This window comes from Muscardinus avellanarius (genome assembly GCF_963383645.1).
Source record: "Muscardinus avellanarius genome assembly, chromosome: 13".
In the NCBI taxonomy this organism is placed as follows: domain Eukaryota; kingdom Metazoa; phylum Chordata; class Mammalia; order Rodentia; family Gliridae; genus Muscardinus; species Muscardinus avellanarius.
Genome location: NC_137799.1, coordinates 93,797,704 through 93,938,424, shown reverse-complemented (window position 1 = coordinate 93,938,424; position 140,721 = coordinate 93,797,704). Strand labels below are relative to the sequence as shown.

General features: G+C 53.3%; 2 protein-coding genes across 2 annotated transcripts; both read left to right on the top strand.

Annotated features, from left to right (window-relative positions):
• Positions 1–29,254: 29,254 nt before the first annotated feature.
• Positions 29,255–70,928, top strand: BICD2 (BICD cargo adaptor 2; the record flags this gene model as incomplete). Its single annotated transcript, XM_080708600.1, has 7 exons — positions 29,255–29,494; positions 58,663–58,875; positions 63,826–63,978; positions 66,240–66,689; positions 67,626–68,618; positions 68,821–68,972; positions 70,619–70,928. The coding sequence occupies 7 exons, from the start codon at positions 29,255–29,257 to the stop codon at positions 70,926–70,928; spliced, it is 2,511 nt and encodes an 836-aa protein (XP_080564726.1).
• Positions 70,929–91,408: 20,480 nt separating this feature from the next.
• On the top strand, positions 91,409–137,940 carry IPPK (inositol-pentakisphosphate 2-kinase; the record flags this gene model as incomplete). The annotated part of the gene is made up of 13 exons (XM_080709447.1): positions 91,409–91,503; positions 105,767–105,814; positions 107,832–107,927; positions 110,625–110,691; positions 111,710–111,831; positions 113,492–113,581; positions 119,321–119,379; positions 121,275–121,347; positions 123,437–123,710; positions 125,952–126,102; positions 126,757–126,859; positions 132,991–133,070; positions 137,715–137,940. The coding sequence occupies exons 1-13, from the start codon at positions 91,423–91,425 to the stop codon at positions 137,938–137,940; spliced, it is 1,470 nt and encodes a 489-aa protein (XP_080565573.1). The 5' UTR covers positions 91,409–91,422.
• Positions 137,941–140,721: the final 2,781 nt, after the last annotated feature.

Genomic DNA, 140,721 nt, shown 5'->3' with positions numbered 1-140,721 from the left:
GGGAAGTGTTGGCAGTGCACGGAGGCCCCTTGTCTCCTGTCTCCTTCCTGAGCTGGCCCGGGCCTCCTGTTATCAGTCATCCTGTCCAGGGAAGGCAGGGACTGGCATGGCTGCCCTGACCACTCTGCTTTCATCCGCCCTACTTCTCATGCTCAGCTCTGGCCTCCTGAGCCACTGGGCAGGACCGCTCACCAGGCGTGACATGTGCCCCATGCGGGCTCCCCCTTACCATGGAGCCTTGCTCTCCCCACCTGTAAACGGGTTTCATGACAGCCCAGCTGGCGCAGGTAGGGAGGGCACCGCAGGCTGCAGGCACGTGCCTGAATTCCCAGGGCCACCATTCTAGCCTTTGGAGGCACAGGGCACCAATGCTGGGCAGGACAGGGCCGCTTCAGCTCTGACCTCAAAGAACATGCCCCGGGCCTCCTTGTACAGAGCCCAGGGTCCAGTGTGGCTCTGAGGAGCCCTGCGCATCGGGAGGTACTCTCGGCGGTGTAGACACAGGCTCCAGCCCCTCCAGGAGTGGAACTTGGGCCTCCTGTAGACTGTAACAACCCAGCTGGGCCAAACCACTTCCTCCTCTGCACACCGCAGCTGGCCCCACCCAGACCCAGGCCGCTGTGCAAACAAACCATCCTGCTCAGAAAACTTGTGTGGAGGCCCAGCCGGTGGGCTCGAAGGTGTGGGTGCCGAGGGCCCCCGGCAGCGTGCTCTGTACTGAGGGATGGCTGGCCACAGCCGCACTGGGCTCCGGGAGAGCCGATCTCAACAGCAGCAGAGCCCTCCTTAGGGACAGGGGAGCTGGGCAGAGTCTGCATGGCGCCCACAGTCACAATGCCAAGGCTTCTCCATCCCCACCTGACCCTGTGGCTGGCTCCCTTCTCCAGGGGGGTCCCACAGAGCCCCACGCCCTCCTCTCTGTCCCTCTAGAGGAGCTCGTCCCCCACAGCATGGCCCAGCTCCAGGAAAAACGGAAATGGGCTGATCTGTCCACAATGAGAGACCCCACTGTGCAAATCCAGGTCCCAGAGCCCAGCGCTCCTCAAACAAGCCCCAGACCCTCGGGCGGCTCCCTCTGCCCATCTCGCACGATCACCGCCCACCGTGGCTTTGGGTCCTACTGCCACTGATACTGTGGCCCTGCCCACTTTGAGGCCTCTCAAGGTGGCCTCCCACTGCCCTGCGGGGCTCAGCTCTCCTTTCTAAAGAGCCTCGCAGAAGGTTGTCTGTTCCTATCCAGCCTACAGACCACAGAGGAAGCGAACACACAGAGACCCCCGAGAGAAGACGGAGGTCCTCAAGGGTGACCTCTGAGACACCCTCCCGGGCTCGAGCGAGGAAAAGCCTGCATTTCCCCTGGAGCGGGGGTCAAGACAGCGGCCTGGGCGGTGGTCCTGCAGCCCGCACACCCTGCGTGGGGTCAGCGGGAACCGTGCCCCTCCTAGGTTCTCTGGAGCACAGGAGTCACCTCCTGAGAGCAGAGCGGTGTCCCACTGTGTGGTTTACAAAGGCTTCTCCCAGCGGCCACCGGTGCCCACGATCATTGTGACTTTTTACCACGAATGCCAGAGGATCCCACGACAAGACAACAGGGCGGAAGAAGACACCAGCCAGCACCTCAGGCAGCTTCCTGCCACAAAAACACCCTCTCTCTCAAACGGCTCCCACTGGGCTCCGAGCGCCCCCCGTACCCCAGACCCCCACCCACCCACACCAGCGGGTCTCAGGGCTCCCGAAGATCCCAGGAACCGGCCGCCACTCACCGTCTCCCACACTGAAGCGAGCGTCTTCCCAGGACTCGGCCGCTGCAAAAGCAAAGAAGCAACTTCCTTTTTCTGATTTTTGAGTCTGGGTCACGAAATGACGGCATATTTGCATTTCCTCAACGTGACACAGGGTGAGAGGAGCCTGCTTGTTGGTCTAGAAGAGGCCTCCTTTGTGGGTTGGTGGGGGTGTCCTCAAAATGCTCTTCTCAACCACAGCGAACCCAGGCCTCGGGCTGGCACCGAGGCAGCGGCCGGGCTGGGTTAGATCTTAACAGGAGACCCCTGGGGCCCCTGAGTGCTCTGCACAGGGACACCCCACCTCCCCACTGCTGCATCTACTTCTGCTGAGGTGTTCAGGGAGGAGGTGTCCAGCAGGGGTCAGCCCAGCCCAGGCAGGCCCAGAAGTCCTGCCAGCCTTTCCTTTTCCTGGGTGAAAACAGGGAGATGGCCGCAGAAAGTTGGCAAAGGGCAAGGCCTACCACAAACAGGGCTTTGAGGTACCCCAGACCCCCTATACAGAGCCCCAGAACCCCGTCCCAAGACCGCTACTCCAGCGTGACCCAGCACCCCACCCCAACTAGTGCCTGCAGGACCCTAACCTTCACTGTTTAGGGAGTAGACTGAAGTCTGAATCTTTTTTCGGAGGGGTACTGGAGATTGAACCCAGAGGTAGAACTATGCCCCTAGTGTTATTTTTACTTATTTCTTTTATTTGTTTTTAATTTGGAAACAGGGGGTCTCACTAAGTTGCAGAGGGCCTTGCTAAATTGCTGAGGCTGAAGCTGGGGATGGTAGCACACGCTTGTAATCCTAGCATTTGGGAGGCTGAGACAGGAGGATTGTGGTTCAAGGACAGCCTCAGCTACTTAGTGAGGCCCTTTGCAACTCAGTGACACCCTGTTTCAAAATAAAGAATAAGCCGGGCGTGGTGGCGCACGCTTGTAATCCCCGCACTTGGGAGGCAGAGACAGGAGGATCGCGCAGGTTCGAAGCCAGCCACGCGCGCTGGCTTAGGAGACCCTGTTTCCAAATAAAAATATAAAAATAGGTCTGGGAGTGTAGCCCAGAGGTAGAAGGGCTTCCAGGAACCCCAGTACCACCAAAAAAAAAAAAAAAACAAACAAAGAAACAAAAAAAAAAAATAAAGAATAAAAAATAGGGCTGAGGATGTAGCTCAGAGGTAGAATGTCCCTGGGTTCTATCCCCAGTATCTCAAAAAAGTAAAATAAAAATAAATAAATAAATAAATAAATAAATAAATAAATAAATAACTGAGGCTGGTCATGGACCTGTGATCCTCCTGTCTCAGCTTCCCAAGTACTAGAATTACAGGTATACACCACCACGCCCAGACTGTAATTTTAGTAAGGTCTCCTTAATCTGTTGCTAAATTCCTTAAACAAACAAATAAAGCAAGCGGGGAGTGGTGGCACAAGCCTATAATCCTGGTACCTGGTGGGGGGGGGGGGCTGAGACCAGAGGACCCCAGTTCTTTGGCCAGCCTCAGTAATTTAGCAAGATCCTCCACAACTTTTGTTTTGTTTTGCTTTTTTCCTCCACAACTTAATGAGACCCTATTTCAAAATTGAGCAAAAATGTAAAGGGTTAGAAATGCAGCCGGAGATAGATAAGACCTGAGTAGACGCTTCACTGAAGAAGGTGTTCAGATGGCAAATAAGAACGTAGAGAGAGCCCGGCGTGGTGGCGCACGCCTGTGATCCCAGCATTCAGGAGGCTGAGACAGGAGGATCATGGTTCACAGACAGCCTCAGCTACTTAGCGAGGCCCTCTGCAACTCAGTGAGACCCTGTTTCAAAATAAAGAATAAAAAATCGGGCCGGGATGTAGCTCAGAGGTAGAATGCCCCTGGGTTCCATCTCCAGTACCGCCAAAAAAATTTTTTAAAAAATGTAGAAAGGAAAGGGTAGCTCAGTGATAGAGCCTGCCTGTTATGCTTGAGGACCTGGGTTCATTCCCCAGTCACACACACACACACACACACACACACAGCAGACCTGAGGCCAAGTGCCAAGTGTCCTCCGGTCCCTGGGTGAGGGGAAGCACTGCAGCTTCTGTGTGGGGCGCTACGGCATCACGAGGGTGCCCAAGCAGCCCCGAGGAGCTGCACATCTGCGGAAGAGCTGAGGCCCCGACCACAAATGTCCTCGTGTGGCGAGATACATGGGGAAGGCAAGAGGGCCGCAGCTTTAAATCTGAAAAGTCCACATCACCCCCTCCTCCCCTCACCAGACCTGTTTTCCTCCAGGTCTGAATTCTCAAAACGTTCAGTAAGTCTTAGAGTACTATAAAGCCAGCTAACTAGTATCTATATACTTGGCTAGCTTACAGAATGTATTTTTTAGGCTGGTCAAAAAAAAAAAAATCTAGAGAGCCGGGCGTGGTGGCAAGCTCTTGTAATCCCAGCACTGGGGAAGCTGAGACAGGAGGAACACACAGGTTCAAAGCCAGCCTCAGCTACTTAGTGAGGCTCTCAGCAACTTAGTGAGACTCTGTTTCCAAATAAAGTATAAAATAGGTCTGGGAGTGTAGCCCGGAGGTAGAAAAACCCCTGGGTTCCACCCTCAGTACAAGAAAGAAAGAAAGAAAGAAAGAAAGAAAGAAAGAAAGAAAGAAAGAAAGAGAGAAAGAGGGAGGGAGGGAGGGAGGGAGGAAGCAAAGAGGTACTGTTATTGATTCCATTTGACAGATGAAGAAATGGCTTGCGGGGAGGTCACAGGCCTGCTCAGGCTGCGTGTCTTTCAAGTGACGAAATGAGGATGTAACCTGAGGCCACTTGGCTCCAAAGCCCTAGGCAGAGCCGGGCGTGGTGGCACACACCTATGATCGCCATACTTGGGAGGCTGAGACAGGAGAATTGCAGGTTCAAGGCCAGCCTCAGCAACTTAGTGAGGCCCATTTCAAAATAAAAAATAAGCCGGGCATGGTGGCACACGCTTATAATCCCAGCATTCGGGAGGCTGAGACCAGAGGATTGCGGTTCGCGGCCAGCCTCAGCTACTTAGCAAGGCACTCCGTAACTTAGTGAGACCCTGTTTCAAAATAAAGAATAAAAGGTAGGGCAGGGGGTGTAGCTCGGAAGTTGAATGGCGCTGGGTTCAATCCCCAGACCCACAAAAAAAAAAAAAAAAAAAAAAACTAGAGAAATAATATTTTTCAAAACCCAGTGATTTAGGTAGAGTCCAAGCTGAGCGTGGTGACGCACGCTTGTAATCTTTGCATTGGGGAGGCTGATTCAGGAGGATCATGGTTTACAGCCTCTCAGCTACTTGGTGAGGCCCTTTGCAACTCAGTGAAAGCCTGTTTCAAAATAAAGAATAAAATATAGGGCTGTGGGTGTAGCTTAGAGGTAAAATGTCCCTGGCATCCATCCCCAGTATTGCAAAAAAAAAAAAAAAAAAAAAAAAGATAGAGTCTACGTGCTATTTATCAACTAGATATCAACCTGAAGATTTTAAGACGAACCAGACCATTGTCACCTGCTCTGTGCTCCACCGTCAAAGGACTTGAGCTCATTAGGCTGATACTACCCCTACTTACCTCGCATATTCTCCATTTTCAAAAATTTCCTCTAAAAGAAGGGCTATAGAGCTGGGAATGGTGACACAAGCCTATAATCTCAGTACTCAGGAGGCTGAGACGGGAGGAGGCCAGCCTCAGCAACGTAGCAAGACCCTTTTTCAAAATAAAAATAAGCCAGGTGTGGTGGTACATCCTTGTCATCCCAGCATTTGGGAGGCTGAGACAGGAGGATCACAGATTCATAGCCAGCCTCAGCAACTTAGTGAGGTCATCTACAATTTAGTGAGACCCTGTTTCCAAATAAAATAATAAAATAGGTCTGGGGGTATAGCTCAGAGGTAGAGTGCCCCTGGGTTCCATCTTCAGTACCACCACCAAAAAAAAAATTTTTTTTAATTAAATTAAAATAAAGCCAGGCGTGGTGGCGCACACTTGTAATCCCCGCGCTTGGGAGGCAGAGACAGGAGGATCGCGCAGGTTCTAAGCCAGCCTCGCTGTCTTAAGAGACCCTGTTTCCAAATAAAAATATAAAATAGGTCTGGGAGTGTAGCCCGCAGGTAGAAGGCTTTCCAGGAACCCCAGTACCACCAAAAAAAATTTTTTTTAAATTAAAATAAAAACAGATGGAGCGTACCTCAGGGATAGAATACCCTTGGGTTCAATCCCCAGTACCACAATAAAAATAAAATAAAACAAAACAAAAGAAGGGCTGGGCATAGTGGCACATAATTATAATCTCAGTACTTGGGAGGTTGAGACAGGGGGATTGCAGGTTTAAAGCCAGCCTTGGCAACTTACTGAGGCCCTCTGCAACTTAGTGAGACTGTTTCAAAATAAATAATAAAATAGGGCTGAAGGTATAACTCAGAGGTAGAATGCCCCTCCGTTTGCTCCCCAGTACCACAAGAAAAAAAAGAGAGAGAAGGGGTTAAATCAGCGATGAGTACATGTTTGTACACACAAGTTTTTTACCCCAATATGTTGTATGAATATAATGCACCAATAAAAAAATTAAAAAGAGAGAGAGAGAGAGGACTAAGAAACTCCAGGAGAGAGAGAGAGAGAGAGAGAGAGAGAGAGAGAGAGAGAGAGAGAGAAGAGAGAAGAGAGAAGAGAGAAGAGAGAAGAGAGAAGAGAGAAGAGAGAAGAGAGAAGAGAGAAGAGAGAAGAGAGAAGAGAGAAGAGAGAAGAGAGAGAGAACCAAGAGACTCCAGGCGTGCGTCTTCCGCTCTGGAGGTGCCCGCGCTCTCCCTTGAATATGTGTTTCTTTCCCAAATAAACCCCTGTCTATGTCTGTGACTGGCTCATGCTAAAATTCTTTTCCGTCACGTAAACCAAGGACCCCACTGGTCCTATGGTATGTCCTGCTTTGTCCCCAACTAAAAACTCACAAAACTTAATACAAACCCAGAATGGGAAACTTCCTGCTACTTTGCTTTTACTATTTAGTTTTGCTTACAAAAAATAGGTAGAGTCCAGGTGCTATCAAGTCGCATATTGGGCTGTTAAGAACACTGGTGCCTCAAAGGGCGGAGATGGAGAATTCAAGCCCAGAACCTCAAGCAAGCACAGCTCCAAACATCCTCTCTCACACTCCAATACAAACCTTGCTCCAGTAACTTACTTTCCACACCTGGTATTTTAGGGTTTCTTAAAATTGCACATAGACAGCTATTTAGCATACAGAGCCCCCAAAGTCAGAAATGAATGACCAAGCCACACACTTCAAAGAAGTCCAGCTCCCAAGGTCCCAGCACAAACTTGCCAAGAGCGAGTGAATAGGTCTCCGTGGAGCCTCAGCCCCGGTCGGGCCTTCGGGTGAGACGACCACACTGCAGCCTCACGCTAGACTCCAGCCAGAGCCAAGCTGCACCAAAGTCCTGGCTCCCCAAGCCAAGCAGAGCTAATAAGCACTACATTTTGGGTAATTTTTTTAGGCAGCACTAGATAAGTTATACAGTATTTTCACTGGGAAAAAGATATAGGGCTGGAGGTGTAGCTCAAAGGTAGAATGTCCCTGGGTTCCATCCCCAGTACTGAAAAAAAAAAAAGAAAAAAGAAAAGAAAAAAAAAAGAAGAAATCCTACAAAGAGAGCATTTATGATATTCATGATCAAGAGAAAACCTCATCTGTTAAAAAATTTTAAAAATGAAGCCAGGTGTAGTGGTGCACGCTTGTAATCCCAGCATTCGGGAGGGTGAGACAGGAGGATTGCAGTTTGCAGCCAGCCTCAGCTACTTAGTGAGGCCCTCCACAACTTAGTGAGACCCTGTTTCAAAATAAAGGATAAAAAATAGGGCTGGGGTGTAGCTTGGACGTAGAATGCCATGCCCCTGGATTCCATCCCCAGTACTGCAAAAAAGAAAGAGGAAGGAAGGAAGGAAGGAAGGAAGGAAGGAAGGAAGGAAGGAAGGAAGGAAGGAATAATAATAGGGCTGGGGGTGTAGCTTAGAGGTAGAATGCCCCTGGGTTCCATCCCCAGTACAGGAAAAACAAGAAACAAACAAAAAAAGAGAATGAAAGCTTCATTGCTCACCCAACATGCCAGCCCAGAGCTCTGACCCAGCAAAGCCATCTGTTCACATCTGTCCATGTATGGAAACTTTAATTTCTACTTAGCTGTTCTAGATCTCCCTAAGGGAAAATGTGGTCAAGAAACCAAAAAGGAAGGGCTGCTGAGTGTAATTTTGCTTTCGGAAAACGTGTTTGTTTTGCGAAAAGTTTTCTATGCTACATTAAATTGTTTAAAGATAGACGACTGTCCTAAACTTTGAACCATCTTTGTCTGTCCTCTGGCCAGGCAGCTAGAGGGTGGACAGCTCAGCTCTGGGGCCTGTGAGGCTTATGTGCAATCCAGCCAAGCTGACACTGAGCCAACCCGTGTATCCCAACACGGGGCAAATATCCTTTGACACCCAGATGTTTCCTGGGGAAATGCATATAAAATGCAGAGCGCAGAGCAGTTGACTAACCATCTTTCACTTTACTTCTTTATTTAAAGAAAAGAAGAAAAGCTGCTTTAAAAAAAAATGTTACAGCTGGGCGTGGCGGCACATGCTTGTAATCCCTGCACTTGGGAGGCTGAGACAGGAAGATCGCAGGGGTTTAAAGCCAGCCTCAGCTACTTAGTGAGGCTCTCGGCAACTTAGTGAGACCCTGTTTCCAAATAAAATATAAAATAGGTCTGGGAGTATAGCCCAGATGTAGAAAGTCCCTGGGTTCCACCCCCAGTATCAACAACAACAAAAAAAATGTTACAGTAGCCAGGAGCAGTGGTGCACACCTATAATCCCAGTACTTGTGTAAGGAAGCAAAACTGCCTTCCCTATAGAAGTTACAAGATTGCATAGAAACTGGCTGGCCTGGTGGCGCAGCACGCTTGTAATCCCAGCATTTGGGAGGCTGAGACCGGAGGATCGCGGTTCGCAGACACCCTCAGCTACCTAGTGAGGCCTCTGCAACTCAATGAGACCCAGTTTCAAAATAAAAAATGGGGCAGGGGTGTAACTCGGAGGTCGAATGCCCCTGGGTTCCACTCCCAGACCCGCAAAAGAAAGAAAGAAAGAAAGAAAGAAAGAAAGAAAGAAAGAAAGAAAGAGACTGGCTGGCCTCCCTTCTGTAGCTGAGTCTTAGGTGTCTGTCCTGCAACGTTTCACACTTGCAGATATGCTTCTCTCCCCGTGTCCTGGCTAATGGTTTCTCCCTCTTGAAAAATCTACCCAGTGGGAATTAGCTAACTGAATTAGATTGTGAAGCCATATCCCAGCCCATGGGGAGCAGCTGGTGGTCTGCACATTAGGGATAAAAGACCATGTGGACTGCCCGTGGTGTTTCGGTGAGACTGGTGTTTCAGTGAGACTCCTACGGTGTCCCTGTTGGGCTCTGAAACTGTAGCAGTGAGGTGTAGCCGCGGGTTCTTGTTCTTAGCTGTGTAGAAAACAAGAGCCAGAACTCTTTTTGCTGTAAGCTTAAGCGATTTTATTATTACAAAGATGGAAAGATAGAAACAGTATTAAATCCCTACACCCAAAAAGGGTGGGGTGTAGGGGAGTAACCTGAAAATAAGTCACTGAAGTGTTTGGATGCAGAACAGTTTTATACTAATAATCTTCTGATCCGATTAGATCCGCCCCTTCTCGGGGCAGGTCTTTTGATGTGGGGATTCCTTCTCCTAGGCCTGCCCTGTCTCTGGTACAGACCCCAAGCCTTTTGTTACACCCCAAAATGTGTTCATTGATTATTGGAATCTGGGATTTCTTGAAGGCTTATGGCATCCCCCCACATCCTTGGGGAATTTTGCTTGTCTTTAAAATGTACAAGACCCAGCCGGGCGTGGTGGCACACGCTTGTAATCCTCGCGCTTTGGAGGCTGAGATAGGAGGATCGCACAGGTTCAAAGCCAGCCTCAGTTACTTAGTGAGGCTCTCAGCAACTTAGTGAGACCCTGTTTCCAAATAAAAAATATTAAAAAATAGGTCTGGGAGTATAGCCTGGAGGAGAAACCCCTGGGTTCCACCCCCAGTACCACCAAAAAAAAAAAAAAAATGTACAAGGCCCTGGGCTCCCTCTACTCTCTTGCTAATCACCCTTGGCGCCTGAACTCTGCGGGTCCCTTCCCTGTCCAGTGCCTGCCCGCACCCCAGCATTTGCTTTTTAATACCAAAGCTATTTTCAGATACATTTTCCAGCCATTTCCCAGCACTGGCACATGCGGTGTGCGTGCTCTGGCTCCCGAGGCTTCACGCCCTTCTCACAGGAGTAAATCGCTTTGCCCAGTTACTATTTTTTTTTTTTCAGTACCAGGGATGGAAAACAGGGCCATTCTACCTCCGAGCCACACCCCCAGCCCAATTTTTATTCTTTATTTTTGAAACAGGGTCTCACTGAGTTGCAAAGGGCCTCGCTAAGTAGCTGAGGCTCCTCCTGTCTCAGCCTCCTAAGTACTGGGATTACAAGTGTGCGCCACCACGCCTGGCTGCCCAGTTAGTTACTTTTGATTTCACAAGGTTTCATTTGCAGTTTCCCTAAAGTCTAATACTTGGGAGGCTGAGACAGGAGGAAGATCAAAGGTTCAAGACCAGCCTCAGCAGTTTAGTGAGATCCTGTTTCAAAATCAAAATAAAAAAGGGTTGGGGATATCAGAAGTAGAACTCCCCCTGAACTCAATCCCCAGGACCAGTAAATAAATAAATACAAAAATAAAAAATAATGATTTAGCGCTGCTAGCCAAAGGAGCCTTTGGCACTGAACTCAGATCGTGGCACTGTGAGAGCTGCCCGGGAGGGGCGGGCGGGGCGTAATGATGGGTCTGCTCTGGCACTGGTGAGGGCCGGGTGTGAGCCTGCGGCAGGGGAACAATTCTTCCTTATCTCTAACAAAAAGCCCTGATAGGCCTACCCTCTGGCAAAGGCTGCCCCAGTACTCTTTTTTCCGTAGAGAAGAAAAATGATCAGATGTATAAATAGAGAGTGATCCATAAAAACTAAGGCATTAAAGGGGTGGCCACACCCCCACTCAATCAGGCCTTGAATAGAGAGCGATTCTGGCATTGTCTTCCAGCAGCTGCACTGCTCAGACGGGGCTCTTCCAATCCTTTCCCCATCCAAGGAGACCTCAGAGTCGGCCAAGCCCTTAGATCCGCCCTTTACTGTTCAGACCTTAGCCTCAGCTCCTGAACCAAAGGTTTTTCAAAATTCAACAGCACAAATGCACTTTTTTTTTTTCTGGAGATTGAACTGGGGGGCATTCTACCTCCAAATAATACTCCCCATTTTTTCTACTTTTTATTTATTTATTTTGGTACTGGGAATCAAACCAAGGGGGCATTCTACCTCCAAGATACACCTCCAGCCCTGTTCTATTTTTTTTTTTAATTGGGTGGTACTGGGGTTCCTGGAAACCCTTCTACCTCCGGGCTTCACTCCCAGACCTATTTTTTTAAATATTTTTATTTGGAAACAGGGTCTCTTAAGCCAGCAAGGCTGGCTTTGAACCTGCACGATCCTCCTGTCTCCGCCTCCCAAGCGAGGGGATTACAAGCATGCACCACCACGCCCGGCTTATTTTTTTATTTTGAACCAAGGACTCTCTAAGTTGCTGAGAGTCTTACTAAGATGCTGACGTTGTCTTTGAACCTGCGATCCTCCTGTCTCAGCCTCCCAAGTACTGGTATTGTGAGTGTGTGCTACCAGCCTGGTTACCACATGCGCGTTTAAAGGGTTTTGCTTAAGGGCACTGGGGACTTGGGGAGAGAAAATAAGTAGGAAGGACAGATCGGGGAACCTAAAGATGCCCACAGTAGCAGTGTCTTGAAAAAGAAAGAGCCAGGTGTGGTAGTGCAAACCTGTATTTCCCAGTACTTGGGAGACTGAGACAGGATGATCCCGAATTAGCCAGCAAATTAGCCAAATTAGTGACAGCAACCTAGTGAGACCATGTTTCAAAATAAAATAAAATAAAATAAAATAAGACCAGGGACATAGGTCAGAGGAAGCAAGCCTCTGAGTTTAATCCCTAGTACCACATACAAAGATTCCCAGGATTCCTGTGCAGCCCAGCCTGTGCGGGCCTCCGGCCCCAAAAGGTCCTGCTAATGGTTTCTCTCTTTGGTGTGCAGGACCAGTCCTCCTCCAAGCCTGTGGCTGGCCAAGGAGAGGAGGTGTGGGCTGGCGACTGGTGGCCGGAGGATGGGCCTGGACCTGACAGCCCTCCCCCCACAGTAAGCAGGTGCCTTTCAGGGAGGGGGCCCAGAGCAGGCCGGATGCCCCCTCTGCTCCTGAGAGTTGTTCTTTTAGCAGCTGCCCCGTCGCCCTGCTGCCCAGCTGAACTACCTGCCTGCTCTAGCTTGCCTTTGTGTGCCCGGGCTGGTGGAGGCTGGGCCACCCTGGCCCCTGGCCCTTGGGCCCCACCACTCACTGTCCAGGCTCCTTTGCAGGTATCCCGCTCCCCAGGCACCTGCAGGCTGGCTCATTGGGCCAGGCCAAGCCTCCAGGGCCTCAGGACCACCAGCTGGGGGAGCCTGGGGCTGGCCGAGGCCCCTGGACAGCAGGGCCCTTGCTGAGAACACGACGATCCAGAGGGTGCCCACCCACATCCCACAACAGAGATCCAGAAGGGGTACCGCGGGGAAGGGAGACTACACGCACACACATAGACACATGGACGCAGACTCACACCAGACCCTAGACACCTAGAGAGAAGCTAACAGGGCCATGGCCTCACAGAGGGAGAGACTCGGGGGACACGGAGACCAAGAGAAGAGGAACAGAGAAAAGGGAAGAAGCGGAGACAGAGTATAGCACCCAGAGACTGCTCGGGAAAGGGACGCAGTGGGCGCTGTGGCACAGGCCTAGATTCTGGTAGTTAGGGGATTCCAGGTTTAAGGCCAGCCTCTGCAAATTTGTGAGACTCAGCAACTTAGCGAGACCCTGTTTCCAGATAAAAAACAAAACAGGGCTGGAGGTGCAGGTCAGAGATAGAAAGCCTCAGAGGAGTTCAATCCCTGGTACCAAAAGAAAGAAAGAGAGAGAAAGAAGAGAGGAGACAGGAGAGAGGAGAGAGGAGAGATGGAGAGAGAGAGAGAGAGAGAGGAAGAAGGAGGAGGAGGAAGAGGAGGAGGAGGAGGAGGAGGAGGAGGAAAGGGAAGGGAAGGGAGGGAGAGAAGAAAAGAGGGGGGAGGGTCTTGTTCGTTCGTTCATTCGTTGTCTGCTCAGCAGTTAGCTAGCTAAGCCCCTGCGGTGGCACGGGCATCCTGGGCCCAGGGACAGTGAGGACCCTCACAGGCCTGGTGGGAGAGGCGACCACATCTTTGGAGCACACAGGATGGTGACCAGCACCTTGGGGGCTGGTGAGGATGTACTGTCAGGCTCTTCCATCTTCTAGGCTCATCTCTGCACACAAGCACCACGTCTCAGGGGCCACTCACTTCACAGACCAGCGCGTGGCCTCAGATGCGCCCTGGTGGCCCTGGGGACCTGGGAGTGCTGAGCCGAGCTCCTACGGCAAACCCCTCCCATCCACAATGTCCCTAGACAGCCGCGGGCCCTGCTTGACATGCCCGGGAGAATGGGGATGCCCTCAGCTGTGACCTGGAGCTGCGAGGCTGAGACTGCCATGGCCGCCAAACTTTCTATGAAGCTCTTGCCCCTGTTCATCATCCAAAGAGCCCTTCATTCCTTCCTTCCTTTCTTCCTTCCTTCCTTCCTTTTCTTCCTTCCTTTCTTTTCTTTTCTCTTCTCTTTTCTTTTCTTTCTTTCTCTTCATGTGTGGTACTAGAAACTGAACCCAGAGGCATCCTACCTTCGGGCTTTACCCCCAGTCTTATTTTTTACTTTATTTATTTATTTGTGTGTGTGTGTGTGTGTGTGTGTGTGTGTGTGTGTGTGTGTGTGTGTTTGCTGAGAGTCTCACTACAAGGCTGAAACTGGTCTTGAACCTGTGATCCTCCTGTCTCAGCATCTCAAGTACTGAGGGGATTATAGGTGTGTGTCACCCAGTTTCTTTAATGAACCTCAAACTTCCATGCACTGAGGCCAAAGACCCGTTTTTGCCTTGGTTTATTTTTTCCCTTACAAGAGGTGATTCTCGAGGAGGTAGGGAGCAGCGATAGTAAAACCAACAAGAATTCTGGCATCGGACACGGGGCACTACTGTCACGGGAACCTCACAGACAAGGATAGATAGATAGATAGATAGATAGATAGATAGATAGATAGATAGATAGATAGATGCCTAGTGGTACTGGGTACAGGGGCATTCTACCTCTGAGCTACACCCCAGCCCTCTTTGTGTTTTTTATTTTGAAGCAGGGTCTTGCTAAGTTGCTGAGGCTGGCCTCGAACCTGCAATCCTCCTCGAACTTTTGATCCTTCTCCCAAGTCCTGGGGTTGCAGGCACGGGCCAGCATGCCCAGCTACAGACATGGATGTACTTAAGCATATTCCCTTTCCATCCATGTGTATGTGGAGGGGGCATAGGAAGAGTAGGGCAAGGATGAGAAAATCCAGAAATAAGCCAGGTCTCATCACAGCATCTGACCTAGAAAGTATTGTTCCATAAATACCCAGATAATTCCAGAGCCGGCTTCTGACAGCCCGGCCTCACTTAGGAGACCTCTCCTCAAATTACACACCAGGCAGCTATCCCCCTCCCTGGGAAGGGTCCCCTGGTTCTACCCCTGGACCAGCACAGGAGAAAATGACCTCCACACGGTCCCAAAGCCACCCCAAACCCAACAGACTCACCGCCTTCCCTTGGGGATTTGAGTCATTTTAAAAGTAAGCAGGGTCCGCGGCTCCCCACAGCTAAGCAGGCAGACGTGAAGCAGGCTGGAGGTCCTTCCCAGGGACAGCTTTGGAGGAGCCCCAGGCTGGCCAAGGGTGCAGATGTGGGGGTCCCGGGCTGAGTGGAGCTTCCAGGCGCGGATCAGCGCAGCGCTGAAGCCTGCTAGACTCTCGCAGAGTGGTCCTGCCTCCCACAGCCCCCTCTGCGGCCACAGCTGCAGGGAGGCGCCTTGACAAAGCCCACACGTGGAGGGGAGCAGGGGAGGGGCAGGGCGGTGCTGGCCTGGGATGTGCAGACCGGTCCCCATGGCAACGCACCCGGGCTGGTAGTGAGCCAGGGCCAGCTGGGCTGGGGAAGCAGCCGGTCCAGCATCCCTGGGCTCAGAGGGCCCAGGAGGGAGGGCCACTTGCATTGCTTGCCTGCCTGCCTGCCTGCCTGCCTGCCTGCCTGCCTGCCTGCCTGCCTGCCTGCCTGCCTGCCTTCCTTCCTTCCTTTTTTTGGTACTGGGGATTCCACCTCCAAGCTACACCCCAACCCTATTGTTTATTATTTTATTTTATTTTATTTTGCAGTACTGGGGATGGAACCCAGGGCCATTCTACCTCCGAGCTACACCCCCAGCCCTATTTTTTATTCTTTATTTGAAACAGGGTCTCACTGGGTTGCAAAGGGCCTCACTAAGTAGCTGAGGCTGTCCGTGAACCGCGATCCTCCTGTCTCCTCCTTTCAAGGACTGGGATTAGAAGCGTGCCCACCACGCCCGGCTTTCACTCGCTTTTCTTGACACTTCCAGCGGCGAGGAGAGTTCTCTGAATTTTCCAGCATGACAGGGAGCCGCTTCTGTAGGTGTTCCTGTGGTGTGTCTCTATGCTGTGTGTGGTGTGTGTGGTGCGTGTAGCAGGGATGGTTGGGAAGGTATGGTGTGTGTAGGGTGCATGATACGGCGCGTGTTGTGTGGTTGTGTTTCTGTGTGTGTGGTATGTGTAGTATTCTGTGCTGTGCCTCTTGGTGGGAGAGGGTATACTGTGTGTAGTGTTTATTTTTATTTATTTTTTGTTTTTGTTTTTGTGGTACTGGAGATGGTACTCAGGGGCTTTCTTTTCTTTTCTTTTTTTTTTTTTTTAAAGAAAGGCAGACTGCCACGTGCAGCGCCTCACTGGGATATGTCTGGAGTCTTGGGAGCTTGACCACCCTACGTTCTCCTACAAATGGACCCTGAGAGCTTGTTTGGAGGTTCTAGCAGGGGAGCGCAGCTACTCGTATACCCTTGACCAGAGACCGGTCCTCCTCTATTCGGGGAAGGTCGTCCTCTTCGAGCGTGCAGCTTCGGGAGGGACACACATGGAGCGGTGAGGGAGGAAGGGGACACCGCCTAGCCAGCCAGAGCAGCCGAATCCACCCTGGCGATCAATGGGGTGACAGATGTCGCAGCCAGATTGCCCTCACATCCCCCAGGGGCTTTCTACCGCCAGGCTACACTCCTAGACCTATTTTTTTTTTAATATTTTATTTGGAAACAGGGTCCCACTAAGTTGCTGAGAGCCTCACTAAGTATGTGAGGCTGGCTTCAAAACTGCGCGATCCTCCTGTCTCAGCCTCCCAAGCACTGGGATTATAAGTGTGCGCCACCACGCCCAGCTGCGTGTAGTGTTTTATGTGGTATGTGTTGTGTGTTGTGTGTGTGTTGTGAGGTGGGGAAGGTTTATTTGTGGTCTGTGTGCCTTGTGTGGTGGGGATGGGAAGGTACCGTGGTGTGTGTGTGTGTGTGTGTGTGTGTGTGTGTGTGTGTGTGTGTTGTGGGGTGGGTGGGAGCGTACATGCGATTGTGTGTGTGCCTGTGTGGCGAGGGCGGTGTGTTGGGGAGAGGCTCTTGTACTGAGGAGCCAGGCCCCAGCTGATGCTGAGCGGGGAGCCGGGGAGCGGCGGCTCGGAGTTTCCCAGGGATCTTCACTCGTCCACACACCCACCTGCTCACTCAGCATCAGGAATTCAGGAAAACATCCAGAGATCCACAAATACCCACTGGGATGGCCTCCATGAGGTGGCTGAGGGGAGACAAGGAGGTGGAGACGCAGAAATCTCCGTCCTCGTGGGCCTGGTGGTGCTCCCTTGAAATCCCAATACTTGGGGGGCTGAGACAGGAGGAGCACAGGTTCGAGGACAGCCTCAGCAACTTAGTGGGGCCCTGCTTCAAAATAAACAGTAGAATGCCCTTCTATCCCCAACAAAACACACACGCGCGTGCACACACATACACAGTTACACATGTACTATAGAGTAAGAACTGAAGGTTTCTTTGTGTGTGTGTGTGTGTGTGTGTGTGTGTGTGTGTGTGTGTGTGTAATAGAGTGTACTAGAATGTTATGTCTCACTGAGTTGCAAGGGCCTCACTCAGTAGCTGAGGCTGGCCACAAACCGCGATCCTCCTGTCTCAGCCTCCCAAAAGCTGGGATTACAAGCATAAGCCACCACGCCTGGCTGAAGAGAAAACATTTTAAAAAAAAAATATGTCCCAGCTAGGTCTGGTGGTACATGCTTGTGATCCTAATACATGGGAGGCTGAGACAGGAAGATCACAGGTTCAAGGACAGCCTCAGTAACTTAGTGAGGCCCTGTTTCAAAATAAAAAGTAAAAAGCGCTGGGCGTGGTGGCGCACGCTTGTGATCCCAGTACTTGGGAGGCTGAGACAGGAGGATCACGCAGGTTCGAAGCCAACCTCAGCTATGAGTGAGGCCCTCCGCAATTTAGTGAGACCCTGTTTCAAAATTAAGAATAAAAAATGGGGCTGGGGGTGTAGCTCGGAGGTAGAATGGCCCTGGGTTAAATACCCAGTACCGAAAAAATAAAAAAATAAAGAGCTGGAAGTACAGGTCAGAGGTAAAATGCCCCTGGGTTCAATCCTCAGCCCCCCACCCATACACATGTGCAAAAAAAAAAAAAAATATATATATATATATATATATATATATATATGTGTGTGTGTGTGTGTGTGTGTGTGTGTGTGTGTGTGTATGCAAAGCCCTAGTGAGAGCCTGTTTAAAAATTAAAATATAAAGCCAGGCATGGTGGCACACGCTTGTAATCTTAGTACTTGGGAGAATGAGACAGGAGGATCACAGGTTCAAAGCCAACCTCAGCTACTTAGTGAGGACCTCCGAAACATAGGTCTGGGTGTGTAGCTTGGAAGTAGAATGCCCCGAGGTTCAATCCCCAGTACTGAAAAAAAAAAAAAAAAAGCCAAAAGTGAAAAATAAGCCAGGCATGGTGGCACATGCCTGTAATCCCAGTACTTGGGAGGCTGAAACAGGAGGATCGCAGGTTCACAGCCACCCTCAGCTACTTAGTGAGGTCTTGTTTCAACAGAGAAAATAAAATAGGACTGAGGGTATCACTCAGTGAACCCAGAACACTTCTGTGTTCAATCCCCACTACTGAAGCCGGGAGTTGTGGTTTCTTTCTTTCTTTCTTTCTTTCTTTCTTTCTTTCTTTCTCTCTTTCTTTCTTTCTTTCTTCTTTCTTTCTTTTTTTCTTTCTTTCTTTCTTTCTTTCTTTCTTTCTTTCTTTCTTTCTTTTTGGTGGTACTGGGGATGGAACCCTTCTATCTCTGGGCTACACTCTCAGACCTATTTTATATTTTATTTGGAAACAGGGTCTCTTAAGCCAGCACAGCTGGCTTCGAACCTACGCCATCCTCCTGTCTCTGCCTCCCAAGCGTGAGGATTACAATTCTTTTTTTTTTTTTTTTTTTTTTTTTTTTTTGTGGTACTGGGAATGGAACCCAGAGGCATTCAATCTCTGAGCTCCACCCTCAGCCCTATTTTTTATTCTTTTTTTTTTTGTGGGTCTGGGGATGGAACCCAGGGGCACTCAACCTCTGAGCTACACCCCCTCCCCTATTTTTTATTCTTTATTTTGAAACAGGGTCTCACTGAGTTGTGGAGGGCCTCTCTAAGTAGCCGAGGCTGGCTTTGAACCTGCGATCCTCCTGTCTCAGCTTGCGCCACCACACCTGGCTGATAGTTATCTTCTGATTGTTACTTTTATCATATTTGAACACTTGCATCTACTGTGTCGCGTGCAAAACCCAATCTCGAGCAAGTGCCTATCCCTGCCATAACTCATTTCTAGCCCCCAAGGGGCTACCAGCAAGGCTTCCGCAGCCTCCTAGCCGCCGTGCGTGGGGTCTCCCTCCCCCGGGACCCAGCCACAGCTCTGTCGCTCCTGTCTGCCTGCTGTGAGTCAGGACAGTTCTCGTTGGCATTCTGTACCTCAGAGCAGGCAACAGGCAGATGTTCACCAGCACCCACCTCTGTGAGGCTGCAGCTGCCCGTGTCCACTCCTCAGCTGGACCCACGTGGACCCCGTAAGTGAGTCTGCAGGGGTCTCCGCCTGCTAGATCTAATCGCTTACTGATCCTGAAAGGGGTTTGTCAGATGGGTCCTACTTTTTTTTTTTTTGGTAGTCAGGGGAAAACCCAGGGACATTCTACCTTTGAGCTACACCCTCGGTCCTTATTTTTTTTTTTTTATTTTGAAACATGGTCTTGCTCGGTTTCTGAGAGTTTCACACATTACTGAGGCACCCCAAACCTGGGATCCTCCTGCCTCTGCCTCCCAAGTATTGGGATTGCAGGTGTGGGCCAGCACGCCCACTGCAGATGGGTCGCCATGGACGCCGCACGTGGACGTCCCCTTAGTAACCCCGTTTGTCATTGTCCCTCCGCCTGACCACATGGCCCAGCTGTCGGTCACTGCCCATCAGTCAATGCATCCCAAACATGGGGGCTCGTCTCATTATCCAGTTCTCCATGATGGCGCGGAGCACAGGGGGCACCTTGCCACCTGGGCTGATCTGCTCTAAGCTTCCTGGCCTGGGGTCCATGCTGTCGGTGCACCGCGAGGTTGCTCTCCACTCGACGGCAACTCTTCGTCGGCTCTTTGGGGCCTGTTCACAGGGCCCCGCCCCATGGCCACCAAGCTGGCCTATCCTCGGGTGCTCCCCTAGTCAGCCTTCGCAGTGTTAGAAATAAGTTACCACAGCGTCGTGGGAAAAGACAGGTGCTCAAAAGAGCTCGGCAGGATGGCTTTACTACTTGCACCAAGGATGTGTCCCCAGCAAAACTCTAGCAAGCAAGCACAAATCCGGGAGGTCGGCCCAGCCTTTCTCTCTCTCGCAGATTTCTGCACCACGTTCTACTGGTGGGAACGTGGTTTCACAGTCTGATACAACGGGCTAATTCATCTAGAACAGAAAGGCCGGGAAGGGGTTGGCATTTGCGTTTTCAGGAGCTGGAAACTTACGGAGAAATGGGAACTTATACAAGGTTGCTCAAGGGCGGTCTTACAAAATGGAGTTACTTTAAGATAATCCTACGATAGGGATTGATTAATCAAATCTTTTGACTGAATTATATTCTCACAATTCCCCTTCTTTATTACACATTACTATTGTTTTCTTCAAATCCTGTTGCCATATGGCACTTTCCCTCTCAACGATGTCTAACAAGAAGAGATTATTTTGAGACTGTTCCTCTGAGCCCCTGAATTATAATCCCCTTAATACAGGAGATTACACAGCCTCCTACTGGGGTCATTGCTGCAAATATGATAATGAGGAGTATTAGGGCTGGTGTCATTATTTCTTTCTGTTTCCAAACCATCGTTTCATCAGATTGGAAAAAGCATCCTCAACTCAGCATCCTCAGCCGACTCACATGTAGAGGAGAGTAACTTTCCCAGGCCGTCCGCCGGCATCGAGTTGTTCAGTTATAATTTACAACTCTCTGTTGACTGTAACACATACTTAATCCACTCTACATTTTTATGAATTGTTGATCACTAAAGTAACACAGATTCAAATCCTGCAGCAAGCTGAGCGTGGTGGAGCACACTTGTAATCCCAGTAGTTGGGAGGTTGAGACAGGAGGATCGCAGGTTCGCGACCAGCCTCAGCTACTTAATGAGGCCTTCCGCAACTTAGTGAGACTCTGTTTAAAAAAAAAAAAAAGGGCTGGGGGTGTAGCTCAGAGGTAGACTGCCCCTGGGTTCAATTCTCAGTACAAAAAAAAAACAAAAAACAAAACAACAACAACAAAAAAAACCCTGCAGCAAGCCAGGCATGATGATACATGCTTGTAATCCCAGTACTTGGGAGTCTGAGACAGGAGGATCGCAGGTTCAATGACAGCAAAGAGTGAGACTTTCATCAACCTAGTGAGACTCTATTTCAAAATAAAAATAAAATAGGGCTAGATGTAGCTCAGAGCTAGAATGCCCCTGGGTTCAATCCCCAGTACAGAGAGAGAGAGAGAGAGAGAGAGAGAGAGAGAGAGAGATGGAGGAGGGAGAGAAAGAAGAAAGAGAGGAGAGAGAGGGAGAAGGAGAGGGAGAGGGAGAGGGAGGGAGGGGAGAGAGAGAGAGAGAGAGAGAGAGAGAGAGAGAGAGAGAGAGAGAGAGAGAGAGAGACACTATTTATTTTGTCATTTGGGCTTAGTGGCAGTTTCAATGTCCCGCAATCCCGGTACTCAACACTGGATGGCGCTCACGTGTTCTTGCCACAAAATCAATGTAAGTGGCCTGTGACCTTTTCCTTTGGGCCACACAGTGGTATGAGCAGAGAATTGCTAGGATTCCTGCTCCTTTTTTTTTTTTTTTTTTTTTTTTTTTGCACCAGGGACTGAACCCAGGGTGTTCTACCTCTAAGCTATACCACAAGCCCTTTTTAGTTTTTATTTTGAAACAAGGTCTTGCTAAGTTGCTAAGGGTCTCAATAAGTTGCTGAGGCTGGCCTCAAACTCCAATCCTCCTGTCTCAGCCTTCTAAGTCCTGGGATTACTGTGTTCACTACTGCTCCTGGCTCCGGCTTCTCACTTACCATAATTAAAGCATTTCTTTGCCCACCAGGTATTATAAAACTTTCCAAATGAACAATTTATATGGCTCATGTAATTTTAAGGGGTTCTCACTTAGTTTATCCAATTAATGTTGGATAAAGGTAAAACATGTGTGTGTGTGTGTGTGTGTGTAGAGCTTGGAATTAAACCCAGGAGTGTTCTACCTCTGAGCTACATCTCTAGCCCTATTTTGTATTTATTTATTTATTTATTTATTTATTTATTTATTTATTATGGGTCTGGGGATGGAACCCAGGAGCATTCTACCTCCGAGCTACACGCCCAGCCCAATCTTTTAGTCTTTATAGTTTTTGAAGCCGGGTCTCACTGAGTTGCAGAGGGCCTCACTAAGTAGCTGAGGCTGTCCGCGAACCGTGATCCTCCGGGTCTCAGCCTCCCGAATGCTGGGATTACAAGCGTGTGCCACCATGCCCGGCTTTGTTTTTTTGAAACAGGGTCTTAACGTTGCTGAGAGCCTTGCTAAATTGCTGAGGCTGGCCTAGAACCCATGATCCTTCTGTCTCAGCCTCCCAAGCACTAGGACCGCACTGTGATTACAGTGTGTGCCCCCATGCCTGCCTAAATTTGCATGCTTTTGCTTCACAATACACACAGAAAAGTACTCTCTGGTTGTACGTAATGCCCATCCCATCAGCACATCTAAGGAAAGGAGACAGAGGCAACCACTGCACATGAGGCCCGTAGACATCCTGATATTCCTCCACGGCTTCACCTTAACCCCATGCACCCTGCAGCCAAATCAACTGTAGCCCACCCAGGACCTCACCAGCAGGTGCTGGAATGACAGGGCAGCAGGATCCCCTGCCCAGATGTCCCAGAAAGTTTTCTTCTCCAGCTCCTGGCCACTTCACACATACACATGATGGTGTTGGAGCTGCGCCATTGAGGGGTGGTCAGGTATAGATGTAGCCGTGATGGAATTACTGTCTTACACAAAGAGACAGCGGAGAGAGCTGGCTTCCGCTCTCCCTCACCTGCACCGCCCCGTGTCTGTGCCCAGTAGAAACGCCACGTAGACTGGAAGGTGGACCCAAGTTAGGATGCTCTCCTGGGCCCTGACTCACGCCCATAGAGAGGGTGCACACTCACCTGATTCTGAGGACAGTCTGACTAACCATTGGCTCAATGTCGGACTACAGCATCACAGGGCGAACCTGCAGAGCAGGACTTAAACATAAAATAGAACAAATCAGACACACGGGGACAGAGTTTGCAAACACACAAACAAAATCCACAGCAACAAACAAGAGCGGGGAGCTGTATGGAGAGAAAGTACAGTACCTGGTCTCGAAAGTCAGTATTCAAACATTCTAGGACGTGCAAAGACCCGCACTCAAAAGAGGGGGACTCGGGAGGATTGTGCCCGATCGTCCCCAGACACTGGACTCAGCAGGCAAAGCCATCAACGTGGCTTATAAATACATTCAAAGGGCTAAGGAAAACCATATTTAAACAGCAAAGAGAACGGGTTAGAGCAACGACCCACCAGATAGAGGACTCCAACGATGACCGGAATTGCTCAAAAGAACCAAAAGGCAATTCCAGTTCTGGAATCAAAAGGCATAGTAACCGGAGGGCAGCGTTCACCGAAGGCTTCAGAGGCAGAATTAACATGGAGGACTAAATAAACAGCAACTCAGAGCAAGACAAATGGTTCAGTCTGAAAACCACGAGAAACAAGAGATGGGTGGCAGCCGGGCGTGGTGGCACACGCTTGTAATCCCATCCTGGGGAGGCTGAGGCTAGAGGATCGCAGGTTCACGGCTAGCCTCAACTACTTAGTGAGGCCCTCTGCAACTTAGCCAGACCCTGTGTCAAAATGAAAGGTAAAATTGGGCTGGCTGGAGGTGTAGAATGCCCCTAAGTTCAATCCCAGTTCAAAAAAAAAAAAAAAAAAAAGGGGATGTGGCTCATAGGACCCTGGGTTCAGTACTGCAAGGCGAAAAAAAGTATCCAGCCTTTAAAAATAGAGTGAAAGCCAGGCGTGGTGGCGCACGCTTGTAATCCCAGCATTCGGGAGGCTGAGACCGGAGGATGGCGGTTCGCAGACAGCCTCAGCTACTTAGTGAGGCCCTCTGCAACTCAGTGAGACTCTGTTTCAAAAAGAAAGAATTAAAAAAATAGGGCAGAGGTTGTAGCTCAAAGGTCAAATGCCCCTGGGTTCCATCCCCAAACCTGCAATAAATAAATAAATTAATTAATATAAAAATAGAGTGAAGTTCTGATACTTGCTACAACAAAGAGCCTTGAAAACTTTCACCCAGGGGGAGCCGCGCTGCCCCCTGCTGCCCTCCCTCGGTGTTCCCTGAAGTCCTGGGCGCAGGTGCAGGGCTGTGGCCAGGGCTGGTCCCCGCTCAGCCTCTCCCACTTCCCACCCGCGGCTTCCCGGGGAACCCTGCTTCCTCATAAACATCTTTTACCCGTGACTGTAGCAGCGACCAGTTCCCACTCGCCAAGCACTCAACCAGTCACAAATCCCAAGTGATTCTGCTCAACACCAGCTTGGTACTTAATCATGCAAATATTTTGGTGTGACAGACTTTTGCAATGGAATGCCCACAGATCTCCTGCGACCTCCAGAATTCCACTGTTTTGCACTTCTGGGGCCTTTTCTCTGGAGCTCATCTTTCGTGCCTGGCAAGCAAATACGTGCTCAGCCTCACAGACTCAGCCGGGCTCCCCGCTCCCCGCTGAGCCTCCGGTGTCAAGTCTGTCCCCCGGAGCATGAGCACCGAGAGCTGGCTGCAAGGCCTGGGAATGGCCGTGCCCTGCTCCCCTGGGGAGGGCTGGAGCGCGGCTGGGAGGTGGGGTGTGGAGTACAGACCTGGGTCCAGATCCTGCCTCCTGCGGTTATAAATAAACTCGGTACCCTCCGGCTGCTTACCACCTTGCGCTACCGTTTCCCGGCTCTAAAACCAGAACAGAGCTCCCTGCCCTGGAACTTACTTGTCTGTGAGGCTTGAAAGACAGCAGTTACCTACCAAGTGCTTGGCAAAGGGCCGGGAGGCTCCCATTGTCCCTGTGGCTGCACCCCCAAGGCCTGGCACAGAGGCAAAGCTTTCGAACGAATGACATTTGGGCTGAAGACCCTCAGACATCACACAGCGTGGATATTCAGGGAAGACACACCAACCGCCATTCAGGTGGCTGAGCCAAGTATGGGGCAGGAGAGCGGCTGATGGGGGGCTTTATTTTGGGGCCACAGGGTTCACACGAGCAGGCACTCCCCTCTAGGAACAGCAGTGTGCAGAGTCTGCCATGCGGCCTTGCGGCTCCGTTGCAGTTGGGGCCTGTGTGCATGAGGACCCCACTCTTGCCTGGGACGTCAGAGCCTTTTTTTTTTGTTGTGTGTTATGTGGTACTGGGGATGGAACACCCAGGGGCCTTTTACCTCTGGGCTATACCCCCAGACCTATTTTATATTTTATTTGGAAACAAGGTCTTACTAGGTTGCTGAGAACCTCACTAAGCTGCTGGGGCTGTCCTCAAACCTGCGATCCTCCTGTCTCAGCCTCTCAAGTACTGGAATTACAAACGCGCACCACCCAGCGTGCCCAGCTGACCCAAGTCCTGGAACTGGAACCATGCGCTGCCACTCCCGCCTTACACAAACGCAGCTCCCCTCTCTGTCCCCAGCATACAGTACCCAGGTCAGGAAGGGACCAACACTCATGTGCTCTGTGGTGTACACGGCCTTGGGGGGCTGTGACCCTGAGAGAATTTGTGTTGACTGTGAGAACCGACTGTGGGAAGGGGGACCAGGGGGCACGTGGCGGAAGAGCGCTCTGGCCCAGGCTGGGGCGATGGCGGGCAGACAGGAGGCTCCAGGGGGGGCTGCCTGCAGCCGGCCAGTCCAGTCTGCCTTTGCTGGCAGTGAGGGAAGTCAAGGGCGAGGCCAGGGTTTGGCTCCCAGCCCCAGTTACCTCACCCGTAAAGTACGCACGCGTGGGGTGGGGAGAGGGAGTTGCCGTCGGGCCAGTCTTGGTCAGGTGCACGCATTGCTTAGGCTGCACATTTGTTGGGAAAAGTTTGTTAGAAAAAGGTTCGTAAGGCAGGAGTGGCAGCGCATAGTTCCAGTTCCAGGACTTGGGAGGCTGAGACAGGAGGGTTGAAGGTTCGCAGCCAGCCGCAGCAACTTCGTAAGGGCCTCTGCAAATCAGTGAGGCCTTGCTTCTAAATAAAAAATAAAATAGGGCCAGGGGTGCAGCTCAGAGGTAGAATGCCCCTGGGTTCGACTTCTAGTACCTCAAAAAGAAAGAAAGAGAGAGAGGGAGAGGGAGAGGGAGAGAGGGAGGGGGATGGAACCCAGGAGCATTCTACCTCCGAGCTATACTCTCAGCCCTATTGTGTGTGTGTGTGTGTGTGTGTGTGTGTGTGTGTGTGTGTGTTACTGTGGGTGGAACCTAGGGGCTTTTCTACCTTCGGGCTATACTCCCAGACCTATTTTATACTTTATTTGGAAACAGTTGCTGATAGCCTCACTCAGTAGCTGAGGCTGGCTTCCAATCTGTGTGATCCTCCTATCTCAGCCTCCCAAGCACTGGGATTACAAGTGTGTGCCACCACGCTCAACCCAGCCCTGTTTTTTATTCTTTATTTGGAAACAGGGTCTCACTGAGTTGCAGAGGGCCTCACTAAGTAGCTGAGGCTGTCCGTGAACCGCGATCCTCTGGTCTCAGCCTCCCGTATGCTGGGATTACAAGCGTCCGCCACCACGCCAGGCTTTTTTATTCCTTATTTGGAAACAGGGTCTCACTGAGTTGCAAAGGGTCTCACTAAGTAGCTGAGGCTGGCTTCGAACCTGCGCGATCCTCCAGTCTCAGCCTCCCAAATGCTGGGATCACAAGCGTGCACCACCACGCCCGGCCTACTCCTCCTTTTCTGTAAGATTTCTCCCGCTTAGCATGAATAGCTTGTCAAGGGCTGAAACCTGCGCTTTCAGTGTAAAGCCACAGCAGTCCCAGGAGAGGTAATCACATCTTTCTACTACAGCTGAATTCCTTAAAAATCATTTACTCTCCCAAGTCAAAATACGACACATCCTTAGCCAGCATCCCTGTATGTAATTCCAGAACTCAGGAATCTGAGACGAGAGAATCACAAGATCTGAGGCCATTCTCAGCAACTTAATGAGACCCTCAATACCTTAGTGAGACCCTGTTTCAAAAAAAAAAAATAAGCTGGGCATGGTGGCTCATGCTTGTAATCCCAGTACTTGGGAGGCGGAGACAGGAAGATCGCAGGTTCTTGGCCAGCCTCAGCTACTTAATGAGGCCCACTGCCATTTAGTGAGACCCTGTTTCAAAATAAGGAAGAAAAAATAGGGCTGGGATTATATCTTGGGGTAGAATGTCCCTGGGTCCCATCCCCAGTACCATAAATAAATAAATAAATAAATAAATAAATAAATAAATATGTCCAGGTATAGCTCAGAGGTAGAATACCCCTGTGTCTAATATCAGTAACACACACTATATATACATATATTTTTCACAGTCTTCTTATACAAGTAAAACATTGGACTCCTAAAAAGAAGCAAGGCCCCAAGGGGAAATGACTGATTTCAGACATGGGACACCGTAAGTACAAGATGATCCTGAGGGAATTGTGCCAGAAATTGAGAAAATGCTCAAAACTGACCATGTTTTGGAAGGACATGGAGCTAGCTGGAGGAACTTTCCCCCTGGCCAATCTGCTAATATTTGAAGATCAAAATAAGGACGGGGAGCGATGACTGTAACCCGCTGCTAGAAGAAGGGTCCGCGGATCCACAGGCTAATAAATGAACGAGAAGGAACAGCTTTTAGTGCCGGGGCTACCAAAAGGGGAGAAGGATGGATGGAAATAGAAACGCACCCATTATGGCAAGAATGTATCCAGGCAAGACGCACCAGTTCATGCTGAAGTCTGAGGAGTAACAGGATATCTGCAAGGTCCTATGACACCAATCACAGAGAAAACAAAAAACCCTAGCAGCATCAGAGGATGCAGACGGCAGGTGCACAGAGAACTCAGAACCTCATCCTCCCAAGAAGGCTGTCGGTGCCTGTCGCTGGACGGCTCTCCTCACAAAGGGCGGACTGCAGGAGACTAGAGAGAAACCTGAGTGCAGAACGCAAAGGATTCCTGGGCCAGAAGGGCAGCGGCTCTGCAGGGCGGCGTGGAGGCCCTGGAGTGACTGAAATGTGGACTGTGCATTGGACAGCAGCGTCAGTGTCCTGCCCGTTGTGAATGCTATTGTCACAGTCTCTCTTTAGGGAGGCATAAGCCAAGGAAGCCATGGTCACTCTCCAGAAGGGTGGGGCCGGCAGTGGGGTTCAGGTGTCCTGTGTCAGTTGAGACAGAAATGTGCCACTCACAGATCCCAGGGAAGCTGGGGGCGAGGAGGTGAGGGGGAGGGAGGAAGGCACTATGACTCTGCCTTTATTCTCCGTGGGCGCTATCCCTGCGGGGTGGATGGCGGTGTGCAGTTGTAGGCTGGCTAGTTCAAAGAAAACGGGAGGGAAGAATGAGCTTAATTCTAGGACTTTGGTGTGGACCAGTAGGTTTAATGGCGGTCGGCAGCTGTGGGGTGCGTGGGGTTGGGAAACGATGACAAGCACCTCAAGAGGGTTATCGAGACCCAAGGGGAAAGGCACAACCGTGTTGCGAATCATGTGTGTCACGCCTGAAATGGGTGCCAGGCAGTGACTCTAATTAAGCACAATTTTTAAAAATCATATTTATTTACTTATTTTGGTACCGGGGGATGAGGCCAGGGGCATTCTGCCTCCGAGCTACACCCCTAGCCTGATTTTTTTTTTTTTTTAATACTGTGGGTGGAACCCAGGGGCTTTTTACCTTAGGGCTATACTCCCAGATCTATTTTATACTTTATTTGGAAACAGGGTCTCACTGAGTTGCTGAGAGCCTCACTCAGTAGCTGAGGCTGGTTTTGAACCTGCGCGATCCTCCTGTCTCAGCCTCCCAAGTGCTGGGATGACTAGCGTGCACCACCACGCCCGGATTGATTTTGTTTGTTTTTAAACAGGGTCTCACTGCGTAGCTGAGACCGTCCTCGAATCTGTGATCCTCCAGTCTCAGCCTGCCAAGTGCTGGAATTTCAGGCGTGGGCCACCACGCCCGGCTGTTGGCACACTGCTGACGCCGGGCTCCCAGGACACGCCCAGACCCTAGGAGGGGGCAGCGGTGGGCCCTCTGCTAACCCAGCGTGTCCCTCCGGGGCCGCCCGCCCAGGACGAGCGCCACGCGTCTGCAGGCTGTCACCGCCAGACACCGACACTGCAGGTCGCGCTTCTCCACCGGGCGTCGGGGTTTACAGATCGTGCGCCTGGGACGGCTGGAAACCCGAGACCGGCCCGGGCGCTGGAGCTCGGGTGTGACCTCGGCGCGCGAGCCAATCTCCGCCGGGGCTGGGCGGGCGCGGGGCATGCCGGGCGCACAGTGGGCGTGAGGGCGGGACTGCAGCCCCCACCATGCCCCGGGCGCACTGGCCGCGCGTCGGCGCGCAAGGCCCCGCCCCCTCACGGGTCTAGACCAATCAGAGCCGGTGGCTGGGCGGGCGCGGGGCACGACGGGCCGTGTAGTGCCGCGCCGCGGGACTGCAGCCCCCAGCGTGCCCTGCGCGGCTAGGAGGAGCAGTGCGGCGGCGCGGGCGGCCGTCGGGGTTGGGCGGCGGCGGCGGCGGCGGCGGCTCGGGAGCGCTCGGCCTGCGGGAGCCTGGTGGGAGCCGGCCTCGGCGCGCGGCCACCATGTCGGCGCCGTCGGAGGAGGAGGAGTACGCGCGGCTGGTGATGGAGGCGCAGCCGGAGTGGCTGCGCGCCGAGGTGAAGCGGCTGTCCCACGAGCTGGCCGAGACCACGCGCGAGAAGATCCAGGCGGCCGAGTACGGGCTGGCAGTGCTGGAGGAGAAGCACCAGCTCAAGCTGCAGTTCGAGGAGCTCGAGGTGGACTACGAGGCCATCCGCAGCGAGATGGAGCAGCTCAAAGAGGTGGGCCGCCGCTCCGCCCTGCACCGGCCGATGGGCTAAGGCCGCCCTGCCTGCGGGCGTCGCCGGGGTGGGCGCCGGGTGCGGGCCTCCGCGGCCTCCTCCGGAGGGCTGGTGCTGGCGGTGGTCGTCGCTCCCCGGGCGAGTCTGTGCGTGGGCGCGGGGGGCCCGGCAGACGCTGAGCCGAGCGCTCAGGCCCGACGCCAGTCGCCCACCGGGAAGGGCCGGGCCCGGGTCTGGGAGGCCGTTCCTCCTGTCACCTTCAAGCAGAGCACTCCCTTCGGCGCTTTTCATCTCATCCCGGGAGTGGCAGGAGGCCGGGAAGGGACCTGGATAGAGGCCTGCGGGAGTCGGCGCTGGTTGTCAGTGGTGCTTGCCGCAGGCTGGAGTCCCGCAGTGTTCTTTCTGTGGCCCAGAGCTCAGTCCTCGGCGCCTCTGAGATGGTGCTTCCACCCGCCGGGATGCTTGGCTTCCCTCTCCCACTTCCTGTCCAGCCCCCCCTCCCCGCGATTGTTTCTCGTAGACTGAGTCCCGGTGGCTCGTCTCATTCCCACTGTGGGGGAAGGAGGTTAGACCGCCAGGCTGGCTGAGGACTTGGAGGGGGAGATAGGAAGAGACCTGGGCAGCCCTCCCGCGATGATTTGAAGATCCGTTTCTCTGGGTGGTGCACTCCCATTTGCACCCCAGCCCTACCCCTTGCTAGTGATGTGGTTATGGGCAGGGGCTCTCCCTGAGCCTTCGCTTCCCCCTCTACAAAGTGGGGGTGCCGCAGTGCCTGGCCAAAAACGTCACTCTGAGGGTTGTATGTTTGGAAAGGCCTGGCATAGGGTCAGGCAGGTAGCTTGTCAATTTGACAGCATGTCCCCTTTCCCATCTGCCTCTGCCCTCCCTGGTCTTGGCTCTTGGTCATCGGTCTCATCTCCTGGTACCTCTGCTTCTAGCCAGCCTTGCTCAGGTGCCTGGACTCTTCACAGCCCGTTACCTACTTGGGGAAGCCAGGAAGACCCCACTCTGTGATAGGGGAGAGAAGAATTAATCCTTAAAGCCCAGGCAGCACAGTGATTTGAAGAATGGATTTTTACATCATCCCGGAAGGGCTGTCCAGGTTTCTTCCTATCTCTTCCTATCCTTAAGTGCCAGCTTACCAACCAGGAAAAGCCTGCCCTTCTGGCCAGGTGGGAGCTGGCTCCTCAGACGTCATCCTGAGGACCATGAGTCTGTTGTCCGTCAGCAGGTATTGGCACCATCTCCAACCTGGGCTCCACTGGCCCAAGATCTAAAAGACAGGTGGACTATGACCCTTCCTACAAGGGCCCCCATTTTGAGTTAGGGGGCTAGGGCTGGGTCTGTGAGAATGTGGGATGGGTGTGTCCTCGTCCCATTTCTGCTCTCCTGTGGTGGGCTCACCTTCGCCGTGTCTCCCTCTGAGCAGGCATCCGTGGAGGTGAAGAGTGCTCTGGTCCCTTCAGGCCCTGGGTATCTGCTGTGAGAAGAGACTTGCGTACTGAACTCATCCCTGTTTCTGGGCTGTTCAGTTGTTAGCTCTTGGCTACTACAGACACAATGGGTTCTGGCACTGTGAGGAATTATGGTATAACCTTGTGGCGTGTATCTGGAGGGCAAGTTCCAGCAGAACTGTGAAGAGAGTATAGCTGTTTCTATAGGTGCAGCTTAGCTAGCTGCTGGCTTAATATCGCCTCTTGGCTTCTCCAGATACCGGCCACATGGCCTCAGACAAATTGCTACTCTCCCCTTTGTGAAATGGGGTAGGGTGTCTGCTTCAGGTCCCTAGCAGAGTCTAGAGGATTGTGCGTCAGTGTCGGTAGATGTTGCCACAAAGCTCGTTTCCGTCTGCCTCCCATCGGTATCATGCCTTGGTCAGTATCATAGTTAAAACATTCGCTCCGATTAAAAAGTCAAGATGTAAATCGACAGTATTTGGAGAGGGTTGTCTTCCCTAGAGAGATGAACCACGTTAATTACTTTAAGTTCATTTTTTGAACAAAAGTACCAACAAATGATGCTACAGAGGAGTCGTTTGTGCTCTCTCCGGCATTTAGAGAGAAAGCAGTCTCTGAGGAAGGCAGCTGGCTGGTCGTCGGTGAGTGGGCTTAGGGCCAGCGCTGAGGAGCCATGGCGGGGAGTGCAGTCAGGGCTGGCCCTGCTTGCTGCCGTCCTCTTGTGGGAACGCCTGCGGCCCTGATGTTGGCGGAGGCTGGGGATGGAGAAGGTGCCCAGTAGCCCGTCCTGCTGGTGGTCTTTGAGTCTGACTCAGTGATGACCATATCTGTACCCTTTCCTCTTCCCCATCACGGTGTGTGTGTGGGGGGGAGAATTAGATGGACCCTTGTCATCCTCATGGAGGTTGTGGTCCTGCGTGGCCACGGGCCCCCTGCCACAGCCTCCAGGAGGCAGGTGTGCTGAGCGGCAGGGCACAACAGTTACTTAGTTAAGTGCACTGAGTCTGGCTGCTGTATGGTTCTCATTAGACAGGGCTTTTTTTTTTTTTTTTTTGGTGGTGGTACTGGGGTTCCTGGAAACCCTTCTGCTTCTGGGCTATACTCCCAGGCCCCTCTTTTTTTATATTTTTATTTGGAAACAGGGTCTCTTAAGCCAGAGCAGCTGGCTTCGAACCTGCGCAATCCTCCTGTCTCTCCCTCCCAAGCATGGGGATTACAAGCATGGGGATTAAAAGCGTGCGCCACCACGCACGGCCCTATTTTTTTTTTTTTTTTTTGAAATAGGGTCTCACTAAATTACTGAAGTAGCCTCACACCTGCAATCCTCTATCTCAGCCTCCCAAGCACTAGTGTTACCAGCTGCATCAGTTTGAAGAAGGAGGTCCAGGAACAGTCTTAAGTCGCAGCTGAAGCTGGGCTACTGCGACCTCCAACCAGGCCATCTGGATTTCCTGCCCGCCGCGCCACCTCGGATGGTGTGAGCTCTGGAGTGTCTCCAAGCTTGTGTGTGAGGCTCACTGGGTAGAACCGGGTGTCAGGCTGGGCATGGCACCGGCACACAGCAAGGGCTTTGTCAGCCCCTCTGCCCCCTCCCTTAGGCCTCGAGCCTCGTTGAATCACCTGCAGCTCCTCCTGTTCCTGTCTTTGTCTGGCTCATTTGTGAGTGGCTCCTGTTGACACTTTCTTGTGTCATGTCCTGCCAGTGTGTCCCTCGCTCCTGCTAGCCCTTCTCTGGAAGTCCTGCCCACCCCTCAGCCTCGGACACCTTTCTGGGAAGTTGCTCTGGCTGCAGCCTTCTGGACTTGCCTGTGCCTCTGTTCCTAGTGGCTGCTCCTACAGATGCGCCTGGAGGAGGTGGGGCGATGGGGGATTAGCAAAGGACCCACTCCGTGGTTTATTGCAGGTGTCCTCCAAAGTCACCCGAAGTGAGGCCCGCCATCCTGGCTCCTGGAGTATTGCTTCTGGAGCAAGAAAAGATCTGGTTTTGGTTTAAGAAGGCGGGGGAGTGTCCTGCTTCTCTGAGACCTCCGGCAATTGTCCTTGCATCTGTTTCTGGGGTAAAGGGCTGGTGGAGGGGGGGGGAGCTCTGGGGGACCTGAGGGTCTTTCATGGGGCCAGTGATGACTGTGGTCCTCTGTGCGTGAAGCCAGGCTTGAGGTGGAAGCTGGGTCTTGTGGGTCCTGAGGCTCTGAAAGTGTTCCTGTCCTTGGGGATAACAGCTGAGGGTGCAGGCGTCCAAAGGAGCTGGCTGTGTGGCCCCACTTCTCTCACTGACTGTCTGGGCCCTCCTTCAACTACTGAAGGTGGAACAGGGATTATGAGGGGTTCTCAAAGGACCTTTCACTTTATTTATTTACTTATTTATTTATTTTTGGTGGTACTGGGGATGGAACCCAGAGGCTTTCAACCTCTGGGCTATGCTCCTAGACCTATTTTGTATTTTATTTGGAAACAGGGTCTCACTAAGTTGCTGAGAGCCTCACTCAGTAGCTGAGGCTGGCTTCAAACCTGTGCGATCTTCCTGTCTCAGCCTCCCAAGTGCGGGGATTTTACAAGCGTGCCCACCACGCCCGGCTGACCCTTCCCTTTAAAAGCTGTGCAAAACAACCACATCAGCCTGCTTGTTTTCTGTGGGGCCTGGGTCTGAGGCACCTGTGCGTGGCGGAGAATCTCCTGAGCCATCCGATGTCTGCTCCAGGCCAGCACACGGAGGCGTGCCCTTGACTGCCTTCCACGGAAGTGCGGTCGGCATAGCTGTGGGCAGCGGGCGGTCTTCAGGGATGCCAGCATGCTGTGAGGCTGGCAGGTGGGCCCCGGGAGCAGCTCTGCCCTGCGGGGGGCAGCATGCGGTGGCGCCATACTGTGCACCCCACCAGGGCCCCCAGGAGCTGTGTGGCCTTGGAGGAGCCACGCTGCTTGTGTGCACCTTGTGTGCACCTCAGGGGGCGAGGGAGTAGTGGGCCTGCCCACAGTCTGGCGCTCAGGACGCTTGGGCTGTCACTCGCCTCCTGGGACTGAGCCTCAGCCACCGGGCCCTGCGGGATTCCTGCTGAGCCTCCCTGTTGAGGGAGCGGCCTCTCTTTGAGGGTGGGGGTCAGTGTTGTCCTTGGCAGTTTGGGGCAGCAGGCCATCCGCCAGACCCCCACCTCCAGGGTAGGTTCATCATCGGAGGATGAAGAGCTGTCACGTTGTAGAGGAGGACCTGGTTCCCAGGCAGGAGGTGCTGCTGCCCGTGAGCAGGACTGGCCAGGACAGCGCAGACTCTGCCAGGCGTTGGACTTCAGGCTGGCCAGTGTTCTGCGTGGGCTCCCTGAGGCAGCAAAGGGTAGTGTGACTGCTCAGCCGCCGCCTCTAACCCAGCTTGCCGTCCCGTGGCCGCCTTGCTCAGGGGAGGGTGGCATCGAGGAGGCCAGGGGCCGGCTTCATGTAACAACTGGACGTCCAGGAGCTTCAGCACAGAGCTGCGTGATGAGCGCGTCCCCCAGCTCCTCTCCCCTGGCGGTGCAGACATGCAGGCACCTCAGAACAGGAAACACTTGACACAGCCTCTTCGCCTGGGCTGGGCGAGTGCTGCACACCACCCATCTTAGTACTTAGGAGGCTGAGACAGGAGGGTCGCAGGCTCCAGGTCAGCCTCAGCAGCTTAGCAAGGAGACCCTGCTAAAAAGGGGGAGCTGGGAGTGTAGATCGGAGGTAGTGCCCCTGGATTCAGTCCTGAGTACCGAAAGAGAAAGAAAAGGAGAATTTTAAAAGCAGTTTTGTGTGTGGTTCTCCTAAAGGACCGAGCTGGTTTTTAAAAGCCAGCGGACGTGGTGGTGCACTTGTAACCTAAGTACTTGAGAGGCTCAAGGCCAGCCTCAGCAACTTAGCAAGACCCTGTTTCCAAATAAAAAGTAAAATCAAACTGGGAGGGTATAGCTTGGAGGTAGAACACACCCCTGAGTTCAAGCCCCAGTGCCACCAAAAATAAACAAAAAGATAAAAGGCACCCGCTCTGTTGGAAGCTCTGAAGATAGCAAACGGGAGAGGGCAGGGCGGCCTGCCCTGCTCCTGTGGGCATCTGCTGGGTGTGGCCGTGGCTGCCAGCTTCTGTTCCTCAGTTCATCTTGCCTGGCTACTTCTATGAAAACATTGGCTACTTTACTGAGAAAGTGAGGACTGTTTTCTCACAAAACACCACCACAGCGCACGTCTGCAATCCCAGTACTTAGGAGGCGGAAACAGGATGATCACAGGCCAGAAGCCAGTGCACAGTAACTAAGCGATACCCTATTTCAAAATAAAAAATAAAATAGGGCTGCAGATGTAGCTCAGAAGCAGAGTAGCCCTGGGTTCAATCCCCAGCACCACAAAACAAAAACAAAAAATAAACAAATAAAAATAAAAAGCATAGTTGAGTCTTCACAGCCAGAACCTAAAATAACTCTTAGCGCTGTCTGCAGTCCAGGCAGCGCTTGGGTTTCCCCGCGGTGGTCCTAGGTTTGTTTATGGTGGCCAGGACCCTGTCGGGAGCCGGGCACAGCTGCATGTGCCTTTGCTAGAGATGGAGCTGTGCTGTGGCCGTGACCCCCTTTCCACAGTGCTCGATCCGCCCTGGGCGCTGTGGTCCTCGCCTGTGCTCTGGATGCCCCCCGTGAGCAGGGGCGCCCACCGCATCTGCCCCTGCCCAGCACGCTTGCCTTTTCCTTTTGAAAGAAATGAGCGGTGGGCTGCCTCGCTGGGGCGTGGCTCTCACTGCCCTGTTATCACCTACTCCAGCCCACCCTGGCCAGCCCTCAGCTCCACTGCCATCGGGTGATGTGGCATCCAGTGACTGTGTCCTGGCCGCCATGCTGAGGTGCCCAGCAGTCTCCAGGAGGGAGGATCGGTGGCCCTGGCCTAGCAGTGAGGACACCTAGGTCTGAGTGGAGACTGCCCGCCATGCGTCACTCTCAACGCCGGTTCAGCTGCTCTGGGCTTTGTTTCAGGCCAGGGTACCCCCAGTGCCCTGGGGGACCGGCTTTTCTCTCTGGTGCTGGTGGCCGTCATGGCTGCCCACAGGCACATGCTGATTCTACCTGGTGTCCCGGTAACTCTCTGTCCTTCCTCTTCACATCCTGTGCGTCTGGCACTGCCCCCAACACCGCTGCAGGGGTCCAGTGCTGGCCGACCAGAATGTCCTGAGCCCAAGGACTGATGACCTTGCCGTCCAGAAGTGCAGCTTGAGATGACGTGTCTCACTGATGGGGGCTAGGGCACTTTTTAAGTTTAATTTATTTGTATACTAAGGATGGAACCCAGGGGCATTCTCCCTCCAAGCCACACCCCCAGCCCTGTTTTATGTTCTATTCGGAAATAGGGACTCACGAATTTGCTAAGGCTGAACTCAAACCTGTGGTCCTCCTGGCTCAGCCTCTCAAGTACTGGGATTACAAGCGTTCGCCACCACACCCGGCCCCAGTTGATTTATTTTGTGAATCACGGGCAGCTGTACTCTAAGGTCTGTTTGGGACATGGGAATTTGGGTTGGGAGGTCGCTCAACCCGCAGAGCACTTGCCCAGCACGTGTCAGGTGCGGGAGGAGCCTGGTTTGGTCTTTGGCACAAGGAAGGAAGGCCAGCCCTGTTTTATTTTTTATTTTGAAAGAGGGTCTCACTAAGTTGTAGAGGTTGACTGCGAACCTGGAACCTGTGACCCTCCTGTCTCAGCCTCCCAAGTACTAGAATCACAGGCATGTGCCACCACGCTCCGTTTATTGTTAATTAAAAATAAGACTTTCGGAAAGTTTTATAGAAGAATCGTAGACAGCCTTTCTAGGTCAAGGCCCCGCTCGGGGTATTGCATGACACTCACCAGGCATGGAGGCTCCTCCCAAGCTGTGATAGTTTGTCAGACCTTCTTTGCTTTTGATGCCCTTGGCGAGTTTAGGGAAGCGTGGCCAGGTGCTCTTAAGACGCTTCCTCGACTGATGCTGCTGTTTTTCTTGGGATTAGATGGGGTCATGGGTTTGAAGGAGGAGAGTCATGGGAGTACACGGCCTGTCTCATCTCGTAGCAAGGACTAAGGCCATCAGCAGGGCATCACTGCTGAGACAGTGTTCAGGATTCTCCACTCCAAACTTACTCTTTTTCTTTTCTGGTGCTGGGAATGGAAGCCGGGGCATTTCAGCTTCTCAGGGGCTCGTGGAGTTGGTTCTTAGGCTCCTGTGACATGCTCCATTATATGACTTTGTGTTTTCTTTCTTTCTTTCTTTCTTTTTTTTTTTTTTTTGGTGGTACTAGGGGTGGAACCCAGGGGCTTTTCTACCTCCAGGCTATACTTCCAGACCTATTTTATACTTTATTTGGAAACAGTGTCTCACTAAATTGCTGAGAGCCTCACTAAGTAGCTGAGGCTGGCTTCGAACCTGTATGATCCTCCCAAGCGCGGGGATTATAAGCGAGCACCACCACACCTGGGTGTGTTTTCTGTCCTTTTTTCATTTTTGTGGTGGTGGTAGTGGGGTTCCTGTAAACCCTTCTACCTCAGGGCTATACTCCCAGACCTATTTTATACTTTTTATTTGGAAACAGAGACTCTTAAGCCAACGCGGCTTCGATTTTACACGATCCTCCTGTCTCCGCCTCCCAAGCACAGGGATTACAAGCGTGCGCCACCACACCCGGCTGTGTTTTCTTTTTTAAGCACTTTTGTTTTGATACTAGGATTGAACCCAAGAACATTCTACCTCAGAGCTACACCCCCCAGCCCTATTTGAAACAGGGTCTCACTGAGTTGCAAAGGGCCTCACTAAGCAGCTGAGGCTGGCTGCAAACCTGCAATCCTCCTGTCTCAGCCTCCCAAGTACTGGGATGACAAGTGTGCACCACCACCCCTGGCGTTTAAAGTACCTTTTACTTTCTGTTAGTACAGGATACCCAGACTCGTCTTGTATATTTCTTCCTGCAGTCTTAGAATCAGCCATTCCTCCCGAGAACACCTGGCTCCTTTAATTGGGAAAAGTAGTAGAAATTAAGGTCTGGTTGCAAAGCGTGTTCCTGTTCCTTGCTACCGAGGTGTTTTGTTCTGGGCCCTTTCAGCAACAGAGCAAGCAGATATATGTGTACCTAAAAATATTTCTGTATGTGGCCATCTGCATGTATATTTAGCTAAACATGAATTCTTACTGCTGCCTGCACTCTAATCTGTCACCACGGGGCTCATTGTCAGCCCATGTCCTTGTAACCTTAACTTCCCACTCCCCACAGGATTACAGTGGGTTCCCATCTACCGTGCGGTAACCGAACTGTTACACCCCTGCTCACGTACATAGCAGTGCCCAAGGTGTCCACCGAATGGCTACGTTTTCAGCCAGGGTTCAGGGCTTCTGTGTAATTCCTTTTTCTTTTGTTTAATAGACCTACTTTCCCCAAAAGTTACATTCATAAATCACCACCCTATTCCCCCATTCCCTTCAGTGTTGGTGTTTTCATTTGTAATACAGTTAGAGTATTTGCCATGTTCTTCGTTCTATCCTGGGACCCCCGATCTCTTAAATGCTTTTTTCAATTCACGCACATTAAGCATCACTCATTGTTACTTGAAGTTATCTAGTTTTGACACATGCCTGGTCATTTATCTGCCATTTCAACACCGTACAGAATTGTTTCTGTGGCTTCACCCATTCAAGCCCCACCCTCGTGAACCTCTGCCAGCCGCTCATCTTTTTACCATCTCTCTAGTTTTGTTTTTTCCAGAGTATCATATAGTACGTAGCCTTTTCAGACGGCCTTCTTGCACTTAGCAGTTATCCGTTTAAGGTTAATCCACATAACTGGGCATGGTGGCACATGCTGGTGTTCCTAGGACTTGGGAGGCTGAGACAGAAGGACTGCAGACTCAAGGCAGCCTCCGCAACTTAGGCCGTGTTTGAAAATAAAAAATAAAATAGGGCTGGAAGTGTAGCTCATAGATGGAATGTCCGAGTTCAATACTAAGAAAATCATATCTTTTTATGGCTCAATAGCTCTTCACACACACACACACACACACACACACACACACACACACACACACACACCAGTGTATGGATATACAGCAATTTATCCGCTCACCTGTTGAAGGATACCTTGGTTTCTTCTAGTTTTCAGCACTCAAGCATAGAGCTTCTATAAACATTTATGCACAGGTGTTTTGGAGATCTAAGGTATTTAATCATTTGCTTAGTTATATAAGTACATTGGGTCTCTTTGGGAGGGCGTTCTACACTGCGCTGTAACACCAGCCCCCCTCCCTATTTTTCTCCTGATTTCAAAGCAGAGTCTTGGTAAGTTGCCCACGCCTGGTCTCGAGCTCCTGGGGCAGGACTAAGGTGAGCACTGCTGTGTAGGAGACTGTACCTGTCTTCCAGATGACCGGCCCACTTTGTATTCCCACTAGCCAGGACGGGTTCCTCAACTATTGTCGCTGTTCTGATACTGGCTAATTTTTTTTAATCTTTTTTTTTTTTTTTTTTTGGTGGTACTGGGGGTGGAACCCAGGGGCCTTCTACCTCCAGGCTACACTATCAGACCTATTTTTATATTTTATTTGGAAACAGGGTCTCACTAAGTAGCCGAGGCTGGCTTCGAGCCTGCGCAATTCTCCTGTCCCAGCCTCCCAAGCGCAGGGATTACAAGCGTGCGCCACCATGCCCGGCGATACTGGCTGGTTTTAATAGATGTATAGTGGATCTTACTGCTGTTTAATTTGCAGTTTCCTGATGGTGTGGTGTTGAGCATCTCTTAATACACTTGTTTGCTATTTGTGTATCTTTGATACCTGTTCTAATCGTTTGCTTATTTTTAAGTTGGGTTGCTTGTTGTGTGTGTGTGTGTGTGTGTGTGTGTGTGTGTGTGTGTGTGAGAGAGAGAGAGAGAGAGAGAGAGAGAGAGAGAGAGAGAGTCTGTCTGTCTTAGTAGGGATGGCACCCAGGGGTATTCTACCTCTGAGCTACACCCCCAGCCCTATTTCATTTTTATTTTTTATTTTTTGGTGGTACTAGGGGTGGAACCCAGAGGCTTTCTACCTCTGGGCTATACTCCCAGATCTTTTTTATATTTTATTTGGAAACTGTGTCTCGCTAAGTTGCTGAAAGCCTCACTAAGTAGCTGAGGCTGGCTTCGAACTTACGCGATCCTCCTGTCTCAGCCTCCCAAGCGCGGGGATTACAAGCGTGCGCCACCACGCCCGGCCTATTTTTATTTTGAAACAGAATCTTGTTAAGTTGCTGAGGCTAGCCGCGAACCTGCAATCCTCCTGTCTCGGCCTCCCATGTACTAGGATTGCAGAGATGTGCTACCACACCTGGTTGAATTGCTTGTTTTCTTATTGTTGAGGGTTTGGGTTTTTTTCCCCAGTACTAGGGATGGAATCCAGGGGTATGCTACCTCCAAGCTACACCCCAGCCCTAATTTTTATTCTTTATTTTGAAACAGGGTCTCACTGAGTTGCAGAGGCCTCGCTGAGTAGCTGAGACTTGTTGAGTTTTAAGTGTTCTTTATGTGTTTTGATCCCGTTTTGCAAATGATTTCTCCCAGACTCTAGTTTGCCTCTTCATTCTCCTTGCAGTGTCCTTGACAGTACTTTTTAAACTTCACTGCCTTTTCTGCTTTCGTGTTATTTTTCTTTTAGGTGCTGTGAACTTCATCACCAGGCCCAAGGTCACAGAGCTTTTCTCCTGTCTCTCTCTCTCTCTCTCTCTGAGTTTTCTAGTTTTGCGCTGTTCATGGGGTCTCTCCTCGCTGTGTGTTTGTTTGGAAGCGTAGGGCAGTGTGTAGAGGACTGACTGGCCTGTGGGTGCTCAGTGGGTCTGGCACCACTAGTTGGAAGACTGACCTTCACTAAATTGCCTGCTCCTTGTCAAAGATCAGTTGAGGATATTTGTAGAACTTTATTTCTGGTCTCTCTGTTCTATCCCATTGAACAATGTGAGTATTCTTTTGCAAATATTTTGCTGTTTTTTACGGTATGTTATGATTTTACTAGGTTTTAATCTCTCCTTGTATGTCATTGATGAAATTTTTCCTCTATCCCATTTTTCTCCAAGGCCTTTTGGCTTTTGTTGTGGGATCTTTATGTTTATTTGCTTGTTTGTTTATTTCTGGGATTGAACTCAAGGGCGTTCTACCTCTGAGCTATACCCCTAACCCTACTGCATTTTGTATTTGGAAACTGAGTCTCACTAAGCTGCTGAGGTTGGCTTCAAACTCTGATCATCCCTTCTCAGCCTCCCAGGTACTGGGATTGCAGACGTGCGCCACCACGCCTGGCTTGTCGTGTGGTCTCTTTCTTGTTTGACAGCACAGTGGTTCTAGGGATGCGTATGTCATGGGGCCGGGGCCCAGGTCTCCCTCTACCTTCCTGCCTGGGGTTTGCTAGAGACCCAGCTCTTCATCCCTGGACTGGCAGGGTTGCCCTTGGTCACTGTTAATTTGTGATGGTTCTTTTCTGTTAATTGTGAGAAGAAGTAGTGGAATTTACCGTGAGTAAAAACAGACTCACCTAGTAAATTGGTTAGGTTTTTATAAAAGGTCAGTGTGATTGTTTCTAAGTCTGCTCACAGGACAAAGCCCATGGCCTTTCCTTCGTCCAGGCCCAACTTGGGCTCAGCCTCCCGCAGGGGCCGGCCAGGTGATAGCAGTGTGTGTTTTGATTAGGGCAGCAACTGGTCAGTGGCTGGCCAGTCTGGGTTTGAGCTCTGCTTGGGCACCCGCACAGCAGGGCCCCTCTGAAGGATGACAGGCGGTTCTGCCTTGGAGCTGGAGCTGAGAACCTCATTCAGTGGCAGCCCACCCTCTGGCTCCTGCCTGTGCCGCCCCCGTCACTTCCCTCTGGGAATCTTCCCCGTGGCCAGCCTCTGGGTCCCGGGACCTCCCCAGGGGTCCTAGGCCCTGCTTCCCTGGCTGCGCATACGCCTGTCCATGGGTGTATGGCCAGCTGGCTGGAGCTCCGCACTCGGGCCCTGTGGGTCTTCTGTGGCCTGTGCACCGTCTCACTTCTGAGCCTCCCTGCCCGGCACACAGCTGCCGGCAGCCATACTTCTTTTCCCCCAGCGCTCCGCCATGGGATGCTTTATTCCTCATTTGCACTGACTAGAGTCTGAAACACCATGTTGTCATGGACCTGGTGAGGGAGTGAGCTCAGGGATGGCCTGCCCCACCGCATGCCTCTTGGGCGGCTCCCCCACACGCCACACTGGAGGCTCTTGGGGGAAGGGTTGTGGTACGGGGGCATGGCCACTGCTGCGCTTGCCCAGCGGAACTGCTACCGGGACCAGGGCCGCTGCTTCTGTGGTGTTGGGCTGTTGTCTTAGTTTATTTTCTGTTGCTCTAACAATACTTGCGGCCTGGTCATCGATGAGTCCACACGCCCGGCGCCGGCATCTGCTGGCTGCTAGCGAGGGCCTCGCGCTGCGCTGGCCATGGTGGGAAGCGCAAGTGCAAGCAGGTCCATAAGGACTGGACCCCAAGAGAGAGGCATGGCCCAGGCGTCTCCCACTGCCTCCCCGAAGGCTGCAAGCCATAGCAGAGACCTAGAGACCAGGGCAGTCTCTGCAGGAGGATGTCCAGGGTGGCCGTGTTGAGGGTGACGTGATGCTGTGTCACCAGACACTTCTGCCTGCGCTTGCTCTGCCTCTCAGAACCCTCAGTCCTGGCCCCCTCGGTCTGAGCGAGGTCTCACCTCAGGGCGTGTGAGCCTCTGGCGGGGACCCGCAGAGGACCTGAGGTCGGACGTGCGCTGGGGTACCTGTCACTGACCACTGAACCCTGGACAGAGGGTGTGTGGCGGTCATGGGGGCACCAGGGGTTCTGAAGATGCTGGTGCCGGATGTGGTGCTGCCACTGCGACTGGCTCTCCGCTGCCCCTCTCGCGGCCGGGGCCTGGGGTGGACACCACTTTGGGGCTTGGGGAGATGGCCGAAGCTTGAGCCTGTCCTGCCCTGCCAGTGTCCCTTTCTAAACAGAGTAAGGAGGTGAAAATGTGATGAGCCTGCCCCAGCCCTCCCCCAGCTGGACCCGTGCTGGACAGCTGCCCCTGACCGCCCCTCGTCCGCCCCAGCACAGACTGTTGGGTGGACGTTTGTTTGGGGGCAGCCAGCTGCCATGGAGGGGAGGTTTTGTCCCCAGGCCTAGGACTGAGCTCTGTCCTTGGCCAGGAAGCTGGGGTCTATGGGGACCTGTGCTAGCCCCAGGACTCAGCTGGCCCGGAGCCGGTCTGCTGACACCAGAGCAATTAGGGTGTAATCTTTTCTAAATGGCACCCAGTTCTGCATAAATCCCTCCTGCCCACGGATGAATCCCCAGTTTTCTAAAAGCAGCTTAGCATTTGGATACTGCCCAGGCCAGCTGGGGTTCTCAGTTGGCCATGGGACAGCCACTGGGGATGCTGCGGGCCTCCCAGAGGAGGGGCTGTGGGTAGGAGTGACATGCCACAGCCCGTGCCGTTCCCTGTGTGGCTCCCCGTGGGCCCCCGTCCTAGTGATCCCGCTGCCACCGTGTAGGACCCAGGGGAAGGAGCCACGTGGGAGGGGCTACTAGCCCCCTCAGCCTCTTGCTGAGGGACAGCTGAGTCATGGGAGGGGCCAGTGGCATGTGGGCAGATAGACAAGTGAGGTCCCCTGGGCAGTGGGTGCGTACAGAGGTAGTAGGCTCTGTGCCGACCCGGCCCCTGAGTCCCAGGAGGCTCCACCCCTCAGCCTTTTCTAGTCTTGCCAGGCTCCTGCTTCACCAAGCTGGGCCTCCTCTCTGCCTACCTACCAGGTGACACTGGCCTGGTTCTTCAGGGCTCAGTTCCACCTCCAGCCCTCTCCCTGGTCCCCCTGCTCCTGAATCTGTCTAGATCTCCTCTGCTCAGAAAACCACCCTGTTGCAAAGAAGAAAGATGGCTTTTGGCGTGAGAAGCCCATGGTCCCGCTCAGGTGAATCGTGTGGCCTCTCTGAGCTTCAGTTTGCTTACCCGTGGAGTGAGAGTGTAGGATTGTGGCGAGGCTCTGATGAGACCTCTACCCCTCGGGGACCCTGGAGGCCGTCCCCTCTGCTCCCCCCACATGCGCCCAGGAAGTCCCTTTGAACGGGGAGCTGAGGGCTGGTCCAGGAGGTCCTTCCTGGACCCCTTCCTCGCTGGGGTGGATGGGAAGAGCCAGCTGCGAGGGGATGGTTGAGGTAGGCTCTCCACCAAGTAACCTGGGGTCTCTGGGTGAGTCTCACACGCACACGCACACGCACACGCACACGGCTGCCTGGCCTGGGATGTTCAGCATTCCAAAGCCCCAGCCACACCCAGGCTGATTAAGTTGCTCCCAGGAGTGTTTGTGCTTCTAGAATAATCCTGTGGGGAAACAGTGGGAACCTCATCCCCGTGCAGTCTACACCTGGAGGCCTGAGTGCTCCCCGCTTGGCCTGTGTGTGCGGCCGTGGCGGGGCCTATCTACCTGGGATGGCTGTGCCCCTCTGGATTGCGCATGAGCCCGGGGTGCTGGTGGAGTGGGAGACCCCCAAGAGGAGTGAGCCCAGGAGCTGCTCCGACCATCCGTTTGGTGGAGCTCTGTCCCCTCCACTGGCTGAGGGGAGAGAGGAACGAGGAGGTGCCCCTCAGAAACTTGCAAAGCCAGCCACCTAGCACCCCACCACCCTCACCCTGTTTCTCCTCGGCACCCGTAGACCCCCTGCCCCTCCAGCCTCACCTGTCTGTCTTCTGGACCTGACACCCCTTGTCCCCCTTGGGTGTGGGGCCTCACCTCCCAGCTGTGCCCCTGTTCATCCCACAGCTGCTTTCTGCGTGCCTACACCTGCCAAGGAGAGGCGCCTCAGACTCTGGTCTACCATGCTCCCGGGGCAGGCATGGCCCCTCGGGCAGGAAGCACCCCACCCGCGCTGTGTGTCTGCATTCCTGCCTGGCACCTGAGCTGCAGTGACGGGGTGCTGGCCAAGGGTGGCACTGGCTCGTGGGGGTCCTCTTGTTCTGGGAGAGCTGCTGGGCTTTTCCCCCTGTGTAGTGGGTCCGGCCTTCCCTGCTGCGCCTGGACTTGAACCGTGCTCAGGAGCCCTGTGCACACAGCACTCCTGTGAGGGAAGGAGGGGTGGAGCATCTCCGGGCTGCAGGGGCTACGTGCAGACCCCCTTCCACGTCCTACTGCTGCAGGGACTGGCTCAAGTGCTCGTTCTCAGAAACCAGTGCACTGGTGACCCCCAGAATCCCAGCCACTCGGAGGCTAAGACAGGAGGATTGCAAGTTAAGGCCAGCCTGGCAACTTAGCGAGACCGTCTGAAAATAAATTGAAAGGGGTGAGAACACAGCTTGGTGGGGAGCGCTTGCTTGGCGAGGCAAGGCCTGGGCTCCATCCCTGGTCCTCAGGCATGGGCAGGGCTTCTCCACACTGCTGCCTGCCTTGCGCCCTGGCCACGATGTGGTGGTCAGGACTTTCTGCAGGGCAGTAACGAGTCCCTTTGGAGCCCTGGTGTCACTCTGACTGAGATGAAAGGCACTCAGAGGGCAGCTGTCCAGCCTTCTAGATGGTTTTCTTCTTTGTGTGGGCCCTCCCCTAGAGGCTTCTGGTAGACCCCCATACCCACCACGGGGCTAGGGGTGGTTCACTGTAAGGTTATGCTCAGGGCCCGTGTTTAGGGCAGCCTCGACCCCAAGGGCAGGCATTTCTGGAGTGACTGGCTGCTGCCCAGGTGACCACTGGGTACAGTCTGAGTTGCCTATGATACAACACAGTGTGCGGGCGTCCCCGGGGCAGGTCACTGAAGCCCACGCTGTCTGCTCCGCCATGTGATTGGGGCACAGCTCCTAGTGGCCACCGTTGTGCACGGGGAGCGGGTGTTTTCAGTGCTAGGTAGCCTCTGAGCCAGTGCCAGGGAAGCCCGGGCAAGCCCTTCCCTCTCACGTCCGTGTACTGACAGGTCCCAGCAGGCAGGTGGCCCCTCCTGCCTCGGTTACCCTGCACCTGGGCATGTGTCAGGAGGTGAGCGGTCCCTGTGGGAAGTGGGGTGGGCTTGGGACCCCTACGACCTGTGTCGGCCAGATCAAATTAACAGGCCCTCCCAGCGGCGGGTCCAGGCTTCCCGGATCCAGGCGACCCTCGGGAAATGCTAATGGAGACGCAGTTCTCAGAGTTCAGTGTCTCACCTCTGAGAGAAGCTGATACCTCCTGTGATTAGCTAATGAGCGTGTTGGGGTAAACTGTGAAGTGCATAGATCCTAGGATTATCCCTCTGCCCCTGGGGCCAGGCTCCTCTGGCTTCCCTGCTAACAGCTGTCCTCCGCCCCTCCTGCCTCCCCTGGGCTTCATCAGAGCTGGATCAAGCAGTGCCACAGCCTCAGGTGCCCCTTACCCAGCCACCCATCGGTGGGAGTTCCGGACCCCAGAACTCCTCTCGTGATGGGTGCTGTGTCCCCACCTGCTGCGTGCTTCTCCGTCCCTGCTCGTCTGGTGCTCCCTGAGGGCCTCGCTTTCCGTCTTCCTATCTTGAGTTATTACTGAGAAGCAACAAGCAGGGGTCCCCTCTTCTCACCCGCGCCCCTCTCATGGCCCTGGGCCCCTAGCCCTTTAGAGTCGGCCCTGCTGTTTCGGCTGGTCCTCTGTAGCCATTCGTTGCGTCTGTTTATGGGGTGATTTGGAACATATGGCACTTTAGAAGCCTGCAGTCTGTTTCTCCTCGCCATTTCCTGGCCTGACCCCACGTTCTATCAGATTTTTGCTGAAGTGCATTAGGGAAACCCGATCTTTCATCTTGTGTCTGATACCATCTGTTTCCTCAATAATGGGTACTTGAACTCTCTGGAGTATAATCAGATCGGGGGTACATTTGGCCTTGGGTTTTATTAACCTTTTAAGCTCTACTTACAATCGCATGCACAGTTTAAGTACCTCCACCAGCCCTGGGACCCTCTGCCATTCTGTTCCCTTTCTCTTTAGTGCCCAGGAAGGGGCGTGGCTGTGGCTCCCTGCACTCTCTCTGGCTCTAGTGTTGTGAATTCAGATGACATTTCAGGTAGAGTCCTTATGGTTGGGTTGCTTTGGAATTAAAAGGGCGAGGGTCTGATTCTATTGCAGTATTCAGTGTCAAATTTATTTGGTTTGTTTTTATAGTGGTACCAGGGATTGAACCCAGAGGCATTCTACCTCCAAGATACATCCCCAGCCCAATTTATTATTATTATTATTTTTTTTTTAAGCACAGTCTCATTAAGTTACAGAGGGCCTCACAAGTTGCTGAGGCTGCGATCCTCCCGTCTCAGCTTCCCAAGTACTGTATTACAAGCATGTCCCACCATGCCTGGCTTGTTTCTCTGTTTGTTTGTTTGTTTGTTTGTTTTTGTTTGCGGGTCTGGGGATGGAACCCAGGGACATTCAACCTCTGAGCTACACCCCCACCCTATATTTTATTCTTTTTTCTTTTTTTTCTTTTCTTTTCTTTTTTTTTTTTTTTTGTGGTACTGGGGTTCCTGGAAGCCCGTCTACCTCTGGGCTACACTCCCAGACCTATTTTTTGTTTTTATTTGGAAACAGGGTCTCTTAAGCCAGCGCAGCTGGCTCCGAACCAGCGTGATCCTCCTGTCTCTGCCTCCCAAGCGTGGGGATTACAAGCGTGCGCTGCCACGCCCGGCTTATTCTTTATTTTGAAACAGGGTCTCGCTAATTTACTGAGGGCCTCACTAAGTAGCAGAGGCTGTCTGCGAACCGTGATCCTCTGGTCTCAGCCTGACAAATGCTGGGATTACAAGCGTGTGCCACCACGCCCGGCTTGTGTCTCTCTCTTTTTTTTAATAGAAATAAAACTTGATTTTCTATTTTAAGCCGTATTCATAATAGTTTGGATGATTGTCATTTTGTGCAGTTTTTTTAGTTAAAGTAAGCTTTCTTTGGAGCGGAAGATAGAGATGGAAACCACATAGCTCCTAATGGTGCGGCTTGAAGGTTAATGAGCCAGTGCACCCACACAGCCACCGACAGATGAAGGGTATGTTCTGAGCCTCCCAGGGCTGTCCTCTGCAGGGTGGACGTCAGGATCTGAGGGTTAGGGTGACTGCAAATGGGGATGCGGGTTTCTTTGAGAGGTCATGGAAACACAAAATTAATGTAATAGTTACACAACTCTGAATGTACTAAAAACCGCTGTCCACTTTGAAAAGGTGGACACCATGATTATGTCCAGTGTGGGCAGGATAGATCTGTGATCCCCTGCCCATTGGAAGGGCTATCTGTTGAGGTCCAGTGAACGTTGTTTGAGCAGAGGAGGTAGTGGACGAGACACTGGGCCTGGACCTGAACTTGAGACCCGCTGGGCCGCGGGGTACCTGGACTGCCTCTTGGACACAGCAGTCCCGCCGCTGCCGGGCTGTCCGCTCAGTAGTGCTGCTCGCTGGTGAGGGCCGTGTACTTTGCCTGCGTTTGCCACCTGAACACCGCTGTGAGCGGGCTAAGTACACTCACGTAGGGCCTCTGCTTCTCTCCTGTCTGGTTTCTGCTGTGCTTCTGCCCTGCTCCTTTGTTCAGTGTCTCCAGTCCCCCAGCAGACACGCTGTTTCTGTTATCATTAGTGTTTATTTTTAGCGCAGCGCCTCTCCCAGCGCACTACTTGGCAGTGTCCCTCAGTTTTGATAGGATACATTTCTATTTTTTGTTTACTCGGTTTCCTGTTGTTTTGTTCTGTATGCCCTCTCTGATACAGACATTATTTAAAAGATAATCTTTTCAGTTGTCATATGTTTGGGTGCATGCTAACATGGTTTTCCATAATACTTATTTTTAGGATGGAGTTAGACTTATAGAAATCTTAGAAACGACTATATTTTGTTCTTCCGTGTTACATAAGCATGAACTTGGAGTTTCTTCCTTTTTCAGATTACTCAGATGTACTGCATCCCCTTTTGATATAATTTCCTTTCAAAAAAAGAAGGCCGTGTCTGCAGCGCCGCTGCCTTCGGTGTCCGTGCCAGTCATGGCTCGCCACTTGCTGCTGCAGAGAGCCTGGGCTCTCTGCCTGGTTGACGCTTTTGTATGTGGTCTTTGGACCACAGAAGGTTTAATCAGTCTTTATTGTGAGTTTAATCTCTTAATGCTATGAATTCTCTTATCTCATAATAATATTGAACTTGTGTTTATATTGGTGTAGTAGGCCTGAGCCTCATCTTGAATTTGATAAGGTTTGATGCTGTTTGGTGTCCGTGGAGTCCTGACCTAGTGACCAGCCGTGCAGACCTGCCCAGGATGGAGCCAACTTTGCAGTGGAGCCTCTCACGCCCCACGTGCCTCCAGCCACCCCAGCTCCTCAGAGGTGTTGGGGTGTTGGGTCCCCGTTTTCTGAAAGAGGGTTTGGCTAAGTTGCTGAGGCTGGCCTCAAACCTGCAATCCTGTCTCAGCCTCCCAAGTACTAGGATTACAGGTGTGAGCTCTTGGGTTCCCTGGTATTTATTGAGTGCCGGACCGTGTCCACCAGCCTTGCACCGTTGGTGCCCACCAGGCGGCATTCAGTCAAGTGCTAACACTGAGACACAAGGCTAAGGGGACGCAGATGCCATCTCCTGGGGCACTCCGATACGCTGGCTAGAAAGATAGGTGTTTTGCAAGGTCGTCCTCAAGTAGGCCTGGCTTTAGGAGCAGATGAGGATCACGCCCTCTCCCTTCCTTCCCCAGCCCTGACTAGGAGTCCAGCAGTGTTTCCCCCTAGCAGGTGGCAGGAGGGCCCTTGCCCAGGCACCGTGCCAGGGTGGGCAGATGGTGCAGCTCAAGGATTCCCGGGATTCCCAGGCCCAACTGTTCAGGGAGCTGGGCCCGCCCTGGCGTGGGCATCCTGGCCCTTCAGGAACAAGAGCGAGGCCTGCTGCCGTGTATGGGTGGGCAGTCCTGAACCGGCCCAGACGGAGGAGTGGAGGATCCCAGGCCATTGTGGAAACTGCTTCCTAGAACAAGCCTGGTCTCATCAGAATGCTGAGGCCAGCTCCCCTGCCTTGGCAAGCCTTGTGCCTGCTGCATCAGACGCCAGAACTGGTTTAGGAAGAAAGAATTCCCAGCACAGCCCCAGCAGGAGGCCTGCTGCCAGGCCCTGTGGAAGTCATCAGAGACTAAGGGTCAGCCTCCAGCGCTGGGCCTGATGGCTGCTTTTGTCCCGCGGGTCCCCAGTGCTCTCTGGGCAGGGGGGGTGGCTTTCTTTTGAAAACAAGGCGATTGTTTCATAGGCACTGTCGGGGAGCCAGGCAGCCTCTGTCGAGTCCAGGCTGGGGCGTGCGGCCTTGGGGGCATGTGGGGGCTGGCCAACTTGGCCAACGTGGTGCTGGCTGGGGCTGCTCTTCTGTAGTTGGGAAGCTGTGGGCACCCCGACCCAGTGCACCACGCCACCTTGTAGCCAGGTGAGAGGTGGCACAATAGGGGTGCTCACAGCTGGAGTCACAGCTGGACAGCGCTTGCAGCCCGCACCTGTCCTCACGAAGATTCCCCAGGCTGGATTCTCCTGGCTTGCCCAAGGAGGGACAGGGACACGCCCTGGGCCCTAGAGCACTCACACACAGGGTGTGCCCCTCTGCGGCAGCTTTGGCCACAGGGTGGTTTCCACGGCTCACAGGTGCTGCTGGCATTGAGGGATGAGGTCATCCAGCACGGCTGGCCCTTAGGATGAGCAAGAGAGGGCTGGCCAAAGCCCAGCGGGGCTCGCCTGCGAGACGCGGCCTGAGTGGGCAGGGAGGGTGACTCCAGAGCCGGCTGCTGTGTGCCGGGGCCACAGGCTGCGCCGGCCCTCGCGGCTTGCTGCCACTCCCGAGGCTTCAGAGGCCCCGACCTCCTTTCCCACGTGGCTGCCCACATTGGACTCACCTGAGGCCGCCTTCCCACCAAGCTTGGTTTTGAGGTCCAGCTCCTGTGAATCACGCCCTGTGATTCCTCCTCCTGGCCTGGATCCCCGCCCCCGTGCCACACAGGTGCCTTCCCCATGCCCACTCTGCCAGGCAGAGGCCATGGCCGAGGGGAGCTCCAGCCTGCCCACCCCCGCTGGCTCTGGCTCTCCATAGACACGTGATCGTGCCTTGTCCACGTGGGTGTGGCTGACATGGAGACCAATGTCCTGGGGAGCTGCATTTTGGCTAGGAACACACCCGGGCTCGGCTCCCTCCTGAAGGCGCCTGGCTGGCTGCGACCTCATGCCTGGACTCTCCCAGCCATGCTGGGTCTTGCTGAGGCTGGGCAGCTTCAGAGCAGTAGGCAGGGTGTGTACCAGGAGCCTGCGGCAAGAGCATCTGCCCACACGGTCCCCGGGAGACGGCAGCACAGCGCTGCCTCCTCAGCCCAGACAAACCTCGTGCTTTGGTCCAGGAGGGCGGGGGCTTGTAGCTTCTGCCTCCCTGTCTTCTTTCTAACCTAGAGCAGCTGGGGACTGTGGGGGGCTGGGATGGGGTGGAGGCTGCACCTAGGGCCCCCTTCCTACAGCGCACCACCTGGGAGATCTATGGTGAGGAAATGCCCACAGCTGGTGACCCCCGTCACACAGGAGCACCCCTCCCTGAGCACCTCCTCGGGAAGGGACGAGGGAGTGAACTACCCTGCGATGGGAAGAGGGAGAGGCGCCCGGGGAAGACTACAGGATTGTGCGAGGTGAGGTCAGGAGTGCTTTTGGTCAGAAGAAACTCAAACAAATGGGCCAAGTGACCTCTCCCATCTCACCTGCCTCCTGCCTGTAAGCTGAGTACAGCGGCCTGAGCTGGCTCTGGCTCATAAGGCTGTGTGCTCCAGGTTGGGGTGCAGTGTGTCAGACTTGTTTCTCGGGAGCCTTCATTGAGACGCAGGGGCATACGGCATTCGTGCTGGATTGTTCCGTGTAAGTTTTCATATGGCATGCTGCTACAGCATCTCGTGCAGGCCTCGAGCAAAGGCTCGGCCAGGTGACTCGCAAAGGCTTGAGTTCCCGCAAAAATAACTAGCCTCTCCTCCTTCAAAATAATTATTTTAAAATTATTTGGATTAGCCAGGCGTGGTGGTGCACACTTGTAATCCCCACGCTTGGGAGGCAGAGACAGGAGGATCGCGCAGGTTCGAAGCCAGCCGCGTGCGCTGGCTTAGGAGACCCTGTTTCCAAATAAAAATGTAAAAATAGGTCTGGGAGTGTAGCCCGGAGGAAGAAGGGCTTCCAGGAACCCCAGTACCACCAAAAAAAAATTATTTGGATTAATATGTATAATTAAAATTTTATATATAAACATTATAACTAAAACAGATGGGCAGCGGCTGTGAGAGACTCAGTCATCGAGGGTCTTTTTTTCCAAGGACAAAGTCTGGGCCAATATATAAGATTAAGTTCAAGCTGACCTTATAATATGAGACAAAACATACTTTCTGTGATTTATTAAATGTCTGGTGCCCTGCCCTGAAGGCTAAAGATTTTTTCTATCCTTAAAGTTTTCTACTTGGTTTTGTATATCCTGCCAAGAAAGGAAGCATAAAAACTGTAACAAGTCCTGAATAAAGTTAGAGAAGCTTGCATCTGATCTCGTGTGTCAGTCTCTTCTCTCGTGACCTCGACTCCTCTCTCACCAACCACACGATCCTGCTAGGGCTGGATCCCGGCAAGTGGCGCCCAACGCGGGGCACGATTGGTGAGTACCCCCCCAAATTTCAGAGAGTCAGATTGCTGAAGGGTGCTGCAGACCCCCTGTCTTGGTAAAACAGGTTAAAGAAGGGCAATTACGTTAAAGATGTGTCATACTGAATCAAAAGAAAGAGGTCTCTTCATCGATATCGCTAAACATATGTTCAAGAAAAGAGGTATCTCGGTTTCCACTAAACAACTTAGGCAGTTTCTCTCCTCTCTACAAGAATGCTCTCCTTGGTTTCCTGAAGAAAAAGCTTTCAACTTAGAAACATGGAACAAGTTAGGAACAAAAATAAAACTATACTATACTAATCATGGACCAGAAAGGGTCCTGTAGATGCTTTTTCTTTATAAAATATTTTTAAAGATGCTTTAGGTACAACTCTTGAGGCACTTTGTCTGGCCACTAGAGTGGCTGCCTGGGAGCAAGCACCTCTGCTCTCTTCAGAAACAAAACCTGATATTTTATTAACATGAATTTTTTTTTAAGGTACTGGGAGTGGAACTCAGGGGCCTTCTACCTCTGGGCTACACTCCCAGACCTATTTTATACATTATTTGGAAACAGGGTCTCACTAAGTTGGTGAGATCCTCATAAGGCTGGTTTCGAACCTCCATGATCCTCCTGTCTCAGCCTCCCAAGGACGGGGATTACAAGAGTGCGCCATAGGCCTGGGCTTTGAATGTTTCTTTACTTGAGCACAGTTTGTTTAAACCCATTCTTTTCCCACCATATTGCTTTTGTCAAATTAGTTGTGCTCCGTTTCTGAAGTCTCTGTTCTGTTCAGTAGATCTGTTTTCCTGTCTTCATGCAACGCTGTACCTCTTGATTACCATAGCATTATAATTAGTGTTGCTGGGCGTGGTGGTGCACGCTTGTAGTCCCAGCCCTTGGGAGGCTGAGACAGGAGGATTGCACAGGTTCAAAGCCAGCCTTGGCTACTTGTGAGACTCTCAGAAGCTTAGTGAGACCTTGTTTCCAAATAAAATATAAAAAAATAGGTCTGGGAGTATAGCCCAGAAGTAGAAAAGCTCCTGGGTTCCACCCCCCAGTACCACAAAATAGAGTAATAATAGTGTCAAAATCAGGAAGGGCCGGGCGTGGTGGCACACGCTTGTAATCCCAGCATTTGGGAGGCTGGGGCCGGAGGATTGCGGTTCGTGGGCAGCCTCAGCTACTTAGCGAGGCCCTTCGCAACTCACTGAGACCCTGTCTCAAAAATAAAAAATAGGGCTGGGGTGTAGCTTGGAGGTACGATGCCACTGGGTTCCACCTCCAGTACCACACACACACACACACACACACAAATCAGGTAGGGTTAGTCTTATTTAGGCTGTTTATTTAGTCTGTTGTCCTTTGAGATTCTGTGTGAATTTTAGAACCAGCTGATCAGTTTCTAGGGGGAAAAATCTGATATTTTGATTGCTATTGTGGTAAACTGATAGCTCAATCGGGAACATTGGCATCTTAGCAATATTGATATCCACGCATGTGAAGAAGCAGCTTTCCATTTCCCTAACTCTTTATTTCTCCCAGTGATGTTTTGTTGTTAGCATACAAGTCTTGCATGCATATCTTCTCTCAAGTTTAAGCATAAGCAATAGTTAATATTTGATATTATGAATGACATTTTAGTTTTTGCGGGTCTGGGGATGGAACCCAGGGTCATTCTACCTCTAAGCTGTACCCCAGCCCTATTTTTTATTGTTTTATTTTGAAACAGGGTCTCTGAGTTGCAGAGGGCCTCACTAAGTAGCTGAGGCTGTCCACAAACTGCGATCCTCCAGTCTCAGCCTCCTGAATGCTGGGATTACAAGCATGCACCACCACACCCAGTTTATAAATGGCATTTTTTTGTGGTACTGGGGATGGAACCCAGGGGCATTCTACCTCTGAGCTACACTCCCAGCCCTATTTTTCATTCTTTATTTTGAAACAAGGCCTCACTAAGTTGCAGAGGGCCTCCTCATTAAGTAGCTGAGGCTGGCCGTAAACTTGAGAGCCTCCTGCCTCGGCCTCCTAAGCACTGGGATTACAAGCATGCGCAGTCACACCCAGCTTTATAAATAGCATCTAAAACTGCTTTCTAAGTTGGATGTGGTAGTACATGTCTATAATCCAGTACTGAGACAGAAGGGTCGAACATTGGAGGTCAGCCTCAGCACTTTAGACCCTTCAGCAACTTAAACCCTATTCCAAAATAAAGATAAGGTTGCAGGTGTAGCTCGAATGTAGAATACCCCTGCGTTCAATCCCCAGTACCAAATTTAAAAAAAAAAGCTTTCTGAAATACACTTAATTTTTATGTCTTGAGTATTTTAGTATATTAATCTTGTAACCATGTTCTAAAAGCTTTTTTTGTAGATTCTTTTGGGTTTCTACATAGACCATCATGCAATACAGGGATTTTTACGTCTTCCTTTCGAATCTGGTGCCTGGGGCTTTCTCGCCCCTGGGGCAGGACACACCCGACCACTGTTGAGCAGAAGTGGTGGGATTGCCCTAACCACCAGTGACGTTGTCTGGGAGCTTGGGGAGATGCCCTTTAGCAGACTCGTGCCTCCTGTGGCTTTGCCCACTGTTATCAGAGGTAGATACTGAATTTTGTCAGATGCGATTCTTATATCTTTTGAGATTGTCATATAATTGTGATAATATACTTAGTTACATTTTTTGTATGTGTGGTACTGGGGTTCCTGGAAGCCCTTCTACCTGCGGGCTACACTCCCAGACCTATTTTTATACTTTTTTATTTGGAAACAGGGTCTCTTAAGCCAGCACGGCTGGCTTCGAACCTGCGCCATCCTCCTGTCTCCACCTCCCAAGCGCAGGGATTACAAGCGTGTGCCACCACGCCCAACCGACATTGATTTTTTTTCCTAATATTAATTAACCCCCTATTTGGAAAAGCCCCACTTTCTCATGATGTCTTTATCCTTTTTATATATATTGGCAGATTTTTATTTGTCTGGGGATTTTTTGTTTTTGCAGTACTAGGAATTGAACACAGGGGCATTCTATCTCTGAGGTACACCCCCCAGCTCTATTTCATATTCTTTATTTGGAAACACGGTCTCACTAATGTGCAGAAGGCTACACTAAGTAGCTGAGGCTGGCTGAAAACCTATGATCCTCCTGTCTCAGCCTCCCAAATACTGGGATTGCAAGCTTGTGCCACCATGCCTCGCTGTTAGATTCATGTTTGACAAAATTTCATTTTTATTTTTCTTTTTTTGATACTGAGGGTGGAACCCAAGGGCCTTCTACCTCCAGGCTATACCCCCAGACCTATTTTTATATTTTATTTGGAAACAGGGTCTCACTAAGTTGCTGAGAGCCTCACTAAGCTGCCGAACCTGCGATCTTCCTGTCTCAGCCTCCCAAGCGCGGGGATTACAAGCGCGTGCCACAATGCCTGGCTCTGACAAAATTTTATGAAGACTTTTGTACCCATATTTTATGAGGGAGTTTGGTCTGTCGTAGGTTGGTTGTGGGAAAGTTTTAAACTACATGTTTAATTGCTCCACTAGATGCCAGGCTATTCAAGTCATCTTTCTTCCTCAGTGGCTTTGACAGTTTGTGTCTTTCAGGGCTGGTGTCTGTCTCGTCTGATTTATTGGCGTAAAGCACCTTCTGATACTCCTTTACAGTTCCCCTAGGTGCAGGGTCTCTGGTGCTGTGGCCTCTTACTCCTAATAATGGTCATCTGTGTCCACCCCACTGATTTTCACTCTGACCATTAATAATCGTTTTTGTTTTTCTTTTTTTTTTATGGTACTGAGAATCTACAGGGACATGCTAGGCAAGTACTGTACCACTAAGCCTCATCCCCAGCCCTTTTTAATTTTTATATTTATGCAGGGTCTTGCTCAGCATCCCAATTACCTGGGGTTACAGGCATGTGGCCCTGCTCCCTGCCCTGTGTTTACTTGTTCTGGTACCGGGGAGTGAGCTCGGGGCAGTCTACCTCCCAGCTGCACTCGCAGACCCTTTGGTGTCTGTTTTGAAGCGGGCCTCTCTGGGTGTGGAGGGTCTCCCTGAATTGTTGGGGCCTCCAGCCTGTGACCCTCTTGTCCTCCGCCTCCCACGTGCTGAGGCCACACCAAGCTGCCCAGAGGACTTTAAAGTTGGCTCTTTCCATTTCTTCAAAAGGTTTTGAAATTTTTATGAGGATTACAGGAATTGCGATGAATGTATTTTAAAGAGGCCTAAGTAATGCGCGGGGTCTTTTATGTTCGCCCACAGAGCCGTTCCTCTGCTTTCATTCCTTGTAGACTAAGCTTTGCATCTGCACCATTTTTCTTTTGTGTAAGGAATTGTATGTAACACCCCTTGGCGTGCAAGTCCGCTCTAGGTAATTCGGCCTCTGTGCATCTGACGTCTTGAGTCCCTGTGTGCAGTGTCCTCCGGCTGTGGGGTGGGGTGTTCTGGGAACAGCTGTTTTGTTTTGAGATGGCGCTCCGCTGCCTCGGGCTTGTCAGGGAGGCCTGCGTCCGCCCCGAGTCACGTGTGCTGTTCCTCTGGCTGATCTCAGTGTTTTTACATCACTGGTTTTAAACAATGTGACGTTAGGCCTTGGTGTACTTGACTTCCTGGGCCTGGGGTTGATGAGCTGCTAATATTTATGATTTTCATCAAATCTGGAGTTTTTTCAGACATTTTTGTCTTCAAATACTTTTTCCTTTCTTGTGGGAACGTGAGTTGCCCACGAGTTACACTCCTTGGAGTCGACCCGCCCTCCACTGATGCTCAGCTTCCTGTGTTTTGGGCTCAGCTACTTTTTCTGGGCTTCGTTGGGCTCCGCTGTGTTTCAGAGTTGGCTGGCTTTTGTCCTGCACAGTGCACATTTGCTATCACCCCTGCCTCTCATTGGACCTCTTACATCCTCTGCCTCTGCTTGGCTGTCCAGTCACGCCGCCCTCCCGACCTGGGGGCTCCAGTCCTGGCTCCGTACTCGGTCCGTCGCCTGTGGCCACATGGGGCGGAGCCGCGTGGTGCGGTCTTCCTGAGAGAGTGCTGTGGATCCCACCTGTTGGCAGGTGGATGTTCTCCTTGTCCTGTGTGTTCTGATCTTTGTTTTGGGATGTAGTGGTTTTGCAATAGATTTGCTCCTTTTAGGATTTGTCTTTTTATTTATTGTTGCAGTGCTGGTGACCGAACCCAGTGTGAATTCCTGAACTCACGTAGTAAATGAATGGAACTGTTCTCTCTCCCCACACTTTTTTTGGGTGCTGGGGATTGAACCCCGGGGCATTTTACCTCTGAGCTCTACCCCCAGCCCTATTGTATTCTTTTTATTTTGAAACAGGGCCTCACTAAGTTGTGGAAGGCTAAGTTGCTAAGGCTAGTCTTGAACCTGTGATCCTCCTGTCCGAGCCTCCCAAGTACTTGCAAACGTGCTAGCATGCCGGGCTGCCTTTTCTCTTTTAAGGCCAAAAGGAGCCGTTCGTTTTCTTGCTCGTCAGTGGCCCATCTCTTGGTTTGGGCCCTTCCGTGAGCCAAGGGAGAGGAGCAAGAAAGGCAACCCTGGCCTGGCACGGGAGGGGAGCAGGGGTGGCCAGGCTCCTGAAGACTGACGCAGCGCGCGCCCCTGTGAGCTCGCTGGGCGCTGGCTTGGAGGGCCTCCTCGGCAGCCGCAGGGCCCTTTGCTCCTCGGCCTGTCTGAGACGTGCTATCGCTGGGCTCTCTCTTACCACACTGTCGTCCTTGGGGCCTGGGGCTCTGAGTGGTTGGCCCATGTCCCACCCTGGAGCAAGTGAAGGGACAGGCCCACATCTGGCCACTGGGTGGGGCCTTCTCCACCTCTGCCCGCTGTAGCCAGTGTGTCCTCCAAGCCTTAGCTTTCCCCTTCAGAGTGGGGAGGCAGCCAGCGCCTTGTGGACGGCTCCGGGCTGTCTGTGCCACGCAGCCGGGTCGATCAAGTTGTAGGCCCTGCTGTCCTCAGGGGCTTCCCTGCAGGCGCCACAAGTAGACATGACACACGTGTCCACCTGGCGCCCAGTCCTCAGCACCGAGACCTAGTTCTTTTCCATCGCAGTGGGGCGTGCTCACCTCCCACATTGAGGCACCCCCTCCAGGGCTCAGTGGCCCCAGACACTAGTGTCACAAGTGTCTTGTCTCCTCATGCAGGCATTCGGGCAGGCACACACGAACCACAAGAAGGTGGCCGCAGATGGTGAGAGCCGGGAAGAGAGCCTGATCCAGGAGTCGGCCTCCAAGGAGCAGTACTACGTGCGCAAGGTGCTGGAGCTGCAGACGGAGCTGAAACAGCTGCGCAACGTCTTGACCAACACACAGTCAGAGAACGAGCGCCTCGCGTCGGTGGCCCAGGAGCTGAAGGAGGTGAGCCAGCTTTGAACCTGAGCGATCCTCCTGTTCTCACTCGCTCGGTGAGCACAGGAGCGCTGCAGCGTCCACCTGCCCTGTGCTGGGGCCAGGAGACGGCCCCCCTTTTGTGGGCTCAGGCCTCTCCATCGCTGGCCTCCTTGGCTGAGGAAGGCAGCTTCCTGAGGGTGCCACTGTACCTGGTGGTGGGGCTGCCGCAGGGCAGGGATGGCAGCGCGAGGGCCCCACAGGCCTGGTCCAACTGGCAGTCCAGCCATAGGGACAAAGCTGGGCCCCGGAGTCCAGGAGAGACCTGCAGAGGCAGTGCGGGGAGGCCTGAGAAGGCTGAGGCCCGGTCAGCCTCCAGGTTCTAGTGGGGGGTGGGCAGACACTGGCCTTGCCCCTCACTGAGCCTGGGTAAGCCTTTCTTCGGTCCCAGCCTCAGTTCCTAGTTTTGTTTTTCTTTCTTTCTTTTTTCTATTTTGCAGTGCTTTGAAATGCCCCTGGATTGAACCAGGGGCATTCTACCTCTGGGCTACACCCCTGCCCTATTTTTTAATTTTATTTATTTTTTTGTGGGGGGCGGTACTGGGAATTGAACCCAGGGGCATTCTACATCCAAGCTACATTCCCAGCCTTATCTTTCCTTCCTTCCTTCCTTCCTTCCTTCCTTCCTTCCTTCCTTCCTTATTAAATTTTATTTATTTATTTATTTATTTATTTATTTATTTATTTATTTATTTATTTATTGTGGTTCTGGGGGTGGAACCCAGAGGCTTTCTACCTCCAGGCTATACTCCCAGACCTATTTTTATATTTTATTTGGAAACAGGGTCTCACTAAGTTGCTGAGAGCCTCACTAAGTAGCTGAGGCTGGCTTTGAACCTGTGTGATCCTCCTGTCTCAGCCTCCCAAGTGCTGAGATCACAAGCGTGCGCCACCACGCCTGGCTTCCCAATTTCTGAAGCTTCTTGTAGGAGACACTGCATTCCTTCACCTCGCGTTGTCCTTTTCTGGCTACATCCTCTGCAGTGGATGTTCTCGGCCAGGAGTCTGCCGAGCACAGACACCAGGCAGCGCAGCAGTCAAAGCCCATGGGACCCACGGCTGTCAGTGTAGCATGCCAGGACTGGGGCACTGCCTTGGGCCAGCACAGCGGGGAGCAGTTTCTCCCCAGGGCCTGGGGGCAGCCTTTGGGACTAATGCCCTTAGGCTGGTCTCAGTTCCCCACAGGTGCTCCTGTGAGATGGGGTAAGGCCTGCCTGACCCTCGCTGTCCCTCCTCTGCTCCTGAGGGGGCTGAGTGACCCCTGCTGGGCCGGAAATGAGCTCAGTCAGTCAAAGACGGGGAGGGTGGGGAGGTCCCTGCAGTTCCTGTTTGTGCTACTGAGGAAATCCTGTCTCATATCCCCAGAGTTTCTCTCCTGAGCCACATGCCCTGCTCACCCTTCTCCTACTGCACCCTCGTCTTGCTCCTCGTGGCCCCTTGCTGTGGCTGTCCTCCCTCACTGCCATGGCGTGTGTCCTCGTGGGCTGGGGAGGGCACCGTGTGGTCTTGAGGGCCCTCGGCACCTGCCCAGGCATCATGCCCGCTGCCCGTGGCCTTGCCCCGTAGCCCGCCTCCCTTCCTCCCTGGCGACTTCTCGTCTAGGTATCTGCCTCTCTTTTATCTGACACGAAGCTCAGGGTGGCAGACTGACTGGACCTGTGTCCCGTGGCTCTAACTGCCTCACACCTCGTTGCCCTGGTAACCCCTCAGTGCCCCGTCACACTTGACTACATAGGCTGCTGGGGCCCGGGGCAGCTCAGGCGCCACCTCTGCTGTGCATAGAGCCTGAGATAAGCCAGGCGTGGTGGCGCACGCTTGTAATCCCAGTACTTGGGAGGCTGAGACAGGAGGATTGCGCAGGTTCAAAGCCAGCCTCAGCTACTCAGTGAGGCTCTCAGCAACTTAGTGAGACCCTGCTTCCAAATAAAGTATAAAATAGGTCTGAGAGTATAGCCCAGAGGTAGAAAAGCCCCTGGGTTCCACCCATAGTACCACACACACACACACAAAAAGAACCTGATATAGATGTCTGTCCCAGCCTTCCTGGAGTCCAGGCCCCTGGCAGGTGGGCAAGCAGCACCCCCATTTCCCTTATGGAGAGTCAGAGGCCAGAAGAGCTTCAGGTGGGTGGGAAGAGCAGGCCCTGGGCACGCACCGAGTCCCAGCAAGGGGTGGGGCGGGAGCTGCCCAAGGTATGGTGCAGAGACAAGAGTCCTGGGTGGATGGGCTGGGGATTCCACAGACACCAACAAGGAGGGCACCCGCCCCTGCACACCACCCCTTAAGGCAGGCTGATGTCGCGCCTGCTTGCCAGGGTCACGAGGGAGGGGGTGCTGGACTGGTTAGCTGTAAACCCGTTCCTCCACATCTGTGCTAACGACAGACAGGCTCACCTGGGAGAAGGTGCTAACCTGAGGAGTTACCCTCATCCCCGTGGGCCAGCTGGGCCTGTGCTGGGTGGAGGTGCGGGCGGGCCTCACAGCCCACGCTCGCTGTTTCAGGGAAGGAAGCTCCATCACCATGGAATGAAAGGTGTGTGGGCCCTGCCATGGCGGCAGAGGCGGTGCCTCGCCTGCCCCTGGGTGGTGCCAGGCCTGTGTGCCTTGGCGCGTGCCTCTCCATCCTTGTGTCTTACCACAGGGCCGTCTACCCGCTGGCCTCCATGGGCCCACACACTCTACAGCGGGAGGCCCTGGATCCCAGGCCTAGCCATGGTGTGGGGCAGAACTTAGTGTGCTTGCTGGGCCAGACTGGCGGGGCGCAGCTCCCCAGGGCCTGCGGGTCCCTTCTGCGGCCTGGAGTGCCTCCCAGGCCGCCGGTCTCGACCTGCAGACCTGGGGGAGCAGGGGACTCAGCTCTCGCCTTCCCTTTGCTCTGCGGGAGGAGCCAGCCGGTGTCCACAGGGCCACCCCTGCGGCACCTCTGAGCAGGCAGACAGGAGAGCTGGGGCAGCTCTGGGGGGCGGGACCCAGGCAGCTGTGCCAGGCCTGGCCTCCCTCCCTGCACGTCCTCCTCACCCGCCGTCTCCCCAGATGAGGGTGTGGCCTGTGGCCTGCCCTTCCTCCCCATGTGGGGTCTGTTTCCACTGTGTTCACTTTGTTGCCCACGTGGGTTGCTCCACAAGAGGTTATTTGCCATAATTTTTTTTCCCCTGGTACTGGGGCATTCTACCTCCACTGCCCTAGGCTAGCCGCAGGTCCGCGGTCTGCCTTCTCAGCTCCCAGTGTTGCCATCAACCTTAAACGTTATCCTTGTGTTACATATTTATATCCCAGTGACTCGGGACTGAGGCCGGGAATCACAAGTCCGAGCCAGCCACAGCAACGTAGCGAGACCTTCTAAAAACGCATTTGCGCATGGGGTGCTAGAACTGGAACCAGGCGTTCTGTCTCTGAGCTGCACTCCCAGCCTTATTTTATTCTCTTATTTTGAATTAGGGCCTCACTAACTGGGTGTGATTGCACACACTTGTGATTCCAGTACTTGAGAGGCTGAGACAGGAAGATTGCAGGTTTGAAGCCAGCCTGGGCAATTTAGCAAGGCCCTCTGCAACTTAGTGAGACCCTGTTTGCAAATAAATAAAATCAGGCTGGGGATGTCGCTCAGAAGTAGAATGCTCCTGGGTTAACTCCTCAGTTCCACAAAAAAATTTAAATAAGCAAACAATGGAATAGTGCCGCACTAAGTAGCAGAGGCTGATGTGAACCTACCATCCTCCTGACAACCTCCCAAATACCAGGGTTACACGAGTGCACCATGCCCGGCTAAAATGATTTTTTCTAAAGCTTGGGGACATCGCTCAGTGGGCGAGCACCTCTTGGTTCAGTCCCTGTACTTCAGAAGAAAGAGGGGAGGGAGGCCGGCCTGCGCTTTTGGCCCTTCCCAGGTAACTCTTAGACAGGAACTAGTTCTTTTCTTTCTTTTTTTTTTTTTTTTTGTGTGTGTGTGTGTGTGTGTGTGTGTGTGTGTGTGTTACTGGGGATGGAACTCAGGGCATTCTACCTCCAAGTGACACTCCCAGCCCTATTTTTTATTCTTTATTTTGGAACAGGGCCTCACTGAGTTGCAGAGGGCCTCACTAAGTAGCTGAAGCTGTCTGCGAATTGTGATCCTCCTGTCTCAGCCTCCCAAATGCTGGGATTACAAGCGTGCACCACCACACCTGGCTAGGAACTAGTTCTTGACAGCTTTATCAAGATAATTCACGTCCCGTACAGTTTACCCATTTAGAGTATGCATTTGAGGGGTTTTAACATATTTATAGCTATGTGCATCATTCCAGACTTTATTTATTTGAGGCACTAGGGATTGAACTTCATGCCAGGGAAGTGTCTGCCACTGAGCTGTACCCCTAGCCTGCACAGCCATTCCCGCCCCTCGTATCCCCTGGCACCCACTTTCTGTCTGTGTGGGTTTGCCCGCTCTGGCGGTTTCATATGAATGCACAGTGCATGAGCTCTGATGACTGGCTTCTCCCACCCACAGGATGCCCTCAGGGTTCCTTCATGTCGTGGCAGGTGTCAGCCGGCATTCCCTGTTGTGGCTGAATAGCAGTCCATTGTATGGGTGGACCACATCTTGTTTATCCATTCCAGCCTTTGGCATCGTGAGCACTGCTGCTGGGGTCGTTTTCATGTAGAATTCTGGGTGGACGTGTGTCCATTTCTCTGGGTCTAACTGTGAGCATCGCAGGCTTTGTGCCATGGGTGCCCCGTTTGCCAGCCCGCTAGCAGAGTAACCCCACCATTCCCCAGATGGAGAGCCTGAGATGCTTGCTGGGTCCCACAGCTGAGAAGGCTGAAGGCTACCTGCAGACGTGGGCTCTCCCCTCCACAGTGCACTGCCGTGGCCTCCACCCCTGTAGGCGGCCACACGGATCCCCTCGTGTGGCTCACACCTGCCTCTTCCCTGCCCCGGCAGATCAACCAGAACGTGGAGCTCCAGCGCAGCCGCCTGCGCGATGACATCAAGGAGTACAAGTTCCGGGAGGCCCGTCTGCTGCAGGACTACTCGGAGCTGGAGGAGGAGAACATCAGCCTGCAGAAGCAAGTGTCGGTGCTCAGGCAGAACCAGGCAAGGCTGGCCGCGCGCCCCCGCTGCGCGCACCCCCCTCGCCCTCCTCTCACCCCGAGCATCAAGGCCCAGCACCACTGCAGCGGAGGCAGGGAATGTGGCCAGAGGGCCTAGGCGCCCCGCGACCACAGAACAAGCCCTGCGCTGCCATGTTTGCTGGCCGTGGGCCAGGTATGGGGGAAATTCAGGAGATGACGAAGTCACACCGAGAACCCCTGTGGGCCCTGTCTCCTCTCAGCACTGATCATAAGCCTGAATACTGCCACGCCTCCCCGTAGCAGGACGAGGAAGGGCCCCCTCTGTGATGAGACAAGGTGGTCCTGGACGCTGGGGCCATTTAAGGCCTGAACCAGCTCCTCTCTCCACAGGCCACAGCCCTAAGATAAAAAGTTTCCTAGGAAACCCCAAACCTTACCCCCAAAGTGCCATGGATGCTGCTCTTGCTCCCCTTAGGACCCATCTGCCATCCAGGTGCTCTCAGAGCAGAAGAGTCTCCCCGTCATGAACCCAGTATTTATATCCTGCATGAGGAAGCTCCTGTGTTGATGCAGAAACCTGTGTTTGCAACAGCAAGCAGGGAGCAGATTAGGTTCCCCAGGAAACCACAGGCAGCGCTCATGGCCCCATCCTGCAGTGGCAGCTCGTGCTCCTGAGCAGTAAGAGTGTTTACACACAGGTAGCGTCTGGTCCACTGTGTCCTGAGGAGAGAAGCCAAGGCTTGGGAGCCCCTGCCCTCAGTGCGCTTACCCCTCTGCCCTCAGTGCGCTTACCCCTCTTCCCCAGGGCTCCTCACTTCCTGGTTTGCGGCCCTGAGGTTTGGGTCTCCACACTCTGAGCACACGTAGGAGGTGTTGCCAGGAGTCCTTCCTGCCCCTAACCCTCTATTTTATTGATTTTATTGGTTTATTTTTTGCACAGAAAATACAGACTGACTTTTTTTTTTTTCAGTACTGGGGATAGAACCAGTGCTAGGCGTTCTAACCTCCAAACTACATCCCCAACCCTATTTTTTATCTTTTGAAACAAGGTCTCACTGAGTTGCAAAAGGGCCTCACTAAGTAGTTGAAGCTGTCTTTGAACTGAGATCCTCCTGTCTCAGCCTCCAAAATGCTGGGATTACAAGTGTGCGCCACCACGCATGGCTAAGACATGTTTTTAAACCTGCCCACAGGCCCTGAGCTCTCACATTAAACAGTAGTTTCCAGCCCAATGTGGTGGCGCACGCTTGTAATCCCAGCATTTGGGAGGCTGAGACAGGAGGATACAGGTTCACGGCCAGCCTCAGCTACTTAGGCCCTTTGCAACTCAGTGAGACCCTGTTTCAAAATAAAGAATAAAAATAGGGTTAGGGATGTAGTTTGGAGGTAGAATACCCCTAGGTTCCATCCCCACTACCACAAAAATTAAAAAAAAAAACCCAGCAGTTTGCATCTGCTCTTTTCTGGACCACCTACAACCTTTAACTCTCTGTCCAAAAGAATGATTGTATATCCCACCCCTTTATCTCCTCACGGCTGTGATCTGAGGCATAGTGCTGAGATGTTCTCCCTTGGAAGACTTTCAATTCATTTATTTTGAAATATGACTCAAAATAAAAGTCACAGCACACACATGGCAGTAGATATTTTATGTGCCTTCAGATTCTTGGTTAGGTATTAATGTTGATTGATTTATATGAATATATATATTTTTTTATTTTGCGGTACTGAGGATGGAACCCAAGGGCGTTCTACCTCCGAGCTATACCCCAGCCTATTTTTTATTCTTTATTTTGAAACAGGGCCTCAGTGAGTTGCAGAGGGCCTCACTGAGTAGCTGAGGCTGTCCTCCAACCTGTGATCCTCCTGTCTCAGCCTCCCGAATGCTGGGATTACAAGTGTGCGCCACCACACCCAGCTCTGATTTATAGGTTTTTAAGTCAGCATATACTTGGTGGTATTTTTAAGAAAATCAATAGAAATAATGATCGCACAGGTGTGTGTTCTCGACCCCGTGTCTCCGCTTGTGCGGTGTGCCCTCGCCGCGCCCTGCTCTGGTGTGGATGGAGCATCTCTGTGCATCTGTATCTCCTGGCCGGGGGCACTCTTGGCGTCCTCATCCCTCGACGGAGGAAGAGGCCTCGGCCGCTGCCTCTCTTGCGGGATGGCGCTTCAGCCGGCATTGTGGCTGGGGAGGCGACACCCCGTGCGTTCTGCTGGCTTGTCAGCGGTGAGCAGACCCTCCACGTCACCCTGATGGGGGCTCCCACCTCTCCTTCCCAGGTGGAGTTTGAGGGCCTCAAGCATGAGATGAAGCGTCTGGAGGAGGAGACGGAGTACCTCAACAGCCAGCTGGAGGACGCCATCCGGCTCAAGGAGATTGCGGAGCGCCAGCTGGAGGAGGCGCTGGAGACCCTGAAGACCGAGCGGGAGCAGAAGAACAGCCTGCGCAAGGAGCTGTCGCACTACATGAGCATCAACGACTCCTTCTACCCCAGCCACCTGCAGGTCTCCCTGGACGGCCTCAAGTTCAGCGATGACGCCGCCGAGCCCAACAACGACGCCGAAGCCCTGGTCAACGGCTTCGAGCACGGCCTGGCCAAGCCCCCGCCGGACAACAAGACGTCCACGCCGCGCAAGGACAGCCTGGCCCCGCCGCCCAGCCTCGTCTCTGACCTGCTCAGCGAGCTTCACATCTCCGAGATCCAGAAGCTGAAGCAGCAGCTGGTGCAGGTGAGCGGCAGCCCCCCGTGCCACCCCATGCCCAGCCCCCCCGTGCCACCCCGCTCCCACCCCATCCCCAGCCCCCCGTGCCACCCCGCTCTCACCCCGTCCCCAGCCCCCCGTGCCACCCCGTTCCCACCCTGTGCCCAGCCCTCCGTGCCCCCCGCTCCCACCCCGTGCCCAGCCCCCCGTGCCACCCCGCTCCCACCCCGTCCCCAGTTCAGCCTGGCGGGCAGCGCCCCCATGCCACCCCGTCCCCAGCTGGTGCAGGTGAGCGGCAGCCCCCCCATGCCACCCCGCTCTCACCCCGTCCCCGCGCTCGCTCTGGCGGAGCTGTGTGCGCGGCCAGACAGGCTGGTGAGCTCACTTGCGTTAATATCCCCACTTGCTCTGATCAAATTCAGCGTCATTAAACGTTACTCCAGTAGTGCAGAGAGTCCCAGAGAAGGTGGCTCCTCAGAAGGGCTGGCGTTCAGCATGGTCCTTTCCTGTGCTGCCTCCCCTCACTCCAACGTCTGGGTGGCCTGGGACAGTTCTAGCCCCACACCTGGCCCTTCGTCTCCACCCAGAGGACAGCGGGGCCGGACGTGGGCTCAGCTCCTGGAAAAGCGCTCTCGATCCAGCAAGTAGCCGAGTACCTCCCCCAGTGTGAGAGCCTTCAGAACAGGAAGCCGGGGCAGCGAGGCTCGCTGCCAGCCCGCAGCACTGGCCCCGGCTCTGTCCTGAGCCCAGGCCCTTCCAGCAGGGTGGGAAAGCCCTCATGGCAACCACGGCTGCGGGGGACGGGTGGGGTGCGGAGCGCCCAGTGTGAATTCTGTCCGCTCCGCACCCTGCACCTCACAGAGAGCACAGTCGGGAGCCTCCGGAGCCTGAGACCAGCTGGGTGGCTGGGCGCCCTGGGGCCCCGAGCCTGCTAACGAGCCCTCCTGCTGCTGTGTCTTACAGCTGGAGCGGGAGAAGGCGGGCATGCTGTCCACGCTGCAGGACACACAGAAGCAGCTGGAGCAGGCTCGAGGCGCCCTGTCAGAGCAGCACGAGAAGGTGAGCCGCCTCACCGAGAACGTGAGTGCCCTGCGGCGCCTGCAGGCCGGCAAGGAGCGGCAGACAGCCCTGGACAACGAGAAGGACCGTGACAGCCGCGAGGATGGCGACTACTACGAGGTGGACATCAACGGGCCCGAGATCCTGGCCTGCAAGTACCACGTGGCCGTGGCCGAGGCCACAGAGCTCCGGGAGCAGCTCAAGGAGCTGCGCAGCACACACGAAGCCCAGGAGGCCCAGCATGCCCAGGAGAAGGGCCGCTACGAGGCTGAGGGCCAGGCCCTCACCGAGAAGGTCTCCCTGCTGGAGAAGGCCAGCTGCCAGGACCGGGAGCTGCTGGCCCGGCTGGAGAAGGAGCTGAAGAAGGTGAGCGCCGTGGCCGGCGAGACCCAGGGCAGCCTGAGCACGGCCCAGGACGAGCTGGCGGCCTTCAGCGAGGAGCTGGCTGATCTCTACCACCACGTGTGCATGTGTAACAACGAGACGCCCCACCGCGTCGTGCTGGACTACTACCGCGAGGGCCGCGGGCGCCGCTCGCCTGTCTTCCTGCCCAAGGGCACGCCGGCCCCGGACGCCAGCCGAGCCGACGGCGCAGCCGGGGACGGCAGCCCCTCGCCCAGCGCTTCGCTGCCGTCGCCCCTGAGCGACCCCCGCCGGGAGCCAATGAATATCTACAACCTGATCGCCATCATCCGCGACCAGATCAGGCACCTGCAGGCCGCTGTGGACCGCACCACGGAGCTGTCCCGGCAGCGCATGGCCTCCCAGGAGCTGGGCCCCGCCGCGGACAGGGACAAGGAGGCACTCATGGAGGAGATCCTGAAGCTCAAGTCGCTGCTCAGCACCAAGCGGGAGCAGATCACCACGCTGCGCACCGTGCTCAAGGCCAACAAGCAGGTGAGTGGCGCGGCCAGGCGCCTGCGAGGGCCCTTCAGCCGGAGCACCTCGGCTGACCGCCGAGTGCCCTGGGTGGGTCTGGGGCGCACAGCCTCCCGTGCTGGCCGGCATCCGCGAGCGGGTCTCCCAGGCCAGCTGGCCCTCGCTGCCGCTTTGTCCTGGCGCCTCTCACTCCCGTCTGCCCTGCCTTGCCTGTCCGCAGACGGCCGAGGTGGCGCTGGCCAACCTGAAAAGCAAGTACGAGAACGAGAAGGCCATGGTGACGGAGACCATGATGAAGCTGCGCAACGAGCTGAAGGCCCTCAAGGAGGACGCGGCCACCTTCTCCTCGCTGCGCGCCATGTTCGCCACCAGGTACCGCCGGGGCAGGCCGGGGCGGGTGCGGAGACAGCTCGCGGGCAGCGCATGCGCAGTTCACACGCCTGCCGCTCGGCTGTGGAGCCTTCCTGTCCCTGGCTCCTCGGCCTGGCCCTGGATCCCACTTCTGTGGGCTGTTTCTGATTTTGCCAGTACACGAAAACTGGGCGGGCCCAGTTAGCCTTGCTTCTGTTGTTTTTTTGTTTTTGTTTTTGGTTTTGTTTTGTTTTGATGTGGTACAGGGGCATTCTACCTCTGAGCTATACTCCCAGTCCAGTTCTTATTTTTCTGTTTTGAAACAGGATTTCACTAGGTGTGCAAGGGTTTTCGCTAAGTTGCTGAGGCTGGCCACAAACCTGTGATCCTCCTGTCCCCGCCTCCCGAGAACGGAGATCACAGGCATGCGCCACCACGCGCAGGTTAGCCTTTAGCCTTGCTTTTAAGGAGGCAAGGAGAGGGGCCGAAGGCAGTGAGCTGGAGGGTAGATGGGCTGACTCGGCTTTCGTGGGTGGCCATCAAGTCCTGGGCTTGGGGTCCCACCTCCCTGCTCTCCACGTCCAGGAGTCTGCAGAACAACTCTCCTCTCCTGTGGGAGGCGCTTGGCAAGGGCCCTCTGCCCCAGGCCACCTTCCATAGACAGGCGGCGCCATCTGCTGGTGGGTGTTGAGATCCCACTCCGGGGAGTCTACCGCTCCCACCTCCTGCCCCGCAAGCCAGTGCGGCCGCCTTGCCCTGTCCTGTGGTGGGGCGGGATGCGGAGGCTCTGGGGTAGGCAGGATGGGCCCTGGGCTAGGGCTTCCTTTCCTCGCACCAGGCCAGCCTCTCCCAGTTTCTCAACCTCCCTGCAGGGAATTCCTGCCCCAGTGGGCAGAGGAGAGTTCCAAAGCTTTTCTAGAAGTTTCCTCTCTTATTGGGATACAGGGCGGAGCTTGGGGAAAGATTCTGCAGCTTCTCGCCGTCTGACATGTCAACCTTAACTTTTTAGCCTTATTTAAAGACCTGGCTTTTCAGATGGAGCCAGAGTTCCAAAGCACAGGGCGCTGAGCGAGTTCCTGGGAGGTGCTGGGGCCAGTTCAGGGGCAGGTGGGGGCGGTGCCTGGCATGCAGGCGCCCGTCCTGAACAGGGGTGGTGGGAGTGAGGCGCCAGGGGCAACACACCAGGGTGAGCAGGCGTGTCACAGTAGGCGGTGGCCAGGTGCCAGGCCGGGGCTGTTTGGGGATCCCCATGTCCCTGGCTGTGTCGTTACTTAGCACAGATGTACTAAGTCAGACATCCGCACTGGGAGCAAGCCTGGGCCGACACCAAGACCTGCAGCTGCTGGTCCTCGGTGCCCAGGCCACCTCATGGCCTAAAGCAGGCAGAGCCCCCAAAGCAAAATTGCCAAAGGTCCCAGCATCTTTACAGGAACCACTTCCAGCCAGATGAGCAAAACAGTCCCTTCTCCTGCCTAAAAAAGTGGCACCAAACTCAAACCAAGCTCTGACCCTACTCTGAGTTTTTGTACGAATGAAGTTTTTGCTAAAAGAAACCAGGACCTGCCCCGGCCCTGGCCGCAATCCGGGCCTATGGGGGACAACCCTGGCGTGGGTTGGTGGGGAGCCACCCTCCACCTGGCCCTTGAGCCTGCTCTCGGTTCCCACAGGTGCGACGAGTACATCACACAGCTGGATGAGATGCAGCGGCAGCTGGCAGCCGCTGAGGACGAAAAGAAGACGCTGAACTCCCTGCTGCGCATGGCCATCCAGCAGAAGCTGGCCCTGACCCAGCGGCTGGAGCTGCTCGAGCTGGACCACGAGCAGACTCGACGGGGCCGCGCCAAGGCTGCCCCCAAGGCCAAGCCGGCCGCCCCGAGCGTAAGTCACGCCTGTGCCTGCGCCAGTGACAAGGCGGAGGGCACTGGGCTCGCCGGCCAGGTGTTCTGCGGCGAGAAGCATAGCATCTACTGCGATTAGGTTGAGGGCGCCAAGCTGCAGCTAACGTCTGCTTCACTCGACTAACCCAGCAGCGGCGGGTGGGTGCCGGGCCGGTCAGGTGACTAACGCAGGGGCGTGCCTTCCCGACACTCCTGTGAGCTTCGTGTCCTTCCTAACTCAGCCCCTTCATCAGCACCTGGATCAGCTGTGGCCTTAGGGAGTTGAGGTGGGGCCGGGCCACGTGCCCTGTGACAGACCGTGGAAGGGCCCCAGGCGCTGTTGGGAGAGCCCCAGGAGGCGGGCAGCGCTGCAGCTGAAACTTGCATGTTCCTCGCATGTGTCTAGCGCCAGCACCTGAAAGCGGTTTTAGAAGGTTCCGGTGCACATCACAGGTCCAGCCTCAGAGGCTCTGTGGTCAGTATAGTTTTAAGGAAAGTCGTGTTCTAGTTTGTGCAGGATCTCACTGCAGACCAGCCAGGACCAAGTGCGGAGCTTGGCCTCCAAGGCAGAGAAGGTCGGCCCTGAGCGCCCGCCTGCTCGCACAGCTGACCACAGCGCGGGCGGCGGGTGTCAGCAGCCGGCTTCTTGGCTCAGGTCTTGCCAAGCTGGCCCTGGGAGGTGGCGCATTGCAGGGCCCCAGGCAGAGCGAGTCCTTTTTTTAACAAGAAAGTGTTCCAAGTGCCTGGCCGGACCGTGGTCCTCCTTACTTGGTCCCCAGTTCCCGTCTTCAGGCCTTCCTCCCCAGGCATTTTCGACCGAAGAAGCAGAGCTCTGAGAACTGCAGCCCGAAGTCCGAGCTGCCGGCGGCCGGCGAGTGCCACTTGCCCCATCCTGGGCAAGCGCCTGCCTGCCCGGGCCAGCCCTACTGGCAGGTAGGAGGTACAGTTCTGCTGGTGCCGAGGGGTGGAGGCCCAGAGGAAGGGCCGGGCATTCCTGGAGTGGAGGTACCGCCGCGCCAAGCCCTGCACCGGCCTGAGCCACGCGCCCTGAAGCAGAGCCCTCTCAGTATTCCAGGACCCGGGCCGGGCACCGAGCGGCTGCCTCCCTGCCCCTGCGGTAGCTGGCACCAGGCCGTCCATCCCTAGAGCTCCCTTTGATGCCAGCTGCTCTCGTCTCCCCTGCACGCCCATCCCGGGGTGCTGCCTGCATGCCCGCCATCTCCACCTTCCTCTCCTCGCCAGGCCAGCACGCAGCTTCTCGTCCTAAGGGGCTTCGCGGGCACACGTGCCCGACCCTTAACGCACACGTGGGCCTCCACCAGCTAACACTCGCATACTCCGGCATCGGGAGAGCTTTAGCTAGCAAGCACACGGGAAGCCGCAGGCACGGGTTCTAATGCTGTCTTGTTTTCTCCCGTTTTCAGCTGTAGAGTAGCTGCGGCCACCCAGCCCTGTCACACCGCAGCCCCTTCCCCACCTCCCATGGCCCAAGAGGAAGGAAGGGAGCCTAAGAGTCCTCTTAGGAACGCTGTAGGTGTGCCACTGCAGTTCTTTTCAAAATAGCATTCCCCACTTTGTCACGGGAGGAAAAAAGCTTTAATGTCAAGAGCGTCGCGCACTGCTGCTTGGGAAGGCCTCTGTACGGCTGAAGAAACCGCTTCCACGGGCACCGCTGGCCTCCCCGGGGCCCACTGGAGCGCCGCACGTGCGCCCCGCACCACATACGTTCCTTTTTTAGCCGATCAACCTGTGCACTTTTGATACTTTAATATTATGTTTGCTCCCTTGACTCCTCGGAGGAGGCGACCCCGCGGCCGCGGCCGTGCTCGTGGTCCTGGGCTGTCTGCCCGGCATGTTGGCGTCAGCACGAGGCTGAGCCGTGCGCTCTGTAGTGCGTAGCCCTAGACTAGAGACGAGGCTCCCACCCAGCCAGGAGCTCGGCTCTGTGTATCTGCGCTGTGGTTCAGCAGCCTTTTGGATTCTATGGCATTATGGTTCGTGTTTGAAATTACCGATTTTAAATGCCATGTTCATTTAAGAAATCCAGGGTATTCCGATTCTGGGGTTTTTCATATTGTATTATTATTATTCTTAGGAATAGTTCAATGTAACAAGAAGAAAACTTGACCTTTGCTCTGGTTAAAACAGTAACAGGCACTTGAAAAAAAGATAAATTATTGAACGAGTAGTATTACCTACAAATTCCAGAATATTCTGGGTTTTAGGACTTTGTGAAGCATGACTGATTAACAGAATTTTACACAACTGTACCAGTGAAATTCCAAATTGGAATTGTTTTGCTACTCTGGTTGTTGTGCCAAATTGTGGTACACTTAGAAAATTCTACAGCTGTCGATTTTTAGGGTGTTCTATTTCAACACCTTTTTGTTAGTAATCATTGCCAGTAGTGCCTTCATCAGTTAAGGGAGGCTTCCCAGCGGACTTAATTCTATAAACACTTAGCGAAGAGCAAGCTGGGAACGCCGAAGGCCGGTGGGACCAGCAGGTGGAGCGCCGCTCACCTCGCACCTGTACCTGGGGGAGAGAAGGGATTGGTTGTGCAAAATTCTGTTAGTCAGTGATTCTTCACTTGAAATTCAGGGGCTTAGGAAACAAACAAACTAAACCTTGAGTGTGCTTTCTGAACCAAATGGACTTTGCGGGCCAAGCTAAGCAGGCTGTAGGAAGCCACGTTTGTGAAGAGCAGGGCCTCAGGAGTGGGGTGAGGGTTAGCCATGGGATTCTTTGCAAATGTGAAAAGGAGACATTATATCTTCTCTTGCTTGGTGTAACTAATCACTGTTAATTTCAGGAAACAGAACTCAGTAAGCTCCTTAGCAAGCCAGGTCTGCATCCTGTTCCCTTGCTGAGGCTCACGGCTGTGGTCCAATTGGTACTAGTGGAGGAAGAAAAGACTCCTCCGTCCTCAAAAAAGACAAATTATAATAATATATTGTAAGAGTCAAAGAATTCTGTTTCCTGGAACAAGCATTTCTTATTCCTAGTTGTTGGGACTCCTATTTTTATCTTCTGTCACAGTGTTTATTCATAAGAAATATTGTTACATTTTACATAACTTCATCTGTATGGGGTATTTATTTGCAATGATGTTCTAAGTACTGTATTTTTCTGTGCATTACCTTAGCGTCAGATGTTGGTCTTTATTTTAAAGTCATATGCATGTTCTCCTGCCAAGGAGCTCTACACAGGCCCAGACAAACAAACAGTAAGGAAATGCCTGCGTTTCTGGGAAGACGAGGTGGAGCGTGGGAAAGGAATGGGAAGGAGAAACCAGTAGAGACTCTGGACAGACATTGGCTGTGAGTGTCTGCAGAGCCGGTGTGCATAGGAACCGTGGGCCTGGGTGAAGAGCCGCTCTGGCAGGACCAGTACATAAAAAAAAAAAAAATAAAAGGACAAAGCACGCACTGGCTCCCTGTGGTCGCCCCGCCCTGCCCCGCTGCCAGGTCCAGCAGCACACCGTGAGGCCAGCCACTGGGGAGCGGACACGCGGGGCGGCCAGACAGCATGCGTTTGCAGAGATGAGAGCACAGGGGCCTGGCCGTCCTACTGGTCCTTTGCTCTCACCCCAGGTGGCGAGACGCAGGCGCTGCGGGCCACCCGTTTGTCCGCACGGCCATGTTGAGCTAGGAACACGCCCGAGGACACACTGGCCACATCAGGATGGTAGCTTGTGGGTGTGGGGAACGGGGACCGCCCCAGCCACAGGGACAGGAGGAACCAGGATAACTCCAGCCAGCAACTCCTGACGGCCTCGCCAGGGCTTCCTCCCCAGGGCCTGGGGTCCCCATCCAGGACCCCCTCCGAGGGCCTCCTGGCCGCCAGAACCTCGCCCTCCCTCTGGAGAGCCCTTCCCCTGTAGCAGCCGCCCTGACTCGATTCAGTATGATCCATCCTTTCTGGTTAAGAAAAGAGACTGCGGCCCCAGCAGACCCAAGAAAGGACTGAGTGGAGAGCCTCGGGCCGCACGCACCGGGCCGGCTGGCTTCTGCTCTTTGGTGGGTTGACTCACAGGCATCCAGACACCAGGCTGCTCCCCGCCGTCTGGGCCTTCCGTCTACGCTGGGAGGCCTGCGCCCCGTGCTCACAGGAGCTCTCCATCCTCCCCAGGTTACCAGGGCTAAGGCAGCAGCACGGGCTTGGTGGCCGCAGTGTAACCCCACACACCCTCGGCCGCCGCAGCCTCTCTACCCACAGCTGGTGCCCTGGGCGACCGCAGCCTCTCTACCCACAGCTGGTGCTCAGGTAACAGCTGTCAGTCTCAGGTAACGGGAGGTGAATTGTACGTGCATTCCAGTCAGCGACAGTGGGATACATCTAGAAAGCAGAACGGCGTTTGGGAAGTTTGTAGGTATGTGGCTGTCAAGTATGTGTAGGTATGTGTATGTAGGTATATGGCCCTTCGCCAAGGCCTTTGACGCTGGGCCTGTGACCTCTGGGGTCTGGCTTGCAGTGAGCTTCTTATCAGAGCCTGGGAGGAGCACGCATCCCGACATACAGACCAGGTTTGCACACAGGGACGTGCTGAGCCCCAGGAGTGCTTCCTGGGGAGCGTCGGCCGACATCACACATCAGCAGACGTCCATCTGCCGTGCCTGTCAACACAGCACCTGTCTAACTGTAGAGTACTTAAAGAGATCGGAGTGATGGTTTGTGTCCTAGCCGCGGAGGCAGCAGGTGCCCGCAGCCTCCAGAGCCGAGTCCGCGTGTGCTCACAGTGCAGCTGGAAAGGGCCGCGTGGTGTTTGTTGACTTTGCTGGTCTTCCAGTGTGGGGTGAGAGCCTCCCCGCAGGAAGCGCCTCCAAATCAGGAAGGCAGCCAGTGCCACCGCCCCACCACAGAAAAGGGCCTTGGTCCACCAGGAGGCTGGGCACGGGAGAGGGCGACAGGAGCCAGGCCTTCGCCCCTTTCCCCACCATTGCCTTCTTCATCTCACTCAAGACTCAAGCCGGGCCTATGATCCCAGTACTTAGGAGGCGGGGAAAGGAGGATCACGTGTTCAAGGCCAGCCTCAGCAACCTAGGGAGACCGTGTTTCAAAAATGGGGCCAGGTGTGGTGGCACACGCCTGTGATCCCAGTACTTGGGAGGCTGACATGGGAAGGGCACAGATTTGAAGACAACCTTAGCAACTTAGGCCCTCTGCAAGTTAGTGAAGACCTGTTTCTAAATAAAATAATAGCTGGGCGTGGTGGCGCACGCTTGTAATTCCTGCGCTTGGGAGGCAGAGACGGGAGGATCGTGCAAGTTTGAAGCCAGCCGCGCTGGCTTAAGAGACCCTGTTTCCAAATAAAAAATATAAAAAATAGGTCTGGAAGTGTAGTCCGGAAGTAGAAGGGTTCCATCCCCAGTACCACCAAAATAATAATAATAATAATAGTAATAATAATAGTAATAATAATAAAAAATGCCAGTTGTGGTGGCACACACTTGTAATCCCAGTGCTTGGGAGATGGGAGGATCGCACAGGTTTGAAGCCAGCCTTGGCTACTTAGTGAGGCTCTTAGCAACTTAATTAGACCCTGTTTCCAAATAAAATAGAAAATAGGTCTGGGAGTATAGCCTGAATGTAGAAAAGCCCCTGGGTTCCACCCCCAGTACCACAAAGTAATAATAATAATAAAATAGGATGGGGAACTGTAGCTCCAAGATAGAGTGCACCTGGGTTCCATCCCTAGTACTGCAAAAAGAAAAGAAAAAAAAAAAAGAATGAAGATTGGTGTATGCCTATCAGTGCTTAGAAGACTGAAACAGGCAACTTAATGAGGCCTTATCTCAAAAAAAAATTTTTTTTTCCAGTACTGGGGATTGAACCCAGAGGGGTTCTACCTCCTAACTACACTCCCAGCCCTATTTTTTATTCTTTTTTTTTGAGGGGGGGGGGGACTGAGAATGGAACCCAGGGGCATCATTCCTCCAAGCTCTACCTCCAGCCCTGTTTTTAGTCTTTTTAGTTTTGTCACGTTTTCTTTCTCCTCCTAGACAGGATCGTGGTTCAGAGACAGCCTCAGCTCCTACTTAGGCCCTTTGCAACTCAGTAATGGGGTGGAACCCAGGGGCTTTTCTACCTCCGGCTATCCTCCCAGACCTAAAAATGGAATCTTTCTCTCTCTCTCTCTCTCTCTCTCTCTCTCTCTCTCTCTCTCTCTCTCTCTCTTTCTTTCTTTCTTTCTTTCCCTCCTCTCTCTCCCTCTCTCCCTCCCTCCCTCTCCCTCTCCCTCTCCCTCTCTCTTCTCTCTTCTCTCTTCTCTCTTTCCTTCTTTCTTTCTTTTTTTTTTGTGGCACTGGGGGTGGAACCCAGGGGCTTTTCTACCTCCGGGCTATCCTCCCAGACCTATTTTATGCTTTATTTGGAAACAGGGTCTCATAAGTTGCTGAGAGCCTCACTAAGTAGCTGAGGCTGGTTTCGAACCTGTGCGATCCTCCTGACTCAGCCTCCCAAGCGCTGGGATTACAAGCGTGCGCCACCACACCAAGCTCGTCTATTTAGTTTTGAAACAGGGTCTCACCGAGTTGTGAAGGGTCTCGCTAAATAGCTGAGGCTATCTGGAAACCACTGCGATCCTTGGGTCTCTGCCTCTGAATGCTGGGTTTATGAGCGTGCGCCACCATGTCTGGCTTTCTCACCAAGTTGCAGAGGGATTGTTAAGTAGCTGGGGCTGGCCATGACCCTGGGATCCTCCTGTCTCAGCCTCCCAAGTACCGGGACTACAGGAGTGCCACTTTGAATGTTGGATTTTTTAAGTTATTCATTCATTTATTATTTATTCATTTATTTTGTGGTACTAGGGATTGAACCCAGGGGCATTATACCTCCGAGCTACAGCCACAACCCTATTTTTTAGTATTTATTTTGAAACAGGGTCTCACTAAGTAGCTGAGGCTGTCCACAAACCACAATCCTCTCTCAGCCTCCCAAGTACTGGGATTACAAGTGTGTGCCACCAAAGTCCATGCTGAATGTTGGAATATTTAGACCAGAAGTTTAAATGCCGGGCATGGTGGCGCGCGCTTGTAATCCCAGCATTTGAGAGGCTGAGACAGGAGGATCGTGGTTCAAAGACAGCCTCAGCTCCTCCTTAGGCCCTTTGCAACTCGGTGAAACCCTGTTCAAAAAATAAACTACTTAGTGAGCTTCTCAGCAACTTAGTGAGACCCTGTTTCCAAATAAAGTATAAAATAGGTCCGGGAGTATAACCCGGAGGTAGAAAAGCCCCTGGGTTCCACCCCCAGTACCACCAAAATTAATAATAATAATAATAAAATTGGGGGTGTAGCTCGGAGGTACAGTGCCTTTGGGTACCATCCCCAGTACCACAATACATAAATTAATTAATTTTGCCGGGCATGGTGATGCACACTTGTAATCCCAGCACTTGGGAGGCAGAGATGGGAGGATCACGGTTCATGAACAGCCTCGGCTTCTACTTAGGCCCTTCGCAACTCAGTGAGACTCTGTTTCAAACATAAAAAGGACTAAAAAGTAGGGCTGGGGGTGTAGCTTGGAGATAGAATGCCCCTGGGTTCCATCCCCAGTATCACAAAGAAAAGAAAAAGTTTAACTATGACTATGCTGAGTTCTCCAATGGAAACCTAGACAGCTCGCAGACACTGATAACCACGTCAGTAGACAGGTGGAGACACTTAAAGGACCAGAGTGAGATGGCAAAAATAAATACAAGCTGGGCGTGGTGGTGCAACATTGGAATCCCAGTCCTTGGGAGGCTACAACTTCGTGGCCAGCCTCAGCTACTCAGTGAGGCCCTCCACAACTTAGACCCTGTTTCAAAATAAAGAATAAAAGAGCTGGGCGTGATGGCGCTCGCTTGTAATGCCAGCGCTTGGTAGGCTGAGAGAGGAGGATTGCGCAGATTCAAAGCCAGCCCCAGCTACTTAGGCTCTCAGAATCTTAGGGAAACCCTGTTCCATAATAAAATATAAAATAGATCTGGAGGTATAGCCCAGAGATAGAAGGCCCCTGGGTTCCATTTTCAGTACCACAAAAAAATTAAAAAGCTGGGTGTGTAGCTTGAAGGTAGAATGCCCCTGAGTTCAATCCCCAGAACTGCAAAAAATAATAATAATAAATAGGGCTGGGAATGTAGCCCGGTGATAGAATGCCCCTGGGTTCAATCCCTAACACCAAAAATAAAGTGTACAGAAAGAAATAATGCTTTTGAGCCAAGCATCCCAGTACTTGAGAGGCTGAGATAGGAGTATAACAGGTTCACGGCCAGCCTTAGCTATTTAGTTAGGCTTCCACGACTTAGTGAGACCCTGTTTCAAAATAAAGAATAAAAAATTGGGTTGGGGGTGTAGCTCAGAGGTAGAATGCCCCTGGGTTCCATCCCCAATACCACACAAAAAAAAAAGAATCTGTGAGTCTAGCCGGGCGTGGTGGCGCACGCTTGTAATCCCCGCGCTTGGGAGGCAGAGACAGGAGGATTGTGTAGGTTCGAAGCCAGCCGCGTGAGCTGGCTTAAGAGACCCTGTTTCCAAATAAAAAAGTACAAAAATAGGTCTGGGAGTGTAGCCCAGAGGTAGAAGGGTTTCCAGGAACCCCAATACTACCAAAAAAAAAAAAAAAAAAAAAGAATCCATGAATCTAGACATATGTCCTTAAAACTTCCCAAACTTGCCAGGCGTGGTGGCGCACGCTTGTAATCCCTGCGCTTGGGAGGCGGAGACAGGAGGATCGCGCAGGTTCGAAGCCAGCCACACTGGCTTAAGAGACCCTGTTTCAAAAATATAAAATAGGTCTGGGAGTGTAGCCTGGAGGTAGAAGGGCTTCCAGGAACCCCAGCACCACCAAAAAAAAAAAAAAAAAAAAGGTAGTTTGGGGTATAACTTAGAAGTAGAATACCCCAAGGCTAAAATCCCAGCAACCCCCCCCCCACACACACACACAGGACACAAAATAAATGAATAAATAACAATTAATTAGTAAATGAAGACCCGGAGGAGAAGCAAGGCCTAGGCTTGGTGCCCTCGGGCCAGCCAGCACTCAGCTTTCCGCAGAGCCTTGGGGCAGGGCGGGCCAGGGTGCCTCCATTGTCCAGCCTAGGTGGAGGCTGGCTCAGTCAGGACAAAAAGTAGAGACTGTCAGATATGGACTGTTGTGAAAGCTGATGTCTTCTGGATTATGACTAGAGATAGGACTGGTTTCCTGAAGTCTGACCTCTAGCAGGCTGCCGCCTTAAGCCACCAGCTGTAAATAGAGGGATTGGTTTCCTGTGCAGTTCACTGTAGGTAGCAGGTCAAAGTTCCATTTTTATGAACAATTTGGTCCTTGTCCACTTATATATTTTCTCACAACCCAATTTAAAATTGGGTATAGCCAGCCGGGCGTGGTGGCACACACTTGTGATCTCAGCGCTTGGGAGGCTGAGACAGGAGGATCGTGCAGGTTCAAAGCCAGCCTCAGCTACTTAGTGAGGCTCTCAGCAACTTAGTGAGACCCTGTTTCCAAATAAAATATAAAATAGGTCAGGGGTGTAGCCCAGAGGTAGAAGGCCTATCCCTAGTACCACAAAAAATAAATAAAAAATAATAAAATTGGGTGTAAAAGCTGGGCACATTTTGGCACAGCCCTGTAATCCCTGTACTCAGAAAGCTGAGACAGGAGGATTGTAGGATCCAGGTCGGCCTCAACAATTTAGTAAGACCTCAGCAACTTAGTGAAACTAAGACAAAACAAAAATAAAGTGGGAGCCAGGCGTGGTGGGGCACGTTTGTGATCCCAGCACTGGGGAGGCTGAGACAGGAGGATCACAAGTTCTTGGCCAGCCTCAGCTACTTAGGCCCTTTGCAACTCAGAGAGACCCTGTTTCAAAATAAAGAATACAAAATAGGACTGGGGGTATAACTCACAGGTAGAATGTCCCTCAGTTCCATCCCCAATACCAAAAAAAAATTAGAAAAATAAAGTGGGGCTGTTGGTGTAGCTTGGAGGTAGAATGCCCCTGGGTGCAATCCCCAGTAACACACACACACACACACACACACACACACACACACACACACACACACACACTTTAAAAAGGCAAAATACTTGGATGGATAGATATTTCAGCAAAGAAAACGTGACTGGCTAATACATCACTGACCATCAGGACAGCAGAGCCAGGCGGCCACGCAGTACCATCTTGTAATGGCTCCGTCTAGAGGCCGAGGACACCATGTTGACACAGTGCTGACAGCTGGAACTCTTGCAAATCACGCATCAAAACGTAAAATTGGCTGGGCCTGGTGGCATAGGTCTGTAATCTCAGTATTGGCAGGCAGAGACAGGAGGATGTCAGATTTGAGATCCTGTTTCAAAATAAAAGTAAAACTGGGTGTGCTGGCCCATGTTTGTAATCCCAGTACTTGGGAGGCTGAGACAGGATGATCACAGGTTCGAGGCCAGCCTCGGCTACTTAGGCCCTCCACAACTTAGTGAGACCCTATTTCAAAAGAATAAGCCGGGCATGGTGGCACACACTTGTAAGCCCTGTGTTTGGGAGGTGGAGACAGGAGGATCGCGTGTGTTTAAAGCTAGCCTCTCTGGCTTAAGAGACCCTGTTTCCAAATAAAAATATAAAAAATAGGTGTCTGGGAGTGTAGCCCGGCAGTAGAAGGGTTTTCCAGGAACCCCAGTACCACAAAAAAAAAAAAGAATAAAAAATAGGGATAGCGGCAATAATAAAAAATAGAGATAGCGGCATTCTATCTCAGAGATAGAATGCCGCTAGCTTCAATCCCCAGTTCTGCGAAAAATAAATAAAAATAAAATAGAGCTGGGGGAAGCCAGATGTGGTGGCGCAAGCTTGTAATTTCAATAATTGGGAGGCTGAGACAGGAGGATTGCAGGTTTGAAGCCAGCCTCGACAACTTAGGCCCTCTGCAACTTAGTGAGATTCTGTTTCCAAATAAAAAATAAAGTTGGGCTGGAGGTTTAGCTCAGAGATAGAACGCCTATGAATACAACCCCCAGTGTTACCAAAAAAAAAAAAAAAAAAAAATAGAGCTGAGGGTGTAGAATGTCCCTGAGTTCAACCCCAATACCAAAAGCAAAACACAAATTAATAAAAGACTATACAACTACACTGTTCTTCACAGACAGCTTGATGGTTTTCTGAAAAGGACAGATCTTATCATAAGACCCAGAATTCCTACTCCTAGGATTCTACCCAAAAGAAATAAAAATGGGCATCTACTCAAAGACTGGTACACGAATATATATGACATTATTGTTCCTAATGGCCAGTAAGTGGGAACGTCCAGCAGCTTGGAGCCTTCCAGACACACACGTGCACACACACACACACACACACACACACACTTCACCTCGCCCACTGAGCCTTTCAGGAGGACCAGCTTTCCCTGCGTGGCCGCTGACTCCGGCCTGACCCTTCTGGGTTCTCCCCTGGCGTCTCCTCGGTGGTCTACCTCCTGTCCCCACCCCAGGGTCACACGCCTCACGCCCGGCCCTGGCCTCACCCCGCGTGTGCAGTGGGGGAACCCTGGGGCTGGAGGGAGAGTTATTATCAGGACCTGGCTCACACAGGTCGCGTGTGCGTCAGCAGCCTGGAGGCGGCTGGACGCTGACTGTGAATTCCAGTACAAAGGGCGGCAGGCAGCAGGCCAGGAGGAGCCGCCTGTCAGGGCAGCTCAAAGGCAAGAAGGCAGGCTTCAGGATTCAGCAGGAGGCTGCGGAGAGCTGCGCCCTCCTGCTTGGGCCGGCCTTCAGGACACCGGCTTTTTTTTTTTTTTTGTAGTCCTGGGGGTTGGATTCTGTGGGGCCTTCTACCTCTGAGATAGACCTCAAAGATAAAATAATAATAAAAGGGACGGGGGGTATGGTGTGGTGGCACACACCTGCAACCCAGTACTGTACTAGCCTAGCCAGTGCCACCATGCCTGGCTTATTTTTTAAAATTATTTATTTTATTTTTTATTATTTATTTATTTATTTATTGTGGTACTAGGGATGGAATGCAAGGGGCATTCTACCTCCAACCTACACCCCTAGCCCAGCCCTGTTTTTTATTATTTATTTATTTATTTATTTATTTATTTATTTTGCAGGTCTGGGGATGGAACCCAGGGGCATTCGACCTCTGAGTACAGCCCCTGCCCTATTTTTTATTCTTTATTTTGAAACCGGGTCTCACTGAGTTGCAGAGGGCCTCACTAAGTAGCTGAGGCTGTCTGCGAACCGCGATCCTCTGGTCTCAGCCTCCCGAATGCTGGGATTGCAAGTGTGCGCCACCAGGCCCGGCTTTTATTCTTTATTTTGATACGGGGTCTCACTGAGTTGCTAAGGACCTCACTAAGTAGCTGAGGCTGTCCGTGGACTGCAATCTGCCTGTCTGAGCCCCCCGAATGCTGAGATTACAAGGGTGCGCCACTGTGCCGGGCTTTATATTTTTATTTTTTGAAACAGGGACTCACTATGTTGCTGAGGGCCTTGCTAAATTGCTGAGGTTGGCTTCGAATCTATGATCCTCCTGTCTCAGCCTCTCAACTACTGGGATTGCAGTGTGCAGCACCACGCTCAGCTTCTGCATACTTTATTTATTTAAATTTTTTGTGGATAAGCCGGGCGTGGTGGCGCACGCTTGTAATCCCACGCTTGGGAGGCTAAGACAGGACGATCGCACAGGTTCGAAGCCAGCCTCAGCTACTTAGGCTCTCAGCAACTTAGTGAGACCCTGTTTCCAAATTATTAGTTATTAATTATTATATATAGGTCTGGGAGTATAGCCCGGAAGTAGAAAGCCCCTCTGGGTTCCACCCCAGTACCACAATAAATAAATAAATAAATAAATAAATAAATAAATATTTTTATGGTACTGAGGTATCATAGGAGCATTGAACCCAGGAGCATTCTACCTCCAAGCCACTCCTCCAGCCCTCTTTTTATTTATTTTGAAACGGGGTCTTACTAGGTTGCTGAAAGTCTGTGTGCCACCATGCCCAGCTCATACTTTATATTTTAACAGATGTTGCCAAACTGTCTGCTAGAGAGATTGTGCCAGGCAAGACACTACTTCACTGTAGAGAAGAGGGCGTTCTTGTGGCCTCCCCGGGCACATGCTTCCAACATTTTTTTCTCATTGGGAGCCACAGAACAAAGCCTTTGATTGGTGGTTCTAGGGACTCTGTAGCCTTCTGGGGTCGGCTTTTCTAATGATTATTTTCTTTTTTGTGGTACTGGGGGTGGAACCCAGGGGCTTTTCTACCTCTGGGTTATACTCTCGGATCTATTTTTATACTTTATTTGGAAACAGGGTCTCACTAAATTGCTGAGGCTGGCTTCGAACCTATGTGATCCTCCTGTCTCAGCCTCCCAAGCGCTGGGATTACAAGCGTGCGCCACCACGCCCAGCTTTTAATGATTTTTATAATTCAACTCACTGTGAAGCCGGTGTGGTGGTGCACGCTTGTAATCCCAGGGCTTGGGAGGCTGAGACAGGAGGATCACAGGTTTGAGGACAGCCTCAGCAAGCAGTGAGATTCCCACCAACCTAGCAAGACCCTGTTTGCAAATAAATAAAATCAGGCTGGGGTGCAGCTCAGAGGTAGAATGTCTCTGGGTTCAATCCCCAGTACCGTGCACACAAAAATACAACTGCTGTCTGCTGGTGTGGTGAAGCAGGTTCGCCTAGCCTTCACGAGAGCCGGGAGTCGTGTGCACATCAGGGCTTATTGAAGTGGCTTGGCTAGGTCCGCGCAGTGCTAACCGAGCGGGGTGCTCTTGGGAGAGGCTGAGGAGAGAATCTACCCTAGACTGTATGAGGGTGGATTGAAAGAGAGAAGCGGAAGCCCGGCACGGTGGTGCACGCCCGAGATCCCAGGACTTGTGAGACGAGGGCCGATCACAGGTTCAAGGGTAACTCAGTGAGGCCCTGTTTCAAAATGAAAAAATAAGCTGGGCGTGGTGGCGCACGCTTGTAATCCCCGCGCTTGGGAGGCAGAGACAGGAGGATCGCGCAGGTTCGAAGCCAGCCGCGCTGGCTTAAGAGACCCTGCTTCCAAATTAAAATAAATAAATAAAATATATATGCATATATATATATATACGTGTGTGTGTATATATATATATGTGTGTATATATATATATATATATATATATGTCTGGGAGTGTAGCCCAGAGGTAGAAGGGCTTCCAGGAACCCCAGTACCACCAAAATAATAATAATAATAATAATAATAATAATAATAATAATACATTTAAACAATAAACAAAATAGGGCTGGGGGATAACTCAGAGGTAGGATGTCCCGGGGTTCAATCCCCAGTCTTACACACACATGCACACACACGTGAAACCAGGGCCCAGCATCCTCACAAGAGTACCCTGGGCGGGAGGCCCCCTGGCAGAGCCCCTAAGCCAGATGCCACTGCCTTCTGTCCCTCCCTTCCTGCGGGACTCCATTTCTCCCTCCTGGCCCTGCAAACAGGAGCATCTTTCTGGAGCCGAGAGGCTGGGAGAGTCATCTTGGTCTCCCAGAAGCACCCCGAAGCCCCCGGCCTCTGCCTGGGTCGCAAGCTGGCGCCAGCCTGTTCACTCCTCCCGCTCTGGGCGCCTCCCAGCTGTTTCCGGGCAGGCTCTCCCGGCGCCTGGAAACCAGGTCAGGGTGGCCCGTGGGCTGGGGCGCCGGCAGTGGCTTTGTGCTGTGGATGGTGACACATTCCCGCACAGCTTCTCAGGCGAAGAAGAGAAGGCTGAGAACCCCACGGGCCACCTCCACCTCAGGCCGTGATCCGCCTCTGTCACTGCGCCCAAAGCACTTAAGCCGGTGACACAGGAACTTCCCGTCTGCCTGGGTCACCATCGTCTTCACGTCCCTGTCCTCCCAGAGGCGCCCAGGCTCCTCTTCCCCTCCCTGCCTCTCCCACAGATCTCTCCAGGTTCCCGCTGGCTTCTCAGCCCCGGAGCTCTGCTCGGCACCAGCCTTTCCTGCAGCACCGGGCTGCTCCCAGCCAGGGCTGGACCCTCCTGTTATGCCTCACCTTGACAGTGGGCCCCGGGCCCAACCAGTGCCCCTTGGTGGCAAGCTCCAAGCCCAGGAAACTCCAGGCTCGCTGCGCGTCTGCCCTGCGGCCAGGCACCCTCTAGGGAACGCAGTGGCAAGGGTGCCCGCTAGGACACATGAGGTGCTGTTCCCGCCTTCACTGTAGACAAGTGGGGGAGACGCCAGGATGCCTGAAGCTTCCTCCCTCCCCAGCCTGCGGGCCACCGTTTCTCCCCGGGAACGGTCTCCATCTCTGACTCTTAAATTCCTGACGCCAGCTGGGTGTGGTGGCGCACCCTTGTAATCCCAGCATTCGGGAGGCTGAGACAGGAGGACTGTGGTTCCCCGACAGCCTCAGCTACTACTTAGTGAGGCCCCTTGCAATCCAGTGAGACCCTGTTTCAAATAAAATAAAAGAATAAAATAAAGAATAAATATAAAGAATAAAAACTAGGGTTGTAGTAAAAAAAAAAAAAAAAACTGAGGGTGTAGCTCAGGGGTAGAATGCCCCTGGGTTCCATCCCCAACACTGAAAAAGAAAATTGACACCACCTCCTGTCCAGTTCGGGTCTCACCTGACAGCACCTGCCTCCTCCCAACTCTCCCTCCAGATCACTGTCTTGTCTTGGTTTTGTCGGTGGTGCTGGGGACTGATCCCAGGGGCATTCTACCTCCAAACTAAATCCCCAGCCCTTAAACACACACACACAAGAAAGGCGTGGTGGCGCACGCTTGTAATCCCGGCATTTGAGAGGTTGAGACAGGAAGATCGCGGTTCACAGACAGCTTCAGCTACCTAGTGAGGCCCTGTGCAACTCAGTGAGACCCTGTTTCAAAATAAAGAATAAAATATAGGGCTGGGAGTGTAGCTCGGAGGTAGAATGCCCCTGGGTTCCATCCTTAGTACCGCAAAATACACACACACACACACACACACACACACACCACGGTCTCTCTAAGTTGCTGAGAGCCTAAGTTGCTGAGTCTGGCCTTGAACCTGTGATCCTCCTGTCTCAGCCTCCCAAGAACTGGCGTCTACCACCACCACCTCAGGACCTGCTGAGCACTAATATATTTTTTAAAAGGTTCCCTTAGCAACTCTCCAGCCGTGCTTGGAGGAGTACGCAGGCACATTCACCCATACTCTGGGCATCAACGGCACATGTCCAAGATGAGAATTTATTTCATTAATTCTTTTTGTTTTTGTTTTTGTTTTTTTGGTACTAGAGATTGAACCCAGCAACATCATACCTCTGAGCTACACCCCCAGCCCTATTTAATTCTTTATTTTGAAATGGGTTCTCACCGAGTTGCAGAGGGCCTCACTAAATAGCCGAGGCTGTCCACGAACCGCGATTCTCCTGGCTCAGCCCCCCGAATGCTGGGATTACAAGCGTGCGCCACCACGCCCGGCTTTCCGGCTCGTTTTTTATATAAGAGAAGGAACATGTGAGAAATGTCACTGGTTCTCTGAGTTCAGGGTTTATTGGTCATCTGTGAGTCATGGCTCGGTGGGTGACTGTCCCCAGACCTGGGCCGGTGTTTGTTCGTGGGGTTGGTCTCTGTGAATGAGTTCACACCACAGATAACTTTCTGGAAATTTTTCTTGCTCAGCTTTATGTCTCTATGATTCAGCCCACTGAAACCTAAGGACCAAGCAGATCTATTTTAGCTTGTGTTTGTAAATTTTTATGCTGCTAAATAGATTTTTTTTGTGTGTGTGTTTGTGGATGGAACCCAGGGGCATTTGACCTCTGAGATACACCCCCTGCCCTATTTTTTATTTTATTTTATTTTATTTTGAAACCAGGTCTCACTGAGTTGCAGAGGGACTCACTAAGTAGCTGAGGCTGTGCGCGAACCGCGATCCTCCGGTCTCAGCCTCCTGAGTGCTGGGATCACGAGCGTGCGCCACCACGCCGGCCTAAATGGATATTTAGATTGTTTCTAACCTATGATGATGATGATGAGAGTGCTACTGAGATTTAAAAAGTCTAGCAAGACCCTGTTTCAAAACAAAAATAAATAGCTCAATGTGATAGAGCACACTTGTGACCCCAGCACTTGGGAGGCTGAGACCAGAGGGTCACAGGTTCTGGGCCAGCGTCAGCTACTTAGGCCCTGTGCAACTTAGTGAGACCCTGTTTCAAAATAAAGAACACAGCCGGGCGTGGTGGTGCACACTTGTAATCCCTGCATTTGGGAGGCTGAGACTGGAGGATCGTAGTTTGTGGACAGCCTCAGCTACTTAGTGAGGCCCGCCACAACTTAGTGAGACCCTGTTTCAAAATAAAGAATAAAAAAAAAAAAAAATAGGGCAGGAGGTGTGGCTCAGAGGTCGAATGCCCCTGGGTTCCATCCCCAGATCCGCAAAATAAATAAATAAATAAAATAAATAAATAAATAACACAAACTAGAAGCTGGGCGTGGTGGCGCACGCTTGTAATCCCAGCATTCGGGAGGCTGAGATAGGAGGATCACAGTTCACGGACTGTGAAGGCCTCAGCTATATAGTGAGGCCTTCTGTAACTCAGTGAGACCCTGTTTCAAAATAAGGAATAAAAAATAGGGCTGGGGGTATAGCTCGAAGGTAGAATGCTCCCGGTTCCATCCCCAGTACCACCAAAAAAATAAATAAATAAATAAATAAAAAATAAAAATTCACATTGAAAAGCCGGAATGGAGCTCAGAGGTAGAACAACCCAGTGTTCACTCTCCAGTACCACAAACAAACAAAACACAATAAAGTAAGTGGGGGCCCTGAGGGTGTAGCTCAGAAGACCCCTGAACTCAATCCCCATCCTCACAAACACACAAAAAGAGCAGTGTGGAGGCTCAAAGGCTGACCTTCTCCTACAGGCTTGGTCACGTGGAAGAAAGGGACCCGTGTCTGCGGTGTCATGCTCAGCTCCCGGCTTTCCACCGGCCCAGGGGCTGCACAGCTGTGCGTGGCCGAGCACAGACCGGGGCAGGATTGGCCCTGGCCTGGACGGTGGTTGCTGCCTCCTTTACTTCTGGTGTCCTGGTGGGAGCTTTGGCCACAACGTCGGGACCTCACGCCTGCTGATGTCATGGCCACTGCTGCTTCTGTAGGTGACAGACGCTTCTGTGGCCTGGCTGGGTGCCATGGGGACAGCACCAGCTGGTCCCAGGGCCCAATGAGGCCATCACTGCCACTACTATCATGACCACCAAGGAGATCTTAGCCCAGATGCAGGTGTATCAGACACCCTGCCACAGCCTGAGGGACTCCCCTTTGCTTATGGGTGCTCCAGGTGCCCCAGCTGTGCAGCGGCTCAGGATGTCTCCAGCCACGGCAGAGCCTCACTTATGTCTGCAAGAGCCCCACGACCCAGGCCCCCGGGGCGGCAGGCCTGGTATGCCCACCAGGCTGGCAGGGCAGTCTGTGGCCAGCCAGCAAGAGCCTGCACTGTGCAAGCCGGCTGCCGGAGCCAGCCGGCAAAAGTACAGGTTCTGAAGAGAGGCCTGAGGATGAAGAATTCAACTCTAAGAATCTGATTCTCAGAATATTTAATTCTAACCTGGGGGGACTGCCAGCCTACTGACTCTACTGGCCGAACCCTGCTCCTGGGTCAATATTTCCTACTGGTCGACGACTACTCCTGGGTCAGTATTCTCTATTGGGCTGACAATGGGTTTATTTTTCTAGAGGTATTTACACAGTTACAGGTCAGTCAATATCCTCGTGCTATCATCACCGGAATACAATAAAGACCAAACCAAATCACATACATTACAGGTCGGATAATCAGTACCCTCGTGCCATCACCACCTGATCTCTCAAACCTTTTACTTTGAACTTTCCATAACCCCAGACCTTGTTGACTCTGGGTGAAGGACAGTCAGCTGAGTCAGAATATTCTTTTAGGGGAAAACCTCAATGGCTTCCCACAGCCGGCCCCTGCAAAGCTCCCCTACCACTGGGCAAGTCCAGGAGTTCCGTCCCGCTCTACGCTGCAGCACCCCATAAAGCCGGTTTTAGTTTGCCTGCTCATTATCTCCACCTCCGATAGAGCGGTCTGAGCTGGCTGCAGTATGAACTGATGACAAGGACTGCAGAAGAGTGAGGAGCTCCAGATGCGGGGGCTGCAGAGCACAGGGAGTCCTAGCAGGAGAGCGGCTGGGACCCGCTCATCTGGGGTGAAGAGCTACAGGAGCTGCTAGCTCAGACCTGAGCGCGCCCGGGAGAGGCCGGCACTAAGAGCTGCTGGCACTGAGTTCAGAGGTGCAAATGCTATTTTTCTTTCTCATGATTTCTATCCACGATGAACAAAAGGACCCTCAGCCGAGTGACACCAACATGTGCATCAAATGTTATGTCTAACCCTGTTTTTTGCTTTTTTCCTGGGGTACTAGGGATTGAGCCCAGGGGCATGCTACCTTCGAGCTACACCCCCAGCCCTACTTTTTATTCTTTATTTTGAAACAGGGTCTCACTGAGTTGCAAAGGGCCTCACTAAGTAGTAGCTGAGGCTGGCTGCGAACCGCGATCCTCCTGTCTCAGCCTCCAAAATGCTAGTACAAGCGAGTGCCACTATGCCTGGCTATTCTTTATTTTTGAAATAGGGTGTCACTAAGTTGCAGAGGGCCTCACTAAGTAGCTGAGGCTGGCCGCGAACCGCGATCTTCCGGAATGCTGGATTACAAGCGTGCGCCACCATGCCCGGTATCTGTGTTTATTTTAAATGAAAAAAAAAAAAAAAAAAACCTTGTAAGTGCCTTGTTTTAATTTTAAAGACAGTGCTCCATATCAGCATAAGCCTTTGGGGCTCGTCCACAGCTCGGAGCATGAAGTGGTGCTGGGCCTGAGGTCGTGGACCCTCCGGCTGCTCCCGGCGGTGGCAGTCTCTCCTCCGCTCAGCACTGGGGAAAACGAGATCCGCTTTCCGCCGTCTCACCAAGAGGAGTCTCCGTCTGCGGCCCTGGGGTCCAGGTGGGGTGAGCCGTGAGGATGCCCTCGCTTCTCTGGGCCACGTTTCCCCGCGTGGAGAGTGGGAAACAAAAGTTTTTCCCTCCCGGGGCCGCCAGATGACTCTGCGTCAGGTGGCTGCGTGAGTGTGCGAGGAGTCATATCCCATCCTACAGATTCAAGAGACGAGCCTCGAGGCGCCGATCACCTGCCTGGGTCCCACAGCCTAGCGATCCGGAGCCCCAGGACTCCCGGGGCAACTCAGGGCGCCGGGCAGCCGCCGGCCACTCCCGCCGGCCCCACATCCGGCGCCAGAGCCGGAAACTTCTTTTCCGGTTCCCAGGAACGCGCTCCGGAAGTCAGTCGCTCTGCCAGTACCTAAGATGGCCGCCGGCCCTTCTGCCGCCGCGGCCTCCGAGGGGAAGTGGGCGGAACCCGGAAGTTGCCCGGCTCCGCTATGGCCGCCTCCGGGGGCGTGGCTTCCGGTCCCCGCGCCTCCGAGTCGCCGCGGCCAAGTGGAGCGCAGAAGTAGGCTGACAGGCGCTCCTCTCCAGGCTGAGACGGCTGGAGCTCGGCCCGGCGAGCGGCCCCCAGCTCGCATCCCCGCGATCCGGCCCGCTAAGCTCCAGGGCCGCACGGGGCATGGAAGAGGAGAAGATGGACGAGAATGAATGGGGGTACCACGGCGAAGGCAACAAGAGCCTGGTGGTGGCCCACGCTCAGGTGAGCGGCGCGCTGACCGCGCGGTCCTGGCCGCGCCAGATGCTGGCTGTGCGGGGACCCCGGCCCCCCGACACCTCTTCAGTGTGGCTCGCCCATCCCTCCAGCTGGCTCCTCTGTACCCCCAGCATCGCCCTCCCTAGTTCAGGTCCCATCACCTGGAGCTCCCTGTCCGCCCCCATGTCCCCGGTCACCCTCCTGTCACAGTCCCCATCCTCCCTCCCGGTCGCCCACCATCCGTGGTTCCCAGTCCCCCCAGCACCCTGCCCCTCCTTGGGGCCTGGTCACCCGGTACGTCCTGACCTCGGCGTCGGTTCCCAGCCCTCCCCCATGGCGCCTGGTGCCGGCCGCGCGGCCTCCACGGATGCTCGCCCGACAGAGGCCTCGGGGGACCGAGCCAGGTCAGCACTGGAGAAGCGCCTGAGATCTGTCGCAGAGAACTGCTGCTCTCTCCACTGCTCTTAATAATAAGGGGTACTGCCCACAGTTCACCTCCGGAACATTTGTGCGTGCGTGTGTGTGTGTGTGTGTGTGTGTGTGTGTGTGTGTGTGTGAGAGAGAGAGAGAGAGAGAGAGAGAGAGAGAGAGATTGGGGCTTGAACCCAGGGACATTCTACCTCTGAGCTACACCCCCAGCCCTATTTTATTCTTTACTAGGGGCCTCCCTAAATTGAGGAGGACCTCATAAGTTGTTGAGACTGGCCCCGAACCTCCCATCCTCCCGTCTCAGCCTTCCAAGTGCTTGGATTACAAGTGTGCACCACCATCCCCGGCTTCAGAACCTTTTAGAATTTAAAGGAGTTCCTCTTAATTCAGTCGGGTGAGAGTTTCTGAAATCAGTGAGAGCGTCTATGGTAGGTCCAGCCAGGGAGAGAAGAAATGGATTGGTGTGCGGCCCAGAACCCTTTGACGTCTTGTTTTCTGATACAACCTGGCAGGAATGTGATGGGCCGGTGGGGGCTGGAGAGAAGTCTCCTATTGGGAGGGGTTAGAGCTTGGTGGTTAGAGGCACGCGGAGCTGGGAAGATTTCCAGTTCTACCACTGCCTGGCAGAGGCTCACTGCCTGCTTTTGTAAAGTGGAACTAGGAATAGAATTTGCTTTGTGGAATTTAGGGGAAAAATCAATTGAGGAGGAGCCAGACAAGTTAGGCTTGGAGAGTGATAACTTTCATCCCCTTGAACAGGTGGAGCAAACAGAACTCGGGTTGAGGCTCTGTCCCTGTCAGATAGCTGTTCCACGTTGGCAGGAGTGCTGGGGTATGTGCACTGGTCAGCCGTACCCATAGATTCTACCTTTGTGTTTCACTGCCCGTTAGCTAATCAGGGAATTAAAAAACCGAGACCACAGTTCTACTTAGGATCTACAAAGGCCAACCCGAAGCTGCCCCCTTTTAATGAGGGGCTGATATATTGTTTCAGAAGTAGTGGAAGACATCAGAGCAGATTCCAGATTTGGAGCAAGAGGACACTCGGGGTTGGAAGAGCCCAGGCTCTGGTGTGGTCACCTTTGGCACCGGGGGCCCCGCTGCACTGTTGCCACCAGACCCGTGTTCTCTTCCTCCTTTGAGCAGGCGTCCCCGGAGCAGCCCGGTGTTCAGCTCTCATCATTATGATTGTGGATTTTTTACTTTTACTTTTGTCGTTGTTATTGGTACAGGGGATTGAATCCACGGCATTCAACCTCGAGCTACACCCACAGGCCTTTAAAAACATTTTTTTTTTTTTAATTGAAACAGCTTCTCATTAAGTTGCAGAGGCCAGCCTCGAACCAGTGATCTTCCGGTCTCAGCCTCCCAAGTACTGAGATTACAGGTGTGCGCCACTGCACCTGGCTACTTTTACCATTTTAAATTTACCTTTAGCCATCAGGCTCTCCTGCACCCATGCTGTCCAATAATAAAATGTTCCGTTAATATCCTTTTTGCAGTATAGGGGATGGAACGCAGGCCCCTGAGCACGCTAGACAAGCTTCCTATCACCGAGCTACGCCCTAGCCTTCATTCTTTCTTCTCTCTGCTTATTCCTGCTTGGTTGTTGTTTTAGCTCATGATTCAGAGTTGAAGATAATCAGCACAAAGAGTCTCATAAGAAAAATGTTAGCTGGGTGTGGTGGTGCACACTTGTAATCCCAGTACTTGGGAATCTGGGAGAGGAGGATCTCAGGTTCGCGGCCAGCCTCAGCAACTTTGAGGCTCTCCAAAACTTAGTGCGACTCTGTTTCAAAATGAAGAATAAAAAGCCGGGCGTGGTGGCGCACGCTTGTAATCCCAGCATTCGGGAGGCTGAAACCAGAGGATCGCGGTTCGCGGACAGTCTCAGCTACTTAGTGAGGCCCTCCGCAACTTAGTGAGACCTTGTTTTAAAATAAAGAATAAAAGTAGGGCAGGGGATGTGGCTCGGAGGTTAAATGCCCCTGGGTTCCATCTCTAGACCTGAAAAAAAAAAAAAAAAAGAATAAAAAAAGTCAGGCTGGGAGTGGAGCTCAGAGGTAGAATGCTCCTGGGTTTGATCCCCACTGCTAAAAAAAAAAAAAAAAAAAAGAAAAAAAGAAAAGAAAAAGAAAAAGAAAGAAAATAGAAAGATGTTTCTTATTCTCACAAGTTAAGTTTGGATGGTGCCTGTAGCTGATGTAGATAGCCGGATTGTTCTGGGTGTCGTACAGCCTGGAAAAGCCTTTGTGCTTGGCTTGGGTCTTGAGCCTGGCTGCCAGCTCAGCCCTGCTGGCATGTTTGCTGAGGCCCTGGACTGAGGAGGACAGCGCACGGCCTAGAACACAGCTTTTCAGAGTTGCTTGTGCCGAGGAGCGTGCACACTCCGGTGGTGTTTAGAGGTGGGTGCAGGAGACCTGGAGGATGGCCTGCTCCTGCGGGCGCTAGCGTGCGCCAGCCCTCCTTCCTGTCTGGGAGCAGACCCTGCTTTGCTGAGCTCCTCAGAGCTGTGCCATCCAGCCCAAAGAAAGGGAGGCCTTGGCAAGTCTTTCCAGGTAGGGGAAGGGTCACTTTGAGATGGCACGAGCCACACTCAGAGTCACAGGCCTTCCTTGTAAAGGCCCCAGCTGCCCTCTGCCGCAGAGGAACGTGCCTCACAGAGCATGGCGCTGGCGTCCTGAGGTCAGGCGGGCACATCTGCATCATTGGCCAGAAGAGGCTCGGTGATGCTCAGTGCCCTTTGCAAATGGGGAATGAGAGAGGCCTCTGCGGTGTGCAGGTCTTGGGGCCTGGGGTAGAGGGGCACAGTGGGCTGGGGAGGGTGAGGGGCAGGTGTGGGGTGGGCCAGAAGGCGACGGCAGGCCACTTCACAAGAGCTTAATAGTCCTGAGCCGGGCCTGGTCGTGCACACCTAGAATCCTAGTACTTGGGAAGCAGAGACAGGAGAATCATGGGTGTGTGGCTAGCCTTAGCAACTTAGGCTCTCCGCAACTTAGTGAGACCCTGTTTCAAAATAAAAAATAAATTGGGGCTGGGGGTGTAGTTCAGGGGCAGAATGCCCCTGGGTTCAGTCCTTACACACACACACACACACACACACTCTCTCTCTCTCTCTCTCTCTCTCTCTCTCTCTCTCTCTCTCTCTTTCTCTCTCTCTGTGTTGCTTGTTGGACCAGGTTCCTTCTCTCACTCCCCCCCCCCCCCCCCCGATACTGGAGATTGAACCCAGGGGCATTCCATCTCCAAGCTACACCTCCAGCCCTACTTTTTATTCTATACTTTAAAACAGGGTCTCACTAAGTTGTGGAGGCTTGCTGCAAACCTGCAGCCTTCCTTTTCAGCCTCCCAAATACTGGGATTACAGGTGTGCACAACCACACCTGGCTCCTTCTCTCACTTTGCCCTGGGCACTGATCCCAGGAGTGTTTTATCTCCGAGCTATACTCCAGCCCTTTTTATTTTTTATTTGCTAACAGGGTCTCTCTAAGTTGCTGGCTGGCCTTGAATCTGTGAGCCTCCTGTTTGAGCCTCCCAGGAGCTGGAATTCCAGGGGTGTGCGTTGTGCCTGGCTTGGACCCTCTGACTTGCATGCCGAGGTGTCTGGAGTCCAGGTGTGGGCCCCGAGGGAGCCTCAGGCAGGGCGTGGTGCCAGGGCACAGGCTTTGCTGGTGCAGCGAGCCGGCACAGTGCTGGAGCGGCAGCCATCTCCTTGGTCAGCAGAGCCGGTGCCACTGCCCTGCCGCTGCGGCTGGACTTCCCTGGGCACCTCCGCCTGCCTCTTCACTTTCGGCTTGTTGGTTTGGCTCAGGGTCTTGTTCTGTGTTCTGTGAAGGTCACTTTATGTCCGCGTTGCCCTTCGGTCTCGTAGGTATCCAGGGCATCGGGCCCTGGGGCGCAGGCCTGGGTGTGCAGCGGCAGACAGGGCTCAGGCCTGGCACAGCGCTACGCTGTCAGGTTCCCTACTTGTTGACAGAGGTAACTGGAAAGCTTTGCCATTTAACTGACCTGCCAACAAACAGCGTTTAGCGCGTGCATGGAGAACCGCTGCTTCCAGTCCTGCTGGCCCTGCCTGCTTTGTCTGGGCCTTGCAGGTGTGAAGGTCAAGCCTGGGCTGGGCCAGCTATTGCTTCTCAGCTCTTTTTAGGATTTCTGGGTTTTAGATTTTTTTTTTTGGTAATTTGTATATAAAAACTTGAATAATTTAGATTTGTATGTGTATGTGTGTGTGTGTGTGTGTGTGTGGTGCTGGGGATGGAATCCAGGGACATTCTACCTCTGAGCTATATCCCTATCCCTATTTTATTCTCTTATTTTTTATTATTTTTTGTGGCACTGGGGATGGAGCCCAGGGGCATTCAACCACCAAGCGACACCCCCAGCCCTATTTTTTATTCTTTATTTTTGAAACAGGATCTTACTGAGTTGCAAAGGGCCTCACTAAGTAGCTGAGGCTGTCCGTGAACTATGATCCTCCTGTCTCAGCCTCCCAAATACTGGGATTACAAGTGTGCAGCACCACACCCGACTATTCTTTTCTATTTATTTATTTATTTATTTATTTATTATTTTTTGTGGTACTGGGGGTGGAAACCAGGGGCTTTTCTACCTCTGGGCTATACTCTCAGACCTATTTTATACTTTATTTGGAAACAGGGTCTCACTAAGTTCCTGAGAGCTGAGGCTGGCTTCAAACTGGTGTGACCCTCCTGTCTCAGCCTCCCAAGTGTGGGGATTACAAGCGTGTGCCACCACACCTGGCTTATTCTTTTATTTTAAAACAAGGTCTCACTAAGTTTCTGAGGCTGATCCCAAACCTGTGATTCTCCTGTCTCAGCCTCCCAAGTACTGAGATTACAAGTGTGTGCCATCACACCCACCCTGCTCTAGATAATTATTTTATAGTGGATAAATTAGGTGTATTATGCTGTATTCTTTTTGTGTGTGTGTGGTACTGGGGATTGAACCCAGGGGCATTCTTCTACCTGTGAACTACCCCCAGCTCTTTCTTTTTTTTTAATTCTTTATTTTGAAACAGCGTCTCACTGAGTTGCAAAGGGCCTCCTCACTAAGTAGCTGAGGGTGTCCGCGAACCGCGATCCTCCTGTCTCAGCCTCCCAAATGCTGGGATTACAAGCGTTTGTCACCAAGCCCAGTTTGTATAACATTTATTATGGGGAAATGTTTGCAATGTTAAATGGAAAAAAGGTTACATAGAAGCAGAGTATAATTCTAATTACACTTGTACTTGGAGGAAAATACATCAAAATGTTACAAATAGTTATCACTTTGCCTTAGTATTATGATTTGTTTTTTACCTTTGTGTGTGTGTGTGTGGAACTGGGGATTGAACCCAGAGGCACCCAACCCAGAGGCGCCCCCCATGAGCTACACCCTAGCCCTTTTTTTTTTTTTTTTTGGTGTAGGACTGGGGACCCAACCCAAGGGCATTCTTCCTCCAAGCTACATCCCCAGCCCTATTTTTTATTCTTTATTTTGAAACAGAGTCTCACTAAGTTGCAGAAGTCTTCACTAGTTAGCTGAGGCTGGCTGGGAACCTGCACATCCTCCTGTCTCAGCCTCCCAAGTGCTGAGATTACAAGTGTGCACCACTGCCTAGATTTTTAGTTAGTTCGTTTGTTTATTTTATTTTATTTTTTTGTGGGTCTGGGGATGGAACCCAGGGGCATTTGACCTCCGATTTACACCCCTCTACCCTGTTTCTTTTCTTTTTTTTTTTTTTTTTTTTTTTGGTGGTACTGGGGGTGGAACCCAGAGGCTTCCTACCTTCGGGCTATACTCCCAGACCTTTTTTTTAAAATATTTTATTTGGAAACAGGGTCTCACTAAATTGCTGAGAGCCTCACTAAGTAGCTGAGGCTGGCTTGAACCTGTGCGATCCTCCTGTCTCAACCTCCCAAGGGCAGGGATTACAAGCGTGTGCCACCACGCCTGGCTTTTTTTTTTTTTTTTTAATTATTCTTTATTTTGAAACAGGGTCTCACTAAGTTGCAGAGGGCCTCATTAAGTAGTCAAGGCTGTCCACGAACCATGATCTTCTGGTCTCAGCCTCCCAAATGCTGGGATTACAAGCGTGTGTCACCATGCCTGTCTTAGTTTATTTATTTATTTATTTATTATGCTTCCATTTGCTATTTATTTATTTATTTATTTATTTATTTATTTACGGGTCTGGGGATGGAACCCAGGGGCATTGAACCTCCAAGCTATACCCCCTGCCCTATTTTTAAATTTATTTATTTATTTATTTTTTTACCCAGGGCTTTTCCGGCTATCCTCCCAAACCTATTTTATACTTCATTTGGAAACAGGATCTCACTAAGTTGCTGAGAGCCTCACTCAGTAGCTGAGGCTGGCTTCGAACTGAGCAATCCTCCTGTCTCAGCCTCCCAAGCGTGGGGATTACAAGTGTGTGCCACCATGCCTGGCTTGCTTTATTTATTTATTGTGTACTACTGATGGAACCCAAGGGCCTTCTGCCTTTGGGCTACACCCCCAGACCTATTTTATATTTTATTTGGAAACAGAGTCTCACTAAGTTGCTGAGAGCCTCACTAAGCTGCTGAGGCTGGGTTCAACCTGTGATCCTCTTGTCTCATCCTCCCAAGTGCTGGAATTACAAACATGTGCCAGCATGCCTGGCTTTTTCGCCCAGATTTTAAAATGGATTCTTGCTATGTTACCCAGGCTGGCTTCCAACTCCTAGGCTCACTCAAGCGATCCTCCTGCCTCAGCCTCCAGAGTAGTTGAGAGTACAGGCATGTAGAACCATACCCAGTTTCTTTTTAGTTTTTTTGCAGTACTGGGGATGGAACCCAGAGGCATTTTACCTCTGAGCCACATCCCTAGCCCTATATTTTATTCTTTATTTTGAAACAGGATCTCACTGAGTTGCAAAGGGCCTCACTAAGTAGCTGAGGCTGTCCGTGAACTGTGATCCTCCTGTTTCAGCCTCCCAAATGCTGGAATTAATAAGCATGTGCCACCACACCTGGCTTTCTTTTATTTATTTATTTATTTATTTATTTATTTATTTATTTATTTATTTATTTATTTTCAGGTGTGGGGATGCAACCCAGGGACATTCGATATCCAAGCTATGACCCCTGCCCTATTTTTTATTCTTTATTTTGAAACAGGGCCTCACTAAGTTCCTGAGAGCCTCCTAAGTAGCTGAGGCTGGCTTTGAACCAGTGCGATCCTCCTGTCTCAGCCTCCAAACTACTGGGATTACAAGCATATGCCAGGAGGCCTGGCTAAAAATATTCTCCAAATTTGCTCCTGAGTATGAAGAGAGACTGGGAGGTCAGCTCAGAGGCAAATGTGCACTTAGCATGCTTGCTCCCCAGCACCGGGGGAAAATCAGGAGAAAGCATTAATTTTTTAAAAGTGCGTATTTTTTATTTTTTAATTTTTTAAATTTATTTATTTTTGGTGGTACTGGGGTTCCTGGAAGCCCTTCTACCTCCGGGCTACACTCCCAGACCTATTTTTACATTTTTATTTGGAAACAGGGTCTCCTAAGCCAGCGCGCATGGCAGGCTTCGAACCTGCGCGATCCTCCTGTCTCCGCCTCCCAAGCGCGGGGATTACAAGCGTGCGCCACCACGCCTGGCAAAAGTGCGTATTTTTTAATCTAATTTTTGCTGTGATAGTCTCAGTAAGGAGATAATTAGAAATGATGAAATGAGCCAGGAGTGGTGGCCCTTGGGAGGCTGAGACAGGAGGATCACTCAGGTTCGAAGCCAGCCTCAGCTACTTGGTGATACCCTGTTTCCAAATAAAGTATAAAATAGGTCTGGGAGTATAGCCCGGAGGTAGAAAGACCCTGGGTCCTCCAACCCCCCTCCCCCAGTACCACACACACACAAAATTATGAAATAGAGAATTTATACTAAAGATGTCAATGACAAATAATTTGCATAGCTTGGGTGGAAGGCAGTTGGTTAGTACTGTAGGAACGTTGTAGATTGTACTTTTTTTTGTGTGTGTGTGTGGTCCTGGGGATGGAACCCAGGGGCTTTCTACCTCTGGGCTACACTCCCAGAACTACTTTTTATATCTTATTTTAGAAACAGGCTCTCTCTAAGGTTGCTGGGAGCCTCACAAAGCTGAGGCTGGCTTTGAACCTGCGATCCTCCTGTCTCAGCCTCCCAAGGGCTGGGATTACAAGTGAGCGCCACCACGCCCGGCTGTAGATGGTACTTTTTCTGGAGGTGCCAGGAGTCGATGTTCTCTGGTTTGTCCAGCCGTGTTCCCAAGCCCTGGGCCCTCACTGCAATCGCCCTGCCTTGGTCTTGCCCCTAGCATGTTTGGCAGAGCGACACGTCCTGCGTCTGGTGTTGGGGTGTCCTCGCGGGTGGGGCTGTTGACGCGGCTGCAGAGCCGTGCAGAGCCGTGCGTGTGGCCCCCCACGCCTGCTGCCAGTGTTAGGAGTGATCGGTTTCCACCTTCCGCTTGGTGATGCCCAGCCCAGCGATGCTGGCGTGTGCCCTGTGCAGTGCTCCTCTCTCTTGGCTTTGCCTCCTCCCAGGTGATGTGGCCCCCCCCTCCCCGCCCTCCTCCCCGCTCATGGGGATGCGGCTCCCCAGTGACCCACTGCAGGGAGGGAGCCCGAGGAGGCTCCTTGGTGCGTCTCTGGCTCCAGCTGTGCGTTAGTGAGTCCTGCGGCCTGCTCACTGCTGCCAGCCTTTAGAGCTGCCCCTGTCCCATCATCCTCCCGTGCGCCCGGGGGCCTATCGTTAGGGGATGTTCTTAGCCGGGTCTGCTGGCACACACCTAGAATCCCAGTACTTGGGGGTCTGAGCCAGAAGGACAGCAGGTTCCAGGCCAGCCTCCGCAGTTCAGAGCAAGGCCCTCAGCAACTTAGTGAAACCCTGTTTCAAAATACAAAATAAAATAGGGCTGGGTGTAGCTCAGAGGTAGGATGGCTCTGAGTTCTGCCCCAGCACCAGAAGAAAGGTGTGTTCTTTCACTCTGCCCCCACTGTCCTCCCTGTGCCCACGGCGGCCCACACCTGCACTCTCTCCAGCCCTGCACAGATGGCTGGGAGGTGGAGCTGAAGCCGCCGGAGCTTGGTAAGGTGCCAGGCTGGGCGAGGCGCCGGCCCGTGTGCCCTGCGGCCTGACCCTTCCCTCTGCGGACTGGTGCAGCCCTGCCCACCCGCCGTTGCTGGCTGCGTCTCAGGGATCAGCGTGTGGCATCTGTCCACGGGAGCCCCCTCGTGTGGTGCGTGAGGAGGCCTGCAGTGCGGCCCCCCATGAGGTAGAGTCGGGATCCCTGGGCTCCTGCCCAGGAGTAGGCAGAGCACTCTGTGGGGACCTGGCTGCACCCTGAGGGCCACACCTGTGTTATTGGGTTTTTACTCCTGCCTTCCCTGGGGAGTGGCCTAATCTCAGCTTCTGGGGTCTCCTGACCTCTCTCCACGCTCCTCCCTGAGATGGGAGAACTGACTTATCAGAGGATGGGGCAGGGCTTTCCAGAGTGCCTCAAGGCAGGGCAGCCCCTCCCTGTTCATTTTACTAAAAGACATTAATTTTATCCAGTGTGGGTTTGGGTCTTTGTGTGCGTGCGTGTGTGCGTGTGTGTGTGTTCTGGGGATTGAACCCAGGAGCTCCAACCTCAGCCCCCCTTTTAATTTTAATTTTTATTATTTACTTATTTAGTGGTACTGGGAGTGGAACCCAGGGGCTTTCTGCCTCTGGGCTACACTCCCAGACCTTTTTGTTTGGAAACAGGGTCTCACTAAGTTGCTGAGAGCCTCACTAAGTAGCTGAGGCTGGCTTGGAACCTGAGGGATCCTCCTGTCCTAGCCTCCCAAGCGTGGGGATTAAAGTGTGCGCCACCACGCCCGGCTTCATTCAGGTGTTCTTAGTGTCGGTTCTCGTTTTCTAGAAGGAGACTTCTTGGGTGACAGCTGGGAGGCTGAGCCGTGGCACACGGACGTGGTAGTTCAGGACACCCTGGAGGGGCGCTGGAAAGGGACCTGGCAGGCTGGCAAGGTCTGTGCCCACACCGTCCGCCAGGGCTCACCGGCTTCCTCGCTGACCGGGAATGCTCCTGTGACTCGCCCTCCCCGTCCTTCTCGGGGCCACGTGGCTGCAGAAGTGTGTTGTACAGCTCACGGGTCTCCTGGGGAATCAGGAGGCCCTGCTTCCCACTGGGCGCTGCAGAGCCCGTGGGTGAGCGAGCTCAGCTGTGGCGGAGGGCGGCCGCTTGGGGCACAGAGTGAGCGCTGGTGTTGCAGGCGCCGGCAGGGCGGCAGCACTGTCCTTACTGCCTTCTTCAGGATCTCCCTGGGAAACTTACTAATTTTCCTCCTCGACGCACATTGGAGCATCAAGTGCTGCTGTCAGTGTGGGCAAGCTTACCACTTTTTTTTGTTTTGTGGTACTAGGGGTGGAACCCAGGGGCTTTCTGAGGCCACACTCCAGACCTATTTTATATTTTATTTGGAAACAGGGTCTCACTAAGTTGCTGAGAGCCTCACTAAGTACCTGAGGCTGGCTCCGAACCTGTGCGATCCTCCTGTCTCAGCCTCCCAAGGGCGGGGATTGCAAGTGTGCACCACCACGCCCGGCCAGCTTACCACGTTTAGTGTCCAGTTGTTGCAGGGACTGACTGGGGGTGGTTATTGTGTCCAGGTGAGGACACAATAATAATCCTTTTTAGACGAGTGAGATCTGGGCGTGGTGGCACATGCTTGTAATCCTAGCATTTGTGAGGCTGACACAGGAGGATCATGGTTCACGGACAGCCTCAGCTACTTAGTGAGGCCCTTTGCAACTCAGTGAGACTTTCTTTCTTTCTTTCCTTCTTACTTTTTTTTTGTACTGGGGATGGAACTCGGGCATTTTACCTCTGAGCTATACCCCCAGCCCTATTTTTTTTTTTTTTTTTTTTTGGTGGTAATGGGGTTTCTGGAAACCCTTCTATCTGCGGACTACACTCCCAGACCTATTTTTATATTTTTATTTGGAAACAGGATCTCTTAACCAGCAAGTCTGGCTTTGAACCTGCGCAATCCTCCTGTCTCTGCCTCCCAAGTACTGGGATTACAAGTGTGTGCCACCACACCTGGTTGAGACCCTCTTTCAAAATAAAGGATAAGAAATAAGCCAGCTGGGCATGGTGGCGCATGCTTGTAATCCCAGCATTTGGGAGGCTGAGACCGGAGGATTGTGGTTTGTGGACAGCCTCAGCTACTTAGTGAGGCCGTCCAGACCCTGTTTCCAAATGAAGAATAAAAAATAGGTGTGGGGGTGTTGCTTGGAGGTCGAATGCCCCTGGGTTTCATCCCCAGACCTGCAAAAAAAAAAAAAAAAAAAAAAAGCCGGGCGTGGTGGCACACGCTTATAATCCCGGCATTCAGGAGGCCGAGACCAGAGGCTTGCAGTTTGTGGATAGCATCAGCTACTTAGTGAGGCCCTCTGCAACTCAGTGAGACCCTGTTTCAAAAAAAATAAAATAATAGTGTAGGGGTATAGCTTGAAGGTTGAATGCCCCTGGGTTTCATCCCCAGTGCCCTCCCCCTACACACACACACAAAAAATCAAGTATCTACGTACCTACATACACATAGACGTAACATAAAGTTAAAAAGAAGAGGAGGGACTCGGGACCAGGAAGCTCCACCCAGCAGCTGGGTTTCGAGCCGCAGCGGGCATTGTCTCTGAGCGGCAGGCCTGTCCCCTCACTGTGGGCCTTTGTGCTTCTCAGGCAGCTCTGCTCTAGAGCGCTGTGCTTTCTGAGCTTCCAGGTAGCCCCCTGCCCCGTCCAGGCCAGAGGGTTCTACCAGGGCACCAGGCAGCACCCACCTCCATCCCCGTACGTGCAGGCACACTCTCCTTCCCACGCAGATATATGTTCTTATTATGTCTGTTGCAGGAATTCACATGAACAAAAGTTATCGTGGTTATTGTGACCAGGTAAACTTGTGCAGAATATCCTTTCAGACTTTCTCGCACATTTTTTTTTTTTTTTTTTTTTTTTGCGGGTCTGTTGATGGAACCCAGGGGCATTCGACCTCTGAGCTACACCCCGTACCCTATCTTTTATTCTTTATTTTGAGACAGGGTCTCACTGAGTTGCAGAGGGCCTCACTAGGTAGCTGAGGTTGCCTGCTAACCGCAGTCCTCTAGTCTCGGCCTCCCAAATGTTGGGATTACAAGCGTGCGCCACCATGCCTGGCTGATCACACACATTTTTTTCTTTTCTTTTTTCTTTTTTCTTTTCTTTTTTAGTATTGGGGATTGAACCCAGAGAGCATTCAACCTGTGAGTTATACCCCTATCCCCATTTTTTTTTAAATTTTTTGGTGGTACTGGGGTTCCTGGAAGCCCTTCTCCCTCTGGGCTACACTCCCAGACCTATTTTTATATTTTTATTTGGAAACAGGGTCTCCTAAGCCAGCACGCGCGGCTGGCTTCGAACCTGCGCGATCCTCCTGACTCCGCCTCCCAAGCGCGGGGATTACAAGCGTGCACCACCACGCCCGGCCCCCATTTTTATTTATTTATGTATTTATGTATTTTGTGTGTGGTACTGGGGATGGAATCCCGGAGCCTTCCTCCTCCAGGTTATACTCCCAGACCTATTTTTTATGTTTTATTTGGAAACAGGGTTTAAGTTGCTGAGAGCCTCACTAAGTAGCTGAGTGGCTTCAAACCTGTGCGATCCTCCTGTTTCAGCCTCCCAAGTACTGAGATTACAAGCATGTGTCACCATGCCTGTCTAAAAGTTTTAATTTTAAAAACCTAAAATTGAAGTGCTATAAAAAAGTGCTCAGAGGCTGGGCGTGGTGGCGCACGCTTGTAATCCCAGTACTTGGGAGGCTGAGACAGGAGGATCACAGATTCACGGACAACCTCAGCTACTTAGTAAGGCCCTCTGCAATTTAACAAGACCCTATTTTAAAATAAAGCATAAAAAAATAGGTCTGGGAGTTTAAGCTGGAGGTGGAATGCCCCTGGGTTCCATCCCCAGTACCACAAAAATAAAAAAAGAAAAGTGCTCAGAGCCAGGTGTGGTGGTGCCTGTAATCCCAGTGCTTGGGAGGCTGAGACAGGAGAATCACAGGTTCACGGCCAGCCTCAGCAACTTAGAACCTGTTTCCAAATAAAAAATAAAATAGGGCTGGGGGGTGTACCTCAGAGGTAGGATGTCCTTGGGTTCAAGAAAAAGTTCTCAGATGCTAAGAGTTTAGCTTAACTGCCCTAGAGTAAATGGACCCATAATCCTATGACCAGTCTCTTCTAGAAATTTCCTTGGGGCCATCTGGCCTTCCTGAGGAGTCGCACCAGGTGCTAGTGTTGCCTGTTTTTCATACTTTGTATAAATACATGTGTGTATATGTGTGTGTGTGTGTGTGTGTGTGTGTAAACTTGTTACCTAAAGGTGTTCCACGGCTGCAGTATCCCGCTGCTGTTGAACATTTTAGATTGTTTCTGTCTTGCTTGGAATTGTATAAACAGTGCTTTTAATGAAGTAGCTGAAGTTTGTATTTAACCATCCCATTACTGATGGAGTTATTGGCTGCTTCTGTTTTATTTGGAATTATAAGCAGTGCTCGTTTGGGATTATAAGTAGCAGCTAACGTCTTTTGAGCTTCTTTAATTATTTCCTTAAGATAAATAGGCACGTGCAGGCTGGGTCAAAGGCCACTGGTTGCCCTGTTGCCCTTGCCCCCGGCAGTGGCCCCACCCTAGCCCTCCCTACCCAGCGCCTTCCCGTGGCCTAGTCTAGGGACCCCCACCCTGCCCACTGACCTCTGTGCCTGGGTGTCGGGTGATACTAATCGGACTTCGTTTTCCCCCAACAGCGCTGTGTAGTTCTGCGTTTTCTGAAGTTTCCTCCAAACAGGAAGAAGGTAAGATCGGAGGGTTGGCCACTCAGCTATTACAACATTCTTTCAGAAGACCCCAGCTTCTTTTCCCGGTGCAGAAATATGAATGCCAATTGCAGAAATGTAAACTCGGGAGGTGCAGCGCGCACGTGGGGCCCTCGTTCCCGATGTCGACCCACGTTTCGCTGCGTGTCGCCCTGGCGGGTCTGTGGGCTGAGCGGGAGCTGCCTGCGGGGCCTGCTCGGAGGTCCTGTTTTAGGGAAGCCCGGGGTCAGTCTGGGCTCTGTCTTACACAGTCCCTCTGTGCTCCCCCCGAACGCCCGTGGAATGAGGGCTGTGAAAATAGTGTGTGGCGCCCGGCAGACAGTCTGTGCTCTGGTGAAAGCTGCAGAAGGCCTGTCAGGTGGGTGGTCAGGTTTCTGTGACCAAGCAGTTCAGACGCAGTGCCCTGGGGCACCCCAGGGGACAGCTGTGGCCACATCTCAGCCCTGACTTGCCGTGCCTGTCTCCCTTGGGCTGTCTCCCAGCTGGTCACCGGATCTCCCTGTTCCGTCCCAGCATACCCCGCGGGGAGGCTGAGACACCTGCCGAGGCCAGCTGGGTGTGGGTGGGGGCACTGACTGGCAGGGAGGGCGGCCCTGCGGCGGGCACTGGCGAGTTGAGGGCTGTTGAGTCACCTCACTGGGAAGCCGTGTGCTCAGAGTCTGGAGGTCGTAGACCGCTGGGACACTGGCGGGTGGAGGCGCATGCACCTCACAGGCTTGGCTTCCCAGGAGAGGGGGAAGGTGGAACGCTGCTTCGGGTGGGGGCCACCCTGGGATTCGAGGGTGGGCTGAGCAGGTAGCCTGAGCATCCTGCGCTCTGCCTCAGCTGCTAAGGAGAGATGGCCCCAGGTGTTCTCTTCAGGGGACTGTCCATCCTCCGGTGCCCCTGTGCCCCTGTCCAGTGACTCACTGCCCAGCACACACCGCCGTGGTGGATCCGGCCTTCCTGTGTGGGCTGACATGGGGCGTCTCCCGGCCGGCGTCTACACCACACGTTCCTTAAGTAGCGCAGTGGCCCCCGATGTGGTCGTTCTCTGTTGCCCAGCTGGGCTTTTGCCAGGAGCTGTGTCATGGCTGCGAGCCACTGGGTCTATCTGGGGTTTTCTGCCAGGCTGAGTTCTGGCGTGATCTAGTTGCAGGAGCCACGGGACATCTGCATGTGCTTTGGCTGTGCAGGGCACAGCTGGCTACGGCTGGGAGGTTCTCCTGTGACTCGGACGCAGGGTGGGCTCAGTCCCGGGACCTTCCTGAAGGCAGCTGGGGTGCTGGGCACTTCCAGCCTGGATGAGCCCACAAGCACAGGTGGTCCTACAGGCCTGTGAGACCCCGCCAGGCCAGCCTCACGCACGCCACAGGGCGGACGCGTCAGCGTCAGCGCCGGTGCAAGGCGCCGGAGTGACTTCCCGCCCAGACTCACTTGCTCGGGCACCTTTAAAAACCTCTGTCTGGCCAGCGCAGTGGTGCACGCCTGCAGTCCCAGCAGCTCAGCAGGCTGAGGCAGGAGGATCACAGGTTCGATGCCAGCCTGTGCACTTTAGTGAGACTCGGACTCAAGAAAAATAAGAAGGGCTGGGGAGGTAGTTCAGAAGTAGAACGCTAGCCGGGCGTGGTGGCGCACGCTTATAATCCCCGCGCTTGGGAGGCGGAGACAGGAGGATCGCGCAAGTTCGAAGCCAGCCGCGCTGGTGTAAGAGACCCTGTTTCAAAAATATAAAAAAAAAAAATAGGTCTGGGAGTGGAGCCCGGAGGTAGAAGGGCTTCCAGGAACCCCAGTACCACCAAAAAAAAAAAAAAAAAAAAGAAGTAGAACGCTTGAGGGCCTGCGCCAGCTCCCCAGCACTACAAAAAGAAAGGAGGGAAGCCAGCCTCTGTCTGCAGAGAAAAGACTTCAGACCTGCCTGGGCCGCAGGTGCTCCGGTGGGGCCGCTGCCCTCGCTGGCGTGAGGGGTTTGCGGCCTTGCTGGCTCCGCCCTGAGGCCTACGCTTGTCTCTTTCAGGCCTCGGAGGAGATCCTGCAGCACCTGCAGAACATAGTGGACTTTGGCAAAAACGTCATGAAGGAGTTTTTGGGGGAGAACTGTGTTCACTGTGGGGTAAGTGCCCTCCTCATGCTGTCTTGGCTCGCAGGCAGCTTCCGCACGGACGTGCTGGCGTCTGGGCGGCCATTGGAGCCCGGCGGCCCAGTCAGTCGAGCACCTTCTCACCCGCCTTGCCCGTGGCGGCTGGGATGCTGCCCGTCCTGTTTTCTAGTGAGGACCCTAAGGTTCAGAAGGGGCCGCTCACCCCGCCTCGCCCGCAGGGCGCGGGCTCAGTGAGCGAGAGGGAAGCCTTCCCCTCACCCCACCTGGAGGCCTCAGCTGCCTCGCCGGTCTTAGAAGGAGGAGGGGAAGCAGAGAGTGGCCCCGGCCGCTGCCTGCCTGTGCTCCGTGGGGACAGCACCAGGGCCCCAGGCCACCTGACTGCCCTCCAAGCAGAGCCCCAGGCCTGGCCCACGCAGCCCTGCCTGTTCTCAGCTGCTGAGAGTGCAGAAGCCACGCCCGGCCACGGCGGCGGCAGGGTCTGCTCGAGGTTGGGTGCCGTGGAGGCCTAGATTCCCCGTTCTGCTGGAGGTTGGGGGCCGCAGGGGCCTCGATCCCCGCCTGAGCCCCCCGTGGGGTCTGCTCGAGGTTGGGTGTTGCGGGGGCCTCGATCCCTGCCTGAGCCTCCCGTGCTGTGTGTTGGCATACACCTGGCTGTGTTCTCTGCGCAGCGTCTCATTGTCCCTTCAAGGATGGTGGCGTCTAGAGGCCCTTGCTCTTCTTGGTGTCAGGCGTGGCTCCAGGAGCCTCCCGTGAGCATCCCCTCCAGCTGCCCCAGTGCCTTGAGCAATGGGCTGTCACTCGTGTGATTCAGGACAGCAGTGCTAGCCAACCTGAAAGGGGAGGGCAGCTGAGACATCCCAAGGGTGCCTACTGTTGGCTTTTTTTTTTTTTTTTTAAATACTGGGGATTGAGTGTTCTACCTGTAAGCTACACCCAGCCCTTTATTTGTTTGTTTGTTTATTATTTTATTTATTTAGTTTTTTGGTGGTACTGGGGGTGGGATCCAGGGGCTTTTCTACCTCTGGGCTATACTCCCAGACCTATTTTATACTTTATTTGGAAACAGGGTCTCACTAAGTTGCTGAGAGCCTCACTAAGTAGCTGAGGCTGGCTTTGAAACTGTGCGATCCTCCTGTCTCAGCCTCCCAAGTGCAGGGATTACAAGTGTGCACCACCACGCCCGGCTTTATTTTTATTTTTATTTTTTATTTGGAATCAGGATCTCGCTAAATTGATTCCACCTGCACTCAGTTGCTTCAAGCCTGCGATCCTGTTGTCGCAGCCTCCCGAGTGCTGGGCTTCCAGGTGTGGGCCGCCATGCCTGGCATCTTGGGCTTTTGAACATCTCTTTCCCTCTTGCCCTTGTTTGGCCTTACCTGATTTAGTGCTTAGTTTCTAGGACTCCCCTATCATCAGCTGGCACGTGTTTAGGTGAACGCAGGTGAAGCTGGTGGGGGCTTTAGGGGAGGGCACGGGGCCAGTGGGGAAGGCTGGGCTCCTGAGGGCGGGGCCTGCCGTTCTGCCAGCCTGGAGCCAAAGAGAGGGGAGATGGGAGCGGCGTGGCTTAAATAACATTCCTGTCTTTGGGAAATTGCGAAGAAGCTGAGTGGAGAGAAGCGTTGGATGTCAGGCTCGGGCACCCCTGTGGCTGATGCCCCGACACAGGCGTGCGCGCCATCTTGCCCGAGGCTAGCCTGGCTGACCACTATGCCTGGCTCAACCTGGACATGGTTTTTGTTTTTTGTTTTTGTGGTACTGGGGATGGAACCCAGGGGCATTATACCTCCAAGCTCCACCTCCTGCCCTATTTTTATTTTTTATTTTGAAACAGGGTCTCACTAAGTTACAGAGGGCCTCACTAAGTAGCTGAGGCCGGGCGTGAACCTGCGGTCCTCTGATCTCAGCCTCCCCAGTGCTGAGATTACAAGTGTACGTCACCATATCCGGCTCTGGGCGTGTTTTGAAAATCATAGACCAAGCTGGGAGTGGGGGCACGTGCCTCCCATGGACTTGGGAGGCCGAGACAGGAAGATCACAGGTTTGAGGATAGCCTTAGCAACCTAGTGAGATCCTGTTTTAAAAGAAAAATAAAGGAAGGGCTGGGGGAGTAGCTCAGAGGTAGAATGCCCAGAGTTGAATCCCCAGTACTACAAAAAAAAAAAAAAAAGAAAAAGAAAAATGCTTTTATTTCCAAAACCATTGTGTGTGTGTGTGTGTGTTACTGGGAATTGAACCCAGGGGCATTCTACCTCTGAGCTTACACCCCAGCTCTTTATTATATTTATTTATTTATTTTTATTATTATTATTATTATCATTAGTGGTACTGGGGTTCCTGGAAACCCTTCTACGTCCAGGGTATACTCCCAGACCCATTTTTATATTTTTATTTGGAAACAGGGTCTCTTAAGCCAGCGGGGCTGGCTTTGAACCTGCGTGATCCTCCTGTCTCCGCCTCCCAAGCGCGGGGATTACAAGCGTGCGCCACCACGCCCGTGTATTTTTTATTTTGAAACAAGGTCATTAAGTTGCTGAGGCTGGACGCCAACCTGTGATCCTCCTGTCTCAGCCTCCCAAGTACTGGTTTAATTTTTTTATTGTGATAAGATACACATGGCATTTTCACTTTCACCACGTGCAGGCGCACAGTTCTGTGGCGCTAATTCTTTTGGTCACGTGACCCATGCTAGTTTCTGTTTTTTTCTTACAGGAAGTTGTTCACCTGCCTTTAGAGTTTGTGAAACAGCTGTGTTTAAAGATACAGTCTGAAAGACCAGGTAAGGCTATCTAAGGAATATTGTTTGTGATTTTAAAAATGCCATTTGAAAAGTGTTTGAAGTGGCTGCCCCGGTTAGGTACCAGCAGTTCTCAGCAGTTCTGTTGCCAGAAACCTCTCTGTCCCCACGCTCGCCTCCCCCAGCCCTGTGCCCGCCTTTCCGGCCCCCACTGGTATCCTTATGGGCAAGAACCAAAGCCCGTGCGTTCAGTGTGGAAGTCTGTCTTCCTCGAGTCTAGCCGTGTCACGAGGGAAGGCCGGCCTCTGTCAGATTGCTTCCTGGCTGACTTGGGAGTTGGAGACGCAGTGCTGGGCCCGGGTCTGACCGCGGGGAGCGGCTGTGCTGTGGGGCCGGGTGGGTGCCGGCCCGTGGGTCCAGCCCTGCCCCCGCATTTGTGCTGCTCACCCCGCCCCTCATCACAGCCCCCTGAAGGGCCGCTGCTTCCCAGTGGCAGGACTCTGCTGCTCCCCAGAGCGACGGAGGGCGCAGGCCGGCCCAGCCGCCCTGGCTCCACCCCACTGCGCTGCGGCAGACATGTGTCGAGGCACGCTTGCCTGCTGGGAGGCGAGGGTGGGAGGGGGGGCCAAGGCTCCCCCTGCTGCCTGGGCAAGGGGCAGGGCGAGGGGCCTCCCTGAGGGCACCGTGCCTGCTGCTCGTGCCCTTTCTCAGTGCTGATGCTGGCTAGAAGGACCTAGACCTGACTGCTGCCCTCGCGGTCATAGCTCAAGATGGAACTGGGGAAAGGCGCAGGGCCACAGCCAGAGGCCCGGGGTCCCTGGAACAGGGCATGGGCAGCGTGTGTGCCGGCACATCCTGGGTGCTGCTCCAGGCAGCTCCCGGGCCCAGAGGCCTGAGCGTGCTGGCCGTGGCCTGGCCCAGCAGGCCCGCCACTGTTCTGTCCCGTGTCCTTACACACCCAGGTGGAGATGAGCTCCTCCCTGGGCTCAGAGCGGCCTCTGAACCCCTTGAGGCGGACCCTCCCGTTGGCCCTCGGCTGTGACCCTGGCTTGTCTTCCAGAGTCTCGCTGTGACAAGGACCTGGACACCCTCAGTGGCTACGCTCTGTGCCTTCCCAACCTCACCCGACTTCAGACCTACCGCTTCACCGAGCACCGGCCCATTCTGTGTGTGGAGATTAAGGTGAGCTCCCGTGGCGGGCGACGCGAGTGCGGGGAGCCCTGGGCCACCGGGGTCCACGCGACGTCTGCTCCATTACAAGCTCAGCCCCTTCCCGGGGACTCGGTGGCTCAGCCCTTTCAGAGCTGCCCCCGCTTCCCATGAACTCGGTCCCCGGGGAAGCTGCCGGCTGGGACAAGCCCTGGCCCAGGCACACCAGAGGAAGTGCTGGGTGCTCCTCTGTGCCCCATTTTTCTTGGGGTGCATCTTCTGCTCCCAGGTGCCTTGGCCATGGGGCAACCATTGTGGTGCAGAGACCCAGTTCCAGGGTGTGTTTTTTTTTTGGTAGCGCTGGAGATTGAACCCAGGGCATTCTACCTCTGAGCTATACCCCCAGCCCTATTTTATTATTTTTTTAAATTTTGAAACAGATCTCACTAGGTTGATGAGCGTCTCATTACTTGTTGAGGCTGTCCTTGAATCTCAGATCCTCCTGTCTCAGCCTCCCAGTGCTGGGACTGAAGGCCTGTGCCACCCCTGGTTCCCGGGGCTCTTTAGCCCTCAGACTCCGCCTCCTGTGTGGGAGGGCCTTTCCCAGACGCCTGCGCGTCATGCTCAGAGGTTTCCTGTTGGATGGATGCTGGCAGTCGGGGCTGGTGAAGGGCAGGGCCCCGGCCTCAGCTGCCCATAGCAGAGCGACGGCCCAGATCCTCCGGGAGTCTCCCCACGGTGCGGCTCTCTCCTGTCCTCGTCCTCCTGCCCCTGCGTGACCCGGGTCGTGCCTGGGCCAAGCACCTGTGCTGCTCCTGAGCGGTGTCTCAGCAGGTTCTCTAGCCCCTGACTGAGCTCAGGCCTCTGTGCTGCTCGTGCTCAGAGGACAGCGGCTTTGGAAGGCCGCGGGCCCCTGCCGTCTGGAGCCAGTGCCGCTGCCGGCGGGAGCAGTGGCTCTGCTTCTTGGAGCCGGGCGCCCTGGGGATCTTCACCCTCCTAGCCTGCCAGTTGTGTTCTGGAGTGAAAGCGCAAAGCTGCAGGGGATGGTGCTACCTCTGTAATCCCAGTCCTTGGGAGGCTGAGACAGGAGGATCACAGATTCAAGGCCAGCCTTAGCAACTTAGCAAGGCTCTCAATAACGTAGCTGGACCCTATTTCAAAACCAAAAATAAAAAGGGCTGGGACAAGCGGGGCGTGGTGGAGAACGCTTGTAATCCCTGCGCTTGGGAGGCTGAGACAGGAGGATCGCGCAGGTTCGAAGCCAGCCTCAGCTACTTAGTGAGGCTCTCAGCAACTTAGTGAGACCCTGTTTCCAAATAAAATATAAAATGGGTCTGGGAGTATAGCCCGGAGGTAGAAAGCCTCTGGGTTCCACCCCCAGTACCACAGTACCACCAAAAAAAAAAAAGGTCTGGGTCTGTGTCGTGGAGGTGGACTGCCCTGCCTTCAGTCTGGAAGGAAAGGAGGGTGGGCCAGCAGGAAGCTGTGGGCTGGCCCTCAGGCCTGGGCTCCGGAGGTGGAGGCGGAGCCTCGTGCTGTGGCGGGGACGCGTGGCCGGCGATCTGGATGTGGACACAGCTGCCCGATGCTTCTCCTTGGCCCCCCTGGCTCTCCGCCATCTCATAGGCAGCGATGAGTGTGTTTAGAGCGTGCGATTTCTCCCTGCACACTTTTTTCTTGTTTATTTTAACAGCCAAAATGTGGGTTCATTCCTTTCTCGAGTGACGTTACCCATGAGATGAAGCATAAGGTGTGCCGCTACTGCATGCACCAGCACCTCAAGGTGAGAGGGCGCGGCCCGCGGGAGGGCCGGGAGGGGCCCGCGCGCCACCCCAGTGCATGCTGCCTGCCCACTTTCCATCTCACAAGTAGTTTATATTCACTTTAAGAAAATTAAGATACAGGACTGGGCGTGGTGGTGCACGCTTGTAATCCCAGTGCTTGAGAGGCTGAGACAGGAGGGTCGCAGGTTCAAAGACAGCCTCAGCAGCTAGTGAGACAGTCATCAACCCAGTAAGATCCTGTTTCAAAATAAAAATAAAAAGAGCCGGGCGTGGTGGCGCCAGCTTGTAATCCCCGCTCTTGGGAGGCTGAGACAGGAGGATCGCGCAGGTTCCAAGCCAGCCTCAGCTACTTAGTGAGACCCTGTTTCCAAATAAAGTATAAAATAGGTCTGGGAGTATAGCCCGCAGGTAGAAAAGCCCCTGGGCTCCACCCTCAGTACCACCAAAAAAATAAAAAATAAAAAAAATAGGGAAGGGGATGTAGCTTAGGGGTAGAATGACCCTGGGTTTAAAACCCTAGTGCTGGGTGTATTCATTCGAGTCACCCCTCCATGCCAGTCTGGTATGGAGCTCTACCTATCCTCTGTATTTCTATCTTTTAATACACTTCTTTAAGTCTTCAAAAAATAAATAAATAAAAAAAAACGAAACCCTAGTGCTATGAAACAAAAAAAGATAAAATTCGTAGACTGTTCAGCTCCCTCTTTTGGTCTCGGTAACTCAGTGGGTTTTGCTCTCTTCACAGGCTTGTGCTATTACAATCCGCTTCTGTTTCCGGAATGTTTTCATCTCCCCAACAAGCAGCCCTGTCCCTCCTAACAGTCGCTGTCCACCCCTCCACTGTCCACCTCCTGTCTTCTGGGTTTCACATCAGTGCGGTTCTGTAACACGTGTTCTTTTGGGATTGGGTTTCCACTCTGCTTTGAAGTTGGTCCCTGCTGAGGAGTGTGCCTGGCACTTCTTCCCTCTTGGGCTTTTCTTATTTATACAGTATGCCACTGTATGAACGTACGGCGTTTGGGTTATCTGTCTGCTGAATGGCATTCCAGCTGTGGGTCATTTTCGCCTTCAGCTCTTGTGAATCGTGTCGCTATAAACATCTCTCTGCATGTGCTTGTTTGAGTCTGTTCTCAGTTCTCTTGTGTAGATTCCTAGGTGTGCAGTTGCTGGTCTTAAGGTAATCCTGTGTTTAACTGTTTTTTTTTTCTTTTTTTTTTTGTCATACTGGGGATGGAACCCAGGGGCATCCCACCTCCAAGCTACACCTAGCCCTTTATTTTATTCTTTATTTTGAAACAGGGACTCACTAAGTTGCCGAGGGCCTCCCTAAGTATTGAGACTTGGCTGTGAACCTGCGATCCTCCTGTCTCAGCCTCCCAGGGACTGGGATCACGAGTGTGCACCACACCTGGCCTGTGTTAGTAACAAGCCACAGAGTATTTTCCATAGCACCTGGACCATTTTGTATTCCTGCCAGCAGAGTGCGAGTGTCTTGCTTGCTTCTCACCAGCACTTGTTATTGTCTGTTTCTGTAGTTAGCCATCTTAATGGTATGAGGTGGTATCAGTTTGCATTTCTTTACTGTTAGTGATGTTCACTGATTTTTCACATGCTTATGGTCATTTTATATCTTTGGAGAAATGTGTATTCAAGTCCTTTGCTTAATTTTTTCTTTCTTTTTTTTTTTTGATACTGAGGATTGAACCCAGGGGTCTTTTACCTCTGAGCAACACCTCCAGCCCTATTTTATTTTTATTTTTCTGTGCTACTCTGGCTGTGCAGTGGGTGCTCCTTGCTCGCGATCCCACCGTGGCTCGTAGCCTCCACTGCTTGTCCTGTAGTCCTGCACAGCAGTTGCCGCTCCAGGTGGTATCTCGCGTGATTCTGGCAGTCAGGTGTGATAATACGGAGAAAATTATGTTTAATAACTGGGGCGACTGGAGAGGAGGCAGCTTGACAATCCTGGCCTCCTGCAACCAGCACTTTACTTTTTTAGAAGATTTAAACAAATTATTTCTAAAATTGATTAAAGGGCAAGACAGTCATGAGTTTAGGGTTACAGGCCAGCTTTGGGGAGAGGCAGTCAGTTTAGGGAGAGACACACTTGGAGGAAGGAAGAGGAAACGTTACTGAAGGAGAAGACATGAGTGACCACACTGTTACCGATACCAGGTGCCTTGGAATTTGTCCACTTGCGGACTAATCCCACCCAGCCAGTATCATGCACTCAGCTTGAGCTGGCTCAAGTGGTGATCTCAGTGTGTGGGCCTGAGACGGCTCCCAGAGGGATGGAACCCCGGGACATGCTACCTCTGGGCTAGACCTCTAGCCCTATTTTATTCTTTTATTTTGAAACGGGGTCTCACTGAGTTGCATGGGGCCTCGCTCAGTGGCTGAGGGTGGCCTCAACCCTGCGACCCTCCTGACTCAGTCTCTCAAGTACTGGGATTACAGGTGTGTGCCACGATGCCGGTTCGTTAGCCTATCTTTTTTTTCTTTTTTGTTCCTCCAAACCGCACCCCCCCCCCCAGCCTAGTTTTATTTTTGAAATCTTCACTGAGTGGAAGAGGCTGGCTTTGAATCTGTGACCCTACTATCAGTCTCTAAGTACTGAGATTACAGGCGTGCATCACCATGCCTGGCCTCCATTTAAAAAAATTGGATATTTTTGTTATTTTGGGATATATTGGATATTTTTGTTATATTTTGTCATTCTCTCCATATGTTTATGTGTGTGTATATTTATTTATTTATTTATATGTTAAATATATGGATATATTTAACTTTGGCTGTTTATTTCTGGATATTTTATTTTTTTGAAATATTGCAAATGGAATTTCTCCCTTAATTTTCTTTAAAGTTTGCTAAACTGGGCATGGTGGTGCAAGCTTGTAATCCCAGCATTCGGGAGGCTGAGAAAGGAGGATCATGGTTCCTGGCCAGCCTCAGCTACTTCGTGCGGCCCTTTGCAACTCAGTGAGACGCCGTTTCAAAATAAAGAATAAGTCAGGCGTGGTGGTGCACGCTTGTAATCCCTGCGCTTGGGAGGCGGAGACAAGAGGATCGCATAGGTTTGAAGCCAGCCTCAGCTACTTAGTGAGGCTTTCAGCAACTTAGTGAGACCCTGTTTCCAGATAAAATATTAAAAAAAAAAGGTCTGGGAGTATAGCCCGGAGGTAGAAAGTCTCTGGGTTCCACCCCCAGTGCCACCAAAAAAAAAAAAAAAAAAAGGATAAAAATAGAGGGCTGGAAGCTGGGCATGATGGCGCACGCTTGTAATCCCCGCGCTTGGGAGGCAAAGACGGGAGGATCGCGTGGGTTCGAAGCCAGCCACGCTGGTTTAAGAGACCCTGTTTCCAAATAAAAAGTGTAAAAATAAATAGGTCTGGGAGTGTAGCCCGTGGGCGTGTAGCCGGGGGTGTAGCTCGGAGGTAGGATGCCCCTGAGTTCCATCCCCAGTACAGGGGGGATAAAAAAAGCGTGGAACCGGTAAATCTTCCAGTCTTTGCGAAGGAGATCTGTGTATGTGTTGGAGCCCACTTAAACCTCAGCAGGGTAGTAGAGAACTCTGCCGCAGCCTTCGCGTCCACAGAGCCTCAGGTGAGCACTTAGCGCCTCTTCCCAGGGACGTGCTAGGGTACGTTGGTGCTTCTTAGTACCTCTGACATCTCAGTGCTCAACAACTTTCCTTTTTAGCTTTAGATTGGCTTATTGTTTGCTTTAACTGTGTGTGTGTGTGTGTGTGTGTGTGTGTGTGTGTGTGTGTGTGTGTGTTACTGGGGATGGAACCCAGGGGCATTCTATCTCTGAGCTATACCCCCAGCCCTATATTTTATTTGGAAACAGGGTCTCACTGAATTGCAAAAGGCCTCACTAAGTAGTCGAGACTGTCCATGAACTTTGATCCTCCTGTCTCCGCCTCCTGAGTGCAGGGATTACAAGTGTGCGCCACCATGCCTGGCTTTTAACTTTAATTTTTGGTTCTGGGGGTTGAACCCAGGGGCATTCTACCTCTGATCTACACCCCCAGCCCTATTTTATATTCTTCAGTTTGAAATAGAGTCTCACTGAGTTGTGGAGCACCTCACTAAGTGGCTGAGGTTGGCCGTGAACCTGTGATCCTCCTGACTCAGCCTCCCCTGTACTGGGATTACAAGCATGTGCCACCACGCCTGGCTCTCAGCCCTGCTTTTTATTTAGTTTTTGAAACAGGGTCTCACTAAGTAATGGAGGGCCTTGTTAAGTAGCTCACTAAGTATGCCTGGTGCTGTATGATAGATTTTTTTTTTCCTTTTTTTTTCTTTTTTGGTGGTACTGGGGTTCCTGGAAGCCCTTCTACCTCCAGGCTACACTCTCAGACCTATTTTATATTTTTATTTGGAAACAGGGTCTCCTAAGCCAGCGCGGCTGGCTTCGAACCTGCGCGATCCTCCTGTCTCCGCCTCCCCAGCGCGGGGATGACAAGCGTGCGCCACCGCGCCTGGCCTTGTATGATAGATTGCTAAGAAGTACTTTTTTAAATTTTTTTTGCAGTACTGGGGATGGAACCCAGGAGCATTCTACCTCCGAGCTATGCCCCAGCCCTATTTTTTATTCTTTATTTGGAAACAGGGTCTCACTGAGTTGCAAAGGGCCTCGCTAAGTAGCGGAGGCTGGCTCTGAACCTGTGCGATCCTCCTGTCTCAGCCTCCCAAGCGCGGGATTATAGACGTGCGCCACCACGCCCGGCAAGAAGTACCTCTTATAAGAAGCAGTCCTTCATCCTGTAGCTGATAAGATACGACACTGTGTGAACTCACTCACCTGCCTTCCCGCCCATCCTGCGGCGTGCATGGTTCCAGACTCCTCATGGCGTGGAGTGTGCTCGAGGGGCTGAAGGGCTCCGTCCCTCCACACGCTCAGGGGTAACGTGCGTGCGCCTGCACTTGTGAAGGTGCCATGTGCACCTGCTCTGCCAAGTCCTCTGTTTTAAAGCAGGACCTGAGGATGGCTGGCTGTGTATTATTCTTTAAGGCTCTTTTCCTTTGGTTCTGGGAATTGAACCCAGGGGCATTCTACCTCCAGGCCACACCCCTACACCCCAAGCCTATTTTTTATTTTGAAACAGGGTCTAAGCTGCTAAGGCTGTCCTCAAACCTGCTATACTCCTGTCCCAGCCTCTCAAGTACTGGGATTATAGGTGTGTGCCACCATGCCTGGCTGCGTTTAAAATATTGTTATTATTTTTTTGCGGTATTAGGGATGGGACCCAGGGTCATTCTACCTCTGAACTACACCCCCAGCTCCATTTTTTTTTATTCTTTATTTTGAAACTGTCGTACTGAGTTTCAAAGGACCTCACTTCACTTAGTAGCTGAGGCTGTCCACGAACAGCGATCCTCCGGTCTCAGCTCCCCCATGCTGAGATTACAGGCGTGCCCACCACGCGCGGCTGCATTTTAAAGTTTGATGGTTACCGCAGAAGGTTGTGCCAGTCCGTCATCCTACTGGAAGCTGAAATAACTTAGTGAACAGCATCCTGTCCGTTCCTGGGGACACGGAGGCTTGTTCTCGTCCCCGCAGTTTAGCCATGGAGTTTTCAGTTGCTGGCTGTCTTCCTGCTCACTTGGAGGGCAGGGCCGCCGGGGACCTTCCTGTCGGGTGGCACAGCCATCCGCGTGCTCACTAACGCTGGCACCGTGGTGGCACCGGCGGTCACCGCCAGCCACTCATCCGACGCTCTCATTGTGTACCAACAGGTCGCTACTGGGAAGTGGAAGCAGATAAGTAAATACTGCCCCCTGGATCTCTACTCAGGGTAAGCGTGTGCCCCGGGGCTCGCGAGTGCGGGGCTGGCCTGGAGTGCCGGGGTATTTGTGGGGGGCCTGGGGCATGTCTGTAGACATTCACCATGGGGGCTGTTCTGTGAGGTGAGGACTGGGCTGGGTTCTGTGCAGTGAGGGGATGGGTGTTCTGTGAGGTGGGGAAGGTGGGTGTATTTCTGAAGTGTTGGCAATGAGCGAGAATCTGTGAGGTGGGGGTGTTTGGGGGTATTCTGTGAAGTGAGGGTTGACAGGGTGTTCTGTGAGGTGGGGGTGTTTGGGGTATTGTATGAGGTGGGGATGTTTGGGGGTATTCTGTGAAGTGGGGTATTGACGGTGTTCCATGAGTTAGGGGTATTTAGGCATGTTCTGTGACGTGGGAGTATTTGGGGTATTGTGTGAAGTGGAGATATTTGGGGTGTTGTATGAGGTAGGGGTGTTTGGGTGTTTGGAGCGTTCTGTGAGGTGCGGGTATTTAGGCATGTTCTGCGTGGTGGGGGTGTTTGGGGTTTTGTGTGAGGTGGGGATGTTTGGGGTGGGGGTGTTTGGGGTGTTCTGTGAAGTGGGGGTGTTTGGGGTGTTCTGTGAGGTGGGGGTGTTTGGGGTGGGTGTTCTGTGAGGTGGGATGTTGACAGTGAGTGTGCCCAGGGTGTTCGTGGTCAGGAAGATGTTGTGACCTGGGGCCTCAGCAGTAGGCGCTGCAGGCATCGCTATCAGGTACCAGGGGAAGGCTGGCAGGGCGGAGGCCAAGAGAGAGAGGCTGCCGTCAGCCGGGCCCTCTCCCTGGCTGGCCGCACACCCAGGAGGGAGGCAGCGCCAGGCCGTGCGTTTGTGAGCCTTTGCTGTCCTGCCCCGGGACCCCAGCTGATGCCGCCGTGGGGCGGCTGGCGGGTGCCTCCTCTTGCGCGTGCTGTCCCCCTCTGCTCCAGTGCCCTGCCTCGTAGGTGGCTTGGCACTAACCCCGGGCACGGCTGGGCACAGTCATCCCTGCGGTGCTGTGGGTAGGTGGTGTTGCCAGCGTTCCCAAACAAAAGCATCATTGTCTTTGGAAGTTAGAAAGTTCAGGATCAAGTGTTGAGGGTGCCTATGCCAGAGAGCACAGTGTGGCGTCGGAATCGGGCAGCAGAGTGGTTTCCTGAGTCACATGTTGAGTGTTGACGCAGTTTGTGGTGGTGGACATCATTGTTGAGAATTTCAGCTGAAGCCCTGGTCAGGAGCCTTCCCCAGGCTGTGCAGATCGCAGCCTTTCCAGAGTACCCTTCATGCTGGTGGTGTGCTCTCCCCGGCAGTGACCTTGTCAGTGACCTTGGACAGGGCGCAGTGTCCTGCAGCGTCTTCGCCTGGGGCTGAAGGGCGAGCGGCTGGGGACGGAGCTGGAGGCCTCTGCAAGGAAGGGGCTTTGGGTGGGCGAGTGAGGACCGAAGGAGCAGGGGCCCAGGCTCTGTGCACTCCCAGGGACCCATAGTGGGTCTTGTGCTGGCCTTTGGAGGGGCAGGCCTGGGGGCCCAGGGCCAGGACCCTACTTCCTTCATTGTGCACAGGGGTGGTGAGGGGAAGGCGTCAGTGGTACTGGGTGGCTCAGCTGAGCCTTTGCAGGTGCTCATGTGGAGACCAGGGCCATCAGCTGCCTGTCTTTTTATATTTACCTTTCTTGTGGTCCTGAGGATTGAACCCAGAGGCATTCTATTTACAGGCTATATGCCCAGACCTATTTTTATTTTTATTTTGAAACGGTCTTGCTCGCTAGGTTGCTGGGAGTCTCACTACTTGCCGAGGCTGTTCGAGAACCTGCGATCCTCTGTCTCAGCTTCCCACGCACTGGGATTCTAGGCGTGCGCCACCATGTCCGGCTTCTAGCCACTTACAGCGTGCCAACATTTGCCCCTTTCAGAAACAAGCAGAGGATGCACTTTGCCCTGAAGAGCTTGCTGCGGGAGGCGCAGAACAACCTGAAGATCTTTAAGGTGAGAGAGGCTCCCACCTCACGGAGGTCTTGGGGCGTTCTCCACACTGCTGCCTCACCGGGCCCGGGGCCCGCCAGGCTGGTTCTATAGTCCTCACACCGGTTGCCCGCCCTCCAGCGACCCGGGTGGTGTGACGTGACCCCTGCGGGGTCTGTCTCTGAGGTGCTAGCGGGCACACTCTGGACAGGACAGCCTGGGCAGTGTCCAGGGCCGCTCCAGCAGGGCTGCTGACTGCCGGGTACAGCCCGGCTGCTCAGCTCAGCGCATCTATCTGAGGCTCCCTGTCACCACGGGCTGGCCTCGGGCGCCGGCCTGCCATGGAGGTGGTGCCTGGGCTGGGTGCGGATGGAGCTAGGAGGCGGGCATGGTGGGTGAGGTGGGGCAGGCCTGGCCTGGGCTCAGGTTTCAGGTTCATGTTGGAAGTGTGTCCCTGGGATCCCTTGGCCACGCCCTGGTCCTGACCTCCCCATGGGAGCTGGGCCTTGGCCTGCGGAGGCCACTGGTGACTTGGAAGCCCTGTCCTCTCTCTCGTGGCCTGCTCTTGACCGTTGCCTCGGTGCAGCGCAGACTCTCCCTTCACCTTCCCAAATTCAGACATGGAGGACCTATTTCAAAGGCAGGTTTCACTTGAATTCTAAAGGGCTTCAGGAACTTGATAGTTAAACCCTGAAGACCCGCCCCTTCGTGTGGTGTCTGTGACACTGACGTTCCTGGCTCCCTGTCACCCCTAACTTAACATCCCCGGCCCGGCACCCTGACCATCTGCGCTTTCTGTAAGGTCAGCGTGGGAAATCCGAAGGGTTTCTGAGTGTTTTACAAAGAGATGGACCAAGTGGCATGGAAGAGCTTTTCAAACCGCAGATGGCGGTGGTGCCTCCTCCTTCCCAAGCACCGCCGGCTCCGTGAGCAGCTCTGACTCTCGGGCCTCGCTGCCCTCCAGCTCCTCACCAGACCCGGTGAGGCAGACCGCTCCAGGGCTCCCGTCGGCCAGCCTGAAGCTGCATGGTAGTGGGGTCCCCGCCTCGGACACGTGGCGAGAGGCGTGGGCAGTGCGAGGGCGCAGACGCTGTTGCGGACCAGGTGCTTGGCTCTGCCAGGCCCACAGAGGCCCTTGTGCAGCCGAGTTGTGCACAGCGCCGTCTGCTGGATTCCACAGCACACTGTCCTGCACATCTGCACCTCTGACTCTGGGGTGGAGGCCCTGCTGGGAGGACTCCCTCCGTCACTGAGGACCTCAGCTGTCACCCGACCCTACTCCGGCCTCCCTCTCTTGAGTCCTGCCCGGCATGGCTGGCCGGGTTCCATCATGTCTCTCATGACAGGTCTGGCAGCACCAGAGAGGTGCCCAGGATCCAGGGCCGGCCTCTGTGGCTGCAGCTCCAGGGCCCCTCGGTTTAACGTGGCTGCTCGTCCCCTGGCCGTGTCCGAGGCGGGGCCTGGTCCTGGCCTGAGTCTAGGCTTGGCGGGGCAGGCCTGCTCCTGGCTTCTCGGTGCCTGCACCCTGTGAGCAGAGCATGGCTGAGGTGATACCACAGCGCTTCTGTAACGTGGCCTTCCTGCTGGCCATACTGGCCACCGCGTGGAGGACTGTGGGGCTGCCTGGCGTCCCACACTCTCTCAGATGGAACATTAGGCTCAACGGGCCTCGTGCTCATGGGGTCAGCTCTGGCTTGGGGTCTTCCCAGCGAAAGCCCCATGCCAGGCACTGGGCAGAGACGTCCCGCTGTGCCCTGGGATAGCTGAGTGGGGCTGACCGAAGCAGCTTCTTGCCAGGCCCTGGGAAGAAGGCAGGGCGGCCTCAGGTGTGAAGGCGCCACGCGGTGACCCTGGTGCTCCTCCGCCGGGGTCTGGTGTCTTTGGGAGCGTGCTCTGTGCTCAGCATCTCCCTGTGGCTTCCAGACCCCGCCGTATGCTGCGCCCGTTGGGCCAGGGCGCCGGGCTCCGTCTTGAACTCTCTTCCTCTTGGTGTTTGGGCTGCCTGGTGGTCGACGGCCAGGCAGAGGGTGGGCTGGGGCGTGTGTGCCGTGAGGCAGCCCCGGTGTTTTCCTACCAGCCGCGCACCACGTGTCTCTCTCTCTCCCACCTGAAGAACGGCGAGCTGATTTATGGCTGCAGTGACGCGCGGAGCCCCGTGGCTGACTGGAGGGAGCTCGCACACCACCTCAAGCCCTTCTTCTTCCCCTCCAACGGCCTGGCCAGCGGGCCCCACTGCACGCGCGCTGTGATCCGGGAGCTGGTGCATGTCATCACGCAGGTTCTGCTCAGCAGCCCCGAGAAGGGCCGGGCCGGCGCCCTAGGGCCTGGGCCCTGGGGCCCACGTGTCTGCGAAGCCAGCCCTTTCAGTAGGAGCCTGCGCCGACAAGGTAGGCCCGGCTTCCTGGGGCGGGGCCACGGGGCCGCAGGCCTGCCAGCTCCCAGGCAGCAGCAGGCTGGAGCCCGCGCGGCACTCTCTGGCCCGGCTGGCATCATGGGTGTCTGGGCCCCAGAGCAAGCCTTGCCGTCAGCCAGGAGGGACCCTTCGCTGGGCTTGGAAAGATGGCAGGAAACGTCTGGCCGCAGCGCGTTCTCTGGAATGCTGCCCACACGGTAGCGTGTCCTCTCCAGGGCTCACAGAGTGTTTTTGACCATGTTGTCTCTTTGGTCTGCATTGCAACCCTGGGGCCCGGCTCCCAGCAAACTGTTTCTTTTTCTTTTTTTTTTTTTTTTTTTTTTTTTTGGTGGTACTGGGGTTGGAACCCAGGGGCTTTCTACCTCTGGGCTATACTCCCAGACCTATTTTATACTTTATTTGAAAACAGGGTCTCACTAAGTTGCCGAGAGCTTCACTGAGTAGCTGAGGCTGGCTTCGAACCTGTGTGATCCTCCTGTCTCAGCCTCTCAAGCGCTGGGATTGCAAGTGTGCCACCATGCCTGCTCGGCAATGTTTCTTATACAAGGGAACTGAGGCTGTGGTGAGGCGCAAGCAGTGGGGAAAAGACACAGCTCACAGGGCTGGGTGTCGATCGTGGTCCCCGCAGGCGGGCATGAACCAGGCCCTGCCACTGCCACTGGGCCACACGTTTGAGGTCACATGAGCTGGGCCGTACATGCCGCTGGGGGATTTGGAGGTGGCTCTGGGCCATCAAGACCCCTGGCTTGGCCTTTATGCTGCCCCTCTCCCCTGCCAACTTTTCCTTACAACAGCTGAATCTTGTGGGCTTATTTTTTGTTGTTAAAAACATGATTCCTGGGCCAGGTGTGGTGGCACACATTTGTAATCCCAGCATTCGGGAGGCTGAGACAGGAGGATTGTGGTTCGCGGACAGCCTCAGCTGCGACTTAGTGAGGCCCTCTGCAACTCAGTGAGACCCTGTTTCAAAATAAAGAATAGAAAAATAGGGCCGGGAGTATAGCTCAGAGGTAGAATGTCCCTGGGTTCCATCCCCAGACCTGCAAACAAACAAACAACACCGTCCCCCATGATTCCTGAGCTGGGCGTGGTGGTGCACGCTTGTAATCCCAGCATCAGCTGCTTAGTGAGGCCCTCTGCAACTCAGTGAGACCCAGTTTCAAAATAAAGAATAAAAAATAGGGCAGGGGGTGTAGTTTGGAGGTCAAGTGCCCCTGGGTTCCATCCCCAGACCCAGAAAAAGGAAAAAAATAGGGCTGGGGGTGTAGCTTAGAGGTAGAATGCCCCTGGGTTTAAGCCCCAGCAACACACACACACACACACACACACACACACACACACAGAGTTCTTCTATAATTTTTTTTTTTTTCCTCAGTTAACATGAGTCAGTGAGATTTTTCTACATTCACTGTGTGGGCCGTGGTCTCAGCAGGCCCTGTTGCCGGGGAGCCTGTGCTCCTGCGCTCCGCTCCTGCTGGGGGGCTTGGGCGGGCCCCAGTCCGCAGGTGCTGCCTCTGCGCCTGCCCTCCTGGCCTGCAGCCAGTTGTTTTGGAGTGGCTGCTCCTTCCTGGGTGCCGATGGCCTGCAACTCTCCTCGGCGCCTCCCAGGCTCCGGGGACACCTGCCTGTCACTGTCAGGGCCGCCCAAATGTTGGAAGGAACTTTGTTTTCTCTCTGTCATTGTGAAAACAGGTCCTGCCAGCCGGGCGTGGTGGCGCATGCCTGTAACCCCAGTTCTGAGGCAGAGACAGGAAGATCGCAGGGGTGGGCAGCCTCAGCAGCTTAGCGGGGCTGGAGGTGCAGGTCAGGGGTACAAGGCTCCTGGGCTCATTCAGCAACTCAGAAAGAAAATGGCCCGTCGTTGGCTCTGGCCAGTCCCGAGCTCAGGGTCCCGAGCAGAGTTGAGGATGTCAGCGTGATCCCTGGTCCTTCTGGGCCTCGTCTTGGCCAGAATGAAGATCATTTCTACCTCAGTCACAAAGTGGCTTCTGGAGTGAGCAGGGTGGAGCTGAAGGGCCCCAGCAGACGTGTTGGAGAGAGCACGGGTGGGCAGGGCCTGTGTCCACCGGGGTGAGCAGGACCCCGGCCCCACAGCACGGGCCTCACGGGCGGCGGCCCCGCTGCTGAGCGCGCCCGCGGCCCGTGCAGCCTCTTCTCCTGCAGTGTCCAGCCTGATAACAACCCTGCTCTCGTTCTCCCCTGATGTTCTTGGTAGGAAAAAACACCCTCGAGCGCTCGGGGTTACCGAAGGGCTGTCTTCTGTACAAAACCCTCCAGGTGCAGATGTTGGACCTGCTGGACATCGAAGGCCTCTACCCTCTGTACAACCGGGTCGAGCAGTACCTGGAGGAGTTTCCTGAGGAGAGGTGAGCCTGGTGTGAGGGGTCGCCCCGGGCGTGGGCTGAGGCTGCTCCGATTCCAGGACAGGCAGCCTCGCAGCGCCACCGTGCAGGGCAGGCCCTGCTGGGGACTGGAGCCTGCCTGAAAGTAGCCTGCAGGGGGCAGTGTTGTTCCACGGACGGCAACCCCTCCCTGGAATCCCTGGCCATCCTGCACCTCCGGCCACAGTGCAGGTCTGATGGGCTGGATCCACTCCTGCGGTGGTCTTTGCTGGAGTCTCTGGTGAACAGGGGACCAGGCTCCCAGGCCGGGGCTTCAGGCTCCCTGGGCCTTGGTCTTGCTGGACCAGCTCAGACTTAATGTTTCAGAACCGGCTCAGGTGCCCTTCGGAATGTGAGGCTGTAGGGTGTGGTGCTGTGTGCCTGTCCTCCCAGCACTTGGGAGGCTGAGACGGGAGGATCGCAGGTTCAAGACCACCCTCAGCAACCTAGCAAGACCCTGTTTCAAAAAGAAAAATAAGAAAGGGCTGGGGAGAAGTAGAGCACCCCTCAGCTCAATCCCCAAACCCAAAGTGGGACTGTTGGAATTTGCTGCGTGATCTGGAAGGTGTTGGCAACTCAGGAGCAATTACAGGTGACTTTGTCATTCTGTTTCTGTTCTCTTTTTTTGGCGTTCTTCAGAAAAACGTTACAAATAGATGGGCCTTACGATGACGCGTTTTACCAGAGACTGCTTGATCTGTCCACCGAGGACGACGGGACCGTGGGCTTCGCGGTGACGAAGGTGAGCTGCCTGCGTGGCGTGCCGGGCCAGCGTGGGCGCTCGGCAGAAAGCTGGAGCCGGGGTGAGGTTCCCGGGGCGGCTGGGCCAGCAATGGAGGGCCAAGGGGCGAAGGGCATGGGGCCACCGTCCGGAAGGGGCCCATGTGCACCCCTTCTCACAGCTTAGAACGGGTCCACACCAGCAGCTCCTCTCCTTGAGGCCCCGACCGGGGAGCCGGGTCCCCAAGGCTCCCGGCTGCTGGCACCCAGAGAAGACCCCGGGAGGATGCCTGGCCTTGTACTTTCTGCTTCTGTGATTTCCAGGTAGTTTAGGCCTGTATGAACTCAAGTAGAAGGGAAATGACATCTTTGTTTTTACTGACGCTGACCTGAAGCCCAGCGTTTCCTCTGGTGACGTGCTGGGCACAGCCTGGGTGGCATCCTTGCTGCCTGGATGTAGCTAGGAAGCCATTTCTTTTAAAAGCGTTTGGTATTTTCCATTAGCACCCTGCATTTTGTCGCATGCGCTCACCAGTGTGGTCCTGAGAGGGGCCGTGGCCTTCAGCAGGCTGCCAGGGCTCGGGAGACGCGAAGTGGGAGAAACTGCTGTGGGGAGCCTGCTGCCCCTTGTCCACGGCACGCTCCCGGCGCCCCAGGCCCGTGGGGCCCGCCCTGGTGAGTGGCTCCCACTGGTGAAAGCGCCCTCGTGCCTTCTTGGCCACGGCTACGGCTCGAGGCTGTGTGGCGGAGCCCAGGGCCAGGGCGGCGAGCCGGGCAGGATGGCGGGCCCGGGGGCTGTGATGTGGGTGAGCAGCGTGCTGCCGCCCCTCGGCAGCCGAGATGGGATTCTTTCATACTTCTCTATAGGTTTACGCGCCTGTTAAATTAACATGGGTAGCTTTTAAGTTTGAACTTTGGTTTTTAAAACCTCATGTATAAATGCAATCTCGTCAGAGACCAGAGCACGGTGGCGCAGCTCTTGAATCTGGGCCACCCATGCGCTGCGGAGGCCGGGGATGCAGGAGCCGCCCGCTCGCCCCGCTGGAGGGCAGCTTCAGCTCCCAGCATGGCGCGGGGCGAGCTGAGGCCCGGAGGCAGCACCAGGCCAGGTCCTGCAGCCACCACCTCGGTCTAGGTAGACAACAGCCCGACGCCAAGTGCCTGCAGCCACGGGCCACGTCGCCCCAGCGCCCCCAGAGTGCCGCTCCAGGTATGGGTGTGCCACACCCGGCCTGTGGGCCTTGGCGTCCCGGTGTGTGGCCGCGCGTGGAGTCCAGCCTTCCCTCCTGGTGCCATGGCGCGCTGTGTAGACGTCCCACGCCGTCCTCTCGCGGGCAGGTCCACCTGCTCGTTGACCAGCATTTAAGCTGTTTCTGCTGTTTGGCGATTGTGACCAATGCAGTTACAGTTGCGTGCAAAATGTTTGTGTGAACACGTTTTCATCTTTTGAGGTACTTGCCTACGAGTGGAATTATTTGGTCCAGTAGCAACTTTTGTTTGTTTGTTTTGGTGCTGGAACCTCCAAGCTACACCCAGACCTATTTTATTTTTTATTTGCTTTATTTTTTATTTAACTTTTGTTTTGTGGAACTGGGGATTGAACCAGTGGCATTCTACTTCTGAGCTACATCTCCAGCCCTATTTTTCACTTTTTACTTTTAATACGGGGTCTCACTAAGTTGTGGAGGGCCAAATTAAGTAGCTGAGGCTGCGAACCTGAAACCCTCCAGTTTCAGCCTCCCAAGTACTGGGATTGCAAGTGTGCATCACCATGCCCAGCTTTTTAAATTTTTTTTTTTTTTTTTTTTTTTTTTTTTTGTGGGTCTGGAACTCAGGGCATTCAACCTCCAAGCCACACCCTTTGCCCAATTTTTTATTCTTTCTTTTGAAACAGGGTCTCATTAAGTAGCTGAGGCCAGCTGCGAACCACAATCCTCCTGCCTCTGCCCAGCTTTATTTAACTTTTTTTGTGGTACTATGGATAGAACCCAGGGGAATTCTACCTCCATGCCACACTGCCAGCTCTATTTTATTTTATTTTATTATTTTTTAAAATGGTCTTTTTTTATCCAAGTCTTTATCTTATTTTATTAATTTTTCTTTTGTGAGTGCTGGGGATGGCACCCCCGGCCCTATTTTTTATTCTTTATTTTGCTCACTGAGTTGCAGAGGGCCTCACCAAGTAGTAGCTGAGGCTGTCCGCGAACTGCAGCCCTCCCGTCTCAGCATGCCAAATGGTGGGACCACAAGCGTGCGCCACCAAGCCAGGCTCTATTTTATTTTTATTTTGAAATAGGATTTTACTAGATTGCTGAATATGTGCACAATGGAATTCTACTCAGCAATAAAAAAGAACAAAAATGACGTGACTTGCAGGAGGATGGGTGTGCCTGGAGCGCACTGTGTTGTGGGATTATGGAGCCCCAGAAGTGAAGGGTCATGTGTTTTCCTCACGCGCAGGGGCTGGGGGCGGGGCCTGAGAGGGTCTTGTGATGGAGGAGCACCTGCAGGGAGGAGGGCAGGCGGGGAGGGAGGAGGGCAGGCGGGGAGGGAGGAGGGCAGGCGGGGAGGAGGAGGGCAGGAGGACGGCTGCCCTGTGAGCGCAGCGGTTGTGGACCTTAGTGCCTGAGTGAGGGGGGAGCAGGGAGGCCCCGAGACTACACTGCACAAATAAGTCTGTAAAAAACGTACCCCAGCTGGCGTGGGGGTGTGCGCTTGGAATGCCAGTACCTGGGAGGCTGAGACGGATCGAGGACCGCAGGTTCAAGGCCAGCGAGGCCCTCCGCAAATGAGTGAGACCCTGTTTCCAAGTAAATAAAATTGGGCTGAAGGTTTAGCCTGGAAGTAGAATGCCTCTGGGTTCAATCCCCAGTGCCACATATGCACACACAAACACACACAAAATGTGTATCCAGATATTTATCGGCATTGATCATGATAGCCAAAAAGTAGAAATGATCCCCGAGTCTTAGATTTTGGTGAGTCCCGTTTTTTTTTTTTTTTTTTTTTTTTTTTTTGGGTGGTACTGGGGGTGGAACCCAGAGGCTTTCTACCTCCGGGCTTATACTCTCAGACCTTTTATATATTTTATTTGGAAACAGGGTCTCACTAAGTTGCTAAGAGCCTCATTAAGTAGCTGAGGCTGGCTTCTAACCTGCGCGATCCTCCTGTCTCAGCCTCCCAAGCGTGGGGATTGCAAGTGTGCGCCACCACGCCCGCCCGGCTAAGTCCCGTTTATTTATTTTTAATTTATTTGGTGTGTGTGTGTGTGTGTGTGTGTGTGTGTGAGAGACGTGTGATGGGCAGGATGGGGAGTGAAGGTGTGGGATGTGTTTGCTACGTTGCTGAACAGTCCTCCTGCCATATCCTCCATAGTCCTGGGGTTACGGTGTGTGCCACCCCACCTTGCTTTTTGTAGGGTTTGAAATTAAGAGATGTGAATTCCTCGACCTTATTCTTTTTCAAGATCGTTTTTGGCTAGGTGGAACTCCTGGTAGATGTGCGTGAATGTTAGAAGCAGTTTCTACAAAGCAGCCACCTGGGATTCTGCAGGACCGTGGGGGGGCTGCAGGGCACTTGGGTAGTGCGCCTTCTACTTTACAAATCCACAGTATTTCCCGCTGATTTAGATCTGTTTTCTTTTAACATGGTTGCTTAGTTTTCTAAGCATAACTTATGTGCTCTTCTGTTCAATTTCACAGGTATTTTAGGCCAGGCGTGGTGGTGCACGCTTGGGAGGCTGAGACAGGAGGGTTGTGGTTCGAGGACACCCTCAGCTACTTAGCGAGGCTCTTTGCAACTCAGTGAGACTCTGTTTCAAAATAAATAAAAAGTAAGGCTGGTTTGGAGGTAGAATGCCCCTGGGTTCCATCCCTGGTACTACAAAAAAAAAAAAAAAAAAAAAAAAAAAAACCAGGTATTTTCTTCATTTTTTGGTGCTGTGGATGGACATACCTTAGCTCCACTTTTGCATTGTAAAGTGTGGAAAACTAGGCTTGTCTTTGCATTTTGCTCTTTGAGACTGAAATCTTGCCACCACTCCTGGTACTATTAGTTTTTCTTTGGTCCATATTCATAAGCGATATTGGTTTAGTTTTTGTTTTTTTTTTTTTTTTTTTGGTGGTACTGGGGTTCCTGGAAGCCCTTCTACCTCCAGGCTACACTCCCAGACCTATTTTTACATTTTTATTTGGAAACAGGGTCTCCTAAGCCAGCGCGCGCGGCTGGCTTCGAACCTGCGCGATCCTCCTGTCTCCGCCTCCCAAGCGCGGGGATGACAAGTGTGCACCACCGCGCCCTGCGGGATCTTGGTTTTAAAAAACGCCTCATGCTGGGTGTGGTGCCACACGTGTGTAATCCCAGCATTTGGGAGGCTGAGACAGGAGGATCCTGGTTCGTGGCCAGCCTCAGTGAAGCTTCCTGCAATTCCGTGAGACCTTGTTTCAAATTAAAGAATAGAAGCCAGCCGCTGCACCCTCCCCTGGAGCAGACCCGGTGCCCTTGCCCTGCCGGCTCCTCCGCCTGCCCTCGAGCTTGTCGCAGGCCTCTGTGAGCCGTGGGGCACCAGTGCCGCCCCGGGGCTCTCAGGCAGGGCCTCTCCGCTTTGATTGTCTGAGACCACACACAGCTGTGCCCCTGTCCACTGTGAATCATATCTCACCGTTACTGGTGTGTCTCCTGGGTTAGACTGGGAGTGTTTGTGCGCACTTGCGCACGCGTGTTCACGCTTGTAACTCGGTTTGGTCGTCGTCTTTTGGAGGTAGATTTCTTTGTCCAGGCTGAGCTCTCTAGCACTTTAGATATTCTGAGAGTTGATAGTGTTTTATGTTATACATATTTTTTTCAGTCTTTCAGCCTATAGACTATGCTATAAAAGAAAACTTTTTTTCGGTTTTTACATCTGAGTCTTTTGTTGGCTGTCAGGTTTGTATATTGGTTAGAGAGGCTTGCAGTGTGTGAAGAACATGATAGTTTATGCTACTTACATAAGTGTGTGTGCACGCAGGGGTTGAACACGGGCATTCTACCTGTAACCCCAGGTCTTTTCATCTTGTTTTTATTTATTTATGTATTTTTGGTGGTACTGGGGGTGGAACCCAGAGGCTTTCTACCTCTGGGCTATACTCCCAGACCTTTTTGTATATTTTATTTGGAAACAGGGTCTCACTGAGTTGCAGAGGGCCTCACTAAGTAGCTGAGGCTGTCCGCGAACTGTCATCCTTCAGTCTCGGCCTCCCGAATGCTGGGATCACAAGCGTGCGCTACCATGTCCGGCTTTTTCATTTTATTTTGAAACAGGGTCTCACTGAGTTGCTGAGGCTGGTCACAAACCTACCAGCCTCCTTCAGACTTCTAAGCACTGGGATTGCTGCTGTGTGCCGCTGCCCTGGCAGTATTTCTTTTTGATATTAAGCTCTTTAATTCTTTTTGCCTTTTTTAATTATATGAAATACCGATTTTGTCCTAATGGCATGGGATGGGGGCACAGGGCAGGCCACGTCTGGCCGCGCAGGCTGGCTCGGGAATGGTGGCTCTGTGGAATGGACCAGTTAAAAGGGGGATGACCTGTTTCAAAATAAAGAATAGAAAAAACCATAGGGCTGGCAGCGAAGCGTGGAGGTAGAATGCCGCTGGGTTCCATCCCCAGTACCGCAAATAAAAGGGGGGCGGTGAGCTTACGTACGTGCAGTACAGAGGTTGAGCCCGTGGGCATGGAAGGCCCAGTTCCTTTTTTCTAGCTGTTTTTGTAAAAGTAAGCTATTCATCCTAAAAGTTCAAATGATACCTGAAGCCCCAGGAAGAAGGGGTCTGGCTGCGGGTGCGCACAGGTGCACAGCTGGGGCCGTGCGGTCCCCATGGCGACAGCTAGGTTGGGGTCCCAGCCTGCCGCGCCCTGGCACGTGTTCTCCGAGCCTCAGTTTCTCATTAACACCCGGTGTCGGGTGGCCGAGCACGCAGAGGTGGCAGTGCTGCCCTGCGGCGGGCCTCGGTGGCGCCAGGGTGGCCAGTGTGCGGGGCGGGCTCGGCCCTCATCCTGCAGGCAGCTCGTCCAAGTTGGAGTGGGGACCAGAAGAGGGCAAGGCGGGCTGATGCTCCATTGCTCGGTGGGGACGTGCGGGCGGCGAGCTGGGGCTGACCTCTCCCTCCCTGCAGGTGCAGCAGTACCGAGTCGCCATGACCGCCAAGGACTGTTCCATCATGATCGCACTCTCCCCGTGTCTGCAGGACGCAAGGTGAGCCCCGTGCGCCCGCGCTGGCCCAGGGCTTCGTGGGCAGCAGCAGCAGGGTCTCCTTTCCCAGAGAGCCTGGCCATCCTCCGCCTGCTCAAGAGCAGAGTTCAGAGTCCTTTACAGAGATTAATAAATGTTTTTTTTTTTTTTTTTTTGGTGGTACTGGGGATGGAACCCAGGCACATTCTACCTTCTACCTCCAAGCTACAACCCCAGCCCTTTTTTTTATTCTTTGTTTTTTTGTGGTACTGGGGTCCCTGGAAGCCCTTCTACCTCCGGGCTACACTCCCGGACCTATTTTATATTTTTATTTTTGGAAACAGGGTCTCTAAAGCCGGGGCGGCTGGCTTCAAACCTGCGCGATCCTCCTGTCTCCGCCTCCCAAGTGTGGGGATTACAAGTGTGCGCCACCACGCCTGGCCTAAATGTGTTATTGTTGTTACTTTTATTTCCAGTATTGCGGTTGAACTGAGGAATGCTCTCCCATTAAGCTAGACCCCCGGTTCTTTTCATTTCTTGAGACAAGGTCTCGCGCTGTGGTTGACGCTGGCCTCCAACCTGTGATCCTTCTGTCTCAGCCTCCCAAGTACTGGAATTACCATGTCCGGCCCAATTTATTATTTTCTAAGGGTGTGGAAGTGTGGAGGGATGGCGCCCGGCGTGTCCTGTCTCCGAGGCCGCCTGGCCGGCCCTGGCCTGGCCTGGCTCCCGTCAGGCAGCTGGGCTTGCCCAGCTCAGCGGTGTGGTCCTTGTAGAGCAGGTGGGCTTCGTCCCGCTGCCTCCTCACCACGCCCTGAAGCCAGTTTCTTGCCGTCCGCCTGCACGCCCCGGAGTTGGGGTGCGCAGGCTCTTCCATGCTGGTCTGCGGGGGCTTCGAGCCGAGGGTGGCATCCGCGGGCGTCCGCCTTCACATGCTCCTGGTCGGGCGGCCTCTGTTGGGAGCTTGGGAGCTGAGTGTCCCATGACTCCTGTGCCCTGGCAGGCAGGGACTGTCCACTCTGCGCCATGAGGTGCCGAGGATTCAGGGCAAAACTGAAGCACAGAAGGTGCCACGTGGGTCTGGAGCCGTCATCCCACCACTTGGTTACTGGACGCCCGCAGCTGGGCTCAGGGCCTGTGTTAGATGAGGTGTTGTTTTAGCTGGGTATGATGGCACAACTTTTAATCCCAGTACTTAGGAGGCTGAGACAGGAGGATCGCAGGTTCGAGGACAGCCCTGAGCAAGTAGTGACTCTTATCAACCCAGTGAGACTCTGTTTCAAAATAAAAGAAGCCGGGCGTGGTGGTGCACGCTTGTAATCCCCGCGCTTGGGAGGCTGAGACAGGAGGATCGCACAGGTTCGAAGCCAGCCTCAGCTACTGAGTGAGGCTCTCAGCAACTTAGACCGTTTCCAAATAAAATATAAAATACGCCGGGCGTGGTGGCGCACGCTTGTAATCCCCGCACTTGGGAGGCAGAGACAGGAGGATCGCGCAGGTTCGAAGCCAGCCGCGCGCGCTGGCTTAGGAGACGCTGTTTCCAAATATAAAAATGTAAAAAGAGGTCTGGGAGTGTAGCCCGGAGGTAGAAGGGCTTCCAGGAACCCCAGTACCACCAAAAAAAAAAAATATATATATATATATAAAATAGATCTGGGAATATAGCGAAAAGGTAGAAAAGCCTCTGGGTTCCACCCCCAATACCACAAAAAAAATAGAATAAAAATAAGTAGGGTTGGCAGCGTAGCTCAGAGATGGAACGGCTCACACGCGCGCGCTCTCTCTCTCTCTCTCTCACACGCACGCACGCACGTATGTTGCTTCCCACTCCTGGGCTGGACGCATCCGCTGGTGTGTGCGTGTCCCGTGTGCAGCTCATGGTGGTGTCGCCGGGAGCCAGGGGCGAGTCCTTGCCACGCCCTGGTCGCTGCCCAGCAGGCCTCAGTCAACACGTGCCAGAAAGCAGCTTCCAGTAGGTTCCTTGCCATGTGGGCATCCCAGACGGGGCAGGAACAGGAGTCCCCACAGGGCACCACTTCTGGGCCCCCAGGGACAGAGGGAGACCCGCTTAGGGCCCCTCTCTGGTGACGTGACAGCGCCCGAGGCTGCAGGGGGCCGGCCGCCCTGGCCCCTCGGCCCGGGTGGCGTGGCCCTCAATTCTCTGTGTGTTTGAGTGGAGGCTCACAGCAGGATTTTGACTGGAAAATTTGAAAACATTCTTAATGTGCTAAATAAGGAAATGGCTGAATTGTGTTGCAGCTATTTGCTTATTAAACCCGTAATTTTGTGTCCCCTTTTTAACATTTTATCCTGAGTTCTCTGCCAGGTTTAGGGGTTTATTTCATGATTTAGTAAGAGATACACTGACAACCCTGAATTATTATTTGTGGGTACTGGGGATGGAACCCAGGGGCATTCTACCTGTGAGCTACACCCCCAGCCCTATTTTTTATTCTTTATTTTGAAACAGGGTCGAGTTGCAAAGGACCTCATTAAGTAGCTGAGGCTGTGCGCGAACCAGGGTCCTCCAGTCTCAGCCCCCCCGAATGCTGGGATTGCTGGGATTACAAGCCAGCGCCATGACGCCCGGCTGTGAAATGTTTTAATCTGTGGGTCTTTAAACTTTGTATTTGAAAACCCTTGCCAGTCAGGTGTGAGCCTCACATCTGGGAGGAGTAAAGTGTGTGTGGAATGCTGTGATTGAGTGGAAGAGGGTGCAGAGCCGAGGACTCTGACCTGCACCTGCAGAGTGCTGCGGAGAGGTGCTCCTGCTGGACGCCGCCGTGTCCCCCGGCCCCGGGGAGCGAGGGTGCCAAGGGTGTAGGCTGGCGGGCACAGTGCCCGTGCGATTCTGGAGGGCAGTGGCTGTCCACTTCTGCTCCCACAATGCATTCAGGTGCTGGGCTCGGCCTCCTCGAGGAAAGGGCTTCGGCGGCTGTGCCTGGGGCCAAGGTTTGTCCCAGGTCATCCCTGCATCCCTGCACAGCAGGCCCGAGACCAGGCTTAACCCTGCCTGGATGTCACGGCTTGCAGGAGGCTGACTGCATGTTATTTCATTTTTTTTTTTTTTTATTTTTTTTTGGTGGGACTGGGTGTGGAACCCAGGGGCTTTCTAACTCTGGGCTATACGCCCAGACCTATTTTATACTTTATTTGGAAACAGGGTCTCACTAAGTTGCTGAGAGCCTCGCTCAGTAGCTGAGGCTGGCTTCGAACCTGTGCCATCCTCCTGTCTCAGCCTCCCAAGCGCGGGGATGACAAGCGTGCCCACCACGCCTGGCTGACTGCACGTTTAAAGCAGCCACAGGCCTCCCCAGGTCCTCCTGTCGCTGCGGACGCGCCGGGGTCTGGGCTGTGGGGAGTGCTGCCCAGTCTCTTGTCCCTCAGTCCCGCTGAAGGCCGGGCAGCACACACCTGGCCTCTCTGTGGCCATGCCCTGAAGAACAGCTGTGTGGACGAGGGCAGCAGCTCCCCGCAGCCCTCGCACCCCAGGCCACCAGACAGGCCATGTGCTGTCCCAGCACGCATGGAGCTGGGTTGGCTAGGCAGACCCTCCCTCATGCGGCCATGACCTGAGTGATGGGCTGTTCTTTTAGAGAAATACACAGCCCTGTCCTGGGCTGAGCCTGGGTTTCAGGCCCCAGCCGGTGGGGCCTTGGTTGCCAGAATGAATGTGTAATGTCGGGCTGGTCAGGATGAGCCACAGGCCCCTTCCAGCTGCTAGAACCAAACTCACGACCTGGCTTTGTGCGTGATTGTCTCCGCAGGACCTAAGAGTAGGTGATGATCCCCGCAGCTGATCAGGGTTCATTCTTCCCTGTAAAGTGTTCTGGAGAGGAATGGAGAGCTGAGGCCTGTGTGTGCATCCTCAAGCATGCTCTCCCAGGCGGACCTTTGAGACTGGTGTCTTGTTTGTCTTTAATCAAGAACAGTAAAGCAGGGCGTGGTGGTGCAGGACTGTAATCCCAGTATTTGGGAGTACTCAGGAGGATCCAGATTCAGAACCAGCCCAGCCACTTAACGAGGCCAACAACTTAGCAAGACCCTTTTTCAAAACAAAAAATCAAAAGGGGCTGGAGGTAGAACACCCTTAAGTTCCATCCCCAGCAAAACACACACAGCCACACCCCATCCCACCCCACCCCACCTCCCAGAAGACTCCTCTTGGGCTGAACTGAGTTTTAGTTCATTTAGACACTCGGCTGAACACTGCGTGCCGAGTTCTCCAGGCAGAGCGACGCGTAGCCTTCTAGTGCCAGATGCACAGTTACTCTGAAAGTCTGTGCTTTGTTATTCTGATCTTTATAAAAGCACAAACCTAAGCCCTGAGGAGCAAAACACAAGGCACTGGAGATGCGATTTGAGAGTAGACCAGGAAGCCAGCTCTCTCCAGACACGGGGGGCAGAGAGGAGCCCGTGCAGGTGTCTCGGCAGACGGCGATGGTGCAGGCACGGCGTCCGCTGTCGGCCTCCGTCACTTGGCTGCTGGAACAGCCAGATGGACGTTTTGCTTTTTCTTAGGTTTTGTAATACTTGGCCCGTGATAAAGTGACTGAGTGTTGGAGTGTACCGCGGGCCCTGGGGCGCGTCGCTCACGCGCCACGTGGCGGTCTCCGGCCCCAGGTCTCCCACACCCCACGGCCGCTGACACTGCCTTTCTCCTTGCAGCTGTGACCAGAGGCCTGTCGTCCCCTCCTCCCGCTCCCGGCTCGCCTTCTCTGTGTCTGTGCTGGACCTGGACCTCAAGCCCTACGAGAGCATCCCTCACCAGTACAAACTGGACGGCAAGATCGTCAGCTATTACTCGAAGGCCATGCGCGCCAAGGACGGCGCCGTGGTGCCGGCCCGCTTCCAGGACAGCGAGGACTGCACGCTGGTGCTCCACCAGGTCTAAGCCCCCGCCCTCGGCGCGGAGGCTGGAGAGTGAACGCGGGTGGCAGAGCTCTTTGTCGTGTGGGTGACTTTAGCTGTGACAGTGTTTTGGCTTTTAACCCATTGAGATGAGGTTGCTTCTTGGAGACATGGAAATACAGGGCACTAGAAACATCTTCTAGGATGAGCCCCGTAGAACGTGAGCTCCGGGCCCAGGCAGCTGCTCGCACGCTCAGCCCTGGGACGGCGTCCACTGGGCGTCCAGCCGGGCGCGTCTAATTCTCCAATGCGAAAGGCCTTAGCATACGTACGACCCGAGGTTTGGATCTCTTCTCCCACCAGACTCCTGACGTAGAAAACTTGAATTCTCACGAGCACCTTAGGGTATGGACTTGTGAGAGAACATGGATACTCCTGGAACTTTCCTGCCGGTCACTGGTCATGCTCAGCGCGAGCCGCACGCCAGCGCAGGCTTCGATGGGGGTTAGTGCGCTCTCCGGCTCTGCGTACTCTCGGTCAGGCCCCGTGAAGGCCCCACGGGAGCCCGAGGCTCAGGTCGGACACCACTCCCGCGCGCTGACCTTTTGTTTTGCTTTACGTTTTTAACTCCAGGGGGAGATAAAGGGTTTTTCCTACCTGAAATTGCTGCTGTAAAGCTGGAATGGGAGTTCTCACCCACTGAGCCGCCGGGGCTGGCTGGACGGCACGCTCCCAGCCCAGAGTCTCCCTGGCCCTCTGGCGCCAGAGAGCGAGGCCTCCCGCCTCCCTGGCCGCCTTCTTCCCCGGGGTTTGCCTCAAGGCAGGTCTGGTGTGTGGGTCCAGGGCTGAGGCCCTGCTTTGGGAAGATGTGTGGCTCCTGGCTGGCACCAAGAGGACTCTTGGGGTCACCAAGTTGCCCAGCTGCTATGAAATGGTTGGGAATCTTGGCTTTTTATAAAATTCTATGGCAGTTTGTACAGACTATTTATATCATCTTTTTGAGGGACTAATGAAGGCTTATTATAACATGTAATAGTAGCAAAACCATGGAATTGTATGAATGTGCTACATGAAAGATGAGGGAAATATTTTGCTGATTGTAAGTTTTTGTGGGAACTTTTGTGATAACTTGAATTACACTTGTTTGAATCAAGCCAACTACTGTAGAATTTGTTGAATTATATGTACACATATGTGTGTGTGTGGTGCTGGGGAGCCCGGGGCCTTCTACCCCTGGGCTGCACCTCCAGCTCCATTTTACTTTTTATCTGGAAGCAGTCTCACTATGTGGCTAAGCGCCTCACACTCAGATCTGGAGGGGCAGGGGAAGGAGGGAGCAGCCCCCAGCGCTGTTGTGACCCAGTTCACAGCTGCCGGTCTGCGCTGGGGGCCCCTTTGGCTCAGAAGCTGTGGTGTGTGGCTGGAGTCTGAGCGTGCTCTTGAGGGAGGCCCCTGCAGGAGGTGCTGGGCTGCCAGAGTGCCTGGCACGGCCCACCCGGACTGGGTGCAGGACAAGAACAGACGGCCTTTCTTGTGGGAGAAAGGAGACAGAGCACCACGTGCTAGGCCTGGTCTTCACCAAGACTCCACGATGGCCCGATGGTGTGGAGGCTCACTGGTCTCCAGTGCTCGGCAAGGCCTCCGCACTGGGACCCTCTGGGTGGGGCCATGAGGCTGGTGTGAGGAAAACGCACTGCCACTTGCTTCTGGCAGGTCTGAAAGCTAACAGCCCACTTTTTGTGGAAGGCCAAGAAAAGTGTCAGGGACTGCGGGAGATGCCGCGCGGCAGACAGGGAGGCAGGAGGCAGGCGCAGCTTCTCTGGGTTCCCAGGGTGTGGTGGCGCACGCTTGTAATCCCCGCACTTGGGAGGCTGAGACAGGAGGGAGGATCTCACAGGTTTGAAGCCAGCCACAGCTACTTAGTGAGGCTCTCAGCAACTTAGACCCTATTTCAAATAAAGTATAAAATAGGTCTGGGAGTACAGCCCAGGGATAGAAAAGCCCAGGAGCCGCGGGCTCGGCTTTTGGGGCTGACTGCCCCTGGCGCCATGTCCTGGGCAGGTTCCATGTGAGGCGAGGCTCACACAGCTCCAAGGAATGAGAGCCCTGTTGGTGCAGCCTCTCAAATATTTAAAAAGCACCATACGTGTCACTGGGTGTGGGGGATTGAACTCAGGTGCATTCTGCCTCCAAGCCACCCCCTTTTTTCCTGTAGTACTGGGGGTGGAACCCAGGGGCATTCGACTTCCAAGCTACATCCCCAAGCCCTATTTTTATTCTTTATTTTGAAACAGGGTCTCACTGACTTGCAAAGGGCCTCATTAAGAGCTGAGGCTGTTCGCAAACTGTGATCCTCCTGTCTCAGCCTCCCAAGTGCTGGGATTACAAGCATGTTCCACCATGCCCGGCTTCCAACCCTTTTTAAAGTTTTTTTTTTTTTTTTTTTTAAGCTGGGCCTGGTGGTGCACGCTTGTAATCCCAGTACTTGGGAGGTTGAGACAGGATTGTGGCTCGTGGACAGCCTCAGCTACTTAGGCCCTCTGCAACTTAGACCTTGTTTCAAAATAAAGAATAAAAAATAGGGTTGGGGTGTAGCTCAGAGTTAGAATGCCCCTGGGTTCACTCCTCAGTACTGAAGAAGAAAAAAAAAAAAAAAGTTTTGAGAGTCAAGTGTGGTGCCGCACAGCTGGAATTCCATTCCCCAGAAGCCAACACAAGATGATCGCAGGTTTGAGGACAGCCTCAGGAAGTAGTGAGGCTTTCATCAACCTAGTGAGATCCCGGAGGTTGCAGATCAGTCCCCAATACCCCCACACACCCAATA